This window comes from Mauremys mutica, chromosome 11 (genome assembly GCF_020497125.1).
Source record: "Mauremys mutica isolate MM-2020 ecotype Southern chromosome 11, ASM2049712v1, whole genome shotgun sequence".
In the NCBI taxonomy this organism is placed as follows: Eukaryota; Metazoa; Chordata; order Testudines; family Geoemydidae; genus Mauremys; species Mauremys mutica.
In genome coordinates this window covers 5,159,028-5,303,206 of record NC_059082.1, presented here as the reverse complement: position 1 = coordinate 5,303,206, position 144,179 = coordinate 5,159,028, and the positions used below count along the sequence as shown (strand labels likewise).

The 144,179-nt window shown below is 44.7% G+C and overlaps 2 protein-coding genes across 4 annotated transcripts in view; both read left to right on the top strand.

The window, feature by feature from the left end:
* Window positions 1-44,296: 44,296 nt before the first annotated feature.
* On the top strand, window positions 44,297-118,862 carry SMAD6 (SMAD family member 6). The gene is made up of 4 exons (XM_044980724.1): window positions 44,297-45,992; window positions 53,602-53,658; window positions 56,058-56,135; window positions 117,963-118,862. Exons 1-4 carry the CDS (start codon window positions 45,188-45,190, stop codon window positions 118,502-118,504), a joined length of 1,482 nt encoding a protein of 493 aa, XP_044836659.1. The 5' UTR covers window positions 44,297-45,187; the 3' UTR covers window positions 118,505-118,862.
* A 4,379-nt stretch (window positions 118,863-123,241) lies between these two features.
* The window catches only part of SMAD3 (SMAD family member 3), a 376,021-nt gene continuing 355,083 nt past the window's right edge, over window positions 123,242-144,179 (top strand). For 2 of the 3 annotated variants that reach the window (XM_044980016.1, XM_044980012.1), the window contains exon 1: window positions 123,243-123,334. The gene's annotated coding sequence lies outside the window, so the exon portion shown is untranslated. Of the gene's footprint in view, window positions 123,335-144,179 lie in introns of all 3 variants that reach the window. The other variant, XM_044980014.1, reaches the window with a different exon arrangement.

Here is a 144,179-nt window from a genome sequence, read left to right as displayed (position 1 = left end):
ATTTTGGGTTTCCATTACAATAAAAAAAAGGAGTTATATTTTGTTGACATTTGCCCTATGAAAACTATCCCAGTTCTTCTTATGGCCATTTTCAGAGAAAGAAACCTGTTCAACCACTTCCCTGTGAACATTATGTTCTGTAGACAACCAAAGAGCAGACTGTACTTTTGATGGCTGTGATTCATTCCCTTGCTTTCCTCTCATTAACACCTTTTCATCGCACTCCCAGGAAATTTGGCAATTTCATCTTCAACAGAGGGCAACTTCAGCTACCACCAGACGTTCCCTAACAATGTGCAAAATCAGTATGCATGAATGTAAAAGAAAACAGAAAAGCCTTCCAAAAAGGAGGGCCCTGTGTGTGTCAGTTACGGCAGCCGTGAACTGTAATAAACTTTCATACAGGAATGACTGATGTAGGATTCTGTTTACTCTGTTACTCAAGCAATAAATGATATATCACGCCAGCCCCAGCCTTGCATGGTTGGCAATAATGCAGAGGGACAACCTAACAGCCAGTCAGTTTTTGTGTGAGCAAAAAGGTGCTGTTTCTTCGTGATTTGGGGCTTGATCCTCCTCTATTTGAAGTTTTGAAAAATGGCGAGCAACTGGAAAAAGGCGTGGGGGGCATAGGGCTGGAAACGTTTAGGCTACCTTAACAATAGCTAGCGTTCCTGCTCTAATAATCTGTCACAAACATGTCAGTCCCGACAAACACTGGCTCTCTTCAATTGTTAATTTTTTGTCGATGAATCATATCCTCTGAGTCCCATCGGCATCTGAACCCTCTGTAGCTTTTAAACCCTTCCTGCCCATGACGGTAAGTTAATGTTGAAACCATTTTGCCCTCTGTTGAACAGCCCTAGACCCTTATTCCTTGACAGACATTCACTGGTACTTGGGCGTGGGTCATTTTTCAGACAGTGCCTGCTTTTAATTAGCACCAGTACCAGGGTCAGGTGGTGTCCAGATTCTTTAAACTACCCTCCTTCTGATGCAGCCAGCAAATGTCTTCATATAACAGGGCACCATGTCAGAGGATTTTTTTGTGGCGGGGGAGACATCATCCCGTATTCTGGTTTCCATCTCTGGCCAGCTAATTAAGAAAAGGTCACTCAGGTAAGAGACAGGACAGCATTTGTTGACCTTGCTTCCTTGCTAATCCAGAAATTTCTTTGTCAGTGCAATTAAAAAAAAATGAACGCCAACCTTTGAGATTTACAAAAAAGTGTGTGTGTTTGCGTGAGCGAGAATGGGTGTGTGTGGGGGGGGTGGCTGATGGACTGTACTGTGCAACTGTGTAATTGGAGTTGAGACCTTTACGCCACTACATAATTTGTGTGTGAAATATCAACATATTACAAGAAGCTTGCGACTAGTCCCTGAAGATAACCTTTCTCACTGATTTCTGTTTATTCTTCAAGCTAGCTAGTATGTATGTTTGCACAAGCAGTCCCAGGTAAACAATGGGATTTTGATTTTTCTGTGTTCATAAATTTGGAAAATATGTCTGAGATGAACCCTACCCCAGAGGCCAATTAAGCTCCTTTCCCACTCAGTGCAGGTCTAGGGCTGGCTCCGTGTCAGAGCATTGGGACACCAAAGGCCACATTGTCCATTTCCCCGTAATGTATGCAAAAACTGGTCCATGTGGCACTTGCCCATGGAAGCTGCTCCATTCAATTTAATAATAGGCACCAAGGCGCCTCAGGTCAAATGTTTCACAGGCATTCTAGATTACTGCATATTTCTCTGAAATATGTTATTTTGAGGGAGAAACCCCTTTCTGGTAAAACTGACCCAAACGTTAGGTGCTTTGTAGGGTTGCAAAAAGAAAGCTATGAGTTTAGGAACCTAGCACTTCATGTTTAGGAGGAAGGCACCGAAATAGCTAAAAGGGACAGAAGTCAGGACAATTAACTGCAAACCCAAAACCACACATGTAATAATCCAGACCCTGACACTGCCAAACTATGCTAGGATTATTCTCTGCAGCCAAGAAGTCAGTCTCTGGAGATGTTGCCTGTAGAACCAACCCCCACCTTTCTGCCCAACTCCCCCGCCACACACAATATTTTTCATTCATAACATTTAAAAATCCAAAATCTAAACCCTGGCCCCAAGCAAAATTGCTGCCATGGAAAGGGAGAAGACCTGGTGACTCCATGAACACCCCTAGTGTGTGGACTGCTGCTATGGATTTTATGTGGATGGTGTTCAGGAACCATCGTAGATAGATTGAAGCCCTTTTTAAATTTGGGACCAAACATGGAAGTTAGATTGTCCAAATTTCACAGCATCTGCTTTCCCATTCGTTTACATTTGCAGTAGTGGATCTGAGGGTTTCCAACTGTCTTGAACTGTTGATTCGAGCTGCTAAGAAGCTTTACTGGGTCAAACACCTTAGGTACAGGACTTGTTCACAGGCACTGGAGCTGGGGTTCTAAAACCAGTTCTGAAGCTGTGCAAGCAAGACTGCAGAGTCTAATGCTGCCAAGTGCCTGAGTGCCCCAGCCTTGCCCTACTTATCTGGAGAGCCTGTCAGCATGTTCTATTGCTAGTGGAAACCACTTTAGTGCTGGAGCCAGACACCAAGGTGCCAGGGGGTCCTCATTTCATTTCTTTGCATGGGAAATTCTCAAGCAGCTTAGACCAAATTCTTCTCTGCGTTTCAATTTCTTTTCTTTTGATCCTCAAACCAGCATGATCAGAAAGTCACACAATAGCTGCTACTGGTAAATGTATCCAGAAACTCTTGAATGCAACCATTAATTAATAAAGTAAAATGAAGGCTAACAGGTACCAGTCCACATTAAAGTTTGTGGCTTTAAATTGCCAGGACGTTGCAGCGGGTTTAAGCTGCACAATGGGAGCCATATAGTTAAAAATACTATCACCAAATCAGAGCTAAACTTCAGGTGTAGGGCTTACAAAATGTACCCCAACACACAGATTTTTTTTTTTTTAGAGGTGAGCTTTTTTTCAGTAAGAACTTCTGAAATCTATCCTACGATTAAAAAATTACTCACCATGTGAATGCCACTGTAATAATGTACGTGGTGGAACTCTGGCGTGAGCCTCCACCTCTCTGCGTGTTTAAAATTAGTCTTGTCCAAGTCTAGTGACAGCATGTGAATGCAACAGAGATCCAGACTGAACTGTATACTGTAGATATTCCATAGTTTTACTTAATTGCTCTTTTGAGTAAAGCATGGGCTTTCTCCAGTGGCAGAGTGAGGTTGCTTTTGCACTAACCTCTCTCGGGGCACGTCTACACTACCCGCTGGATCGGCGGGTAGCGATCAATCTATCGGGGATTGATTTATCGCGTGTAGTGTAGACGCGATAAATCGATCCCCGATCGCTCTCCCGTCGACTGCTGAACTCCAGCTCCACAAGAGGCGGAAGCAAAGTTGATGGGGGAGCAGCGGCCGTCGATCCCGCACCGCGAGGACGCGAAGTAAGTGATTCTAAATCGATCTAAGATATGTCGACTTCAGCTACGCTATTCTTGTAGCTGAAGTTGTGTATCTTAGATCGATTTCCCCTCCCCGCCCTCCAGTGTAGCCCAGGCCTCAGGATGCAATTTAACTTTTGGACTTGCCCATGAGATAGAATGTTTCGTACTGGGGGGGAAAAAGCCAGGGAAAAAACATCTAGGGCCAGATTGTGCCACTGTGGACCAACCTTGAGCAGGGGCCATTTCCGAGAGGTATTATGATTCCCAAAACTCTTGAGGAGCACAGCTGCTTTCCCACCCTTTAAGAGGGAGGAATGTATGCACTGCCTAGAAGTGAAGTGCTCTATAGATCTCATTCTTCTATCCAGCCCCAGCCAGCTACGCTACTTCCAGTTCTCAGGTGGCTGGTTACATGCACACACTGATCTCAGCCAGAACAGAGCCAAGAAATAGTGTTAAAAGTAATTCCTAAAGTGGCTTCATTCCTGACAAACCCACCATAGGTGCTTCCATGCTGTCCACTGTGAAAGCCAGTAGCACAATCATGTGTCCTTTGGTTTTATAGTCTCCTTTATGCCTGGCATGGGCCCACGTAGCATGTGGCAAAGTTCTGGCCGGGCTGGCACATATTCCCTAGCTTGCACTGAGCAACGGCACCTGAATAACCGCTTTGCCATGCGGGTGCAAATTTGACCCCACCCACAAAATAATGGGCCAGGGCAGCAGCTAGCTTATTTTACCCCACTGGCACCAGTGGACGCCACTCACACTCTGCGCTGTCCTGGGGGTCTGGTTGGATTGTAAGGTCTTCAGGCGAAGGACTCTGTCTGTTCTGTTTGCTCAGTGCCATGCATAATGCAGTCTTGACGCTTGACAGGGGCTTCTAGGTGCTAATACACATAATAATGCACACAGAGGTGCTCTTTAGCAGACCAGGAAGCAAGCTGGACCCAGCGTGTGGATTGAATTGTGAATGGAGTTGCAGTCCCAGAGATACACAGGACATGCAGGAGGCACTCAGCCGAGGTCATGATATACCCAGGTACATTCCCTTTGGATGAGCGTGTTCCTGCGACCGAGGCAGGGTATTTGTCCAGTGTGAATCTCAGAGCCTTCCCCCCGCTCTAGAATCAGTAACGTGTTTTTGCCAACAGGCCTCTCCAGGGAAAACAAACGGGACTGTAGTTCTTCAGAAAAACTGTCCTGCTTCCTGGAAATATTATTTTCTGTCTTATCGCTTTTCTCTTAATTGCCAGATTTGTTAGCGGCAAAGCAGCAGCTAGATGGGAGTGCAATATGCACATGACACAAGCTTCACCTTCTTCATTATCTCACAGCAGTTTGGTTCTAATGTAATGGTTGTTAATATTTGCATTAGTTCAGCTGTGAATGCCTGGAAAGAAGGCATATATTAGTTTATTTACCTTGGCAAAGGCAGGCAAGCCATGTACAATGCATCTTTAGTTTTTGTAACATGCTGAAAAACAGCCTGGAAATGGGCATGTCTGGCGGAAATCTGAGTGAATTACTTAATGGGGCTACGAAGCCACAGCTGGGCACAGTAGTTGCCTTAACTGGCCACATTTTCCAAAGTGGGCTTTAAGACTGAGGGTGCAGTTTTGTGTCCCCATGCTTTTGAGGGTACAGTTTTCAGTATTGCCAACCCCAAGTGCTCGAAAATCATGAGTTAGGCCACAAAATATCATGAGACTGGCATAAAAATCCTGAGATTTTAAAAATAATAAATATGGAGATCTTTTTATTTGCTTCCAGTCTTTTGGTGGTCACATGTTTAAGCTTTTCTCTGCAGCTACAGGAGCTAGGAAATTACTTCTGGACAAAAAACCCTGAGATTCTGGTGTATTCACAGGTCTCCAGTTTCTAGGGCTTTAAGAAAAACATCAAGTATTGCAATAAACTTGTGGCATTTAGCAACGCTGAGTTGTTTGGGTCCATGTGTTTACACATGTGAAAGCCCAGGTTTGCAATTGTGGAAATGCTGGAGTGGGATAAGAATGAGAGGCGGGGCAGAAGCTCCTTTGAAAGCTTGGCCCAGTGAGTAAATGTGACTAGAGCATTCTCTTGAATGGCGCTAGTGCTTTATTCATAGTACTAGACCAGGGGCTGGCAACCTTTGGAACGCGGCTCGCCAGGGTAAGCACCCTGGCAGGCTGGGCTGGTTTGTTTACCTGCTGCGTCCGCAGGTTCGGCTGATCGCGGCTCCCACTGACTGCGGTTCGCCGCTGCAGGCCAATGGGGGCAGCGGGAAGTGGAGTGGGCCGAGGGATGTGCTGGCCGCTGCTTCCTGCCACCCCCATTGGCCTGGGACGGCGAACCGCAGCCAGTGCCAAAGGTTGCCGACCCCTGCACTACACTATATACTAGGGTGCGTAACAGCGGTGTGGAGACAGCTGTTATAGCAGAGGAATATACTTTGAGTTGTGCAACAGGCAGCTGTCAGAATAAAACAAAACCTGTCCAAATATCTTAAATAAATAGCCGTGTTAATATGTGACTAATATTATATTTCTACCTCAAAGACTCAGTGATCCATACACGTTTGCCCAGGCTCACTGAGAGAAAGCAGTTTCTTTTTTAAAAATGGTCAGAGATGAAATCCTACAAGTTTTAGGGAATTATTGGGCATGTTGGTGGCATCTAGGGGTGAAATCCTGTCCCCATTGAAGTCAATGGTAAAACTCTCATTGATTTCAGAAGCACCAGGATATCACTCGAGGACTTCAGCTCACCTTGAGGCCTGGTTTACACTTAAAGATTAGAGCAGCCTAGCTACATTGCTTAGGACTGTGAAAAATGTGCTGTAGTTAGATTGAGCTAACCCCAGCGTAGACGCAGCTGGGTTAAGGGAAGAATTCCTCCTAGCTAGCTACTGCCTCTTGGAGAGCCAGATTAACCCCTTCCATTGATGTAAGAAGCATCTAACTATGGCACTATAGCGGCACAGTTGCAGCGGCTATAGTGTAGACGTGCCTTGATAAAAACCAGATTAATCAGGCTTCAGCAGCTGCCAGTGGGATGGCGTTATACCTGGCAGAGACGTGCGCCGTACAGATCTTGTTGTACTGCTGTGGGTAGGACTGAGCCTGTCTGATAAATGGGGTGACAACAATGGCCAAATATGCATCCAAGAAACACCAGCCCCAGCAGGGCTCCACTGATGGCAAGGTGATTAGCCTCAGAAATACCTACATGTCTGCTCTTTAGCTAAGGACAAAGGAGCCAAAAGGTATTTCCAAAAAGGCCGCCGCTCCCCCGTCGACTTTGCTTCCGCCTCTCGCCGAGCTGGAGTTCAGCAGTTGACGGGAGAGCGATCGGGAATCGATTTATCGCGTCTACACTACACGCAATAAATCGATCCCCGGTAAATCAATCGCTACCCACCGATCTGGCGGGTAATGTAGACGTACCCTGAGATCCTAGAGAAAACACCAAAGGGGCACTGGGCCTGATTCCATACTGCTGTGTGTAGCCATTTACACCAGTGCCAAGTGGGTGCTAAAGGCAGCATACTGACTTGGTAGCGTATTACACCCATTTTGCACTCGCTTTGCACTAGAATTTATGACCACACAAACTGCAAGGTAGTGGAACCTTTGGCCCCAGGCGTGCAGAGGTTAGAACCATGGGATGGGGGGATGGGACTCATGGGGTCTAGAAGTGATGGAAAGTTTCTATGTTCTCTATAGCCCCACCTCCAGCATTGGCCAGTGGACACAGGGCTCATTCTTTGTCATAGAGGCAGGGTAACTATTGCTGTTGGGTTTGCAGACTCTGCAACTCTAAATGAGACACTGAGCCATGCGCAGTCTCAGATGCTTGGTCAGGGTGGAATTTGGCATGAATTCCCAAGTTGTCATGGGACCCCAGGATATTCCTGTCATTTTCTTATTCCTCGTATTCGTTTTGAGAGATTTGCCTTGACTTTGTGAAATTCACGTATGTTTCTTGCACAGAAGTTTGCAGGCCACTCTTTTCTGGGTGTACTTGGGGTGGAAAGAACCATTTGCCACAACAGCACACCCACGCAGGAGCTTCCAGAATGCTGCTGCTTGTGTTCCCTGGGCATGCATCATTCTCCTCTCGTTTACACTGGTAACGCCTGTGGAATCAGCAGAGCAAATCCCAATTTCTACTGGGTAAGTGAGAGGGGAGTGAGACCCCTGTGTGAAAGGTGGGGAGGGGCCAGCTAACAGCCCCTTCTACAACAAGCAGCAATTGGAAAACAAGAGAGACCCAAATACAGCTGGCAGTTGTGACTAGTGTTGAATCCTGGATCTTATTTTTAAATGTTCGAATAGAACAGCATTCACTTAGCTTTTGAGGTGAAGAGACTTCTGCAGCGATTCTGCTGTTACTTCTCCCAGCTTATTTCTAGCAACAAAATATTATTTTTTGTTTAACTATATATATATATAGTGTTGAATCCAACTATATATATAGTTTAAAATAATATTTTGTTTATATATATGGTTAAACAAAAAATAATATTTTGTTGCTAGAAATAAGCTGGAAGAAGTAACAGCAGAATTAAAAAACGGTGTGAAACATTATACACATCATTTTCTATATATATGCTGTGTATAATGATGTGTATAATGTTTCACACAGGCAGTTTTTGAAATGTCCTCAGGCAGCTCAGGTAGCAGCCATAGCAGCCGTTTGTAATCACTCGCTCCCTTTTGGCCCTGGAATTAGAGCTGTGCAGAACCTTTACCATGAAACCTAAAACCAGGTGAGTTGCGGGTCACAGGCCTGAGAATTAGGTCAGGTTCTGCTGGGCTCATGAAACTCGCAGAGTGCCTGGCCCAGGGGCTGCTTATAGATAGGCCTGAGCTGCACAATTCAGATGTAGGTTTCAAATACCCCAAATTTCTAGGGTATTTGTATTGATTGGGTTGGCATAAGCTTTGACTGTACTTCGGTTTTAATAGAAACCATATGGAACTTAGAGCCCATCAACACTACTATATCTAAGGCTTTTGCCCTGTTATGGATGGATGAAGTCTTAGGGCTAGATCCTGCACATGGACCTGCTTGGGTGCATTGCAGGGCTCCGAGTGGGTACTGAGGTGCCCCCAGCTGGACCCATTTGCAGGAGTTACCCCTTAGTACCACCAGGTAGTTACCCTGTGACAGGTGCGATGTGAAAAATCCCTATGACAGAGACATCTCTGCATTACAAATTAGAACATGGCTGGAGTTGCGGGGGGGGAAGGCCGACCCTACTGAACTCAATGGCAAAACTCCCATTGACTTTGGTGGGGTGGGGATGGGTGTGTATGGGCCCCAGGTGGTTTCGGTAGTTGGTGTTGGGTGTCAGGATTTGTTTGAACCCAAACCTCACAGCGAAGCTCTGGGTGGGGGCTGAGCTCACACTGATATTTTCATTCTTCTTACTGAAAGTTTTATTGGTCTCAAGAGAGCACTTTGCAGCCAGATATATTTTACGGCAGGACGTTGCAGCACAGATGACAGCATTTCCAAAGGTACCATCTCCCACCCAAAGGATGCCGAAATGGGTGGTGGTGGAACAGAGCTACTGCTTCATCTCTCATTCAAAAGTGTTGGATGAAATGAATTTCCTAGAGGGACAAAGAGAAGATGGTCATATAATATGTCCTGCCCCTTCGAAGTATAGCTAGATGGTGCCTACCTTTCTGCTGGCTCCTTGTTATCAATCTCTAATCCATTTTTTTAAAGGGGATTTTTTCTAACTTCTGGGATGTTCTTGGTGCAGGAAGCAGTAGTGCCCAAATCCTGGTTCTTGTAGGGTTTCCAGCTTGAATGCAGGAGCAGATGGGTACTGGAGGAGCAGGAAATACCAGTGAGAGGGAAACCCATTCTCTTGAGATTTGCAAACTCGGGCTGGGATTTTCAAAGGAGCCTAATGGAATTTTGTTCCCAACTCCCACTAACCTGAACACTTGCTTAACTACTTTAGGTTCTTTTGAAAATCCCAGCCTCGAGAGATGCAGATAGGTGCAAATCTGGCTTGCTTCATGTGGCTAGCCCCACAGGCATCAATGGCAAGCAAGATTTGGTCCCATTTAATCTGTTCGGTGCTTGTTCCACCTGAAACCTGATTTGGAACTTTTCAAAATTCAACCACCATTAATAATGCCTGCCTTCAGTGGGACTCCACATGGGCTCAGAGGGCCCATCTGCACTGAGTCCACTCTCGGGCTGGGGCCTGACTTCGTAAATTGGTTTAAGATGCAGGTTGTCTGAAAGATGTTTTCCAAAGTAAGGACTTGCTGCTGTCCTCTTTATTCAGGGCAAACTCCTGGGGGAGGCAGGCGCCTTGCCTGAGAAAGGATTCCAGGACTGGCCCAAGAGCTGCACTGAATGTCAAAACAGAACCTGGACAATGTTAGGGTGCCGTTGTGTGCATTTAAACAGCAAGACTATATAGTTGTGTGGGACTAAGATGAAAAGGGATTTAATCATGCAGCCAAATAAATGCAATAAAAGGAAACCAAATATTCCATCTAGCAAAAACCGGAGAGCAGTTGTTCACTGTTGTCCAATTAGTAACTCTAATTCGTCGCTTTAAAAAAAATCTGCCTGTTTTTTTTTTTTATTAAAAAATGTTAGCTCACAAAACAGCCCTCCTGCTCCTCTTGGAAAAGCAGGAAAGTGCATTAAGCGCCCTGATAAAAGGTAAACAAACCAGGAGACACAAAGTTTCTTGATATGCTCTAATTGAGCTAGTTTCCTTACTTCAGCTTTGAAAAGGAACAGCCATGAGGCGTTCTCAAGAGAGCCAAGTGAACTGCTGTTATCTCGGAAAGGTCTCCTTGATGTCTCGCTCATGGGGACTCCAAGTCTGGTCTGGCCATTGCCTGGAAGTCTAAGAAAAGAAGTCTACTGGCCTCCCTGATAAAGCTGCCTGCTGCATGGCCCATTTTTAGGCCCCGGGAAGGACGGGGTTGTTGACAGTTCATTCCTGTGAAAATTCAGTGCGGTCCAGTCTCCTGATTGTAAATGGAAGGAATATATGGCAGCACTAATGCAAAAGGTATGTGATTAGATAGTCCTGTCTGCTATCTGCCCCAGCATTCTGCTGATAGGCAGCCCTCGCTGGTGCTAACGGGGAGCCATCAGAATTGCCAGACTGACGCCAGGCCCTTCATCAACTGGGACTGAAGATAAGGGCGGAAAGCTGCAATCTTCATGTAACACAAGGTTTCCCCAGTGGGTGAACTTGAGTATTCCTAGCTGCATCTTTCACAGACATCGTATGGAGCCAGAGAGGGGATAATATATAGTTCTGTACTGTAAGGAATCCAAAAGTTCAGTGTAAGAGATCCTGTCCCAGCCGCACTCTGCACATTGTTATCTGCCCAGGCTTAAACTTTTCTCTTGAACAAGACCAGATATGACGCCAGCACAAAATGCAGGATAAGAAGTAATACGTGCTCGCATTTTAACTATACGCTGGCCTCTGCGCTGCCCCTACATTCCTTTGCTATTGCAGAGTCACAGGGAAATAACAATGAAATGTTACGATGCATCCCACAGTGGTGCTGGTTTGCCCGTGTTACCCAGTGCTGGATTTAGGGCCAGAGGTATTAGTTCCAGCTAGTTATTTCTAACCCCAAAATGTTACACTCTTGAGAGAAAAATGTTTTGCTGTCAAGGGCTAAATTCTGGCTTCTCGAGGTAGCCAGAAGAAGAACTGCAAGGCCAAATGGTTCTGCCCCAATTCTGCCTCCACCCTGAAGCTGCTCCCAGCTGTTCTGCATGAGCTCCAGAGAGTTGTTGTGAGGTGGTACATGGAGCTCAGTGCGTCTGACCTCTGCATTCATGTGTATGTCCTCACTGCAAGAAAGCGGGAGCTTTTAACTCAGGATAGCTCACTCGGGAAGGCACAGCAACTCTGGTTTTAACTTGGATTTAGCAGCTTGATTTCAACTGCCAGGCTCCCATACAGGCTTGAACCCGAGTTAGAACCTGAGCTGCTTTGTCTTCACTGCTATTTTAACCTGAGATAGTTAACCTGAGTTAAGAATGCACCATTATTATTATTATTTTGCAATGAAGATATATGCTATATGTAGATGTCTCCCAATGGCTCCAATACACCCCTGCTTCTTGCAAGAGTAAATGCTGTAGATGGGTGTGTGTTTGCACAGGGTATCAGGCAGGTTTCTGCTCTGATGCTATAATTTGGTTCCACAAAGCACTGTGCTGGATACAGAAAGCTGCTGTTATAGGATAGAGTACAGTTCACCTCCAGCCTCTCCCAGCCATGGATGCTACTACAGCCTGTGGGCTGGAATAACAGTCACAGCTCCTCTCTCTGTATTGCTTGGGGTGCCAGGGCCTTTGAGGCTGTGTAATCACGACTCCACCTCACATAAATCCTCCAAATCAAGGTGGGCTTGGCCTGGAATGGGGTTTAGCTATTGTGATCCCAGGTTCACTAGCTCTGTGTAAATAAAAATATATCATCGGTGTAATTCCTATGGTACAAGGGGGACTGATCTCCATCAGAACTTGCTCACCGACTTATGAACACCCTAAAAGGCTAAGCAGTGGGTGAGCCTGAGAGCTAGGGACATTCCCATCCCCCAGCCCTTATCTGTTACACACTCTACTATAATCTGAGAGATTAACCACTTTTTAAATCAGAGGGGAACTTTCCTCTGATTTCTTCATAATGATTCATGGATTGTGTAGCAGAGCTGGTAGCATAAAACAATGATAGATTTGCAAATGGAGAGTTTGATTCCGAGTTACAGGTAGGTTGTTGTTACTCATTGTTTGCAAATGTTTGGGTGGCAGCCAGGTACTGATTAAAATATCCCCAAAGCCCTAAAGATAAATTACTCTCAGCACAGATGAGTATCCCTCTGAAAATTCTTAACAGGAGCCAGACTTTCATTGTCTGCTGTTAATTTCAATAACCAAATCAGGGACTGGAAACAATTCTGTGTGACATAAGTGACAAAACACACACACCTGAGCAACAAATAGCAAGTAGGCAAAGTGAACAGAGGGCAAACAACATACAGGTTGAAATTTGTATAACTCACATGGGCCACTGTTATGAATAACAACTATGATGGTAGAAATCGAATTTAAATCAGATCGTTTGTGGACTGAAAAAGGGGTGAAAGTCACAACAGGATTATACTCAATGAATAACGCACCCAATGCTCTTGCACCGCATTTATTCTGTGCCTGCCATTGCCTCTCTATTGCTGCTTTCTTTTCTTCCCTGAGGGTTTTTTACTTTCCTCTTATTTGTTTTTATTGTATTTTCAATAGAACAGCTGAGTGCCAGTAATTGTGCAGTGAAATTAGTATTGAGAGTTGAGACTCTAGTTTCTTTCCTATTTTCTTTTTTGTTGTTACGTGCCAGTTTAACAACTTCCATGAGACTGGAGATAAGTTTGAGCAGTTCCTTAAAATGTATAGTTAAACTAAGTACGCAGTGTTTGTTAATATAAAAGGGAAATGAGCATTTCATTAGGAGTTGATTAATGGTTCTAACTCCGATCTCCTGATGTCTCTGCGTGCCTGACTTTCTAACTCTGGTGCATGGCCTCAGCATATTCAATAGTTATGTAGAACTTGAAAAACAACCTAAAAGGCTTCCACAAGAAATAAAAAAGGCACATTTTCCTGCACACTTAGTGAGAGGCCATCTCTGGCCATTAGCTTGCCTTGCATTCTGCCCTAACTCCATGTTCTGTACTGCGGTGTTCTATGTGGTACCCAAACAGTCAATACTTCAGCATACGGAGGCTGTATTATTGCATATGTTGAACCATATTTTTTTAGGGAGCTTCAATCTTCAGTTTTGCACTGGCCAATACTTGAGGGCACAGATAGTGGCTGGAGCAAGCGATTTCATTAGATCTCAAACAGCCTAAGTTGTGGGCCCAGTCAGATGTTTAGGTGTCTAAATGATCTGTTTAGGTATAGGAGCAGAACTGAAGGCCAGCTTTTAAAGGGCAGTCCATTATTTATTTTAATGCAGAGTGAACACTTAGGCTCCAATCCCGTGAGTTCTAGAACATCTCCTGGGGTGTCCTGAGCACCCTCAAATTCCCATTGACAAAAGGGGAAAAGAAGGGCTTTTTTCTGACGATAGCTGTGTTCGTTAGAGGCAAGGCAAGGCGTGGCTGGGTATTTCTGGTGCCCATACTACAAGTTAAAGGCCATTTGGGGCCACAATTAGTTCTCCATGTTGTATCTTCCAATATGCATAAGTGGGCACAAACAAGTGACTGCATGTGTAAAAGATACAGTTACAAAAACAAAACAGGTACCAGCCTGGATATTCTGCGTGTATCATTCCTCTCTGTGTTTGAGAACATACATATTTTGCATATTTGTGTCACAAGAACTCCACTGGCTATAGAGCACAGGTGTTAAATTCTGTTTCCTCTGTCTGTTTCTAGTGTACTCATCAACATAGCATCTAGGTACCAACGGCCTGATCCAAAACCCAAGAAAGCCAATGGAAAGGCTCTCAGTGATTTCAGTCGGCTTTGGATCAGGCCCCAGTTTATTACAAATCATTCACAGTCTTCTGCAGAGTTGTTATTCTTTTATGTTCACGTAAAAGAGAGAGTCACTGCTAACCATTGGGCAACAGCAGATAAAGGCTGCATAAACAGAGTATCTTATAAAGAAGACAGACTGTGTTCCTTTATTCAGAATCTTTTCTCTCTCTCTTTTCACTGTACCTCCTGTTAGTTGCTTGGCAACCACAATAATATTATTGCACATGCACGTTACGTTAGCTATTACCTGCAGTCAGGATTTATTTGTCATTTTCGTTTAGCAGATAGAAACCCGGGATATTGAAGGCTACACTAATTGCTGTGCAGAGGGTAGGTAATTCCCAGCATTAAGTGATTGACTCACATATTCCCACACTCAACAGGATTAGTATTTCACTCCTTAATACTTGATCAGAGGTTCTTTAAATCGGCATTGTGGTTTATGGAGGATAGAGACACTATACGGTGCTTATTTTAGTGGCAAGCAGAAAGCTCTGTTTAAAACTAAATTGGTTTGCACTGCATCATCTCAAGACACCCAGTAGTACTGACTTGCCCATCTTTTATCATAGGGGTGCAAATATCTTGTTGCTGGGCTGTGTTTTCTTGTTCTGTGAGGAAAGGCCAGGCATGTCCTCAGCGCTGGAGCATGGCTCTTACATCTTACTAACATATTTAGAATTTGTATTGTGGCCCCAATTGGAGATCTGAGACAAGTTGTGCTTGGCACTGTACATCCACCCAAAGACAAGAAGGTTCCTTCTCAAAAGAGCTTACAATCTACCGCTATGTCTACACTGCCCTGCAGTTTGGACTACAGGGGTGTGAATAGTGATGCGCACCAAAGCGCTGCGCTGTAACTCCCCCGTGTGGACGCTGCAGGTGCAGACCAAAAGGTTCCTACTTTGCTTTGATGTAGTCCTGTTTGAAGAGGACATGCCCTCAATGTAAAATGAGATACAACCAACTGCTGGGGGGAGTACAAGGGAAGACTGAGACTGTTACCGAGTTAGTGTACCGAGCCTACAGCCCATTACAGTGGAATTCCTCAGGAAGCCTTTGAACACCGCTCATTCCTTCCCCCCCAGCCCCCGCCCCATGTGTTTGTTCCTATTTTATTATTGCTAATAAAAAATAACATACTAAATGCTGGGCAAAGCAGTGTGGAGCTGTCATCCACCCAGCTCCAGAACCCCATATCCCTACAGAGAGAGGTGCAAGGGAGACACTCATCACTATAAATACAGTTGATGTTTCTTCCTTAAAACATGATATAAGATACATGAGCTGGAGGGGTGTGATTATAGAACCCAGGAAGGGGGAGAGCGGAGGAAGGGCGCTGGGAATGGAGTGCAGGACTCTTTACTTTCTGTTCAATGTGAGCGGGGGAAGCTGGTGGCACCTGTACGAGGGGAGGAGAAACTGAAGTGTCCTCTGAGCTCATTTACAGCAGTGGGTAAAAGCTCATGATACACCTGATTCAAGATCAGGTAGGCACTACCCAGCCCAGGGATCGGCAGCCTTTCAGAAGTGCTGTGCCGAGTCTTCATTTATTCACTCCGATTTAAGGTTTCGCGTGCCAGTCATACAGTTTAACGTTTTTAGAAGGTCTCTTTCTATAAGTCTATAATATATAACTAAACTATTGTTGTTTGTAAAGTAAATAAGGTTTTTAAAATGTTTGAGAAGCTTCATTTAAAATTAAATTAAAATGCAGAGCCCCCGGACCGGTGGCCAGGACCCGGGCAGTGTGAGTGCCACTGAAAATCAGCTCACGTGCTGCCTTTGGCACGCGTGCCATAGGTTGCCTACCCCGGACCTAGCCCAAAGAGCTGCCAGTCACCCTATTTCCTTCTTTAGTCGATATTACTTACAGTTGTCATGTACTGCAGTGTGCCACTATAGGCTAAATTTTCCCCTCAGATACACTCTCCTGCATCTCCCATTGTCTTCAGGAGGAAGACAAATGTGTGAGAAACGGACTTATCCCAGTAGGCTAAAATTTCAGACAAGGGCGTGCGCTTTTGCCTCTGTTCAAAAAAAGATTTTGTAAAAGATACACCCCTGCGTGCGTCATTTGTAACTTACCAGCTTTTCTGCACCGTCAAGGCTGTTGTGCATGCAAAAAAGTGTGGAGGAGCTGCTGCTGTTAGGTAAGGCTGTAGGAGTGGCTGGAGAGCTCAAAGGCAATGCAGCACTGCTCTGTGAATGCTGGCCAGAACGGGGCCTGGTTCAGATGGGAGTTCTGGTCTGAGTACTTTAGGTGGAGGTACAGTTAAGACTAAAACAATGTATTTGTTTAACACAAGCTCTTCTTGTGACAATGCGAAGAACAGCACCACAGACATGGGGTGCACAATCACACACGTATTCTACTAAAAATGTAGGCCTCTACACCTGTCTAATATAGGCTGTCACTTCAATCTGATGCTGCCATGAGAAATTCGTAAACACAAATCTCTTGCCCTATTGGTGCCAGGTTTTTAATGCATAGTTGAAATCCAAAGTTGTATATGATGAAATTTATTTCCCTTTAATATGCCAGGATTATGTGTGTTTCCTTGCTCACTGTGAAGAATGTATAACTTGGTCAATGATGTTAACATCAGTGGTGCAGAAGCAAGTTCCCACAAGTCAGAGGAGACAAAATGTTCCTTTAAACTGGGCAAATGGAAGCCTTACATAGTCTGTTGCATGTGCCACTCAGCTGAAACATACAGGGACTGAATGTTTTGAAAGCTGTAATGTAAATGGAAGTGATTATGGAAAGACATACCATGAGTGAGCCTTTGAAAAGCATCCATTTGATTTTCAGTATAGGGATGTGCATGGGTTATGTATTGAGGTTTGCATTTGTTACGAGATTTCTTAATGCTTAGGAGAGCCGTTTATTGGGCCAAAATAACATGAGATCTATCTTGCAGCACTCTTTTACTTCCTGGGTGATGGAGATTATACCATGAGAAGACTAGATCTGGGGTTATTTCAGGTTCATAAGTGGCTCCCTAAAGGAAAACCATTGAAAATAGCACACGCTGTGGTGTTTCACAAGGTAAAGGGGAGGCAGGACTCAGTTCCAACAAATATAAAGTGGATTCTTTATTGAGGTTACTGGAAAGAGACAGAGGGCAAGATTTTAGTAAATAGGTGTCTCAAGTTACGTTTCTACATTCACATGAAGGCACCTAAATAAGTGGCCTGAATTTCAAAAGTGCTGAAGATCCAGTAGTACTGATGCTAAACTGTGAAAAGACTCATGTCAAGTCAGTGGGAACAAGTGGGTTCTCAACACTGTTGAAAGTAAGGCCTGATTCGGTGCCTAAATATGGATTTAGGCCCCCTTAATTTAGATACTGCTTTATGAAAATCTCAAGTTCTCCTTTGCTCTTTGGCTCCCAGACTAATTCAGTGCATGCTGCCTCATGCCATCATATAGAGGCCCCCAAGTCTTGGTTTAAAGAGACTACAAATACAACTATCAATATGTAATGGCCCTATCTTACTCGGTTACCTCCTCTGGCACCATTCTTCCTGTGGGTTTGACAGACAGACCTGGGTTCTTCTGGGTCCCGACTCTAGCGTTGCCTGAGTGTTTTCATTGTCCTATCCCAATACTCAGTCACTTCCACCTCCCTGCCAAAAGTACCAGTGGGTGCTGCTTGGAACGAAAAATTTCTAACTATTGTCTAACCCTGAACCAGCCAACTGATATATGGAGATTCCCAGGGAATAACCCAGAGACATACAGTGTATCAAACCAGGTAATTGTAATAAAGGTAAACATTAATTAACAGTGCAAACAAATACTCTTATGGTCACCAGTGCCCAACCCTGTGACTTACTCCAGAAGGGAATAATGTCCAACGTGTACTATGGTAGGGCCCTGGCTGGCTGGTGAGGGTGATGTGGGTGGATGAGCAGAGAGCAAGTTATCCCAATGCTATAGGACACAGTTGTTGAATAGGTAACTTTCACCCAGTGGCCCCAACTACCTAGCTAAGGGTTGACACACTCACAAACTCCATGATGTGGATGATCTTCAGGTTCAAATCCTGGCCTGGCTCCCTCAGCAGCTGTAGGAGGGGTCTGACAGTCTCAGTCAAGGCCCATGCTGGTCATGTGGAATTTTTCACTGCCAAAAGTATCCTGCTTCTGCCTCTAAGGAAACTTTCCCCACTCAGGGAACAGGCACAGACTATATAAAAATAATTCTAAAAAAATCACAGATCCTCTTTTCTTATTCTGTATAGCCCAACTGCAGGTGAAAGCAGGCAGAAACTCCAGAGCTAGCAACAAGAAGGATTTTTTGCTGCAGAGTAACTGCTTTAGCTAGAGAGCTAAGGGACTAACCTAGTCCTAAACTAGGTGAGAGCTTTCCCAGCTGAAACCTATAAACTGAGAGCTACCATGAACAGGCACTGGAACAAGTTGAGGACTATGGCTGCCAAGGCCAGTTTTTGGGGATGCCCCTGCATGCCAGCATAGCACTCCTAAACTCTCCAAAAAGCATGTTCTCCCTTCAGTAGCTGGCTCGTCTCTCCTCATAACATGGCTCCTCAGGGCCTGCTCATCACGAGAGCCTTCCTTATTGGTTAGGCTAATTCATTGCCCTTGGCTTAACCAGTCAATTATCCACGCTTTAACCCTTCCTCACCTCCGATGTGCCTCTTTGAGCAGGCATGCTGGTGGCCTTCTAGACACATGCTGCAATAACTTCCCCATGGCCTCTACCACTCAAACTAGCATCTCCCCTCACTCCCTCTTGGTTGCCTAGCGCCCAGGATTCTGAGTCTATCCTTGACCCCCCCTGCCTCCAAGGCACAGGGTGCCTCGCCCTGAGCTATTAGCACGGAGACACCCAAGAACCAAGGTAAGGCCCACATGGGGTTACATTTAGATTGGTTCGGTTTCTTGCAGATCCAGAATGCACAGTCCTAGTGTCACTAGGAAGTGAAATGTATAGCGGTTGGATTTTTTTTTACCCCACAAAACTCTATCAGTGTAAAATGAAGCCACTTTTCCAACCCTCCTCATCTAAGATGATTTCAGTAAATCAGAACAGAGGCTATATTGCGGAAGAAACTTGAATTCACAGCTACACGGCATGATCTTTGTTCCCGCCTGGTGGAAAAGAACGTGGAATTTCAGCACAATGTGGATTTAAGGTCTGCTTGTCACACACTTGCACTAACAAAAACCCCCTTCTGTACGTGCAACTCAATAGCCAGTTTGTCTAACTGCTATGACATTTTTATCCATGGGCCAGGAGATGGAGGCTACAGGAGGTTTGTATTGAAAAGCATTGCTCTTCTGTCGGTGCCTCTGGACTTGCTGGAGGAATTTATGCTAGAGCAATCTTTCCAACAGATATTCAATAGAGGCAAGGAGAAAAATCCTAATCTATTTTTCCCCTCCTTGCATAGTAAACATCTGGAATGTACATGGGTCTTTTCATAAATTAGCATTAGTGTTGCCAGACCTGTGGGTTTCCTGTGGAACTGGATGCCTTTTTTAATGGAGAGCAGCAGGATCATTTTAATATTGTGTTTTCTGGTGCACCAATCAGTTTTTTCTTTCTGTTCCCTTGCGCAGGCCACCAGTGAAAGTGCTTGTTGAATTCCGAGCTGCAAGAAGTAGTGAGAGGCTGTAGTGTAGTGGTTGGTGTGAGCATCAGCTCCTTTCGTGCCATTATGTTTTGGTTGGGGCTGGGAATGGGATGGTGTAGCTGTTCTGAGAGCCTGTTTGAGATTGTGTATTATTATGATCCCCTGGCTGTTTGCCAGAGCAGCAACAACCAATATCTGGAAATCTCTCTCTCTCTTTTTGTCTTGCCAACTCTCATGATTTTATTATGTTTCATTACATTTGGGGTGAAATTCTGGCCACGTTGAAATCAATGAGAATTTTGGCATCGAATTAAATGGGGCCAGGATTTTACGTTTTTTTGGTAAAGTGTCAGGTCCTGGAGTCATGTGATTACCTGAGAAACTCAGCTTTCGTTTAAAATAAAAGGAAATGTCCAGTCCTCATGGTTTCAGAGAAAAGCTTGAAAATATGAACCTTAAAAGGCTCAGAAACTAGAAGGCCAATAAAGTGATCTCCAAATATATTGTTTTTTAAACCTTCTGATTTTTAAGCCAGCCTTGTGATTTCTTTTTTGCCTTGACTCAATTTGTGAACACGTGGGGTTGACAGTACTGCTCTCAATCTCACTGTTTCTCCCAAACCAAATACTTCAATGCATTTCTGTAATTCTACACTTCTATAATTTTATAAGCTGTATAAAGGAAAATGACAAAAACAGCCCAAGTTTTATAAAAGTACAAACTAACGGCGCATGTACAAAATGCACAGGGTGCGTGCAAATTGATGTGTGCACCCAAATACTGTATGTGAGCAGCTGGCATTTTGCAAATGTGCTTTTGAAAATGCGGGCTCTAATGAAGAAACGGTTACAAATTATTCTTCGAGTCTGAGACAAATGTGTTATTTTTACACAGATCTTATTTGAAAACTTAGGGAAAAATAAGATACATGGGGCCAGATTCTGCTTTCAGTTTCACTGGTGCAAATCCAGAGTGGATTTGCCTTCATTGGAGTTCTCCTGAATTTGGCCCATAATCTCTATCCCTGTATGTTTCTTTGAGTATTCAGACTCTTTATTTAGAAAGATGTTATGTTTCATAATGATATTTTACATTAACAGGTGGCCTTTCATGCCATTGATCCCAAACCCCTTTACATTCAACCTAGATATAGAAATGACTTCATCTCCCACTGAAGTGGAACTTGGCAGTGCTGTAAGATCCTACTCCTACCTGGTACAGAGCACCCTCAGCTCCCACTGGAGACTGTAATTTTCTTGAATTGTTTTTTGCCTGGGAGTCAGATCTGGGATCTATTTATGGTTCTTCCTCTAAGGGTATGTCTAGACTATGATTAAAGCGTGGGAGGGTGGGCTGGGGTTTAGAACGTATTAGCTAGCAGATTGTAATTAACACCTTCTAAACCTCTGCTGTAGACAAGGCAAGTTGTGCTTTGGCACACAGGAGCTGGTTGAGTGCAAGCCTAGGCTCCAAAATAACTATTATTTTCCTTCTAAAAATGACAGCTTACATTCGGCAGTTTCTGATGGGGCCAGGAGGGAACTGCTGATGCCAAACAAGAATGGCTTCAGACCCCTGGCTAGACTCCCGTCTCCCAGCTCTGTGCCTTAACCACAAGACCACTCCTTCTCCCCTTTGATATGGTCACTTCTTAGTCGACTAAAAGGCACTGACGAAAGCCACCAAACAGTATCCAAGCTAGAAAAAAAGCATGTGCTGTGTATTCAGAATGTCATTTCAATCAAGTTCAGGGATCAGTAGACTAGACTCTGTTCTGTTAGACCGCTTCTGTGTGCCACCACAGAGATGGTTGTAATTCAGTGGATAATCGCTGTATGTTCCTTGGGATGAAAAGCTCTATACAATTGTATGTTCCTTTCCCCCTCTAAGTTCAGCCTTTGGGTTGGACTATCCAAAGCAGTCAAAAGTTTATTAATAGTCTGTTTCTGGAGTCTAAGTGACTCCATAGAGGGGAAATATTCTGTGCAAAACAAAACAGGAAAAGAAAACAATATCCAAATCCTCCATTCTGAAGTTGAGCTCAGAATGCTGTATTGTTTTATCTTTCCCTGTGAAGCAGAGATCTTAAGACAGAGTAGCCATTGCTTAAAGCATGTGATGTGATCGGATATAGAAGCGCTGCAGTCAGAGAGACGCAGGGAGTGTTCAGGAGTGAAATATGACTGACTCTTTTGAAAATTAGTCTGTTCATAGCCAAGTCACTGATTTAGGAATTCTCCAGGAGAATCAAAGAGAGAAACTTGATGGAATCCAAATGTTGGCACATTGTTGTGAATATGACCCTCATTATTGTTACCAAAGGCATATGTGGTACAGGTGAAATTCATAGGGTCTACAAAAGGCTTATGCAGCAGTTAAGTCCCATTTAAACCCTACATTTTGTGCTGGTCTTCTGCATAGGGGCCAGTTCTCCTTATTTGTCCTCTTCCATCGTTAATTAAACTAGCCTTATCTTTTGGGTTTTCTTCTATTATGTGTAGCTACCCCATAGGCTCTAACAAACATGGGCAGAAAATATGACAAAAAAAATCTCCCAGTAACAATCAAGATACAGGAGAGCAAGGTGAACAGAAGGATAGATGGATGGGCAGCCAGATGGTAATTCCAACAGGGTCTGATCAAATTACCGTGGAAGTCCATTGACACCCAGTGGGTTTCGAACTGGGCCCTTAGTAGTGCTGAACTGGCTTACAACTGATAAAAATGAAGTTTGCCATCCTGGAAGTCTAGTATCATCTTCTTTTTGCTATCAAACTTGTGATTATTTGAGAAGGGACTGTTTTCCTGGGTTTGGCTTCTGTGTGAGACATCCAGGTTTGGGTCTTTAACTTAGAATCGCTCATCAGTGTAGAGCAGTGTTTCCCAAACTTGGGACATCGCTTGTGTAGGGAAAGCCCCTGGCGGGCCGGGCCAATGGGAACTGCAGGGAGCAGCGAACCGCGGCCTGGAGCAGCGAACCCTAGTAGGTCCCTTGGCCCACGCCGCTTCCAGCAGCTCCCATAGGCCTGGAGCAGCGAACCGCGGCCAGTGGGAGCCGCGATCGGCCAGACCTGTGGACGCGGCAGGTAAACAAACCGTCCCGGCCCACCAGGGGCTCTCTCTACAGAAGTAGTGTCCCAAGTTTGGGAAACACTGGTGTAGAGGAACGCACGATCTACTCACTAGTGATTTATTAGAGAAGGGTCCATGGCTCTGTACAAGAGGTGAACTGCAAAACAAACAACAAAGTCCTGTTACAAAGAGCTTATAGTCTAAGGCCCCTATTCTAATCCCACTGAACACAACACAACTCCCATTGGCTTTAATGGGGGCAGGGACAGGCCCTTACAATTATCAGCTCCACAATAATATATTGCAACTTACATGTTGAAGAGGAAAATAAACGGCTCTCAAGATATGCAATGCACTATACACTCTACTTGGGCCTTGAAGTGTGCTTCGTCGTTGGGCCAAACTCAGCACTAAATTGACATCGGTGTAAATGTGGAGTAACTCCATAAAAGCCAGCAGAGTTACTTCAGTGAGCGCAGAATTTTGCCCTGGTGTTTGCGCTGCAGCCTTACATATAAGTGGAGAATCTTGGAGTAGTTGGGAACTGTAGCGGGGTGGTCACCCGCTCCGACCTGGAAAGGGTTAAAGCCAGCCCTGGGAGAGGGCTGGGGCTGGGAGAAGCGGCTAGGCTGATGGGGAAGGCAGCCTCAGCTGGGGCCATCCCCCAATCAGGTTGCAGCTGGCCCTATAAAAGGCCAGTGAGCCCAGAGCTTAGAAGTCTCTCTCTAGCTATAGAGGGAGATGGGCCTGGCTGCAGGGAGCTAGAGACAAGGTACCAGGAGTGGAGCAGGGCTGGGGGAAGGCCAAGGGAGCTGGAGAGCTCCAGCCTGGAAACCCCCCAGGTTGCGGCCTAGTATGAGGCCAAACAGGTCCTGGGGTTGTAGGGGACAGCCCAAGGCTAGACAGAGGCAGCAGGCCCAAACCCCCCTTGCCAGTGATGAGTGGCATACACTGCAGTCTGCCCCAGGGAATGGGGGCTAGTTGGTGACTGGCAGTAGCCTTACACTGAGGCAAGGTGGGGATAGGGGGTGGGGGGCCCCCTGGGTGGGGAGACCCCAAGACTGAGGGGTTACTGCCAGAGGGACAGCACCCCAGAGAAAGGGGCACCGGGGTCCTGGGAGGGTCACAGGGGCCAGCGGTAAGGCAGATCATCGGCCTGCAGAGGGCGCTCCAGAAGCTGGACGAGCTAATTCCCAACAGAGACCAGCAGGAGGCGCTGCAGGGCTGAGTCCCGCATCACTACAGGAACAATCAGAACTTGCTAGCTCAAAGAATCACCCCAATGTCCTGGTGCAGGAATGATGTATTTTATGCAGAGCAACTTTTTGGTTACATTTCTCTTGGTCAATTTCAGTGCAGGATGTAGCAATGTCAGCAGCAGAGGAGGATTTCTACACACCTTTTCATTTACCTGAGGCAGCTTATTGGTCCCCAGCAAAAGTGGAAATATTATCGTTGCTTTGGCAACAGAGGTATCACATCCTCAGGTAGGTGATGAGAAGTCAGAGCAAGCAGCTCCTGGGGAAAGGCCCAGATCCTCAAAGGCACTTAACTCCCATTGATTTCGATGGGAAATACCTTATAGGGTCTGGGCCAAAGTCCCAAGTAGAGAAGCAGAGGGATTGTTCAGAAATATTTGTAAAACATTTAAGAATTCTTCAAATGTTAATAAAAATAAACCCGTATTTCAGCCATTAATACCTACTCCCAACATCCCATTGAGGTAGATTGATATTATAAATCACTTTTTACAGATAAGGATGTGAAAGCACTGACACTAAGTGACTTCCCCAAGGCCACAGAGGTAAACCAGTTTCAGAGCTTAGGAGTTCCTGGTTCTTAGTCCCCTGCCTAATTCACTAGACTCTGGTGTGTCTCAATAATAAAATTAAAAGAACTGACTTGCATATCACTCCTGTGAAGTAAGCTGTGAGGCTATCATCAAGGCCCAGGTACCCTGTAATAAGCTGTACCTAAATTATAGAGCAGGAATCCTTGATTTTGCAGCACTCCAGTGGAAATTCAGCAGCAGCCTCAGTTAAATTTGCAAAATTAAGGTTTGTAATGAATTACACATGAAAATAAACAATAGTTAGTGCATTTATTTTGATATTCAATTCAGGTTATTTTATGCTGTCTCCACATTTTGAGTTGTCAAATATATAGCAGACTGTCTTCTTTAGGTTTCAGAGTTAACATTAGATGTAGATGAATGGGACAATTCACACCTCTCAGAGCTATTGTTCTAGGTTGCCTGCTAGTTCAGATAGACATCAGTTACACTTGGGTCACGTTTTCTATGTTTTCCTCATAACTGTGAAAGCTAGAAACATACTTTTTCCTTTAAATGAAAGTTGAGATTCCAGGGCCCTGTTCTGCTGCATGAGGGGAATTCTGCAGCAAATTCTGTAACTGTGGAATGATGGTACACAGAGGGCACTGGCTCTAACATGAGCTGGTTGGAAAGACTCTGATGAAACATTATTTCATTCAGCAGAATTTGCTGATTAGTCACAATTGAAACATTTTGTGGCAAGGGTTCGATTTTGATGACGTTCTGATGGAACCTAGCAGGTTTCAAAACGTGGCAGGGTGATGAGCAGAGGAACACCTGGGAGCCCAGGCTCAGGGCAACCCATGCTCTTAGGGCTTTCAAGATCCCTGGCTCCAGGGTATCCTGCCAGGCAGCCTGCCCTGGAGCCAGGGCTCTATTTCCTTTCACAGAGAATTTCAAAATCGTTGATTTTTGTTCAGAGTTGGAGTGCAACCAGATTTCGAAATATTTAAATTCTCCACAAAATGGAATGACCTTTCTCCTCCCAGCTCAAGCGCTAACCTCACCCTGTCCACAGGTTTTCTCACACTTGGCGAGATCTGCCTCTTTCTCTGCATGTTTCTAGTTTGTGAGTACTCTCACAGCCTTGCCAATGAAGGCACATCTGAATCTAGTTTCGCTGGACACTTTCGTTTAATTATCGGAAAGAGTTATTGGTCTCAGAAGATTTTTACGCTGACATTGGATTTGTAACATAGTTTCTTTTAAGTGTCTCTTTGATTTTCCCTCGTTGCTTTGTGGTGATTGAGCAGTCTCTGAAAGGCAGAGATGGGGAAAGGGTAAAGATGTTTTCCAACAGGAAACACAGGAGCTACAGCTACACCAGGACAGAGGCTTCTGCACCAGTCCAGTTCCACCAATGGTAGCAAAGGTGGTAGCCAGAATGCAGATGGACCCAGTCCTTTTTACCTCCATTTGAGCATCTAAACTTGCTCAGAGAGAGGATGGGGGCGGGGGGCAGAAAGGCCCACACAATACAGCTAGTCCAGGCGGAGCAGCACGCCAGTGATGAACTGAGGGTCCCAGTTTTCCTAATGAAAGCAAAGCCAAATGCTCTATTTGCCTTTCATGCACATCGGAGCCAATCAGCAGTAACTCGGCTGAAGGCAGTAGGTTACACCAGTGGAAAACCCATGTAAGTAAGTGGAAAATCAGTCCCGAAGACAATCATCTGAGCGACGATAATCTCTGCATCTGAGCTGAGCGAAAGGGCAGAGATGTGGAGTGCCTGTGAATTGGGCCTCTGAGTCCACACTCTGTTCTGTTGCTTTGAGCATATCAAAAGCAGAAGCCAGAGCACTGCTGACTGGCTTGCACAAAGCTTAGAGCAAATTCGCATTTTTAATGTAGTCCATATGCGGTAACTCCTTATTTACTTGTGTTTTTGCCTTGGACCCCAATCTTATGAGGTGTTGAATACCTCTGCTTCTGATGGATCAAGCCCTTCGAAAGCATTGAACATCCAATTGCATCCCAGCCAAGGATATTTTTTTTCCTTTGTGTTTTCTTTGGGGAACAAAACAAATTAAATCTTCATGGAAAAATTGAAAGGCAACATGGTCTAGTGAGCGGGGCATTGGGCTAGGCATCAGGAAGGCTGGGTTCTGCTCCCCACTCTGCTGTGAGACCTCTGCTTCCCCTCCCGTCTTTAGTCTATTTAGCTTGCAAGCCCTTTGGGGCAGAGACTGCCTCTTACTTTGGCTATGTCTACAGCAGCGTGGTATATAGATGCTTGCTACATTGATGGAATGGGTTATCCCATCGCCGTAGTAAAACTTACCCCTCTGAGAGTCGATGGAAGAATTTTTCTGTTAGTCTAGAGATGTCTATACCAGGGCTTAGGTCAGCTTAATTATGTCTCTCGGGGTGTGAATTTTTCACAGCCCTGAACTACGTCGACCTGCATTTTAGATGTAGAGCAGGCCTATGTGTCTGTACAGTCCGTACTACAGTGCGGCCCAGACATCAGCTGAGGCATCTAGGCACGACTGCATTATACATAAATAATAACACTTCACTAATGAATGCCCTTAAATAAGATTCCCCACCCTCCCTTATGCCCTGTTACAACCAATACAAAATAAGAATGCAGGAAAACTGAAAATCCATTGGAACCCCTGCAATGAACTGGTTTTCCTCCTTTTTAAGAATTGCTTTCAGTCTGTTTTTTCCTCCTTTCCAGGCACACGTTATTCGGTGCCGCTGGCACAGTGACAACACAGGGTAGTGATTAAATGAAAATGTACGCACAGTTCTGAGAGGGAGACCAGCACTGAACGGCAGCACATTCCTATCACTCTTGATGTCAGTGCTTTCCCGAGCAGACAGAGAACAATGCACCAGTGTCGAAGAACGGGAACGTCTAGCACTGACAACACTTTCTTTCTCTTCTAAGAACATATGATTATAAGCTGAAGTCATTTTGTCAGCTGGGTAGGGGTGTAATTAGAGGGCTCACATTAGCAGCCAATGGCCAGGCTCTGAGTTGTGATATGACCGATCGTGTTAGATAACTGGGACAAAAAGCCGTACAGCCAGCATAACCAGGGAGAGTAACCCCTGGGTAGGGGGATAGTGCTCCTACACTATCCCCTCCTAGGTGCAGGCTTGGGGGAAAGAGGGTACCTGGGGTATCTCTGCAACCTCCCGATCCTTGGCTGCTGTACCAATGTCTTCGTGACTGGCCCTTTGACACCTGACACCATTTAGAGCAGCCTCTAGCCCTGTTTAATACCAAGCTCTAATGCAGGAAAGCTGTCAAGGCAGGAAGACTTTGCTCTGTGATTTGAATCTTCAGCAGCAGCAGCAGCAGCACACACACAATTCTACAAGACCTGGCCTGTGATATGTTGCTAAGGATATATCTATACTGCAAAGAAACCCCCTCTGCAGTGAGTCTCAGAGCCCAGGTCGATTGACTTGGGTTCATGGGGCTTGGACTGCGGCTAAAAATAGCTGTAGTGAGGTTTGGGCTTGGGCTGGAGCCTGGGCTCTGAAACCCGGTGAGGGTCTTGGAGCCCCGTCTCCAGCCCATGTGGGAACAGCTATACTGCTCTTTTTAGCCCTGCAGCCTGAGTCCCACAAGCCTGAGTCAACTGACCCAGACTCGGCGCTGCAGGTTTTTCTTTGCAGTATGGGCATAAATAGCTCCACAAAAACACCACCTAAGAATGCTGATGGTCTGGCGTGTTTGTTCTCTAGCATGGCCTCAAGTCACTCCTACCCCTCTGTTCAGCCAGGCATAGTCAGCGTGATACTGTGTCTCTAAAGAGTGATTATAATCTACCACGCGGATCCTGAAATTGAGTCTTACTTAGACCCCTGGAAGTTAACAGAAACCGTACATGCATCTGCGGGTAGAATTTAGCCCTTACTTTGCCAATGGATTATGATGGATCCTTCTGTGCCACACCCCATTATAGTCTGAGCCATGATGTCCATCTGCCTGGGACATGAAACTGCATGTAGTCACTCTGGGTTTGAAAAAGCCTCATGGAATTTTAGGGCTTGTCTAGAGAGGAGCAGCGCATACTAGGGGGTGTGATTTCTAACGTGCACTAACGTGTTGCAAATTAATTATTCTGTGTAGACCCTGCTCATGAGAAATAAATGCTCCCTAGTGTACTTTAATGTAGTATTGTTTAACAGCACTCCTGTAGTTTGCACCAACAGGGTCTATGCAGATCATTTAATACGCAGCATCTTAGTGCATGGTAGAATCACACTCCCATAGTGTCCACTGGTGCTCTGTGGAGAAAAGCACCTAGTGTCTATGGATGGAAAATCAGCCTTCTGAACCAATGATGTGGTGGTTACTAATGTTTTTCCAAAACACCCAAAGGCACCTTATATGCAGGAGATGAATGGCCTGCCCAATTTTAGTGTAAAACGTGAAGCTGTTTTCCAGTTACAAGACTCATCCCAATCTGCTTTTTGTTTTTGTCCTCCCTACCCCCAATAAGTTAGCTACCAGGTGGATTTCCCATGGCCCCAAATTTGCTTCAAGAGATAGAAGCAAATAGTTATGGCTGCATTTCCAACCCCTTAATAAAATGGGAGGACTCTTATCTAAGTGCTGACCCAGCCTTAACTATGGAGGTGCAAAGAATGAGCCTGGTTCTGCCATGACTAATACCTCACTCCTGGAGTCAGCCCCATTCATGTTAATTAGGAGTTAGGAGGGTATCGGCGTCTGACCGCGTGGCTGTAACCCACTGAGCTTGTGTAGAGCCTATACCAGTGTTAATTGTCAGTTGCAGAGAGCCCACAATGGTATCAAGGGCCCTGACTCCAGACTGGTTTTAATGTCAAGTGATTTAACCTATCAGACTTTCCATGCCAAGGAGATGTTGTTTAAAGCAACTCCAGGAAAAAAAGCAGCTTTTGTAGGTTCATTTCCTTGAGCATAGCTCCTATGGCTAAAACTGCAGCCCACAGCAGTGCAAGTTTGGCTGGTACTCATTAAGCAATAGGATTACCATTTTTGGTTTGAAAGCAGACTTAAAATAGAAAGACAGTCTTGAGCGAGGAAGAAACTCTGACAGAACATAGGGAACATTCTTCCAATGTACGTTTGTAGAGGACTATCTCTGTCTTTAATCTCAGCACTATTTCCTGCACGTCTCCTGGGTCTAGATTCCCTCTCATTGTTAGTGGTATATCTGGAAATGACCTCAGGCAGTTCTCAGTGACTGGCGACCCATGGTCAGAATGACTAACCCAGTCTGTCTCCATCCCTTGGACATGTCCTATTGACTAAAAAAATGACAGGCGCTGACATGTGAATAGAAACAAAAACAGGCTAAGAAGTGAAATCTTAACTCTTTGTAGCAAACGGAGTTTGCAATAAACATTTCAACCCTTCAGTAACTCAATATAATGACACATCATGCACATTTGTTCGATGGTGATAATGTTGCAAGCTTCAGTGAGATTAGCTGTTAAGGGGAACAGGCCAATACACAGGAAACGTATAGGGTGAAAAGACCTCTAATATTCTGTACTGAGCTGCTTAAAAACTGTTTTAAAAGCCTTCTTGTCTTTGTATTTCTTTAAGAGTATATTTGTGTATAGATAAATGTTCTTTAGACTTGATTCAGCAACCCTCCTGGGAGAAATCCCACTGAGCACCGCTTTTGTAAGTAAGGATTACTCATGTGAGTAAGGGCTGTGGGAGCAGACGTTGAGCCTGTCATTGGATCCTAGGGAGCGGACCATGCGGAGGTCTGCTGGTACAATTTAACTCCAGGATTGGGGCATTTATTGCATCCATCCAAACAATATCCATTACTGGTCAATGGCCAGTGAATAGACCATTCCCTGCTATTACCACCTCCTGCCTAATGAAACTACCTACCCGGGACTTGATCCAAATCAGCAACGGGGTTTGTAGCCCGTCCGTCTTCCATTGAAATCAATGGCAAAACTCCCGCTAAGGGAGCAGGATTGGGATCTACATCCTTATGCCTCTCCAAAAGGCCTCCACTTTCAGGTTCCGTCAGACCTAAAGAAAGAGGGGCCCCCCTAATAACAATTTCCTGCCCCCACATTAACCCTGGCGCAGAGCAAGAGCGTCCCAGGTAATCACAGGGTGCTTAAAAATATATCACATAATCTGACTCTCTTTGGAATCCAATGCTAGTTTCACCATTGTCCTTACTGGGAGCAGCATTAGCATCAACAAATTACATCATGGACGTTTCTTGGCTGGCAAAACATTCCCTTTAATATAATCAAAATATACTTTAAATGCTGCAGTGATAACAATGAATACTAATGCTACTTAGAAGTGATCGAGCACTCAGTGTGTTGTAAGGATAACTGCACTGGGCAAGGGTTAACAATGAGAATAATATAAATCCTAGAGGAGAAGTACTGCTATGAGGGGTGGATGTGCTGCTGTGGTCTGTTGGCTCTTTGCTTTAATGTAAGTAACAAATAATTCCCTCTGGCTCTCTGCACTTGTGGATAAGGCCATAAAAAATAAAGAAACCTCAACTAATAAAAATGCTACCCTTGCTTTTATGCCGTAGAGAACAACATATGTTGTTTGTCTAATGACGATATTCACAACTAGCTCTGTGATCGCTGCTGTTATTATTTAGTACTATGTATTTAATATCTGCATCTAGGGTGTGAAGACCCTGAGCTTGCATTTCAAAGGATGCTGATCCAGCTCCTCTTGTTACCTGAAGGTTTTTGGGCATCTCTGTCTGGATAGTTGGGAATCCATTTTATTGTTTTCCCAAACTTTGACCCATTATAATAACTTTATATGAGTGGAAATATTGGTGATTCAGTTGGCAACACTCTTAAGTCTGAGCCAGGTACAGAACCTATGCCCAGTTGTGGGGGTAGAGAGCTCGGTTGTGTTGGCAGTTGCGTCTTTCAGGTAACATATAGGTCATGACCTAATCCTGGTGTTTTAGTCAAAACAATTATCTTCCTTCCTAAATTCTTCCTGTCTTAGGCTGTTGTGTGCTGTTAAACAGCTGCTGTGCTCCAGATCAGAGGTGGATGCATTTCGGTGGTGATTGAAAACATCTCATGTGCAGCTGAAAAATGCAATAGTATTGTTCCATTGTATCCATCATATGACTATGGCCTCCTGAGCACCCAATCTGACAGCTTGCTTTTGGGGCCTTAAATTAATAACAAGTCTTCCTCTATCCTCCCTGTCTTTCTCTGTCTCTCTCCGAGTTAATCCTCTTTGGTGTAGAGATGTGCTTAATTAATAGCTATCTACTTATTAATTAAATAAAAAGAAACAGATTATTTAAAACCATCAACTTTTATTTAAAGGACCTTTAAAAACAAGTAATACACCCACATACATGCTCTTTATGAGAAGCAGGGTGTTCTTGCCACATATTATCAGTGTATATAACCTGATGGGCCATGGAAAGCTATTAGTTTTAGTGTTCTTTTAAGTATCTAAAAACTGATAACTATGGGTAAGTTTTCAAAGCTTTCTATGAATTTCTGTAGATACTTGGTTCTGTGCACTTGCCAAAGCATTGTCTGTAGGTTCTGCACCGGAAACGTGCTGACCAATGTACTTTGAATAGGGTGGATAAAAGTCAGCTTCCAGGTCTAGGTCAGGTATTGGTGTATGTCCCCAGGTAATCATCCACAAAAGACAGGTGAACTTAAATATATGGGCCAGCACCTCAGCTGGTAGAAATCGGTGTAGCTCCTATTGCCTTCCATGGAGCTGTGCCAATGCACACCAGCTGGGGACATTTGTTACCCAAATGTTAAGAGAAGCCTAAAAATGTGTCTCAGCTTGGTGCAGATGCAGAGAGAGATTTGGAAATCCTCAATTAAGAGTCCTGAGAAATAGGATTGTGTTCGACAAGGGAGGTAGATATGTCCTGTCCCAGGTGGGAAACAACAGGGATTATCTGACTGATATTGATCTTGCAAAGAGATTTTGTTTTGTCCAGACAGCGAAAGAGAAGTTGATTTCCAGGTCGAAGCATACACCATCTTACAACAATGCCTGAGATTGCATCCTAGTGTGGAGGCAGAATTTTTTTGTTAAAGATGTTTTGGAAAATAAGCCACTGCTTCTGTTCTTCTCACAGGGGTTTTCTGGAGAGAGATTTCTCTACACTGTTTAGCAGTGAAACACTTAATATATGGATACAGCATTCAGATGGGGGATCTCTTTCCACTGGCATATCATGGGCAACAGGATAGACAAGACTCTCCAGAGACCGGAGTGACTTTCGAACCACATCTTCCTTTCTTAGCAGAGTTTATTCCCATTAACACCTAGGATTCTATTGATACCCTGACCTGCCTGGTGTATATTTAAAGATAATGTACCCTCTGTTACACCCATGAGCACCAAGGACTTCCAGGTCAGATCCCTTCCTCCCCACCCCATCACTTTCCGTGTTCACATACCTCGTTCCTTCCTGAGTTATCTTTGCAGAGCTTGCAAATCAACCAGAAAGTGGAATGATTAGAAATAGAGGTGGTTGACATTTTGACTAAAGGGATGAATTTTGTTGTAAAAAGAATTCCCCATACTTTTGATCAGATCTAATTAGAAGAGACCTGTTTTTTTTAATGAGATTCACATCCCAGTTTGGAAGACCCAAGAGGTTTGGCTAGAGTCTGGGGGAAGCATCCGAGTATCTGGTGCTTGACCAACATGCACATTTGAATGAGCCTTTCACCATTCACTCTAACTTTGATGATCCTCCTTAGTCAGTAACTCAGAATTAATAGTTTTCATTTTCTTAGGAAGTTCAGGGGCAGTTTCCCCCTCTTCCTTCCCCTGTTCCTGCTGCTCCAAACTTTTCCTCTGTCCCAGCAGCTTTTTGCTGATTGGCATTTTGTGGCATTTCTGCACTGCTCCATTTGAGTTATTATTGGAGATGACTATGAAATAACAGTGCTGCCCTATAAGATCGCTACTGCACCACTGCAGAAAATATTTACCAAAGATGTGGTAAGCGGCTCTTTACTGGAGTGACTGGCGTCTGCTCTGAAATGTACCAGACGCCAGTCACTTCAGCAAAGAGCTGCTGCAACAGAACAAATTGCCCAGGGCAGCAGATCTAGGGGAGGGAGGAAAGCCAGCAGCCCAGTCCGTCTGTCTTTGTGTTTTCCAAGGGAGAAAAAATATCTTTTTTACAAGCCTGCCCTAGTTGGCTTTGACCAGCTCTTCCCAGAAAATACCAACATAAAGAGAAGAGCAAATTATTGCAAAAAAGGGCAGAATACCATTTATATCTGACCTCTCTCAGGTCTGCTTTGATGTTTTGGTCAAGTTATGCTTCCTTTCATCCCATCGCACCACATTTTTAGCTCACAGGGCTACAATGGCAGCACGGGTGCCCCTCAGCCATTTGCAGCGGAGGGCAAGAGTTTTGTTAATTAAAATCAATTTTTTTTAATTAAAAATGTTTTGCTTTTTTTTTTAATTTGGGGTTGGCATGTTGCCCAGTCTGTTTCTAGATCAGGTTTGTGGCAGATACAAAGCCAGAGTGCTTTTGTTACTGTCCAACGTTTCCAAATGGAAAATAACAATCCACAACAATTGTGCCAAAAAAATTAAGGGCCGTTTCAGTACTGGGTGTTATCTGCCTGGAAAAGGCTCCAGAAAGGCAAACTGTTGCCACAGGCTGCTGAATAAATGCTGATAAAAAAGACAAAATACAACGTGTTTGTTATGGGTGGTAGCTTTTGTAGAATGTATCCCCATGTGGACACTGGTTGCTGTACTCCCCTTCCGATTTGAACGAAGTGTCTGTTGTCCGTGATATCATCTAACTCCTGTAGTCATAACAGAGCCAGCGAAATTCAAACTGCTCAACCCTCTTGTCTATCTAAAGCTGGAAATATCAAAGAATGGGAAAAATGAAGCTTGAGATGTTGGCTCCGTGGGACTCTTAGTTCATGTGTATACCGCAGACTGGATCAGCATCTTTCCAGTGGGAAGGGCAGCACAGAGCGGTGCTGTCCCTGGAGCAGAGCAGCGGAGCAGGGACTGAATTGTGATTGAGAGTCCCTGCTTCCACCACTGCTCTGCCCTTTTCCCCAGCACAGATTACTGCCTCTTCTGCACTGGCTGTTGTATTGGAGGGATGGAGCCCTGGCTCTGTCTACCTTTGGTAAAGAGAACAAATGCAGCTCACTCCTCTGCATGAGTCATGATATGGCCCCATAGCGGTTTGGCTACCCATGAATTCCCTTCACCATATTATCCCTCCTCCAGTGGGGCCTCCTCAGGGTGAACTCTGTGGCCAGAGCCATGCCCCCCGGAAACTGATCACTGCAAATGCCATAGTGATGCTCATTCATTTCCATTGTGTCTGAAATAGGGAGGGAAAAGCAATTTGTTAAAGCTCAGAGAAAGTTTGGTTTGGTTCAGATCAGACCATTTCTTATTTTACCCTGACCTATTTGCTCATCTCCCATCAGAACTGCCTAGTGTTCAAAACTCAGCTAAGTGTGAAGGTCCAGACTAGTGCTTCTCAAAGTTTTGTACTGGTGACCCCTTTCACATAGCAAGCCTCTGAGTATGACCCCTGCCTCCCCCTTATAAATTAAAAACACTTTTATATATTTAACACCATTACAAATGCTGGAGGCTAAGCAGGGTTTTGGGTGGAGGCTGACAGCTCATGACCCCCCCATGTAATAACCTCATGACCCCATGAGGGGTCCCAACCCCCAGTTTGAGACCCCCTGGTCCAGACTAAAAGCAGGCAAGGCTGACTTACCTATGATTCTGACAAGTCTGTTTTAGAGTTCTGTATTGCTGCCCATCACCATCTGTGAACTTCCCCATAACTTCAGTGAGGCGTGGGCGAAGGCGATGGTGAAACGGAGTCCCAACTAGACTCTGTGAGGTCTCTAGTTCTTCATCCTTTTCAGGGTACAGAAAGCTCTGCTTAGGTTTGGTTTCTCTTGTTCTTCTGACGTTATCTAGCTGTGTCTGCCCATGGGCAACATGCTCCTATCATCTGTGATTTTTGTTTTTCATTTTCTGCACCACCAGAAACTGTTACCTGGGCTACGCCTGTACTTGGTTTCCATATTTCAGTGTCTCTCCTAAAACTGACGGGAGAGCTAAGAACCATCCAACTTCTTATTTCATTTGGAGCACATCAGAGGAGTTTTGGAGTAACATGCAGGAAACATTTGATGCAGATTCTTTTAAAAATCCGAAGACGTCTGTATTCATTACACTAAATGTCTGCTGTGATATTTTGCTGTGCTCTGGCTTTTCCATGGATTTGATTTAGAGAAGGCCCTGAAGTAGAAGTCCTAATCTTTGAGGACTGCAATTATTTCTGTCTCGGGGGATTGGGACCTCATTTGATGCTGGCAGAAAATGACATGACCCAGGCTGTGAATTTGGCTTCTTTAAAATCAGCCTGAGTTTTCCATCTGGGTTACAATCTATCCTTTTTGACAATACCAGAGACGAATACTTGCTGGAATATATACTATCCGACTTGTATAGTAAGGATGTATTTCTAATTGTCCAGTATTTCAAGGGAGGAGGATGGCAAGTGTTTTAAGGTAGCCACTCATTGTTTATGATCACTGCTGTGATCATTCATCTCTTGCTGGACTGTGAAATTACACCATGAGATACGGGGGCTAAATATATTATTTTGGCTGCGTTATGCAAGTGTCCGAGTCAAAGACATTTGAGGGGACAATAGGCCAGACAATGAACCATATTCTTAGCTCTGTGCTGTCTGCAGATTGGAGTCTCTGCTGTTTTTCTTCTTCTGCCCACAGCTATGTACTGAATAGGGCTTGAAAATTTTTGCAGCACTAAGAAATTTTCTTCCAGGAGCAAAAGAGAAAGAAAGAAAGAAAGGGGGGCCAGGGAGAGAGAATGGAGAAAACCAGTGAGGAGGAGGAGGAATGATAGCCACGAAGCAGCAGAAACGAAAAGAGCAGAGAGGAAATCTATTGCGAAAAGCATCTTTATCCTCTGCTTGGGGTTTGCAATATGCCCGTTGCTGTCAGGCCCTGAGGCTGTGGTCCCTAATGAAGACAGTACGTGCTGAAATGCTACTACAGCCCTGGAAAGGCTGGCCCCACCCACAGCTGATACTCGGGGGATGGGCTTTGAAAGGCCTGGAAACTCAGCAAAGTTTGTCTTGTCAAGTTTCCATTAACTCTTCCCCATACTCAGTGCCTTGTTCTCCTGCTGGTGGGCGCACGAGGGTAGTAGAAGAAATAGGGGGTGAGGCCTCCCAGGACCCACAAAGGCCCTGGATCTGCAGGGAAAATACTTGCTCTCCCCTTTGTGCCTCTTTGCTCCCTACCTGCTCTCCTAGCGGCATCGAGGCCAATGGGCAAGCAACTGACACCTGCCCAAGAGCCTGTCCCGGGGAGGAGGGCTCCGGTGTGGAGAGAGGGAGCCTGGCCTAATACTCCTGGAAGCAGTACTACTAGGTGCAGATGTATTCTCGCTCTCACCTAAGGCATGGGGGGCTCGCAGAGTCGCACCCATCCTGCCCTTCCCAAATTGCTAAATGGGAGAGGGGCTCCCGACTAGGTGGGAGGGGGGTTCTGCCATGGAAAGGGTTGGGAACCACTGGTCTAAGGCATTTGTAATGCACCCATCCCTGCAGCATCTAGGGCCCAGACCCTCACAGGGACTTAGGGGTCTAACTCGCTGAGAAGGGCAGGCTTCCGACACTCCCCTCTCCTTGACACCTGCTGTTGGCTGGCTCAGGCAGTTCCCTGCCTAACACGCTGGGGCAGTATATAAATCTATCCCGGGGGGGTGGGTGTAGATACTTCTGTAGTATCAAAGCACCTTTACAATCTTTAATGTAACACTCTCCCAACACCCCCAGGCGTCATCCCCATGTTACAAACTGGGACATGGAGAGAGACGAAGTCCCACAGCCAAGGTCGCACAGGGAGTCTGTGGCAGAGCAGGAAATTGAATTCAATTGAGGTAAACGCACTAGCCATCCTGCCCCCTTCCTCTTCCACTGCTTAGATCCCACAAACCCCAGTCTCTGGGAGCCCCGGCTGAGGGACTGCTGCAGGGTCAGGAAGGAAGGGGAGCAGGACGCACAGATGACTTCTCTCTTCCATGTCTCCCTTCCCACCTCTGATCTTCATGTTTGTATTCTACTGGCTGGCAGGGTGTGAGCTCTCTGGGTCTTCCTGGGGAACCTTTGTGAGTCACTGGAGGATGGAAGTTCGGTTTTCCAAAGAAATTCAAGATTTCTAAATTTGGTTTGGTTCCAAATTGGAACCCCTGAATTTTGAAATTCCTCACAAAGCAGAAGGCCAGGCATTTTGTGTATGGGGATGATTGAAATGTTCTGTTTCCATTTGGACATTTTAAATTTTATATTATATAATATAGTACAAAAGCTAAACAATTCAAAACAAAATCATTTAAAATGAAAAATCAAAATGTTCCAGTCAGAAAATGTAAAACCAGGATGTTTCAGCAAGGTCAGAACTTTTTTTTTCTCTGATTTTCTTCCTAAACAAAATCCAGGCAAAAGCAACCCAATTTCACAAGACTTTGATTTCAAAGGAATCGCATCTTCTGAAGGAACAGGATTCTGCTGAAATTTCTCAAACCAACTCTACAAGTCACTGACACTGGCGGTGACTCAATTCCTCATATGTCAAAGGAGGATGATAATTCGTCTTTTCTCCCAGCCTTTGTCTGTCTTGTCCGTTGAGGCTGTAAACTCTTTGAGGGACTGTCTAGACTCTTACCACATGTAAGTACAGCACCCTGCCCTATGGGGCTTGATCAGAGTTCAGCCCTCCAGGGACTACTGCAATACAAATAATAGCAGATCAAAATACAGGGATTTTTAAAAAATGTAAATGTTAATTATTCAGATTATTTTTAAATCTCTTCTTATCCGTTTAACTCAGTTTAAAGCCTTTTAAACATACTGAAGGTATAAAATCTAGAAAATTACCGGATTATTTTTCTTATTAAAAGAATAAACTAAAATGGTCCCTATATGCAGGATTTGACCTCAGTTTCCCCTTATGCTGGCGTGGCGGCCACTGAGGGTCTGTGCTCTGTTTCCCATCTCCCCGCATAATGCATCTGCATCCTGGCTCTCTCTGGGCAGGAGAAACAGACTGATTCATTCCCCTGTCTTTGGGGCCACTTATGGTCCTTCTAGGCTTTAGAGGATTTGACCTTGTACAGTACCTGTGGGCAGAATAAAAAAAGGATCCATTTTAGGTAACTGGCAAACTTTTAAAACCTTCTAATGCTTTATCCAGCTTTTATTATGAGGCCTATATGACAAGCTCGAGAGCATCTCACAAGAATGTTTGCTGTTATAAGAGGCAAAGGAAATGCAGTGAAATAACACACCGCTATTAATTACTAAAAATCCTTTAATAACCAACATTATTATAAATTATATGCACATTATGACAAGTACAATTGAGGTCTCTGTTTTTCTTGCTCCATTTTAGAGTGCCAAACAATGAGATCTTGTTGGGGGGAAAAAAATGAAATAGGTGGCACATCTAGTCAAATTGGGACTCCTATGTTGCATACCTGTGCTTACAATGATAGCAGGCCTTAGTTATTATCTTGAAGGCTCCATTGTTCTTTGAGCTATAGTGCATGCAGGATGATTATACACCGTTGAGAAGCATAATACTTTGCTTGCCAAAACAATAACAGGTCCCTTACTTAAATGAGGTACTATTTCAGGTTTTAATATTTAGATGCCACTAGTAATTGCACATTTGTAACAGTCTAATTTGGGCACCAGTTTGCAATGCTGATATTAGAAAGAAAAGAGTTGGCGAATTTTTAAAGGCATTGGCAGGGGTGGCTCCAGGCCCCAGCACGCCAAGCGCGTGCTTGGGGCGGCATGCCGTGGGGGGCACTCTGCCAGTCGCCGGGAGGGCGGCAGGCAGCTCCGGTGGACCTCCCGCAGGCACGTCTGCCGCCGTGCTTGGGGTGGCGAAATGTCTAGAGCCGCCCCTGGGCATTGGACTCCATCAAGTTCTGACCTATAAAAAAGCATGAATTCTGAGTAGCTAGAGGCTGGGTATGGGTCTAAAGCCCTTGGATCTCAGAAGTCCTGAATTCTGCTTGAACTCTGAAACTGACTTCCTCTGTGATCTTAGCAAATCGTGTAACTTCTGCCCTGGTTTCCCATTGCAAAATGAGGATTATACTTACCTGCCTCTCTGGGGCGTTGGCTAATATTTGTAAACTGCTTTGAACCATTAGACAAGTGCAAAGTGTTGCAGATCACTGCTGAGCAAGGAGACAGCCTAGTATTATCATGGTCTGTCACATGACACAATTTCCATGCCTAGTGAGTGAAAATTCAAATGAAATTCCCTGATTCACTCCCAACCGGATTTCTGCATAGAAACCTAGTGGGTCTGCGGGGGACAGTACTGCAGAGAATAGCTAATCCCCTGCTCTTCCTCCGAAAGCCCTGAAAACCCTACGGAGGTGGAGAGAGGTTTGAGTGCGGAGGGATGCAGAGAGCCCCTGGGTGCATGCACACACATGGAATTGATGCTCTGGCTTCGTATTCATTATGTGAGGCAGCAGTGTAGTTCGAATACAGTGCTGGAATGACCACCAGAAACAAAGTGGATTTATTACAGGGCTAAGTGAAGTGAGTTATCAATGGCAACTGTCTTCCTTCACACACAGTATACAACAGTCACACAGCTAGCTGCTCATAGAGATCTTCAAGCGTTTCCACTTGACATGATGAATTCTCCTCTCTACCCCTTTTTAGTTTGTCTTCTCAAGCCATGGAAGCGTAAGTTGGGAAACTGAAAAAGTACTGGTCAAGGAATCTGCCCTTTGGAGCCTTGGGTGTCAGAAAGCAGCCAGAGATGTGTCAGGTAAGCTCTTTAGGGGCAGGGACTGTCTTTTTGTTCTGTGTGTGTACAGCCCCTAGCACACTGGGGTCCATGACTGGGGCTCCTAGGAGCTATGGTCAGACAAAGAATAAATAATGACAATCAGAGGGTAGCATTTTATTTTTTGTCATGGAAATGACATAGGAGGGTTCATCACTTGGAGCCAAACTGAGCCCTGGGGTAAACAGGAGCAACTGAAATTATGTGGAGGAGTGGCAGCTGATGCCAGGGTGGCATGGTGCCCTATGACTCGAAGGGCCTGTCTATAGTGGGGATGTCTGTACTGATGAAGCTATAATGCAATGCCCAGTATAGGACCACTGCCCCAGTGCCAGCCTGCTATTACAGCTGCGCAGAAGGTTTGCCTCGGTGTAGCTACAGCAGAACACACATCCCCATTGCAGACAGGCCCTTAATATGTGTTATTCATTTATTTTGATTTAAGATCAGAAAAAGATGCGTATCCCAAGCTCTAGGCACGCTGCCCTCAATGGAATGTACAGGTCAGAACCACAGCCCCAAGTCCCACCCAGCACACCCTAGCCAGGCAGCAAAGTCACATCACCCAACCCAAACTCCCCGTTTCCTTCAGTTCCCAAAGGCAACTCCACTTCCCAAGCACCACCCCACAGCCCGCTTTAAAAAAAAAAAAAACAGTTGCAGAGCTTAGGTCAATACATTTGGGCTGATTTGCAATGGAGCGGAAGAGAATTCCAAAGCCAAGGGATTTGTCTCTACATAAATGTAATTAAACCAGTGCAAACCCGTGTGGACACACTAATACTGGTTTAAAATTGGTTATATTGGAATGTACAGGGGCAAGCTAAACTGCTATAGGCCAGCTTTAAATCAGTTTAAGTGTCCTCACAAAGTTGTGCTGATTTAACAAAATCAGTTTAGAATCATAGCTTTGGTTAAAGTCGTGCAACTCTGTTTAGACCAGGCCTAGGCACAGAGCTGCACCCATAAGACTGTGCTGCTGCCTCGAGTTGGTCAGGAAACAGAGGAGAGGGAACAAATCATGAACATTTTCATTTTATTTTATTATTTTTTTATTGAAATTTCATTTTCATTAAAATGTCCTGACCAGTTCAATCACTGGTTGGGAATGGGAGGGGTAGGTGGCATGGGGGTAAATTATTAACGTGTTTGGTTTGTGTATGTTATCAACAAATTTCAACTGGTTCTAGGATCAGCGTTAAAGGGTCTCAGGGGCTGTTATACTTGTTGGTTATATTTGTCTCTGATGTATAGCTCTGAATTCCCAAACAATTATTTCGTTAAGCATTTGTGTCTGTGAAAAAACTCCATCCTTAGCGGCAAAACTACCTTGTTTTGATGTTTGAGAATGAACAGAGAAAGGGGAATTGAGCAGGTAAAAGCACAGAAAAATGATGACGTGTTGAACTCTTTTACTACCTGTAGCACAATAAAAGATGTTTGGCAAGGCGTTTGGAAGGATCTCCTGCTACTCAAGAGCGACCTTTCACCATGTCTGCACCCCTTTATAATACTGTGTTATGAGAGAGTTACACTGCGAACATCATTCAAGCAGGTGTTCACTACCAGAGCAAAGTTATCTTACTGTAGCAGCCTCTCCCTTGATATTTACACATTTTTATACATGTCCGTTCCTGGCAAGGTAAACATCAAAAATGTTGTACAATAAAGGTAACATTTAATAAGCGGCAGGTTTGCAGTATCACTCAGAAATCTCCCCAAAGCGTCGGTTGCCACTTAAAAGTGAAATTCAATGTGACTGGAAAGGTCATACAAATCATAAGTCATATTTTAACTACAATAAGCCCATCTAGTTTTCAATAAACTTTTTTAGTCCTGAGATAATAAGTTCAAGAAAGCACGTTTGTTAGACACTCAGATTCACGGCAAAGATTATGTTCTAGCAGGAGAAAGCTGCTGCTGCTACTTTTAACAAACTCTAACCTATTAATGGGCGGAATAAATCAATTTCTCTGCCCCAGAAAACGTCCTTTCAAGTATTTAACACAAACATCGCGGTTATGAGCTGCCAGAGCCGCCCTCTAGTGGACTGTCATTGTAATACAGCTTCATTGTTGTGATCTGTGATAGAGAGACGTGCATACAACCTGCTGAAGGACTCATAATATAGGGTGTCATCTGAATAATTAAATTCGCTGCCCGCTAATAATTAATCTCTCGCTAGTATTTTCTAACCCAATATTCATGGTCATTTTACTTGGTGCTTCTGGCACGTGGGATCTGGGCATTCTGATTAAACTAGAGACACTGTGTGCACAGATCTGTAACATCCAAGATCTAAACCAAAACCTCCTAAATTCCGGGGTGAGACTTATTCCGGAGTGAGGTAGTCTGACGGCCGAGACCTCTGTTGAGAGCTACAGGTTTTGAGAGCAAGCTAGCAAGTAACAAATTAAATCTACTCTGCAGCAGATTATAAACAGGAACAACACCACATGCAAAGGCTTGTGCTGGTGCATGGTAAGATCATGGATCGCTTTTTTTATTTCAAGTTCCTATACATTATACCAGAATATACTAACCAACATAACGTGAATGATGCATAAATACCGCTGAGGACCAATGAGGAGAACGGAATTTCTTTCATTCAGTGACAATCTGTGATATGAAGTAGGTTGCTCCAGTTCACTAGCCCAACCAATCAGCATTTAAGGAGCGAGGCACATTTCTGCTGAGAGCCAATCGTGACTTTACAAGCCTGAACTTTTGCCACCCTGAACAAGTTAATACATCCAGGAGGTGTGTCCCAGCCTCACTGACTCCAGTGGAGGAAACTGCATTAACTCTTCATGTGCTGAACTTCTAGCTAGAACATTCATATTTTAGACATGCTGTTCTGACCTAGTTTTCTTAGTGCAGTTGTAAAACTGTGCAGTGCTAAGCAGCATCTTAAACCAGAAAACAAAAAGGCCAATTGGAAAAAAAACCCGCCACCCTAGTGGTGAGGTTGTAAATTAATGTTAAACAGAAAGTTATTTCAAGTGAAATGTTACATGACTGGGTCAAAGTGAAATTGACAGATTAAAGGCTTGGTGATGAATCGCAGAACGATTGCTCCAGCACTGCATCTTGGAGTTGCTACTTCAGCAATCCTCGTCCTCGGTAGACGACCAATAATTAATAAATAAAACCTAAACAAAAGACCTGAAGGTTGTGTATGAGTTCCTGTTTATAACATCAATAAAAAGCAGCCTCATAACTCAACGGTGTCCCTGGGAAGCACTTCTTGGAAATACATGTGTATAGGGCGGGAACAGAAAACATTTTAACAGAGGTACTTTTTGTTTAAGCTAAAAAGTGGCTTAGCTGTTCTGCAAAGAGAGGTCTCACTTCCTGGGTCGTCGAAGTATTAAAAGACACGTCGCCCCCCCGCCATGATTAGCTCAGTGGGGATTCGCTGTTGGTCCATGCCCATGCATTATCCTCCTGCCTTTGCCAAGCAAGATCAAAGACGTCTTCAGCCGCCAGTGATTAAGGATGGCATGTGCAAGGCACTGCTTTTTATACAATTAAAAAATGAGGGGTTGTGGATGCTATAAATATGACTTCGCATTTACCAGCATTTGCAAGACCAGATGCGCCACACACCGCACATCACTCCTGACACCCGAGTTCAGCTGAAGCGTTTTCCCTCGACCTGCAAGCACTTTTTTTAGTCCTCAAATTTCCCCTAACGTTTTTGCTCGGGGTCCATCTTTTAGCAAACGGTCACTGTGTGAGAAGGGCGGGGGGGGTGGCTGTCACGCCGCCGGGGCACGAACATGCCCCCACAAACCCTTCCCCCGTGCCTGCGCCTTTGCAAGGGACGTGTTTTCCTTTAAGAGTTAAGAAACTTGAAACCTTGTTTGCGCAACAATCAGTGCAGCAGAGAGCCGCCAAAGTGTCTAGACTGGCACATGATGGGAGGCAGCCAATGACTCCAGTTCTCTCCTAGGGGGCCCTGTGTGTGTTTTAGAAGAACAAAAAAGAGAGAGCGAGGGAGAGCGAGAGGGAGAAGGGGGGAAGAAAGAAAGGCTCAGTGCTGTTTAAACAGACCCCATCGCAACACAGCCAGCAGAAGTCACTTTCTGGGGTGGGGGCTGCTCCAGGACCATATTCCAGGCGTTCCAACGTGCAGGATAGTGGATTGGATTTTGTGTGTGTTTTGTTTTCCTTTAATTAAGGATTTCCAGCCGCTCTCTCCGGGATATTTACAATTTCCATTCATGTGTTGAAACGTGCGTGGGTTTGGTTTTGTTTTTTTAAAGGGAAATAACTCCAAGTCTAGGACCTGGTGCAAGTTTACTGATCCAGAGCAGCCGTTTCGGATTTGCCACCTCTCCCCTTTTACTGGTTTAATGGCAAAGAAACACAGTTGATGGGGCTAGTTTTCAAGGAAGGATTTTTGTTTGAGAAGCAGCAGGCGCCTCTGCCTGTGACCCTCCGGCTGCTTTATCTTTGGCTGTAAATTGCTAGTCGATGTAGGGCATCTCCTGCGCGTTTCCCGGGCCAGCCGCTGCAAGGGAGCGTTGGCAGGCGACCCCCCCAGTGTGCGTCGATGTAGCCCCCCGCGGCGCCTTCTCGGCCCTTTCTTCCTCCCCTCCCCGCAGTCTCCCCCATGTTGCAGCCCTGTTGCAATCTATCGGCGATTCGCTGTGCAAGGCTTTTGCACGGCGCTGCGAGGGGCCGCCGCTCCATGCGTGGTGGCGGTCGCGGGGCTTGCGCCGGGGAAGGAGCGGGCATCAAATAAAAAGCCAACCCCCCACCCCCACGATTACCAGCTCCGAGCTGTCGTATGTTCAGGTCCAAACGCTCAGGTCTTGTGCGGCGACTTTGGAGAAGCCGCGTCATCCCGGACAGGGAAGGGGCAGATGGGAGCGCCAGGCAGAGCCATGAGCACGGTGCGGGCACCAGCCGCAGCAAAACCCCGGAGAAAAACCCCTCCTCGGAAATCCGCCCGGTAACCCGCACCCTGGCGAGGGAGCCCGCGGAGCTGCGCGCCTGGGAGCCGGGCCGGGGGAGCCCCACGGCGGAGCGGGACGGGCCCCGGGGCGGCCCCCCCGGGCAGCGGCGGCAGCAGCAGGAGGACGGGGAAGAGGCGAGCCCGTGGCGGGCGCAGGAGAGCGAATGCGAAACAGTGACTTGCTGCCTCTTCCAGGAGCGGGAGCCCGGCAGCCCCAGGCCCGCGGGCGCCTCCTCCCGGGACAGGGCGCGGCGGGCTGGCGGCTTCCCGCCGCGAGCCCCCCCGGAGCCCCGCAGCCGCGAGGCGCGGTCCCGGCTGCTGCTGCTGGAGCAGGAGCTCAAGCCCGTCACCTACGCGCTGCTGAAGCGGCTGAAGGAGCGGGCGCTGGACAGCCTGGTGGAGGCGGTGGAGTCCCGAGGGGGGCTGCCCAGCGGCTGCGTCCTGGTCTCCCGCGCCGAGCTGCGCCTGGGGGGCCAGGCGGCGCCCCCGCAGCTGCTCCTGGGCAGGCTGTTCCGCTGGCCGGACCTGCAGCACCCGGCGGAGCTGAAGCCGCTGTGCGAGTGCCGGAGCTTCGGGCTGGCCGACAGCCCCACGGTCTGCTGCAACCCCTACCACTTCAGCAGGCTCTGCGGGCCAGGTAAGGCGCGGCCCCGCCGAGCTCTGGGGAGCGGGGGCGGGGGGGTCCCCCGGGGGGGGCTGGGAGACATTTCACACCCACCCGGTCTGGGAGCCCTAAGCCTGCCAGGCCCCAGCCTGAGAGCAGGGATCGCGCCCGGTCCAGCTGCGGGGAATGGCTCGGAGAGAGCCCGACTTCGAAGCCAGGTGCTGGGGAGCCCTCCTCTAAAGCCCCCGCTTGGATTAATCGCTCCGTACGATGCGAGTTTGAATACAGATGGTTGCTCAACCCGGGTGCACCTGGCGGGCTGGCTAGGGCTGCAGGGCTGGGTCAGTTTTTATTCGTGTCTGTCCTCTTCCACCCCACCCCCCAAGTACAATTCTTTGCAGGGTTTTTGTTTTGTTTTGTTTTGTTTTAACCATGAGCAAAATCTGTCAGAGCCGCAATAATTTGCACTTGAATCTGATGCCCTTTAAGAAGACCTCGATCCAAAATGCCTCTCACTGGTGCATTAAGGACCTAAAGCCTATGTAGGCTTGAGAGTTAAGGGGAAGATGCAAAGATGCATAAAGGCCTATGCAAGCCAAAAGCCCTAAAGCCGAGAAAATTGGCACCACCACCTTTTTGCTCCTATTTCAGTCCCCTTTTTGGATTAGATAGTAGTTTTCTGTGTAGGCAGCCATCAGGAACTATTCAGCCCCAGGAGTTTGTTTTTTTCATAAAAAGGAAAGATGGTCTGATTGGTGAGTTAGGTGTTTCAAACAACCAACACGAAAGTGGGAAGGAATATTTTAGTTCTAGCAACACCAGGAGCATCATTTTCTGTTTTAAGATTATTTGTAGCCTGGTTTAGGTTTAAGATGATATAACGCTCTTTGGAGCCCATCACATACGTTTTAGAAGCCTGTGTTGAAATGGAGCTGTTGATAATCCACAATGGGAGAGTGCTCAGCAGTGCAGTGCAGTGTCTGGTGTGGGATCTCCAAACCTCTTGCAGTTAAACGCCTTGACACTTTCTGTGTAGTAGCTGTTTAGCCCTAGCCTTGCTGGACTGGGTTTTAGGAAGGCGCAGAACCTTTTCCCGTGCGCATAGCATGTTGTACCTGTGTCTGTATGTCAAGTCTGAACTTCCTCCCGATCCTCTCTGCTTTGGTGTAGTCTGTGAATTGCACCATTGTTTCCAAGTGGAGTCAAGGAAACACTCTTAATACGCAGCCAGCCAGTTGATGTTATGAATCGTATTTTCCCACCCATTCAAGGAGTTTGAGAATGCCTCAGTGCACTGGAACTGCGTGTGCATTTTCAGGCAGCCCGGCATAGACACCCCCCCTGCAGCCTCCGTCTCCCTTCTAGTCTGGCAGGGGCGCTTCTTTCCCTTGTGCAAAGGCCGGTAGGAGGCACTAGTGCAGAGGGAGGAAGAAGGCTGCTCTCAATTGCTGCTGCTGCTAAAATTGTGAGCTCCACAGAAGCCACCCAGGGCACCAGTAATAGGTCTCAGCCCCAGCCCCCCTGCACCCTGCTGGTCTGCACAAGCCACATGACACAACAGGCAAGTGAGTTCTGCTGGCCCGGGGCAAACGTGGCAAGCTCTGGGATCTTGCTGAGGCCCATTTCACCTGCTCCCCTGGTGCTGCTCCACCTACTTGCCGAGATCTGTTGTTTTTGTCCCCCAGGGGCACAGCTGGCCCAGTAGCATGTGTGTGTTTAGGCAGGGAGGGAGAGGTAGCAGCCAGTTGGGGCAATAGACCCTACACGAGGCAAAACCCATGATGAGTTTGTAGCTTTGATCTACTCCGTTTGCTGTTCACTTTTAGGCATTACACAGCCGGCCAGGCAGCTCCCCGGAATGAATTAACCCCCAGCACTGGAGTTTGCCTGTGTGAGGATGAGGGATTTATAAACAAGGGGGGAGGATCAAAGAGGCCCCAGGGCTCCCAAAGCTGGAGAAGGTCCCATACCCCGTGCCCGTCACCCCTTTTCGAGCCAGCCCTCCCCAAAGGGAGCCGGCAGCCCCCCTTTCAGAAGGCGGCTGGGCTCTGGTTGCATTGCGCACATAGCTGGCACTCATTGATGCGTGGCTTGATAAGGCTCTGTGTAATTTCTGTCATTGAGGGAGACAAACTGGACTTTTCCTTGGGCTCCTTCTCCAAACATGCTTTTAAAAAGACATCTGAAAGAGTGCCCCCCCCTCGTCTTTGCCCTCCCCCCATTTTGAGACAGCAGGAAAACTTCCAGGGCGGTGTATTTGCTGAGATCAGTGCTTTGGAGATGGCTGTGCTCATTTAAAAGGTGCCTGCCTTGCACCCAACAGATCGGAGACATGTTTCATGTCTGTGGATGGACATTTTTTAGAAATACTTTAATCACGAATACAACTGATGTTGTTAAAGCCCCTTCTCCCAAAAGCCTCCATGGTCTAGGAGTGAACCCCAGTCTCTTTGCTTCCCCATTTGTTATTTTGCTGTAATTATAGTCACAAAATGACTATTATCTAAATCACACTAAAGGAGACACAGCTTCTAAGTGACTGTAGAAGGCAGGCTAGAAAAACATAGGTTTGCTGAAGCAAAGAATACAGGAATTAAAGAGACAAAAACTTTTCTTTTATTTGGCCCGGCATTATCCCCTTTGAATTGAGATCAGTTTCAAGTTGTGCTTAAAAAGCCCTTTTTTCCTACGGAGGGTCCCCCTCTGCTATTTAGGTGAAGAAGTGGTGATAATATGCAGTTTGCATATTGCTGGCGCCAGTCTGACTAGCTGTTTATCTGACTGACTGGGGATCTAGGCAATTACTGCTGCCTTTCTTAAAGCTGCAGTGACCCCTTTTTTAACTTCTTCCAGCCAGCTTAGGCTTTATGGGTGGGGGAAAGCACATACTCCTTTGTGATCGCTGTTTTAGTGCAAAGAAAACCTGGCAGAGTGAACCAAATAGCCCACCCTAAATAATGGAGGTTAGTTATCCATTTTCTGTGTAAAAATACAGGGTGAGAATAGAAGAATGAAAGAGATCCCAAGATGGAAAGTCCTGACCAAAGAAAATTCTTAACTTTCACGTAGTGTGAAGTTTCTTGAGGTTCATTAGCTCATGCATAAATGCTGTTTTAGTTTTGTTATGAACAGAAATCCCGAAGGACATTAAATATCATGTTAATGTTCCTTTTTCTTGAGAAGAGCTTTTATTTTATTTATTTATTTTGCAAGCAGAAATCCTGTTTCGTTCTGTGCCATTTTTTTTGGTAAGAAACGACCGTATTTTATGCAGAGAACTAATGCAGTGCTTTCCCCAGAAAATTATTAGGTGCCTGAACCTGAAATCACATTTTAATTGTAGCAGATGTGTATTTACATTTACCTTCGAGAAGGCTACATCTGTAGAAATTTACAAGTTCCTTTTCTATGTAAAAGCTTTCCAAACAATGTAAGAATTAAAACCACAAAGAAACAGCACAGCTCTTAACTGTCTTTTTTATCATTTTCATACTGCCAATTTGTGTTGGGACCCACCCACTTGGGGCTGGATTTTGCTCCCTTTGAGGGCAATCTGGAAATGAGAATCAGTAAGAGTTGGATCTGGCCTTGATGCCCTTTGTCTATCTGCCTACTCTAGATTCTGTCGTGTGTGTTCACCTCACCATCGTATACCCAACCCTTTATCACTAGGTTTACAGTGTAACTAGCAGAAGGGTGTGAACATGCGATCTGTGCTATGACAGAGGAAATCTAGTGCAGTGATAGGTCTGTTTTTAGAATATAAGAGGTACATTTTGCAGACACAACTAATGCAATTAGATCCCATTCCTTCAGAATCACCACAGTCTGGAATGTTGGCTACTTTTTTTTGTGCTTTGAAGCTCTTAAATACTTGGGAGAAAGTGGTCTTGGCTGTGCAGAGCCTGTGCACTGGAGCAGAGTAAGAGAATTGTGTGCTCTTGTTTTATTATGGTTACTGGTGCCCATTTCAAGATGTGGGACCTTTCCTCTCTGCAGAAGCAGTAAATGACTGCAGTCCAAATCAAAACCATCACGCTGTGGAGATTGAGGTTATTAATAAAGTAATCCAAACTGAGCTGCAGATAGGTGAGGGAGTCATTGTGTTGCCAACACCGTTTGTTTTCAGGTCACTCTAGAAAACTGAAGAACACATGCTAATCTCAATAATCGGGGTGGGGGGAACGTCAGGCCATTGAATTTTAAGCAGAACTCCTCATTGAAGCCAGTGGGAATTTCTGCTTAACGGGAATTAACTGATATGACCCTGCCAACAGCACTTGGCTCTCACATTTTAGAATGTTACATTCTTGAAAGCAAATTTATATAACAAAAAAACGAAAGAACATAAGAATGACCCTTGTGGGTCAGTTTATCAAGTGATCCATCCCCTGTCATGCAGTCCAAGCCTCTGGCAGTCAGAGGTCTAGGGATACCTAGCGCATGAGGCTGTGTTCCTGACTATCTTGGCGGATAGCCATTAATGGACCTCTGTGAACTTACCTAATTCTTTTGTGAACCCAGATATACTTTTGACTGTCACAACATCGGCAGCGAGTCCCACAGGTTGACTGTGCATCACGTGAAGAAAAACTTCCTTTGTTTTTAAACCTCCTCTCTATTAATTTAGATGGGTGACCCCCTAATTCTTGTGTTATGTGAATGGGTAAATGACACCCAGTTTCTCCTCACCATTCGTGATTTTCTAAACTTCTATCATATCCCCCATTAGTCTTCTCTTTTCTAAGCTGAACAGTGCCAGTCTTTTTAATCCTCCAATGGATGCTGTTCCATACCCCTAGTCATTTTTGTTGCCCGTCTCTGTACCTTTTCCAGTTCTAATATATTTTTTGAGATGGATTGACCAGAACTGCACGCAGTATTCAAGGTGTGGATGTACCATGGATTTATATAATGTCATTATGATATTTTCTATCCCTGTCCTAATGGTTCCTCACATTCTGTTCGCTTTTTTGATTGCTGCTGCACATTGGGCAGATGTTTCCAGAGAACTACCCACAATGACTCCAGGATCTCTTTCTTGAGCGGTAACACCTAGTTTAAATCCCATCCTTTTGTCTGGATGGTTGGGATTATGTTTTCCAATGTGCTTTATTTTGCATTTATCAACACTGAAGTTCATCTGGCATTTTGTTGCCCCAGTCACTCAGTTTTATGAGATCCCTTTGTAATTCTTTGCAGTCTGCTTTGGACCTAACTATCTTGAGTAATTTTATATTATCTGACCTCATTGTTTACCCTTTTTTCCAGATCACTTATGAATATGTTGAACAGCACTGGTCCCACTGCAGATCCTTGGGGGACCCTGCTATTTACCTCTCTCCACTGTGAAAACTGACCATTTATTCCTGGCCTTTGTTTTGTATCTTTTAACCAGTTACTGATCCATGAGAGGGCCTTCCCTCCTATCCCATGACTGCTTACTTTGTTTAAGAGCCTTTTGTGAAGGACCTTGTCAAAACCTTTCTAAAGGTCCAAGTACACTATATCTACTGGATCATGCTTGTCCACATGTTTGTTGACCCCTCAGAGAATTCAGATAGATTGGCAAGGCATGAGTTCCTTTTATAAAAGCCATGTTGACTCTTCTCCAACATATTGTGTGTGACAATTCTGTTCTTTACTATAGTTTCAACCAATTTGCCTGGTGCTGAGGTTCGGCTTACCTGCCTGTAATTGTCAGGATCGCCTCTGGAGCCTTTTAAAAAAATCAGCATTATATTAACTGTCCGCCAGTCATCTGGTACAGAGGCTGATTTAAGTGATAGGTTAAATACCACAGTTAATAGTTCTGTGTTTTCATGTCTGAATTCCTTCAGAACTCTTGGGTGAATCCCATCCGGCTGTGTTGACTTACTACTGTTTAATGGATCAACTTGTTTCAAAACTTCCTCTATTGACACCTTAGTCTGGGACAGTTCCTCGATTTGTCACTTAAAAAGAAAGGCTCAGGTGTGGGAATCTCCCTCACATCCTCTTCGGTGTAAAGAATTCATTTAGCTTCTCTGCAATGGCCTTGTCTTCCTTGAGTGCTCCTTGAGCACTTCATCTTCAAGTGGCCCCACTGATTGTTGGCAGGCTTCCTGATTCTGATGTCCTTAAAAACAATTTTGCTGTTAGTTTTTATGTCTTTTGCTAGCTGCTCTTCAAATTCTTTTTGGCCTGTCTGATTATACTTTTACACTTTACTTGCCAGAGTTTATGTTCCTTTGTATTTTCCTCAGTAGGATCTGACTTACAATTTTTAAAAGACTTGTTTTTTACTCTGTTGTTTAGCCATGGTAGCAATTTTTGTGGTCCTCTGTTTTTTTTTAAGTTTGGGGTATACATATAGTTTGACTCTCTTATGGTGTTTTTAAGAAATAGCCATGCAGTTTGCAGGCATTTCACACTGTGACTGTTCCTTTTAATTTCTTTTTAACTAGCCTCCCCTTTTTGAAGTTAAATGTGGTGTGTTTCTTTGGTATTTTCCTCCCTACAAGGATGTTAAATTAAATTACATTATGGTTGCTATTACCATGAGGTTCAGCTCTGTTCACCTCCTGGGGCACATCCTGTGTGCCACTTAGGACTGAATCAAGACTTGCCCCTCGTGGGTTCCAGAACTGGCTGCTCCAGAAAGCAATCATTAATGGGTCTAAAAATGTTATCTTTTCATTCGGTCCTGAGGTGACAGTCAATATGGAGATAGTTGAAATCCCCTATCACTGGGTTTTCTCTTTTTGTAGCCTCTCTAATCTCTGAGCATTTCACAGTCACCGTCACCATCTTGGTCAGGTGGTAGGTAGAATATCCCTACTGCTATAGTCTCATTATTCAAGCCTGATCCATTAAAGAAAAGTCTGACCAATTAAAGGGCATTATCGTACAGCCATTATTGTCTTGAGTAGTCCTTATCTATGCAAGTGGTCCAACAGCTACGTAGGTGGCCCTGATTCAAAAAAGCATTTAAGCACATGCTCAACTTTAAGTCAACTGTCAGTAGATCTACTCCTGTTTAAAGCTAAGCACATGCTTAAGTACTTTGTTGAATCAAGGCTAGTGTAGTGTTGCTAGATTGGATAACATGCCATTATGGTAGGCTATTACTACGGACCTTTTATTCTATCTAGGAAGTTATAGGGACTGACCTAAATTGCGTAATTTACGTTGCTGTGAATGAGATCAGAATCTGGTCGTAATGTTTTCTTTTATGTCCTAAGATAGTGCCTTTTTATTTATGCTATGCAGTTTCTTAGTCTTTGACACAATATCCAGTGAATTCTTGGTAAACCCATGTTTATGTTTTGAAACAGGACTATTTTAGACAGATGACCTGGTGATAAAAGCCAGGCTTTTCAAAAGGGACTGATGATTTTGGGTAACTGGATTTTTGGAGATGCCCTAACCTAAAGGCGCCTGATTTCCAGAGCGTGGGTGCTCAGCATTTTTGGAAACCCCTTACAGGTGTGTTAACTTGGGCACCAAAAACCACCAGCTGAGTTATTTGCATATGACTTTTCTGCCATGTTATAAAATGGGGATTTACCTTACCACCAAAATATTACTTCTTAGGAGGGAAAACTTGAGGGTTTGAACTTTTAACCTAATATTGCACTAATATGAGGTCTTGTTTTTTCAGAATCTCCCCCGCCTCCTTATTCTCGGCTGTCTCCTCATGACGAGCAAAAGCCACTGGGTAAGTATTTTCTCTTTACAAACTCTTAGGACATTCACAGTTCATAACCAAAACTTTGTATTGTTTTCTACTGGGGTCATTTCCAGCCTGGTGTATAAGGCAAATGTCGAAATGTAGGAATGTGGAGGTCATCACTAATTCTGAACAAGCATCAGCTGACAAGTTATCAGAAATATATGAATAAAAATAAAACATTCTGTATGTTTTGTTATCATATCTTTATTACCCATGGTTTTATATATTAATACACATTCTTTGCTACATCTGTATTTTTCAGAATAATCTGCATTCAGGTGAAACACTGTCATTAGTAATGAAGATGTAATGACTGGTTATCAGACTTAATTTTTTTATTGGATACTAGATTGGATTGCAGACTGGAGTGGGGGGTCAGAACTCCTGGGATCTATCCCCAGCTCTGTAACTGTCCTGCTTCTCTGACCTGGGGCCTATCACCCTGTAAGATAGGGAAGATTATACTTTCACTGTTAAGTTCTTTAAGATCTCGAGATGAAGAGTGCTACGTAAGAGCTAAGCATTATTAGTCTGGTGTTTATTAAACTGAGACACGAGCTCTTTAAGCTCCATACTGTAAAACATTTGAATGGAATTTCATTTTTTCCAATGAATTATTCCGACTTTTAAAAGTATCATTGAAATAAATCTGGTCACAGTGAGGCATAAAATGTGACCTACTTTAAAATTGGCAAAATTCAATAGCAAATGCCTTCCAAAGCATATATTCCCTTAGTAGATGCCGTGCCAAATTCTGCCCTGGCTTTCACGGTATCCAGGTAAATAGGAAGTAACACGTGCACCTCAAAGGGGGGAAGTTGATGTGGTTTTTTTTGAGAGACTCTGTAGGCAGTGGGCCAGATTCTTCCAGTGATAGTCACTTTGAGTGGTATCTTACCCCTCCAGTTCTCCCCTGGTCAGTAATGCTGGTTCACAAAAGAGGAAGTACACAAAGAGAGAGACATGTTCATCACAGAGAGGGCGGGATGAGGAAACATTCAGAATTTGCCAACTAGATAAGGACACACTTGGCAAATACATTACTCTGAGGTCTCTAAGGGGTTTAGAGAGGTGCACCCAGGAACACCAGACTGGGAATTGTGGGGTCATACAGGAGGTAGAGTCGGACCCAAAGGACTGAGTAAAGATTTCAAAATGGCGCCTTTGATCTTTTCTAAAAACCCCAGAACAAGCTAACAAGAAAACCGAGCAAGCAAAAAAGTCCCAACAAAAGCCGAAGGCTGGACCATGGCACACACAGGGCAACTATGCAGAGGCCTAATGGGAAAGGAGAACCTCCTTTCCCCCCTTTGCGCAGGCTATTCAGATCTTGGGCCGGGCTGTGCAGGAGCACATGGATGTTGTGCGCCTGGTACTCTCTGCATCAGTGGTGGGAACCTGGTGCCCATGGGCTGCACACAGCCCGCCAGCAGCTTACCCTGATGGGCTGCAGGCTGCCCACCACTGCTCTACATCCTGGAGCAGGAGGGCAGGGAGGGGTGGGCAGTGCCAGCTGAGCTGGTGTGGGAAGTTTCATAATTCCCTGATGGTCTGGGCCAGCAGCAAATTACTAACCCCCAGAGCAAGAGAATTAGGGAGGGAGCTGTCTCCTGGCAGGGTGTTTCTGAGTCACCATGCTTCCTGGGAATACACTTGGGGTGGTGCAGTGCATTTGCCACCCCTTGCTGAGAGGCACAATCTCACCCGGAGAAGTAACTCACAGTGTTTTGCAGATGAGGATAGTATGCGTCATGGCTAATGGTTCACACCAGAGGTCCAGCCATAAGAGTGTCCCGGAAAATGAAAGGGCTGGTCGTCTAAGTTGACATTACATAACAAAAATAAGCTCAAAATTAATTCCTTTTAGAAGCTACTTGTGCTGCAGGTATGGAAAACAGTGAGATGTACTTCATGGGTTTATTTGACTGAAAAAATAATCTGTGAGCAAACATTTGAGCGCTTAATTAAAGGGGCAAGCAAGAGAGAATAACAAGGACTCTTAACTTGTTAAAACAAAGTTTCCTTAGCTTCAGCAAAGAGGAAGGAAGGAAAGAAGCAAGAATAAACAGCTTCAAGAATTTTAATGGTGATAATTAAGTATAGTAACTATGAATTGTTTAGAGGCTTAACGTAACTTTATCCAGTATGCACCAAGTTTCTACTTGTTTAATCAACTGAACTGTAGTTATTTTTGTGGTCGAAGCAATTGAAACTTTTCATTTTTGCATGTCAGAGAAGAGAAGTGAAGCACTTACTTTCTGCCCTGGGTCAGCAGAAGTTTCACTCTGGAAGGTGTGGGCATGCAAAGTGGCACAGTATGTCCGTGAGCGGGTGCACAGCGCTTGTGGCACAAAAGTACTAAATGTTCTCCTTCTGTTTTCCAGATCTGTCAGATTCCACGTTGTCTTACACTGAAACAGAGGCTACTAACTCACCAAACACCACCCCTGGAGAATTCTCAGGTTGGCAGACGTTAACACAGCCGCAGTTGAATGGTTATTGGGTTGGAGCTGTACTTGCAGGTTTTAGCAGAAAAGCAGAATTAAATGTAGTTCTGTATGTGAGATTCTCAGGGAAAACAGAAAAAAATCAAAGGGGCTGTTCAAGTTGGTTGGTTGAATAGAGCTATTCGCAAACTCCAAGCTGTATTAAAATGTTGTTAATTGTCTGACGCACGCTTGGAAAAGCAAGGAGATTGGGAGTTAGGGCAGGAACTCCATTCCTACTCGGGAGAGTGATAAAATCACCCACTGTTAAAAGATCCTACTCAGACCTTGACACAGGAGGGTGAGTTAAGAATGGTTTCTAAGCGCCAAATATTTTATAATAAAAAGAATGAACGGGCAGTTCAGATTTAATGGAGTTTTTTATACTGTCCCTGGTGAATATTTAGAGCATGAATTAACTGTTGTGTTTCAGGATTTAGTGTGCAAACGCTTGCTCAGGTGAGCAGAATTTACTATCCCGTACGGTCCTGTTGAAGCCAGTGAGCAAGAGTTTGCAAAATCAGGCCCATAGGCCAGTCTTCTGGAATTGGCTGCCCACCATCTGTACAGAACCTCATTGATTTTAATGGGGCTTAACGTAGGCCGAGAGGTTGACTCGCTGGCAAGATGTGTAGGCATGGAGACTTAGATTGTAAGCTGCTTTGGACAGGAACCAGGGTAAAATTCCATGTAATTCATCCCTGGTGTAACTCCCCTTACGGCAGTGGAGTGGTGGGCCGCACTGTTCTTTCAGCTTGTAAATCTGGGGTGGGAGGGGCACTGTTCACAGGCTCAGACCTAGTTTTCATGCCAACGATGACGTATTACAGTTGATGGTGAACCTCAGACAGCAGGGATAAAATGTTGGCGGAATGGCTGGCGAACCTTTCTTGTTCTACCAATGGCACATGCACTGACATAGCGAGCAGCCTTTGAGCGTTCTTTTGTAACGGTTCACAGAATCATAGAATTCATGTCTGTTCGGTCAACTTGCCCATTCCTTGGCCTATGCGGTATATCCTCTAGTGCAGGTGTTCCCAAGCCATACCGATACGTGAGCTTGATGTTCCATCCATTCACAGCAGTTTTTAAACCAGTGGTTCATGAACCAATAACGTCTGGGCGCTGCTGCTCTAGTCCTTCTGGCTCCTTTGCCTAGTAGTACTGTTTTATCACACCTGAACAATTACATATTGGAAAGATACAGCTCCTTTGAATGAGTTTTGGTAGTGGCTGTTAATGCAGCTCACATGTAGTGCAGTACTCGAGATTAGTCTTGTTTGTTTCGTTCAGTGACAAGGCTCAATTTTTAAATACACCAAAAGGTATGAGCTTTCTTGTCCCTTTGTTTTCCTAATCCCCATTTTGCTGGTTATTGGGATTACAGACATGCTTAAAGATCATCAGAGAATTGTGGCGCCCTCTAGGGGACTGAATGATCAAAATATCAGTTGAGGTGCTATCGCCTGTATAGTAGTGTCAGGAGACTGCCTCTTCGCCCTATTCCTTTTATCTTGTCAAAGAGTTTATCACAAGCTTTGGGAGAGTGATGTATTTCTTAGGCCATTCCATACCACATGGCATTTTGAAGAGGCACATAGTGTTGGTAGAGCTCTTCTCCCTTATACATTTTTCATTTTCATTGCCCTTTAGGATTCTTTTGGTGCAGTTGAATACGTCTTGGTGTTTTGACATACTGAATCCAATGTGCCTTTTGTCAATTGTCCATAGCAGGGGAAAACTTGATAGCGGGGAGTTGGGATTGTTTTGAATTTCATTGTAATAAATATATGTTTGCAATTTCTAACAAATTCTTGTGCTGTGTACAAGTTCATAATGCTCCTGCTGTCCCTAGCTTTTATGGCAATTTGATAATAACTGTTAATTGTAGCCGCAGAATTTTAGAAACAGAGCTCCTATGGATGGTGTTGGTTTAGTTACTGTGTTATCTGAGTTGGACGTCTGGAAGGTTTTCCGCAGTAGAAGAGAGATTTTAGCTTTTACTTGAACAACATAATGATAAGGTGACCAGGGTTGCACTGAAATTGGATACCTTCTCTCCCATTGTGTAGTTTCAAATGTTGCAACTCTTAATAAGAGTCTGGGGCTAGGCAATTTATTTTCTTCCAGTGGCCATGATCACAGATAGAGGAAAAGAGTTTCATTGAAGTTAACCCATGCATGTTGTCAACCAGGAAGTGAAAAACGTAACTTAGAACAATGTAAGTGCCATATTTTGGTCTGTTTAGTTTCTGGTGCAACTTACATATATGCAATGATATATAAAACTTATGTCTGCCATGCCTTCTCCGTGTATCTAAGAAACTGAAGTGTGCATTTAACTCCTGTTCCAAAAATAAGAAAACTTTGGATCTAGCATCAAGCCACTACTATTTTGATACTTTAGCTTTGATCACCAAAAATGCTTTTCCGACTAAAGCCACAAAATTCAGTTTCTGGGTAACAAAGAGGTCCATTCTTCACTGTTGTTAGTTTAGCTGATGAACTTCTAGCCAGGAAGTTTTAGCAAGAAGTCAAATGGTTATCTCTGTAAATCAAAACAAAACCCCTCTCCTTTTGAACTTGGCCTTATTTTCATGAGACAGTATTGGAATCTTGAAAAGTCTCTAATGAACCAGCAAATCCACTATGAAAATTGCAAAGTATGGGTGGCTTAATCATAGCCCAGAAAAGGACACCCAAAAGCTAATCTTATCTTTTCTCTTTACCAAAAGCCTTTTTAAGATTGCATTGGAAAAAACAGAGACATTTACAAGCTATAAAGGAAAGCTTCTTAAATGTATTGTGCAGAATGTTAACACTTTTGTTCTGTGCAAATGCACACAACAGTGGAATCCCTGGACCCTCCCTCAGCTGGGACTTAAAACATTTTGGTCAGTAAAGTAAATCTTTTATTCCGGGATAACGCTGTACCAAGTGTACTCTCCCATGAGCAAGCAACCCGTAAAGGCAGCGTAGTCTGGAGCCTGAGCTGCTGCTTCTGGTTTCTGGATAAGATATGACAGGTTTTGAAGATTAGGATTTCTCAGAAAAGGCAAATACGAATGTTTGGTTCCAAAGTCTCCAGTCTCTTAGTTCAAGCAGCAGCAGATTTAGGGTTAGGGAGTATAAAGAGAGGCCACATATTTTCCTCGTTGGAGTTATTTCCCCTGCTATATATTATTACTGCTGATTGTTGTAGGCCTGTGTTTAAGCGGGTAGGGGGACAGGACAAATAGGTCTTAATGCTGCAATGGCCTGAGAACATCAGAGAGACTTGTACACATGCTTAAATTAAGCATATACTTAAGTGCCTTTTTGGATCAGAACCAGAGTGCTCAGTGATTTTCAGAATCAAGTCCTTATCTGCGCGCATGCACGCACGTGCAGAGTGACCCATGGCTCAGTCGTGAGAAGGGGCGTGTGGTTGGTCCAGTGATGAGCCAGGTCGAAACTTTGGTAAGAATGATGTAAGTGTTGCTAGTAGAACCGCTCAGTGTGAGCAGTACCCAGCTGTGGGCCTTGGAGTCGTTATGTGATACACGGCAGGGTGTGCTGGCTGCTCATGCTCCAGTGCACGTGTGAGCGGATGCTAAGTATGAACACAAGTGAAGTCAAACGCTAACAACGTGCAATCTTCCGTATTCAGCAGCAGACGTTCTCCTTGCCCACTCTCTTACTTGCAAGTCAAAGGGCAGAATAGGGATGGGCGTGACAGTGCTATTTTCTCAAGCTTCTTTCCCGCCCCCAGCCCCAGACTTGCTCTCCTGCTACTAGTCATGGGGAGCTTGGCAGCTGTGCAGCACTATTCTCGTTAATGCCCTGCTCACTACTATTTACCTTGCACTTGTGCGTGCAACACTGTGTACCGGAGCTGAGCAGCATCCCACCCTAGCTGACTGCAGAGAGCAAACCTCCAGACTGGGTCCGCAGTGCTGCGATGTTCACCCCTGGGCTCCTTGCAGTCCCACGGGGAGAAGGTGGGGCCTGCTAGTTCAAAGGACAAAAAACACCAACAGCCCAAAATCAAAACCTCAGCCCCGTGACTCATCATTGATGGAACATTAGTAGTAGTTTTTTTCCCAGACAGTTGGCTCCTGTTTGAAATGCCAAGAAGCTGTTGTACCCGTTAGACTTGCCTGGCATTTAGAGGGCTGCGCTGTTGTGGAAACTGGTTCTTTACTGCCGTGACACGCTCAAGGAGATGGAGCCGTGCCTTGCAGTAGGCGCTGTGTAGAATGGTCCATGGGGCAATGGAATTTGCTCCCCTGAGCACTGAGGGATGCCTTCTCCTGTACAGCCAGCTGTTCAAACCCCCGTAGCCTGGCACTTCATTACTGTCCACTCCCAAGCACACAGTAGGCTGTACATCAGCGCAATGTCTGTCCAGCTAGCCAGCTGTAATAAATTCATGGGAGCAGTGACCCTCCGTTCTAATTTAGTGGGGGTGTCAGCTCCTCCTGGAGTCCGGACGGTTATATGCTGTATGAAAAGTAGCGACTGGGGGCGGGTATTATCCCTAGTACTGTGCATGCTGCAGATTTCCAGTCTCCTTCTCTAGAGCTTTGCATCTCTAGTATTTCAACAGCAAATCTGAGTTCCTAACGGGCCGAGTCTGCACTGAGTTCTCATTCCATCATCTGACTAAGTTCCCAGTGGCCCGAATCCTGAATGAGGCTGAGCGTCTGTAACTTGCAGGAACTTCAGCAGGGGTTCCAACGGCTCAGGTACCACTCCAGATGGGTCCCATTTGGAGCTTACTCTTGAGTACTCACCATAGCCCCGTTCTTTCCCCAGTGCTTTGAGTGGAGCCAGCCAGCTTGATGACATGCGCCTAGCTAGGTCACGTGACAGATAACCCCACTCCCACTCCTAGGAGCTGAGCATTGTCCCCTCCATCATCTCCATGTGAATATCCCCATTCAGAAGCTCTGAGCCCAGTTCAGCGGCTCGCGGTGCTTGGGACTTCTGACATTTCAGTCCTTTTTAAGCTTTAATTTGGCTTCCCAGGCTAGCGAATATCATCTAGTGGGGTTGGGAATCAGGACTCCTGGTTTTTATTCCTGGCGCTGTCAGTGACGTTCAAATTCCCTTTCACTTTTCCATGCCTCAGTTTCTTCATCTATAAAATTGGGCTAATCACGTATACTTCACAGGGACCTCCTAGGTTCATGAATGATTTGAAAACATATTGATCTGCTTGGGTGGAAGGTGAAAAATATTATTGTCTTCAGTATTATTTATGATAGACTAAAGCCTGGAGCCCCTTTGGGGCTTCAGGAGCAAGCAGAGGTATTGGGATGCTAGATTCCTTTTGGAACAACAGTAGAAGGTCATAAATATTAGATGCAGAAACAGGCTGGCATCAGCTTTGTAGTAACTATGGGTGAAATTCACTCCTGTGCAGGGGGCCATGGGACATTTAACCCGGTGTGCACACACCGTGCCGGACGGAGGTCGGTCGGTCGGTGGGCGTGCGCACACCGTGCTGGACGGAGGTCGGTCGGTCGGTGGGCGTGCGCACACACCGTGCCGGACGGAGGTCGGTCGGTCGGTGGGCGTGCGCGCACACCGTGCCGGACGGAGGTCGGTCGGCGTGTGCGCACACTGAAACTGTTCAAGGAGTAATGGGTGGTGCCTAGTTCCATGCAAGAGTCAGTGCCAAGATTCTGTGAAGGCCGTTTTCTCTCAGCATGAGCAGCTAGTCCCCACAACTCGTCTCATGTGTCGCTACGTGCCAGTCCGTTATTTCTCTCTTAATCGGGGCCTGTATAAATCTTTGTGTTGTGCTTATGGAAGTTCCTTTGAGAATCAAGTGTTTGCTGCAAAGTGCTAACCCTGGGTGTCAATATTGTCCAAAGGGAAATTTTATTCTCTTTGTAGGGTGTGTGTGTTACACGTGTAACGATTCATACTGATGCAATGCAGTTCAGTTTTATTTTGTACCAGGCCATCCTGCATAACCTGTGGGCCCCATCCTGCAAAACGTTGCATGCCATCAGGCTCCTGGTTGGAGTCCGTATTCTTGTGTGGACTTTTGGGGTCAATATTCTGACTCAGGAGGCACTGAGCACCTTGTGGTGTCAAGTACTGTACGTCAAAGGGTCTTGAGTTAAATCCTGCGTAAAAGCAAAGGGGGAAGATAAGAGCTACAGGAACGGGAGAAAAGATGAGTTCTGGGCCGAGACTTGTAATGAAATGGAGAGGCAGTGGATGGGGAGATGGACAGGAAAGCGGCTGCAAATGGCAGGAGCTGAAAAGGAGAAGGCTCTCGCGCTAATAATGGCAGATGTTGTGGAGCAGAGCAGGGCAAATGCAACAGAAAAATTTCCGCAAGTGTTCATCCGGATTTTAAAATTATTCACTTCTGCTGCGTTCCCACCCCTGATGAGTTTGTGTCCCACTGACGCTGCGTGTGCTGGCGGGAAAGTGTATCTGAAATAGTGACTATTAGTACTGTGAGCATATTAGTGAAAAGCAGATTTCAGCTTTGGGATCATGGCTGTTCACATCAGAATCCTTATTCGAGGGCGCAGAAAGCTCACCATGTGGCCTCCCTGCCTCCGCCCAGACCAGCTCGAATGTCAAATGCTCGCACCAGACAAAGAATTATTTGTGGAAATTAATGAACATTTTGAATAAGGGGTAGAGTCTAGAAAATACAGCTCTGTTTGCAGACGGCTCCCAAAGAGAAGAGGTGAAAGTTGTCAAATAAATGGTTTGTTACAAATTATTCACCCTGCACTAATGTGGAGGGACAGAGAGGGGAGGCCAGTGCTAACCTAGCAGAGGAACAAGGAATGGAATAGAGAGAGACTGGCTATGAAGCAGCTTGGAGGAAATCCGTGGAGGGTTTTCAAATATGAGGGCGGTTTTGATCTAGCCCTGTCAATGGCTGGGAAGCCAGTGCATTTGTTTGAGGATGGGGGTGACACGTAGGTGGGGGTGCGAATGGGGCAGCAGAAGAAGGGAGGCTATAGAAATGGAATTGTCCTAGTGATCAAGAAGGCGTACACCCCTGAACTGCAACTCTAAACAATCCTCAGGCAATGCCTTTAGCACAAAGCAATGGGGATGGTATTTTCTGCTTTCAGCAAGCAGTTAAGATGAATGTAAGAGAACATATTTTGAGTCCCAACTGACCGGAGAAATGAATACCCCCTTTCCACTCCCCACCCCTCCCAAAAGACTGCCAGGATTTGTGCTAAGAAGGAAATTTATGAAGATCTCCTCTGTTAGGAATATGAAAAAAAGAAAAGCCTCTAAATATGTGAGGCGGATGTGTGTGGAAACTGGGCAAACATTAACCTTTCCAGTTTTGAAGAGAGATTGTGAAATTATCTGTTAATAGAAAACCCGATATTATTTTTCACATAAATTAAACCGGGGGTGAATTTTTTGTTGGGGGTGAAACATTTGTTTCTGCGGTTTGGTTCTGCCTCTTGCTGTCGTTTCACTCTGTATTTGGGATTGTGGCAATAGATGAAATCATTCTTTGCACCAGGCTCTCCATTACTTTGTGTAGGCAACAGTCACTGCTCCCTGTGTTAGGCCTTGATCCTGCAATTTACCATGTACGACAGCCTGCTGTGCTCAGGGCCCCTTTGATGTCATTGGGGTTCCATGCAAGTGCGTAGTCTGCATTTGCAGGATCAGGGTCTGAAATAGTAAAATTATTGCATCATTTTTAAAAAAAGACACCAAGTTCATTTTGAAAAAGCCAGTGCATGTCTGTGCGTCCAGGTTAATCGTAGACAGATGTTTATTTGCGCCTGTAATGTTTTTCCTTTTTCTTTCATATTTAACTTCAGGTTAGTTGGCATGTCTCCTCACTCTGAGCAGTCTATAACAATCAGGGCTCGGCTAACAAGTTTTCTTGTCAGGGTAGTGTGTTCATTGCCAAGAGCAGCTACTTTGATGCAAAAAAATACATCCTGGAGGTGCTTTGTCAGATGTTTTTATATTAAATATTTTCCCTCCATAGTCCTAGTTTGCCAACGGGAAATAAAGTGCATCTATTTTCCAGTTTACTTTAGAAAATAATTCTTGGCTTCTTTCCCCATATGGCCCACAGAGCTCTATAAACCTTTAAATTAAAATCACAGAGTATGATTGAGCAATATCATTTCCCAGTAAGTTGAAAAAACCCAACCCAAAACAGTAAGGTACCTTCACTTTGTTTTTATTAATACAAAATTTTTACCCTGTCTGGAATTGACATCAAAGCCAACACTTGCATTCAACAAGGTGAATCACTGTTCAGATAACTAATTAATCTTTGAAAGGAAAGTTATGGAAAGTCTGTGATATGGCAAGTATAATATTTTGGAACACACAGGTGGCAGGGAAATCCAGGTGTTGTAGTTTATTTTACAGCAAAAGTTTAAAGTCTTTCTGGATTGACATTAAATACACCAAAAGCCAACAGGTTTAAGGGAAGACACTGATGGGCGTCTGGATTGGGTTTAGAATTGTACCTGCCTCTTAGGTGGCCTAGATGATAACTTTATGAATGACATTTGTTTTTTAAGAGAAGGCTGAAAAAACAGCAATAGACTGTGCAGCTTGGTTGACTTTTAGTAACATAGAAAGAGAGCCCACTATATTAGTGTAGGAATAAGGAATATAATATAATATAGGATGGTCCACCAGCGCCAAGTTAATGTGCTGCTGAAAACATTGTCCAGAACCATTGGACTTAATGAATATAAGCTGGTGTATGATTTGCAAATGGAAGGAAAAGCTCCCAAGATCAAGTTGAATGTTATATGCCCTATAATCTATAGCAGACTGCAGAAGATAAATTCCTGTGCACAGTTGTTACTACATTTAAATATTGCAACACATCACCGATTGGGGCGCCAAAAAACCCCCAAACCCATGTATTTGTGTCTGCCGTCATTTGTGCATGCATGTAACTATTCACACAAGACTTGCAGGTGAATAATTAGGGCCTTCTCCTGTTGACATCAGTGAGAAAATTCCCATTGATTTCAGTGGGCGCAAGATCAAACCCTGAGTGGAGACTCACTTGGGAAATGTAGGCCTTAGTGTCAGGCGTCTGAATGGAGAAGAAATTCAGCCAACAGCTCAGCAATTGCTGAAGAATTTCTGAGGTGAGTTATGCCTGTTCATTAAAAAGCCTACCTGGTTATGGGCCTACCCGCAGCCTTCTCCTCTTTGAAATAAAACCTAAATAGAGCTGTGTTAGTAGCCAGTGGGAAATAAACATGTCAAGTGTGCAGAGCCTTCAGAATATTCCATTGTGGATGCACTGAGATACTTGTGTATAATGAAATCAGTTAATTCTCCAGCTCTTGCTAACATCAAGTAAAGTTTGTTGTTCTCAGCTCAGCTGCCTTTTACATGGCCAAAAGGAAGTAATCACAGAATCATATTGGCTTCCTGAGAAGGACATTTTCCAGGCTAGGATGAGGGCAAATTTCCCTGGCTGTGACATCACAATCAGGTATGCAGAGACCGTGAGCGCTTGCACCACATCCTTCTTGCTGAAAGGCTGGAAAGGGAACTCAGCCAAGAGTAGCATTCTTCCCAGCTTCATTTCAGTGGAGCAGAGAGGGGCAGCTGGAGGAAGACCATGGCATGGACCTGTATATTGTAGGACCCATGTCCACTTGGCATCTTTTTCCCTGCGCACTGTCATAAGGCCATACTGTAGCCATGCCTGGTGCTTTACAGGGAAATAAAAGACACTTTCCCTGCCTGGAGGAGGTTCTTTAATCAATGCTTTTGTACTCTAGGGCCAAACTATGATGATAATAGTTCCCCACACGGATTGCACAGTAGGTGTGCATGTGCCCTATGCACGCGAGACCGGATTCTTTCTGAACAGCAGTGTCTGCAGTTGTGTGCAGTTCTGGTCTCCCATGTTTAAGAAGGATGAATTCAAACTAGAACAGGTACAGAGAAGGGCTACTGGGATGGTCCGAGGAATGGAAAACCTGTCTTCTGAAAGGAGACTCAAAGAGCTTGGCTTGTTTAGCCTAACCAAAAGAAGGCTGAGGGGGGATATGATTGCTCTTTATAAATATATCAGAGGGATAAATATCAGGGAGGGAGAGGAATTATTTAAGCTTAGTACCAATGTGGACACAACGAATGGATATAAACTGGACACTAGGAAGTTTAGACTTGAAATTAGAGGAAGGTTTTTAACCATTAGAGGAGTGAAGTTCTGGGGCCTTCCAAGGGGAGTAGTGGGGGCAAAAGACATATCTGGCTTCAAGACTAAGCTTGATAAGTTTATGGAGGGGATGGTATGACGGGATAGCCTAATTTTGGCAATTAATTCATCTTTGATTATTAGCAGGTAAATATGCCCAGTGGTCTGTGATGAGATGTTAGATGGGGTGGGATCTGAGTTACTACAGAGAATTCTTTCCTGGGTGCTGGCTGGTGAGTCTTGCCCACATGCTCAGGGTTTAACTGATCACCATATTTGGGGTCGGGAAGGAATTTTCCTCCAGGGCAGATTGGCAGAGGCCCTGGAGGTTTTTCGCCTTCCTCTGCAGCATGGGGCATGGGTCACTTGCTGGAGGATTCTCTGCACCTTGAGGTCTTTAAACCACGATTTGAGGACTTCAGTAACTCAGACATGGGTTAGGGGTTTGTTACAGGAGTGGGTTCATGAGATTCTGTGGCCTGCATTGTGCAGGAGGTCAGACTAGATGATCATAATGGTCCCATCTGACCTTAAAGTCTATGAGTCTGTTGGGGCCACACCTGCCTCTTGGGAGCCCTTGCGACCGCTGTAGCCAAGGTTATAAAGGGTGGAGTGGCCTCACCCATCTCTCGGTTCCTTGTTAGTGATGGTGGCTGTGAGACAGAACCCTACAGTATCCGAGTTACTGTTAGCTGGTGGTCAGTTCACTAGATAAGTTCTCTTGCCTAGCTACTTAAGGTCTTTGATACGTTTTCTTGTTCCCCTCACCCCCTTGTGCAAAGTATAGACTCCCCCAAACATATGCCCAAAATGGTCCAAGTTAAGTCTCCAGGGTTCGAGATTAGTCCATCCTCGACACAGCACTGCCATAAATAACGGGCACTCGCCCTGCCTCTCATGGCTAGGAGAAGGGCGTGTTTCTGAGCGCTGTTCATTGTGCAGATCCTCTCGAAGCGCGCAAAAGGCTTCATCTCTGAGAAGGATGAATGCAGATATCTTCCAATCCAGGCAAGCAACTGGAGAGAACTGCCCCCCCCCCCACCTGGTCAGTTACACTCCCTGGTGCCCCCCTCCCCCCAACCATGATGTTATTCTGTGCTCACAGGACGCTCAGTAGCTTCACTGTTCCACCACTTGAGCGCTGGGCCAGGATAAGGCCATCAGAAGCAATGCTCCAGAGACCAGGGCATGCACAGATCTCCCTCCCCAGGCAGGAGACGAAAGTTCTTCCCCAAAGTTCCGACATCAAAGAGCCTCAAGGCAGAGTCTTGGAAATCGGCACAGGTAGTCACATCACGCAGCAATGATTGTGTTGCCCCTGGTGCCTCTCATGCAGCAGAACCTACTTCAGCACTGAGTGGCACTGAAAATATCCATGCCCATTTTATTGGCACCAACAACTAAGGTGGCTTGGGTGCAGATGGCACGGACAGCTTCATCAACACCAAGACAGTTCTCGGCACTAGCTGATTTAGCTGTGGGACTGATACTGGACTTCCCAATCTTGGCCAGCTGAGAGACAAGAGGATGACCCTCCATTTGCTGGAACTGTGTACGTTCTGGATGTGCACTGCAAACAATGACAACACAGTGCTGGCTGTGGTGAGAGCCTGGTACTTTCGTTTAGACAGGACTGGGTCAGTTAGAGCCTCATCTAGACTATTTGTTGCATTTGCAGAACAAATGAGAGGGCAGCTGATATCCTTGCCAAAACTATCTCAGTGGGTTGCAGAAAGTCTAACTCAACCCAGGCGGCATCCTCAGCTTCGTTGAATATCGTCCCATTGACTGAGATACATAGGGCGGTGACCTGGAGTTCAGTCCCTACTTTCACTACTTGCTGTGCCTTGTGGCAGGCTGCTAGAGCAGATGAAGATGTCAGTAGAATGGTCCTTGAGTTGATATTTAAACAGAACTCCTCTTTCCTGCCTCTGAGCATGGGTTATGGCTTCCTAATCATCAGGCGTGGAATCTGTATGGACAGTCACTCTAAGACACAAGAATGGTTACTTACCTTACAGTAACTGTGGTTCTTTGAGAGGTGTCCCTGCTAATTCGGCAGCCTGACATACGGGATTCTTTATTGGCGAAGGAACTGAGAGGTGCCAGAGGCTGCCCTGCTATGGTAGTTGCAACAGCTCCCAGAGTGCGGGGCCTCAGTGGACATTTCTGTTAAAAAAGAATCTGATCTCGTGCGCATGGGGCCGCATGTGCACCAAGAGTGGAATCTGTGTGGGCTGCACATGTTGTAGGGTAAGTGACCGTAGTAGCACTAATACAATGGTGTTTAGAAGCCTCAATCAAGATCAGGGCCCCGTTGCGTTAGGTCCTGTACAAACCCTGACCCGAAGAGCTTACGTCTAAATAGAGAAGACAGCTGAAGATTAGGAGAAAAGGATTCCTACCCCACTTTTACAGATGTGGTACCCAGGCACTGAGAGAGTAAGTGATTTGTTCAGGGTCACCCAGGAAATCTGTCACAGAGCTGGGAATTGAGTGGAGATCTCCTGAGTCCCAGCCCAGTCCCTTAACCACAGGGCCATGCTTGCACTTCTCTATAGATCTTACGGCATTTTACAAAAGTGAAAAATCACCATTGTCTCCATTTAAAAAATGGGAAAACGAGACACCAAGAAATGACTTTTCCAGGGTCAAATAAACAGTCAGTGGTAGAATTGGCACTCAGAGCTAGGTCTCATCACTCATTGCCTGGGCTAAATCCACTATATCAGAGCTACCCCGCAGACCACACTTCTACATTCAGACATTCACGTGTAGCTCCGTTTGATTTAAATGGGATGCCCAGGGACCATGCAGGATGCAATCATGGGTACATTGCCACATAATTCCAGATAATTTTTAAATTGCTGCATCATTGTGCTGCAGAATCTCATGTGTGATTTACAAAGAAATCCATTCTCTAACCCTTACGTTTGCAAAGGAAGCCTTCCAAACCAGAACTCACTGCGAACTGGTGCAGCAATGCCTGTCTGAATTTGCAGACAGCCCGAAACAGTAACTCCAAGAGCACTTTGTTTTTCAACAAAGCTGATTTGTCTAATCAGAAAGACATTGGCTTGGACAGGTGAACGAGCCGAGACAGGCAATATTTGAGGACTGACTTTCCCATTTAAGTAGCTTAGTGAAGTGAAGGTTCACTGGTCATTTTGCAAAAAAGACAAACAGTTACCCTTCCTCCCCCTCTTACCTGGAATTGGAAGCGGGTTTTAGTAGTGAGTGAGAATGTTTTCCACGTAGAAGTTCTCTGAGTAAGCACAACACCCAGATAAACTATGTTTTTGTCTCTGTTTCATTGAGTAGTAAAGATGTTTGACCTTGAATTGCAGAATAATCATAGCCCTCCTTTCTCCAAGCACCTAAGCATCACACTTAAAAAGGAAACATCAGGAAATAAACAAGTTTATTTAAAAATAAATGGATTTAGTCTTTCTAGCCAAAACATTACAATGTTGTTCCCTGTTAGGAACTGGATGTGACTTTCTAGGTAGTAAAAATGTTTTTGATGTAACTCCCGCTGTGTCTTTGAAATAGTGCATGTCTGATGGGACATCTTGTTTGAGCCGACTTTTTCTGTGTGTGTGTGTGTGTGTGTGTTTTGCTTTGTAAATGGATTTGCTGAATGCTGGAGATAACTTATTTATTACCTTTGAAAATGGTGAATGGCATGAAGGAGAAATTCTGGCTTCTGATATGAACTGGTAGGGAGAAGTTAGATTTCAGAGTTACAGTAATAGATATTTTGTTTTGGTGCTTTGATGAGAAGTGTTTATAGGCTTGATTTATAACTGAGTTACTAAGGTTTTCCACGGAAATAACTTATTAAAAGCGTGGCGCACACTGAAACGACTGAAGCCTGTAGAATTGGTATTCATCAAAGGCACCTCCTTTCCTGGAAGCCAATAGCTAACTCAGCATTTCACCTTTGGAGGATGCTCAAGTCTAAAAGGGGTGTGCGGTGTGAGATGTGTTTTAGTAAGGGGAAAAAACAACAAAACCCCCCTCCTCCTCCTAAGACAAACTGGAAAGAAAAAAAAAAAGTGACTCCAGGAAAACATCCGCCGTTCTGCAGAGATCCTGATGGTTAAACCTTCTTCTCTGGAACACTGGATATTTGTGTGGATTTTACTGTGCGATTCAGCGGCTGACAAGTACAGGCCTTACCATTTCTGGCTGTGCTGCCTAAGACTTCAAACTGCCTAGCTTCCCTGGGACCACAGGCTAAATTTACTGGCAGAGTAGGCTTGGCTCTGGGTTGGAGGGGACTGCAGACATGCGCATTGCTGTTTGTCTCCCCACCTCCCTGCTCGATTATGCCCTGCCCTGGTTGGTGTGCAAGTCAGGGGGAAGAGAAAGCAGGGAATCCTAGTCCTCTGTGCAGGGTCTGCTCGAGGCTTGTGCCTGCAGTGGGGCTAGGCATTCCAGAGGGGATGAGGAGAGCCCCGTTCCACCTCCACATGGGGGCTATGGGAGGGGCTGGCTCCAGGAGGGGACTGCAGGCTGGGGATAGCAGCGACTGCTCTCCCAGGGGCACTGCGTTTGAGGCATAGTGCGTCCTGGGAGCTCATACTGAGGCAGTGCCTCCACCGCCCGTTCCCAGTGCCGCTCCTGTGGGGTAACTGCAGTGTGGACATAGCCGTACGCTGGGTCCGTTTGCTGGGATCCTCAGCCATATGATGATGTGCTTTCTGGCCTCCATTACGCATGGCCTCCGTCCACAGGGCACCGGTCCAGAGAAGTTTGTTCCTATCCTTTAATATCGAGGCAGTGTTTATTATTCCCCACTGTTCACCTTTGGCCAGAAAAGTGATCCACTATGCAAATATCCTCAGAAATATCTTGCCCCCTAGAGGCAAAGAATTGCAGAATGATGGAAGCCACAAGTAGGGAATGTATGTAAAACGCCAGCGTTCTCTAGCGCCCTCTCCCAGCAGCGGGCTGCGTTTCCTGTCCCGCACATTCCTGCCTCAGGCGCTTCCCTCAGAAAGAGCTACCAGGGTTAATCTGAAGAAAGCGTTGCTTTGGTTAAGTACCTGCACAGCCCTCAAGCAGAAAGGGGGGCTGGAGTGACCTGCTGCGGTAAGAAGAGTTGTGCAATAAGCCATCAGCACTAAGTCTGATGAAAACTGCTGTTTGGTTTTCTTGTAAGTATAAAAATATTTTGCATGGAAATGCCTGTCTTGGCCGACCTCCTCTGAAATTACTAAATGCCGAATTGTAATGGCCTCTACAGCTCCTTGGTTTGGAACAGGGATTAGACCATGTCCAGCGATAAAACCCTGGAGCATGTTAACAGGCTGTTCCGCTAGCCCCTTCCTTGAGATATTGGCTTGGTTTATTGCCCTTGATGGGAATCTGAATGTCAGTTTAGTTAGTCAGGAAGGGAGTTCAATTGACAGCATCAGACCTGGAAGTAGATGCAGTTTAAAATAACCCCCAAAAGCCAACCCCTCTGCTGAACTTTATCACGTCTTTTTAAAAACATTTGAAGTCAGTTTGGGAAGCATTTTGCTTTTAGCACACAACAGTCTGTGTGTGCGTGGATCTATTGGCAACAGCGTTCTCCCTGGCCCAGAAAACTCTGCCTTGGAGCCCGAGATCAGGGTGTTGGGTCATGCCGTGCCTGGCTCTGCAGCGCAGCACCAAAGGGTGGCAGTCCATCAGAGGTGCCAGCCTTCAGTGAGCTATTGAGTCACTGTCTGAATGGAGGTGAACAAACATTCCAAGCTGCTTGTTGAGACTGAGGAGCAACCTTGGTTTCCAGGCTTATGTTCCCTTGTGTAATAAAATCTGCTCTTTCTCGTGTCTAAAGCTGGGTGTAAGAATTGCTGAGCACAGATGAGCTGCCGTGCTGACCTATGCCATTGCTGTACCAGCATCGTTAAACTCCTTGGTTTGTAATGAACAGTATGTATGAAAAGTGCTGTAGAAAACCAGATAGTCAAATTCTCCGCTGGTGTGAATTGGAGACACCCAGTTGAAGTCATTGGATCAGCAGACCACAGAATATCCATTTTCTGTGAAGGGGGAAATCCTGTCTCCACGTGCCCTTCCTGGCAGATGGCCACTGGGCTGCAGGACCAGTGTGGTTCTGCTCATAGGCGCCAACTTTGGTGCTCCCGCCCCTGGCCCCGCCCTGACTCCACCCTTTCCGCGCCCCGACTCCACTCTCCCCCCGCCCCACCCCCATTCCAACCCCTTCCCCAAAGTCCTTTCCCCAACTCCGCCCCTCCCCTGCCCCTATTGGACCCCTTCCCCAAATGGATGACGTGGAAGTGTGTGCATGACTTTGAAGTCACTGGGATCTGTGTATGTCTTCTGCAAAGCTGCATACTAAAAAGAGAGAGTTGAAGGCAGACACTCTGTCCCTAATTTGCATGGCCCTTCCTGAGGAGAAGGTAGGGTGGAATGAGGATCATCGTGTTCTTGTCGTGAGTTGCCTGGTTCTTTTTTCTTAGTTTGTGTTGCAGCTGGAGGGAGGCAACATCAGCATGCTCTAGTTTTGGGAAGCCACAGAAGCTGAGCTGTGTAGTTGATTGGTTGGAGGTCTCCCAGCCTTGATCCAGCTCCGCAAGGAACCTTCTCCCTTTCCCTAGCTCTGTTCCTACCATTTCCCCTCTCAACACATCTCAGCCCCGCTCCCTCCTCTCCCGGTACAGTCTGCTCTCTGCCTCACTGTTCCTGCCACCGATCCTGAACTCAGCAGCTCCCGTTTCCCCTCCCAGCTGCCGTTTCACCCGTGCCCCCGCGGCCCATGGTTTCCATCGCAGTGGGCCCCTGCGTCTCAGCTGGGGTGGCTGTAGACTTGGAACCTCACAGTCTCGGCTTCGTTTATTTGGGAGGGTTTCTGCCCTCCCCACTCCACTGCCCCTCCCCTTTGGGGAGGAAGAGTAGGCACGAGCCTTTCTCCTGCTGCTAGACACCTCCTGATAGTATATAGCAGACGCCACCTTTCCACTGCACTCCTGGAGCGTCATTCTCTCCTGCATTGTGATGTCCTCCGATGAATTCCCTCTCACAGGGACTGTCGCTCACTTGGGAGGTCAGTAGCACCTGTCTAATTTTGGTCACCTGCTTACTGTTACCCAGTGGGATTTCAAAAAGAGCAAACCTCCTTTAAAAAGCTGTATAATGTCCGAGAAGAACCTCATCTGAAATACCTGGGCTTGGGAACCGGTTCTTCAGCAGACGTGTAGCGCTCTAGCAGTGAGTGTGTCAGATTTATCTACATAGCCCATTGGGGGAGGGAAAATGCTCCAGCAGGCCAACTCTTTTTTCAGATCTTTCCATTTATTAGGGCCTAGTTTGAGATTTTTTCCCATAGGAAAAGCCAAAGAATGCTAACGGCTTTGTTTAAAAAAAAAAAAAAAGTTGACCATTTTCTTTGTTTTTTAACACCGCTTGCTTCAAATAATTGCCTATTAAAAACAAACAAACCGCAAACATTCCTTGATTGAAGAGAAGGGGCTCACTCCAGGTTGCACAGAAAGCAGTGTGGGGACATGTATTTCTGAACGTTGGAGCCAGATCCTCAGCTGATGTAAACTGGACCAGCTCCATTCAGCGGGGATATGTTGATTTACACCAGCTGAGGTTCTGGCCCTCACAGGTGCCAGGTTGACATACGTGCCAATCCGCAGCACTTCGCCTTCCTTCCTTCCTTTCCGTGACTGTTGCAAAGCGTGACCCTCGACAACTGACCACTTGTTCCCCATTCTTGTCAGAGCACTGGATTCAGACAACGGTCTGTTTGTGAGGCGATACGCCGGGAAAATGTGAGTTTGTCTAGTTCGGAGCATGACTTGGTTGAGTCATCCTTTCCAGCCAAGAGGCTCAGTAATCTGTGAACATCCCTGGCTGCTCCTCAACAGTGCACATGGCGCAGAGGAAGCAAACATTGACTGCTGGGATTGTAAACTCCCCATGCTCTGTTTTTAGTCACTTCTGAATGAATGACAAGTTATCCCTATTCACTAGGGCCAAACGCTGCCTTTGAGAACACCTACACAGCTTCCAGCCAGGCCAACAGGAGCAGTATGTGCGTACACAAGGGCAGAATCAGGCCCCTGAATCCGTAAGCATCATTTATAGTTGTGATCTCTGAGCATTAAAACTGCGCTCCCATTTACCCTCACAGCTGCCGTTCACACTACGTGTTACACATGTAACGAGCTACACATTAGGTTTTTTCCCTACATTCATAGAATTTCGGTCCAGAAGGAACCATTGAATAGCCTGACTTCCTGCAAAAGGCAAGCCATGGAATGTCACCCACTTACTCCTGGTAATGAGACCAATAAGCTGTGTTTGACTAAATCACCTCTTCCGTATATTGGATGTCCACCATGTACAACTCAGCCAGCCTTTAATGATATTCGTGTAGGGAATCACCCATATGCATAAAATAGAAAATAGGTCAGATCCTCAGCTGTTGAAGTCAGTGGAGCTACCTTGATTTCCACCACCTGAGGATCTGGCCCAAACACTTGACTCTTGCCTATAAGGAGGTTGTCTCTTCAGTCTTCTGTACTGGTTCAGAAACCTGAGTCCAGGCTGGAGTGGTAGATCTCGAAGAAAGAAAATTAATAGGTAGGGAAAATTTCCCCCTTTCTGAATTTACAGAGAAAGGATCAGAGCACAGAGCTAGGAACTTTGTGGATGGAGTGTGCTACATATTTACTAACAACTGCTATTTTTAAGATACCACACAAAAGTAACATTCATGAATATATAGGCTACTTCTGGGGACGATGTAGCTAATATCACTTGTTAGGAATATAGTTTTCTACTTCTTGGACTTCTCTATTTGGTGCCATAATATTGAACATATTGTCCACACACCTAAGTCTGCATTATTAGCCTTTAACATTCGTGTGTTGTGATACACATATCAGTTTAATTAGACCTGTTCCTAATCAACTTAAGCTAAACTGAAATAAGCTGCTCTTATACAGAAATCAGAGTCTCCACTCAAACTCTTGCACCGGTTTAACTGCACTGATACTGGTGCAACTTTCTCATGGCGATAAGTTCTAAAAGACAAGTAATTTCTTAAGGGCCAGATTCTGAATTCCTTCCTCCATCTTACTCCACAATCAGTCCCACTGAAACTAAGTAAGGGCTAGATTGTTCCACCCTTATTCACACCAAAGTAATACCTGACTCCTTGAGTAGTGCTGTCAAACCCGATGTGGAGCAAGCTGTGGGTGAAATCCTGGCCCAGCTGAAGGCCATGGGAGTTTTGCCCTGGGATGGGAGCCAGGATATCACCCATTGTGTGTAGGGGTATCAGAATGTGGCCCATAATGTTCCCATTAGGACTTAACAGCACTTGAGGTAGGCAGAGGAGGTGGGGGTGCAGCACCGAAACCAGAGATGGTTCAGACGAAGGGTGCAGGAGTTTGGAGGAAAAGCATTTTTTTGTGTTTGATTTTTTTGGCCTGTCTCTAAATACAGTCAGCGTCGCGGCTTACAACGTACAGTGTGGGGGACCCTGGCGAAAGTATCATCAACTTTCTCCTTTTTAAAAACTGGAGTCCAAACTTTTGTGGCCTGCCAAGTGAAACGAAAGGCGAAGTTTCTGTTTTCTGCTGTTATTAACCAAACAGGTTGATGTGTCACTGGCAAGAATAAATACGTCAACCTAAAGTGGTGGTTTAAGGTTTTTTTTTTGCCAACTGTTTAAAGCAACTGTTTGTTGTTTGTAGCCAGCTGCACAGTATTAAGCGGTCTCCTCCCCATCCCTCTTTCTCCTCCATCTCCTCCCTGCCTCCAGGCACCTGCAGGCCTAGTCCACAACTGTTTGGCATGGAGGCAGAGCAGCTCTTTCAAGTGCTTAGGAGGCGTTTTCACAGGGATGGCATGCTATTTACCAGAGGTGGTTTTTACCGCCCTGGGAAGAACTAGTGAGGCCCAGTTTGTTTGTTTGTTTATTTAAAGTAAAATTGCAAGTGGGGCTGATACTAATATATGTAATTAGACTATTCAACATTGGAATGTCTGTATACGTTTTTGGTTTGGTATTTTTTCAAGGAAGTTACGCATGTCATGACTCCTATTTCAGTTTTCAATATTGTAATAAACAAAAGTCAAGCACGTTCAGTTCCATGAAAACGCCAATAATGCAGAGCTGTAAACTTGAAGCATTAAGCAGTCAGAAGCAAGCAGAGTTGCAGACTCAGTCCAGGTGCATTTAGCCATGTGGCATTCTGCAGCAGAAGACCAACTGTGGCCTAGCACGTAGACCAAGCCTGTCCCTCAGTTTTGAATGGATGCATCCAAAGTATGAAAAGATTTGTTCTGGGCTTGCTGAACTTGCTGGACACTGATCCAATTATTGTTCCCAGTTTCCCGGTTTAAACTGGGTATTAAACTAGTTTTTCCTGGGAAATTTCCAACCCTGCATGTTTACCCAGTGAATAAAATGTCACATCTGTATTCTCTTAGCTAAATTCATTTATGCCCATTCTGGAAAGATTTATGCCCATCTCCCGGTCAGAAAGAAACAAGTGAAAGATGGAACCAGTTTTTGCCATATTGCAGGACACTTTCCTAAGTTAATTGCATGCAGTGTAACCCTGAGATCTATGGAAATTTCTACTCTGAAGGAGATCAAGGAAATTCTTTTGCAAGTACAAAGTAAGGTAAAGATCCTATATGCATGGAGAGTTGTTGTCCGTGTTCCCCCCCGCCCCCATTGAGCTATTTTAATGAAAGGGAAATGTCACCACAAGTATGTACAAACACAGAGCTGGTATTAGAATGGAAACACTCTGTGCAGCTCCTTTGCTTTATGAAACAAAAAAAGTTAGTGGCTTTTTAAAGTTTTCAGGTAATTATGGCCATATATTCTTAAAATACCCTTAGTGTTTTCCACTCAGAACCAGCGATATGAATCTTTCGAGCTGGAATTGAATTCAGCTGTGCTTGAAAGGGTCAGTCATTTGAAACTTTTAACATTAAAGATCTTTGCAAATTAGTTTTGCTCTTGCCATACTGAATTTGTTTGTGCAGAAAACCTCAGCGACTTTTGGTATGTGTCCTTCTTTGAAGGGGTTTGCTTCAAAGGCTCACTCACACTTCGTATTTTAGACCCTGAGATACGCTGCCCATGAGGCTTGTTGCTTTTGGTGGAAGCCTCAGTGACTGGCTGAGTTCAAATCTTCAGGAAAGAAAAATGAGGCTTTTCAAAGCCACCTACGGATTTGGATGCCCAGTTCTTGTTCTTAATAGAAATTGAACATCTAGATTCTTTAGGCACTTGGAAAATTGCGGCCAGAATCTGCAAAGTAAATATATTTGTGTGTGTGCATGCACATATATGCACATGCACGCACATACATTTGCTCACATATGTTGCACGTATGACAGGGATGCATAGTCGGTCTGTTTTTTATCCGTAGTAAGGTGGTGTGTGAAACTGGAAGTGCAAAAATTGGAGGTTGTTTGGAAATTTGGCCAATGGAATGTTTGCCATCTGAGTGGACAAGATCAAGTAGGAACCGTTTAATATTGGGGTTTGTTGGGTGCTTACTTTTTGTTTTGTTGCACGTTGATACTCTCTTCCCCCAAACCACAACCACTGCTCCCTTGAAATGGAACTACATTGACTTAAGATGGGGTGACTGGCTTCTAGTCACTTGTCTGAGAATCTGAAACCCTAATTGAACCTTGGTGTAAATGGATGCACCTCCTATAGGGCTACATTTCGCCTTGCAACACCATTGATTTCAATGGCGGTGCAAGCATTGTAAATCAGAACAGAATCTACACTCTTACACTGAACCCTCTTGCATCAGGACACCATTTCGCCCCATTCTAAATGAGACTTTAGACTTTGCTACAATGAGACTTTGTGCCTGATCCTTCCCGCACTTCATGGCTTCACTCCTGATTTGCACAGGTCTGAGAGGAGAAACTTTTATCAATGAAACTTCGATGCTGGAGAGCACGGAAAATGTGGGCCAAAGCTACAGCTCCTCAAATTTTGGCACCAATCCCAAAAAACCTCTGCCCAAACTGTCCTGTGCAGTGGACTAGACGTGAAACAATTTCATTATTTCATGAGATCACTGCATGAAGTGAATGGTCACTCTCCAGCCTATAACAAAAGGAACGACTTCTTCAAACAACATGTACCCGTCTTGCGGAATTCTTTGCTGTAGGTGGCCATTCAGTCAGAACATTGTGGCTGGGTTTTACAAGAGCTGGATTAGTTTGTGAGCAGTAATAACATTTTTAGTTAAACATACGTGCTAGGGCACAGGAAATCAAAGCTCCTGTTTCAAGGCATAAGCAGATAGCGTAAAGGGAACTGGAAGATAGTGTCTTCTGGGACAGCATAGTGTCCATTGACTTTTGCATGTTTTCAGTATCAGGGTGGAGCATCATACATTGTCATCAGGGTGTTGCCATGATGGACCGGTGTTGTGACGTGGAAGGGTATATCTTTCATTCATAAAAATCCATCAACTCTTGTCCGAGTACATAGGAAATTAAAGGAATCCATGTTGTTTGTCTGTCTGTCTGTCTACAGAGAAACAGTCTATTTCAAACTGAGTGACTGATTTAACGCCAAACCAAAGGAAGGTATTTTCCTCCATTACTACTGTCCTGCCCCACCTCCTTAATATATTGCTCTTTTGGAAGGAATAAAAAGAATTTTCCCTATTTGTTGCCTTGTGGCTGTGTTTGGCGTATTTGCTGCCGGGAATTGCTTATGCTGTAGTTTTTGCACTCTCCTTGTTTAGCATATTAGCAAAAACACCCACAGAATACAACACACTCAAATACTGTTCCAACACTCTTCTAAAAATACACCATCAGATGTGGATTAATATTAATAATTATTGGTATTTCAGTGGTTGCTTATAGACTACTGGGGCCATTGTCTGCAGACGGCGTCTTTTGCTTTTCAGACACGTTGCCAGAATGCTGCAAGACATTCCGGGGAATGCCGTTCTCCGGGAGGCTTGCAACATCTGGGATAAAATTCCACCGACCGAGGGGTGGAGGCGGCCCACAGGCAGACCCCGATTACATGGGTGCATCAAGTATGTTCCACATTGGGCTCTTGTCCTGTTAATCCTTTGCGGTCGCACAGGAATGGACCAAATAGCGAATGATCTCCATGGCTGACTCTTTGGCTAAGCGTTGAAGAAGAACAGTTGCTTGAGGCTCCAACGAGATTAAGCTAGGTCCTGTACAAACACGTAGTAGGAGACGATCCCTGCCCTGAGACATTTACAATCTCAGTAAACAATCAGAAGATGGGGAAAGCAATACAGTATTATTGTCCCATGTACAGATGAGGAACTGAGAGGTAGAATGAGTTGGCTAGGGTTAGAAAAGTCAGAGGCCTGGCTTAAACGCCATGTCTACCTCCTCCTTTGCCATCCACCGGTAGGCCTCAGCATTGCAGAACTCGCAGTAAACAGACCTGTATTTCTGAGATCCCTAAAAAGAGGAACATAGGCCAAATCATGCAGAAACTAAACGCATTGACAACATCCATGTAGGCTCTGTATGCAGAGCGGCTGCAGGAGCTCATTGTAAATTGGTTGCCAAACACATTGAAAAAATTCCCAAGCAGTCATGTAAAACAATTTTAAAAAATGAGACAACTGCAAAAAAATAATTACTGCCATGGCCAACTGCGTCCCTCCTTGTAAGAAAGAGCTTATGGTACATGTCAAATTCCTTTAGGAATAAAAGATACAGTAGTTGTCAAACATTGAGATCTCTGTTAAACTGATTTCTGTTTCTTTTTTTCAAGCGTGAATTTCAGGGCTAGGCAAAGGTCAGTCATAGGAGACAGAAGTTTTCTCTTTCTTCACAGAACAGGAGCGTACAGGCAGTGGCACTGGAAGGATTAAAGAACACTTCGGTCTCCATGATCATAGTCCTTGGGCTGATCGTTGTGACTGTCAGCCAAAGGAACAGGCTGGGGGATTCTGAGATTCGTGGACAACTGGCCACTAATAACTGAACTGAGACCACTGGTTTAGTTCACTCAGTCAGCAGCTTTCTGATGGCTACAGAAGCTACCTACCTGAGCTGGATTTGAACCAATCATGGTTCACCAGTAGATGGCCATTTAATACAAAAATACTGAAAGGCTCGGCTCTTAAAAATTTCTTTTTCCAAAAGTAATCTAGTTTTGAATGCAAAAATGTCAGAAACTGGCAAACATAACATATTTTGCACATGTATATTGGATCAATATCTGAACAGGTTGTATTACATTAAAATATTAAGTGACAGGAAGCAGTTTTATACCAGGCTGATACGTGTATGCAGAGTTTCAGTGCAGTGCAAATTTTAATTACTGCTTTTTAAACCCAGGATAAAAAGATACTAATAGAACTGCCTTGTGATGCTAGTAGGAATTGCTTTATTAGCAGAATACAGAACGACCGTAGGCATTATTTAAAAAAATGTATGTTTGTTGTCCATGTTGAATGTAAATGCTTCATTTGTGGCAAATTATATTTGGATTGTGTTACCCAGCTGATCCAAATGAATAGACTGCGTTTGAGAGATTTATTTGTATTACACAAGCGATCCCAGTTTAAATGAGGACAAACTAAATAACACAAGAACATTTTTTGAGAGCTAAAAGATAATCCTAGATCAGCTGCAGTTTGAACTTCCATAGTACCCTGGTATATAAAAATCTTGTTTTCCTGCCCTTCCCCCTTTTCCACTCTCATTGAGATTTATACACAATATTATTGAAATCCTTACACTCTCCAACCTCCCACCCCCAGGTAGTTAGGGCAGGCTGTGAAAAGTACCCAATTGGAAACAGCTGACTATGAAAATGAATTTTCCCTTGAAGGCAGGAGCAAGCTGTGTGCAGAGGCCTGGCAAGGTTGAAATTGGCTTACAGCAACGCCAGTGCATGTTCATTGCTTGTTTCTTGGTGCCTGTCTGGCATTCTTTAAGCTCTCATAGCCTTCAAAACGCTTTGCTGCTGGGTCTGTTGCTTTTGAAACATACAATATTCTCAGGGGGTTTCCCCTTTTACCGTTGGTCCATGTAAACATGTGTTGCTTCAGATTTATGGAGAACCTTCCAAAGAAGTTTGGCATGCTGGCACCTCAAGGGAATTTCTGTGTCCTAGTTAGGTGCTCCCGAGAATCCCACTACACACCGATCTGCATCTCTAGGGGCCTCGGTATATTTGAAAATCGGGCCCTTAGTGCATCAGACTGGCTGGAGGTGCTTGCACTAGAAAAGTTTTGAACTTGAAATGTAGCCCAAACATATACAGGGAATTATGTTTATATTACAGATGATATATTCTGCTGGATCTGCTGTATAGATCATATCTCTGCAGCGATCACTCCACCCGCTGCTGAAATGTGACCACCTCCAGGGTGAAATCAAGCCGTTGCTTAGTAGTGCACAGCAGTATGATTCACAACAGATTAGGATGGGAAGTGTCCAGAATACTGTAGAGTTTCCAGCTCCTTCTCCCCATGTAGGAAAGCCCCGTAGAATTGAGTAGGGATTAAACCAATAGGTTTCTATAGACAGTGTACTAAGGAGCTATAGAATTAATCAAAGAATGTATTTCTCTAGGCTTTCTGATATTGAAGTCTGTAGTAGAGATGTAATTTTCTGTTTAATTCAGTTGGATGGTCTGGAAAATCCTACTGGAAAGTTATAATTTCTGCTAAGTGTTTTAGGATCGATTCCTGGGGCAGTGATGATGGTAACGAATGCACTGATCTTTAAAAAACTACACGTGGTTCAGGGCGCAGCAATCAGTTTCCTCAGCAAGACAGACTTAGAGCTCATCATCCTAGTGCTCCATTCGCTTCGCCAACTGCCAGTTCGGGATGGATTGGAACCAGTGACTGAGCCACTTCCTATATCCACCATTCCCCTTCAGTGATTTCTTTTGATTTGGTAAAACAAAAAGGCTGATGAAATAATAACCGGTCATCGGGCTTTTGGTTCTCGCTTCAAATCCCTCCCTGGCGTCCGTCTAAATTACCCAAGGGAACCGCTTTACCCTTTGTGATCACAGCCTTCCATGACACATACATTCCTCTGGGGCAATGGAGATGCCTACCCTAGGAGTGAGAGCAGGGGTGAAAGTAACTTACAGGACGTACCGGTGCTGCCAGAGTCCTGCGGGGGGCGTGGCCTCAACCAGAAGAGGCGGGGCCTCTCGACATTTAAAGGCCTTGGGGCATTGGCTGTGGCTGGGAGCCCCAGGGCCTTTAAATCAACCGGGGGCTCCCAGCTGCAGAGGTGGCTGGGAGCCTCTGGGGCTGAGGGGCAAATTAAAGGGCCCAGGGCTCGGCCACCACGGAGCCCCGAGTCCTTTAAATCCTGGCCCCAGCCCGGCCACTGAGCCACGGGCGGGATTTAAAGGGCTCTGAGATCCCTGCCGTGGCGGGGAGCTCTGAGCCCTTTAAATTCCGGCTCCAGCCCGAGCCGCGGGTGGGATTTACAGGGCTCTGAGTATGGCCGAGAGTCTAACAAACAGTATACCTGTTGCATGTGGTGCCGGGCTGACTCCGCAAAGGACAAGGTGTCATTTTCAGCCCCAGTGTGACCTTAGAGGAGTTTTGTCCACTTACCTGGGAGCTGAATTTGTCTCATAGATTCCATGGCTATGGAGAGAACCTTTGTTTTATACCCTTTTCCTCATGTTAGCAGTAATAGCCAGGAGCCTTCTTTTGGTGGGTTTACTTTTTTCCAATTTATCTGTGAATGCAGCGCTGATTGTCATGCGAACAGGCCGATACGCTCTACAACACATGCCACATCACCAGCGGCCAGGTAGCTTTCCCCACAGTGCCCCATCAAGCTGCATCAACTTTGACTTGGCAGTGTGTCCTCCATCGTCGGTCAGTCCCTGGCCCTCCTGATTGGTTTTAGTGGTCATTGTTGTGATGTGTGCAGCTGGGCTGAGACCACTGTGTGAGCAGACACTGCTCAGTTGACCAACTACTGTCACAGGATGGATTTGAACCAGTCACCTAAAGGGGTTAGCAGCCCTGAGCCACTTCTACTTATTATTATTTGCCTGTTTGTATTACTGTAGCGCCTGGGGACCCTGTATCCACAGTTTCCCCTTTAGTGCCTTTCTTCTGACGGGGTAAAACTCACCGAGTCAGATGCAGGGAAAAATCTGAGTTTCCGAGCCTGTGGAATGCTAGTCTCATCCAGTGGCCGTCTGTGTATGGGATAATGAATGAATTGCTCCACTGGGGAAAAGGTAGAGTGTTCATATGTGAGGGTCTATTTCATTATCCTTTCAGCCTCCCTCTCATAGACTACTGTTGTTTGGCTGCTCTGGCCGGTGTTCAGTTTCCAAGAGGCTCTCTAGCCCAATGGAGTTCCCGTGGGGAGGTGAATAAATCAGGAATCAGGGTTTGGAAATAATGCGACTCGAGTACTTCCACAGTGGTGCCTCTCTGTTTTGAATAAAGTTGTGGATTGTTTATTTGAGGGAAGAGAGGCCTCCGCCAAGCATCCTGCTTTTCAAACCCGACTTCGCAGCAGGAGCAAAGACCTCTGAAGCTGTGTGTGTGTGAATAGTCTTTTAGTGTGACTGTGTTGAAGTCTCTGTGAACACAAGGTGTGCTTTGCTGCAAGGTAATGAAGTAAGCTGGAAATCATCTCCATATATCATAGGGTTTTTCAGCCATGCATTCATAAGAAGGCTCTTTTATGCCTTTTCATTTTCAAAATGACAAACCTTGACTGACAAGAAAATATGCCTGTGGAAATGTCTAAGATTAGTCCAGGGACTGGGTTGGTGCAGAGCTCTACAAATCTCAGCACCTTTAAAATCATGGGAGTCTGAGCCCTGAGTTTTGCGATAAAACAAAACTTGTCCAAAACTGCCAAGTATTTTTTTTCCTGGTTTTTGGTTAAAACTGCTGTGTTTTTCCCCTTATTTCAATCCCAGGCTCTGGCCTGCTAGAAACTTGGCCCAGATTCACCCAAAGAATTACAAACATATTTATGTTTCTGGAGTTGTCAGGAAACCTGAAACCAGGTGAGTTTGGCTTAGTCTGGGGTCTCATTAGGGAAGTTTTGCACAGCTCTAATTGGTTCCCCCCGCCCCCTTTGCACAGTTTAGCTCAAATTACTGTTTGCCGATTTCTTATAACAAGTCTCTGTGCTGTACACCACTGTGAAAATGAGTGGAAAATCGAATTGGCTGTGAACTTTAAAGAGTTCAGGAATGAATGGCGGTTCTAATATGAACGTTATGGGCTGGGAACAGAGCTGACATATATATAACTCAGAATGGGATTGTGTGTCCCATGCTGAAGAGTGTATTTCCAGGACACAATCTTCTGCTCAGCTTTCAAGAAGAGCGCTCCCTTTGCCACAGACGGCCACCTCCAGTTACATTGCAGTCTTAACAGTTCAGTCAGATCTGTGGGTGAGGGCCAAGGGGTTTTCTGTGCACAAGGAGAATGTGGGGAATGGAAGCAGGAAAAAAAGCTTCATCTTCAAGTTATTGGAATGGTAAGAAGTATTCTGTCGGTGTGTGCGCACACACACACACACACACACACACACTCTCTCTCTCTGATGTTGTGATAGGCCACAAAGCAGACAGCCACACAACCAAAGGTATGAAGCCAACTCATGTGGATGAAGGAAGACTGGGTTTCATTCTCCTCTCGTAAGTTGTGCTGCTGCCTTTTGCCTTCAGGATTTCATTGTGCAGCCAGTGATTCTCTTGACTAACTCAAGAGGTCCTCTGCAAAGCTTAATTTCCTTCAGCAAAGGAGAAGGTGGAGACAGTGAACCTGCTTAACAAAGAGAAGGGGAAGAGCAGTGTGAATATTCAGTGGGGCCGGCAAGACTGTTCTGGTAGATGCAACACTACAAGGCTAGTCATGAACCCAGGACCGAATGAAGCAGGGTTTTGTGTGCAAGTGTATTGTGCACCTAAGAGAAAATCTTCAGCAAGTTCTGTGGGTGCAGAAAAACTTCATCATTTTAGAAGTATCAGAGGGGTAGCCGTGTTAGTCTGGATCTGTAAAAGCAGCAACGAGTCCTGTGGCACCTTATAGACTAACAGACGTATTGGAGCATGAGCTTTTGTGCTGCATCCGACGAAATGGGTATTCCCCACGAAAGCTCATGCTCCAATACGTCTGTTAGTCTATAAGGTGCCACAGGACTCTTTGCTGATAATTTTAGAAGAATCTCTTTAACCAACAGGCTAACAGTCTGTTCTTGGCAATTCAAACGTGGATTCTTCAAGCTGCAAAACAACTTAATAGCAGCTCCTATTTTTAAAAAGTGATTCTAAGGTGAGACGTGTGATCCTGAATGTTAGGGTCTCCCATGTGCCAGCGTCAGTTAATTCACATCCTCAAGGCTGCCTGAATTCAACCCATTGTTTACACGCTTGACACCGTGTTTGAAACTGGCACGTCCTGGTACAACTGTTCACTTTTTAATGGCGTTTGTGGTATTTGAATTGTGAGTTGGTGTTATTGATGCTATTACTGGTAAATGGCATTTTGGGTAGACTCATACTAGTAATAGCTGGCAAACTAGTCCCTACCGCAGCATGCTGAATAATCTAGCCACAGCCTGGATAAGTAGGCTTTCTAATTAAGGACTGGCACTTCTGATTTTTGCCAGGGTGGGGCTTGTGAATTGTATTTATATTTAAAAAGACCATCCTATTTATGTTAGCAGTTGGGGGGGTTTCTTTTTCCTGCTTTGAAACCAGGTATGTGCGTGTTGTATTCAGACACTCTGAAAAACAACCTGAGTGAAATGTGTAAAAATACCCTTCGGTTTTGCAGGTGCAATTAAGCGAGGGCACAAATGCTAGTATTTAGGTACCTGCATCTTTGCTTGTGCTAGCAAATAGCTAGATGTTTAAATGATAGTATTTGTATGCACAGTTCATTTCCAGCACAGTTTTAAGCCCAAACTAAAATAGAGGCACAGGGCATGTTACCTGTAAAATTAGTGAAAACATTAAAACACGAGAGACCTTTAAAAATTTGGCTTTGTATGGAATTAATGGGCGGAGAAATATTTGAGGTAACGTTTGGTGGTACCTGATGCCTTATGTTTGGTATGAAACTTTGCCATCTTGGTTTATTCTCTTTGGCAACCAAGCTAATGAAGGGTGTTTGGATGATCACCTGTGGCATGTGAGGGAGAAAACCCATTTTTAAAAGTCAAAAATAATTTAACACATCAGCCTCTGTCTGCTCCCATTGAAATCAGTGGCAAAATTCTCATGGATTTTAATCAGAGCTGGGTTAGCTTCATTTTGTTTGAAGTCAAGGACATGATGTAAAACAGCAAATAGCATTAATTATCATCTGAGTAGGAGTTTAAAAAGATCATCTTTTTATTTCTTCCTTTTATAGTAACCCTTTGGAAGCTAAAAGGAGAAATCTGTCCCCTTCCTAAATGTTTTCCAGATCCATTACGCAAACACTAGCTTGTTATTGTAGGGTAGCTTCTGAGCACTGTGTTACCTTCATATTACATATCTATATTTGTCATTTTAGCTATGTAGAGCAATCTCAACAGAGATTATCTAAAGAATACCATAAATGAATATGCAATATTGTAGCTGTGTCGATCCCAGGATATTAGAGAGAAGGTGGGTGAGGTAATATCCTTCATTGGACCAACTTCTGTTGGTGAGATACAAGCTTTTGAGCTTACATGTAAGCTTGTTTCTCTCACCAACAGAAGTTGGTCCAATAAAATATATTACCTCACCCACTTTGTCTCGCTAATAAGTGAATGGAGTTTTATACTAAAACATACTAAATAAACAACAAAGTCAAACCTGTATGGAAAAGTCTTACAGAATTTGATATGGATGAAACCCATAGGGTTCTATCGAAATTATTCCAAATAAATACAGAATTTAGTAAAGAATTATATCTCTTCTCCCCCACCCTTCTTTTAATTGTCCGCTAGAATTCTGTGACAGGCATATAATCTCTTCAATTCTGTAGAGTGGGCTAAAAATACCTATAGTGAGATTACAGTTTTAATATAATTCTATAAATTTTTCCATAAGGGAAGATAATCTAAGGCCTTGATTCAACTAAGTGCATATACTATAATTTAATCACATGAGCAGTACCTTTGACTCCAGCACGTCCCTCGATCCGCGCCGCTTCCTGCAGCCCCCATTGTCCTGGAGCGGCGAACCGCGGCCAGTGGGAGCTGTGATTGGCCGAACCTGCGGACGTGGCAGGTAAACAAACCGGCCTGGCCCACCAGGGGCTTTCCCTGAACAAGCGACGTCCCAAGTTTGAGAACCACTGTCCTAGATGATAAGGCCACCTCACAGCATTGGACGCTTTGTGTGTATGTCAAACCAGAAAGTACTTCCCATCGCATCTCTGTTGCCTGTATAAAGACCTAATACTAGAACTCCCTGAATGCAATGCAATCTGTGAGAAATGTGAGATGACCAAAATGTTTACAGACAAGATCAAGTATGGCAACTTGTTTCTTTAGAAAGAACCCTCTCATTTTGATAAAATTTTGTGTCACAATTTAAAAAGTATCTGGTGAATTTTAGGTTTGTGGTGCTGTCTCATGCCATTGATTGAAAACTCCCTGTTGAAGTCAGCGGAGAGCTAGCTACTTAATAACTGATGGCAGAGAATGGCATTTAAAGTCGGCTGCTCATTTAAAAAAAAAAGAGAGAGTTGAGTACCCAGAACCAAACTCTGCTCTCAGTTACAATGGTGTAAATCCAGCACACATGAAGTCAGTGGAGCTACTCTGGACTTACATCAGTATCACAGATTCAGCTACTGGGGAGTGGTTTAGAATAAACTGAAAAAAAATAACGCTGGTTAGAAAATAAGTGCAGGCTGCTCACCATATAATTGGGTTGGGTACCAAGCACATATTGAACTTTTATGTCTCGACACAACTTACCTTTTCCAAAGCCAGTTGCCTCCAATGGCACCATTCACATCACATTCAAATAAAAATTGAACAGTGCTAGAAATGCAAGGGATGTGAAAGCCTTTAAATGATTTAGTCAAAGATAGTGTTGTTTAACCATTTAATTGAATAGCACACTTTCATCTTTAAAAGAGTAGCCTTTAACTGCCATCCAAGTCTTCAGTGACTTTCTTTGCACTTCAGCAGACGCAATACAATGCCGTTAATTTGCAACTTCAGTAACCTTGTATTTCGCCATCTGAGTTTCTTGAGGGTTTTTTTTTTGCCTCAAAGAAACCTAAATTTCAGTAAAGAAACCATTTAATGGAAAACTGCTAAATGTGCAGTTTGCTCCATTAGTTAGAATGATCTGCTTTTATTTAAGAATTTTAGTTACTGCACAATCTTCAGAGCTTACCGATTACAGATGTATTAGTTGATGCAACATCTTTTGCTTTACAACTTTACAAAAGCAAGTATTCACCTATTGGGAATATGGTTTATTCTAGCAGCATCCACTAGTGCTGTAGTGTTTCTGTTATAAACACTTATATTGCAGCAGGGAAGTGTTTTAGAATCAGGCAGGCGGCTTTCGGTGGCGGTTCTGCGGGTGGTCTGCTGGTCATGCGGATTCGGCGGCGTGCCTGCGGGAGGTCCACTGGTGCCGCGCCATCGGTGTTCCCGCCGCCGAATTGCCGCCGTAGCTGCAGGACTGGCGGACCTCCCGCAGGTGCGCTGCTGAAAGCCGCCTGCCTGCCGCCCTCACAGCGACTGGTAGGCCACCCCCCACGGCTTGCCACCCCAGGTATGTGCTTGCTGCGCTGGTGCCTGGAGCCGCCCCTGTTTAGAATTCAACTATGACAAATGAGGCTTTGCTTTAAACCTGCCACATGGCATTTGAAAGAAAATCATTTCATTCTTGAATCTGTAGGACTGCAAAACAAATAGAAGTGGCTTGTTTCAGGTTTACATCATTTTTGCGCTTACTGAAAAAAAAAAATAAAAAAATCCAGCAGTGTATTTTAAATTGAAAAATTGCAGGTCTTCCACCCATAATGCAGACTATTGTGTGGCTACTGTAGGTAATTTGGAAAAAATATTGAGTGACCACTGGAGTTGTGTTTACTGTAATGGTTTATTACACATCCACACTCCATTTTGGGGGGAGAGAGAGGTGGACCAGGTTAGTAATTATTTCCTGCTGAATTTTAGCATGAGGAGCACCCAGTGTGTAAGTGTAGCGGAGGAATGGCGTGCATTCTTGAGTTCTCTGAGGGCTCTTTGTCACAATCGACTGTAACTGTTTAAGGAGACCTTATGGTCTGTTGGGTCCAGAATTAGCTTTTGAAAATGTCTGTGTTTGTATTTTTAAAAATTGTGACGCGTGTGCTTAATTGGTAGACAGCAATGGTTCTGACATAGAGATTTATGGCTTGCTAAGTACATTGTAGGAATTTTATGAAGTACCTTAAATATTTACACAATAAGCATTTAAGGAAACTCTGGTATGTCTCCAAAGGAGCTGTTGATCATTTTAGATCCTTCAGACCATTAATACGCATTTTAAAAAAACTTGTCTGTGCTCCAGGAGTTTCTTTTTCACCTAATTGCTTTTAAATAGACAAACAAATGGAAATTCATACACAGGAACCTATAAATATCATTAATGGCTGGCTTGAATCCTCAGAAGCCAGGAAATACAGAATCATGACTGCAACTTTGCCCTTAGCTCCTCAACTGATGGTGGATAGTGTAGCTGATTAGATTCTCTGCCAAGAGACATTAGAATAGTCTCTTGACCTTACATGCCACAGTACCTAGCTCCTCCAGTCGAGTTAAGGAAGGGAGAAAAGTTTTGTTTAATGTGTAGAGTTCAGGACTGGTAATGAGAACTGATAAGACTGATTCTGTTCCTAACTTTGCTGCCATACTTTGGACAAGTGTCTGACCTCGGTATCCCAGTTTCCTTGTCTCTGACACGGGGAAGAGTGTAGCTTGCTGTCTCATAGCAATCTTGTGAGGCATAATTCATTAAGGGTCATAAAGCACCATCAGAGCCATATATGCAAGAAGTTAAATTAGTGCAAAACGTAATTATTACTTATATATTTAGAATGCTGATTATGTTAGTTCTTCTGGCTGTAGGTGTCCTAACCTTATAGTTTGTAACTAGCCATTTTGCCTTCTGTGTTCATAAAAGAATGCAGTAACAATACAATATTCCCTATAAATGCAAAATCATTTCAGGCAATGGGCATTGCAGTCGTCCAATTAGCTTTTTGATTTATGTGGCCAGCGTACACCACATGCTGATGGGTGGTGCCATGTGATTAGACTCGTGGTGGTAGACAGAAACGTGAATATTTTGGTTTACACGTGTCACAAGCTTTGTGTGTTCTCTGAAGTTTAGCTCCCGCTGAAGTCAACAAAAGGCTCCTTTTGACCTCACTGGGAGCTGGACGAGGCCCTCAGTCCCCTTCTGTTCTACTCACTGTATCACAGCTCTATCCCCCTGCAGTCCCTTAAACTTCAGCATTTTAAAATGTTCTCCCCACCACCAGCTCTTGGCTATTGGTAAATATCATTTATAGCAATGAGTTTACTCTCCACCCATGTGTTCCAGAGGGATGCAGCGACGTTGGAATAAACAGGATGTCTGAGTGATCAGAGAGCCAGCTTAATGCAGCTTTCAAACTTCTGCATTTGTTTGGGAACTGCCGCTCTGAAGATGCACCCTGGAAGCAGAACGGTGGCATCTCTTTGCACGAGTTCCATGTGTCTCCATCTTTCTGTACCAGCTTCTGCTCTGAGTAAATCTAGAATCACTTCATTTATTCACTCCAGCATCACTGAGAGCAGACTCTGGCTCTGTGGCCTGAGGGTGGGCGTTCTCGTTCTTCTGACTGTGCAGCTTGTGAGTTTGTAGTTTCTGAATTTGTCCAGCATGAAGCTATAAAAAGGGGTGGCCGACTGTGATTAAGCCTTGTAAGGTGCTAAGCGCTGCCGTGAAGTGTCTTCAGCTCCCACAGATGTCACTGGGACTTGCTGCTACACAACACCTTGCAGGGGTTCTCAGCCCAGCTAAGCCCTTGCTGCCTAGGAAGGTCCACTGAGGTAAATGCGACCTCTAGTGGAAATTCGTCAGCTGGTTTCAGTTGCTCAGCTAGGTTTTGGAACAGAGCAATGGATCTGTTGGTGCTAGTGGTTATTAGGGCTAGTGTTATTTCAGTTGGATCCTACAGATACCAGTAGAAATCAGCTGCCTGATTCTAACAGTCTGCTGGCATTTCCACTAATATATGGGGATCTATCTATCTCATAGAACTGGAAGGTCATTGAGTCCAGCCCTCAGCCTTTGTTAGCAGGACCAAGTACTGATTTTGCCCCAGATCCTTGAGTGGCCCCCTCAAGGATTGAACTCACAACGCTGGGTTTAGCAGGCCAATGCTCAAATCACTGAGCTATCCCTCCCCACTAGAGGTGTCTCATGTGGATAAGCACTACTCCGATAAAGGGTGTGCAAAATTACCACCCAGACCCTCATAGTGAAATAGTCCCTCCGAGGAGAATCTGGACAAAGCTGTAATACTGCTAGACTGAGCCCTTTTTTTGGCCTACTTCAGAAAAAATGGCCCAGACCCCTGGTGGTTGCTGTTTCCTTTCATTCAGGCGTGCATATCGTACTGCTTCTCCTAGTTGGCATTATTAGAAAAAACCGTATTGCCTAGTTGAAAGTCTGTTTTCCTCTCGCGCGCACACATGTCAACCCTTCAAATAGATTTTATTCCGCTGATTTCATTTACCTCCTGTTGACGTCCTTTACTGAACTGCTTTCTCTTTTTGTCCAACTAAATTAAAGGAGAAGGCTGAATCGGAATTGATGCACACTTTAATGGCAATAGGTCATAACTTCACTGAGCCCTAAGCAACAACTGGATCGTGAGCAGTCTCAGAACTTGTGCTCAGCTTTTTGTTGAACTGCGTCTGTGTGTTCTTTTCTCTTTGCTCCGTACAGCTTGCTGATTGTTTTGTGCTTCCTGAGATGCACAGTTTTCTCCCGCTAGCACGGCAAACGGATGTTTAGAGCACAAAGGAAATAAGCATGCTAGTTTCTCTGCTCCGTGCATAGAGAATAGCCATCCAAAATAACTGACTGAAGTCTTAAATGCCGGGGGGGAAATGAAGGCAAATCACTGGAAACAAATAATTGGTGTTCCATTTCAAAATGCTACACTTCATCCCCAAGGTTGCACATCCCTCTTGTTTCACTGAATGTTGCATTTATTTTTGCCTTTTATTTAATGAATAGTCACTTTCAGAGGCAACTTTGTTTATTAACATTCATTGTGCAGAAGAGTCTTGCATCAAAGGTCGTATTCTAGATTATTAGAAAGGTGGATTTAGTTGGCCATTGAAGTCTAGATTGTGACTTGGAGGACTACCTGGTTGCACAACAGAACTTAGGGGAAGTAAGAACGTGCAATTCTTCATTTTGCTGAGGTCCACAGAGCGGTTAGGATGGGTACTTCAGCCTGCTTGCAGCTTGGGGGCAGAACCAGCCCTGTCAATCGTTGGCTGAAGGGGAAGCCACACCTCTGAAGTTCCCATCCATTCTCTCTGCCTCCCCAGTGGCCAGTGGCTCCCCTTGCCTTTCCTGCTGCAGAGCTTTTGGGAAGGAAATTGCAGACTTCATTTCCAATTCCTCACTAATATTTGGACTCGGCAGTGTGTCCGTCTGATTTCAAGCTGTGTCCCAGGACTGCATTTACCCTTTGGAGAGATCATCTTTGCCCCTGCAGGCTTCACGGCGCAAGCGAGGTTGAGTAAGATCATCCACAATTTCTGGCCTACACTGGAGACAAACAGATCCTCCAGAATAGAGATGGAAATTGACATCCAGAGATTTGGGGTTGTCTCATTAGAGGGAATTTCTGATGCTCTGCAGTAGGAGATGTGTTTTTTTCCTCAAAGTACATGTAATACTGTCTGTAATTTGAAAGATCCACACCCCTGAGCGATGCAGTTATAGTGAAGCTCTCCTGTCAGCGGAGTAGCATCTTCACTGTATGTTTTAACTATAGACCTGCCCGAAGAAAAGAAATTGTCAGGTAAACGCAGAATTCCACCTGGATGGGCTAGGAGTAAGCAGGCAGTGTATGTACCCTTATTCCTACCCCATCCGCTGCACCTTGGCCAGCATAGCTGAAACTGGCGTAGCAGGTGCCGTAATGCGCTGCTGGTATAGGTAAACAGCAAATTCCAGCCCTGAAGCAAGGAGCAAGCTGGGGAGGAATTGGGACGTAAAAGGGTCTCTGTGTCTCAGTGCCTCCTACTCCGGAGTGGGGCAGCTTGTTCACCGACCATTGCTCAGGGCTGTGGCTAAAGTTGCAGTGTGGCCCTAAGAATGTCACTCACTGCCGGACAACACATAGTGCAAGATGGCCTTCCACATGAGCTCACAAGCGAGAAGACAGAGCCAGGAAACCGCAGAGAAGTGGCAGGCCAGAGGAAGGCGTGTGCCCAGTGGTGGGATGTTTCGTTTTTGTAATGCTGGGTTTCGGGGATTAAGAGGCTCTTTGGAAGGGTTGGAATGAAGAGATGCTGGATGCCTGGCATGGTGAGACCAGGAGGTAATTCCGTGCACCTAAAGGTTACGTCTACACAGCAAAACGGGACCCGCAGCAGCTGACTCAGGCTTGCACTGCGGGGTGAAAAGTAGCAATGTAGATGTTTGGGCCCAGGCTCTGAAACCCGGCAAGGGGGAGTGTTAACACCTACTCTGCTATGTTTAGCTGTGAGCCCAAGTCAGTTGGCCTGGGCTCTGAGACTCGCTGCTGCGGGGTGGGTGTGTTTTTTTTCCTGTGGAGACGTACCCAAAGCCCCCATGGAGGAAGGCAGGAAGACCAGAGTGGGAGAAGTACACACAAAGAGCTGTGAGGCCTGCATGATGGGTGGAGCAGAAGAAATGGAGGGGACAGGTGACAGCGCCCGTTTGCTCCACTCAGAAGGGGCAGCTGTATTTTTTGCTAAGCCAAATTGGTGTGGTTCAGAGATACAAATAGCGTTGTGGGTACTACTGGGACCTCTCAGGCTTGACAGTAATACAGATAACGATGATAACTGCCATCTCCAAAGACTTACAGATAAAAATCAAGGACATCTCATAGGCCCAGGGTGCGTTGCCAATCAGCAGCCCCTCAGTTGTGCAAATCTTTGGACGCCCCTCTTGTAGAAACTCCCAGAATTTGCCGCTCCAAGCAGGTCTTGTCAATTTCGTTACAGTGACAATGGGGACTGTAGAAGAGGGCTCCATGGGTTTGGTTTTTTTCCCCTTTCCTCCATGGGAAAGCTCTGTGCAACATTCTAATTACTGCAAACATTGCGGGCCACTGAGGTGGGGATGAGGAGGATGGGGAGGTTTTTTAGACTTTATTTTATTTTTTCGTTTGGAAATGCAGCCTGTTGCAGTCATGTTGTCACAGTTAAAATAAGGTTTAAATTACAGGGCTGGCTGTGGGGTTGTTTTTTTTTTTTCTCTTTCAGAATTTTTGCCAACTTGCAATTTACTTAATGAAATCCTGCTATTTCGTTTAACGGGGATATTTTTTGCAGATGTTGATTTAACCCAACTTTATAAAATATGTGAATTGTGCAGTTTCTTTCCTATTTTTAACAATGTAAGGATTCTAGTTCACTAACTGGACTGCCTGTATAATGCCAGCAGCATGGCATACTCTATTCAGGTTTCAGTGTCCCATCCTTCCCCACCACTCACACACACTCCTCTCCCCACCAGAAATAGTGGGAAATATTAGGACAAAGAGTAACACTAATCTGGTGCAAATAGGAATTAAGCATGTGCAGGCTATGGAACTGTGTCAACAACTCTGCTGATGTACTCCAGCAAAATAGAACAGACCTCACTTTTTCATTGAATATTTTTTCTGCTGTTTCTGGGCTTATTTCTTTATGTGTATACTCATGTGTGCATGCACGCACACCCGTGTGTGTGTGTGTGTGTGTGTGTGTGAGATAGCTATACTCACAGGGTACTTTAACAATGAAGTGAAATGAGATATCATGGTGCCATGTGATCTTTTTAGCAAATGCTATTGAGCCTACTTTGCCAAAAATGTTTCTTTCTTTATTTGTGTAATGAATTCACATTGAGAGGAGAGAGAGAGTCTAACATTTGTCCCTTGGTGCTAAACTGTGCGTAGTGTGTACAGTCTTGAACTCGTTAGCCATAATGAAGCATTCACACGCTCTGTTAATCTGACTGCCCCTGATTTGCAAACGTTCCTACCGCCCCTCCTGTCCTCTTTTTCTTAAATGAGAAAGTCATTTAGTGTTATACTCAATCAAGCAGTCTTAATTACCAGTGTTTATAACTGAATCTTTAGTGACTTTCCCTCTTTGCAGGAATGTTCTGTGGGCCTAAGTGAAGGACTGGCAGAGCTAAGAGCAGTAATGCTAATCAGGCTGGGCGTTTTAGATTTGCTGTTTCTTGGGATTAAATTGAATGCTTTCTAAAAAGGTGATTTATTTAGTTTTAAAGTCTTGCACCCGCCCCCAAAGATGTCCGTTTGTCCAAGAAAGCTAGGAGGATATATCAGTCAGTTGAAGGCCCTTCCCTTCCTGGGAACAATCATATTTCTCCTGACTACAATAATCCCAAAACGAACCCACAAATGATTACAGTTAAATTATGCTGAATGAGTGACATGGAAAACCACGAGACTCAAAGCTAATGCTGTCCATGTGTCTTCGCTGTACGCTTCATGCCTTAGGTACTAATGTGCCCATAGTCTATCAAATCAGGCCCCCTGCTCCTTGGAGACACAAAACAAGACATGATTAATGGAGTTACTCTGGATTTGTATGAGTGTAACAGAGCAGAATATGATCCACTGAGTTTGAATTTTCTTTCGTGAGTTGGTTTCTCTCCCATCACTCAAATCATTTGGGGATTGTGTGTGTGTGTGTATATTTTGGTATTTTCTTTTGTTTCCACTTTAAAAAAAATAGTGGTTTTTAGAACTGAAAACAAATTCCTCGGGTAAGGGTGGGTAGTTGGCATGAGTCACCTCCTTTCTCATGTGTACATGCATGGTTAGGGATTTTGTCAAATGGGAGATTATTGTGAAAATGCTTTGGGGGATTTATAAAAGCCATGCATTACTGACTTGCTGGGCTGTAGTGGATTTCTGCTAGATGCTATGGATTATCTTGACTATACCTGCTTTTTAGACAATTTAATAAATACATGCGGTCCAGTCTCACCAGATGAAAGTCTGTGCAACCACAGAGTAGAGTTGCAGCTGCCAATTCCATGTCTGAATTTGTTCCATTACGTTTATCTGATAGACTTCAATGCATTTATGGGGCCCATTATAGTGGGTGTGTAAAACATGGTTAAGTTTGTTCCACAACTGTGTTTAACCCACATTAGCAGAAACCATCCAGTATGTGCCCTCATGTAGTACAACTGCTCCCTTAGGGTTATTAATTTTCTCTACCGAACGTTGAGTGAGGAGTATTCAACACACCTTAAACTACACAGTCAGCGCTCCAGCAGAGTATGCAAATGACACAAGATTTATTTTCCACTGATCTTTTCTCTCATAGGGGCCGATTCATGATGCTTTCATAGAGAGAGGGATAGTTCAGAGGGGCAGGAGTCTCCAACATGGAACTTTCAGTGAGATGATTATGAATATTCAAAAATAAATACTGATATAGAGCTGAAATCTTGTGGCCCTTAGTTCATTGTTTACCCAGGGACTTAAGTGGGAGTAAGAGCCCAAGTATTTGGGCCATGAGTAATCCTCAGTGGGGGTAGGCGGAGCAGAGGAGCTGCTGACTGTAAGCAAGGGCTGGAATAGTTATTGAAATGTCTACACATATATAAACACTCTAGGTATCAGAAAAATGTACCTGTGTGCGTGTAGACGTGCAGCAGTGCATGGGGGGGTGTGTGTGTGTGTTCGGGGGAGTGAGAATACTGGCAGACCCGGGGGAAGAGCAGGAATCTTTCCCACATTCTCCATCCAGATCTGGATAGTTAAAAATGCTACTGATGCGCTGTAGCCTTATCCCCACCATTGCTCCACAGGGCAGAGTTAGCTACCAACCACAAAGAGCCCACTTCCCCAGAATCACCCTTGCAACACACGGACTTCATTCCGTTTCCAGTCAGCCTCTCTCCAAAGGAAAAGAGGGGTAGAATCCATATACAATACAATTATATCTCTGTATTATGCTCAGCTGGCTTCATACACAGAGCGCAAACATTTGCAGAGGTACAAAGGACAATTAGGTGTCCAGTTCACACTGCCACTAATACCCCTCTCCTCCCAAAGCAAATCAGCAAAACCCCTGACTGGGTTATACAAAATCAGATCAGTTGAGCCACAGACCAAATCCTGCAGTGCCTTCTCAAGACCTCAGTGGGAGTGTTACCTGAGGCAGGACCCCACTGGGCTTTGGCCCAGTAGGAACAAAGCTGGAATCTTAATTTCATGTTGCAAATCATGTCGTGTGTTGCTCCCATGTATGTGTGGCCATTGATCATGTATTGAAAAAAGCCTGGCTGTTGGACATGGGGCGAGAGGCTGGTTGAAGTGGCCAAGGGCTGGGAGTCACTTGCAAGAGCATCCAGACCTCCTTGGGCAGAGGGAGCCTGTGTGGGGTACTGAGCGTTAGCGTGCTGGGAAGGAAGTAAAAGGGGACCCCAGAGAACCCAACTTATGGGGGGTGGGACGATAAAACTTGCACTCCAGTTGAAACAGGCACAGAACTGTCCGTGCTGCGGGGCCCACTCTGAAGGTAATTTCCGTCACACTTTTCTGAGCACGCTCACTTCCTTTCTTGTCCCAAAGCGCCAAATCATCCAAGGGAGGGAGAAAGAAGTCCCAGCTCAGCCATCCCATCCAGACCTGGGTCTGCCCCACGCACATGTGTTAGATTACAACTTGTCTGTGCTACATTAGGGCATTAAATGTGACCTACCCCTTTTATCTTAGTGTAGATCACGGGTAGGCAACCTATGGCACGGGTGCCAAAGGCGGCACGCGAGCTGATTTTCAGTAACACTCACTGCCTGGGTCCTGGCCACTGGTCCGGAGGGCTCTGCATTTTAATTTAATTTTAAATGAAGCTTCTTAAACATTTTAAAAACCTTATTTACTTTACATACAACAATAGTTTAGTTATATATTATAGACTTACAGAAAGAGACCTTCTAAAAATGTTACAATGTATTACTGGCACGCGAAACCTTAAATTAGAGTTAATAACTGAAGACTCGGCACACCACTTCTGAAAGGCTGCCGACCCCTGGTGTAGATGTACCAGAGCAGGGATTGTTGCTTTTACCCTGAGTTTGACGGTGATGCCACACCATCCTTTGGGCCATGAAAGGTGGTAGCGATAAAGGAATGCTTGCCAGCCCTCGAAATCTGGGCGCTCAGTTCCATATGCTGCTCAACTCGAAACATTGTTCCTCGAGCCAAGGTTTGCACATTCCTCAAGAGCCACGTGGGGTGTCACAGGGTCACCCGACTCAGGAGCAGGACTGTGGCAACGGGGTTGTAGAGAGGAAGCAAAATTATTCATCCTCAGCCATTTCACAGCCCAGTTGGAGAAAAACACTGGATGGGCTCCTGCTTCCTCGCCCTCTGGGAGCCCCACCAACCTGACATTCCACGGCCTGAGCTTGTTCTCCGGGTCCACGATATGGTTTCCTTAGAGCTTTCACAATCAGTGGTATTTTCAGTTGTATTGGCCCACAGCCCACAGATACCTATCTCCAGAACCCCAGTTTTCTCTCCAGTCAGCTGCTTGCAGCCATGCGCCAAATCCTACCGTCCTCAGTCCATGATGGTCAGCGTGGTCTCAGTTCTATCAGACTTTTAGTTGCCTCCCACATACCACAGCAAAAAACAACAGAAAACCCTGTGAAAACCACTTCAGTGTCAACATGAAGTCTGAGATCAGAATGGGACTGAATGCATTTTTCTCTAAGTAGGAAACAGTTCAGTTTGAGAGTTAATTGTGGGCTCTTTAAAAAAAAAAAAAAAAGTATATCCATGAAATCATATCTGCATCTAATCAGTGGTTTGGTTTTTCTTTTTTAAGAAGCCTCATTGCTAGTTTTCTGGTTTATAGGAAAGCATTCAGAAGCTATTTCACTCACAGCCTACTTTGTATCTGATGTTGTTCAAAAGCTTTTAGGCCTAAATTTTCAAAACTAAGCACTGTGGGATCTCAGCTTTCAGGTACCCAGCTGGAGACACCTTAAAGAGCCTGATTTTCTGAAGGTGCTGAGCGCATGCCTTTGGAAAATCAGATTCTGTTAAGATGTCCCAAAAACTGAGGCACCCAAATCACTAGTCACTTTTGAAAATTTAGACAACCTAGAAATGAGTCTAGTTGTTTGAACTGCCATTTGACTGGGAGTCTCACAGCTCTTTCTTATCGTGTGTGATTTTACTGCCGAGCCTGTTCATAGGTACAGAGCTTGGCAGGAGCTCCCACTCCCTCAGTGTGCAGAAACTTTTGTGACTCGGGAGTGGAAGCAAATGTGCACAGATACTTTCACTTTGACAATTACAAGTGTCTTAGTAATGTTGAGGATAACAGTGGCCAAAATGGCATGAATAGCTGGTGATTCACTTACTTAGCTAGCATGGCACTTGCAACATTTTCTGGATACAGTTGTCCTTTGTTGTTCTAAAATGCTTATTGCCCTGTTAGTTATTATCCTAAAACCCTAAAAATCTGCCACAGGTTTTCCTATCCTCAGCATGGAGGCAGCATCATAGAGTGAATGTGAGTCAGGAGTTCTAACACTGCTTAACATACTTTCAACTTGACCATGGTCAGATGATGTGGTATCAACTGGAGCTTCTATGAATTACTTCAATATGATTAATACATAATATTGCAATCATAATGATATCAGTGCTGGATGGACATTAGTGTTCACATGGCTGCTTTATCGCCAGTGGAACTTCATTGGTGGTTGTGCAGCAGCTGGAGGTGTGAAGATTTGAACATTTGTAGACTTCCCTTTACAGCTGCCTGGCACGACAGTCTTACAAAAACGTGTTGGTAGTCTAGGTCCATATAGAAAACCTTTGTAAAGTGTCCATTCCTGGTCTGCTCTGGCTGGAAGAGCAGTGTTCATGGTTTGTTAGTGTGAAGCATGTAAGAATGGTGTTTTAAAAGCTCCAAATCTCTGTGCTTCAGGTTATCCTCTTGTAAGAAAATCGTCCAGTGGTTAGAGCAGCGGACAAGGAATCGGGAATTCTGCATTCTATTCATGGCTCTGCCATTAACTCATTGTAGGAGTTGGGTAAATCGTTTGACTTCTCTCTGCTTTGGTTTCTCCATCTGTAAGATAGTTCTCTTACAGGGGAGCTGAGTCTTAATTCATGAACCTTTGTAAAGTGCCTTGAGAGCTAGGCCTGAAATGGAAGTGCAAAGGAGCATTATTTCTGTTACTATTAAAGTGGACCTAATAATTAGTCGGTGTTTGTAAAATGCTTTGAAGCTCTCAGATGAAGGTGCTTTACAGGCACAAATTATTATTACATTGTTTTCAGGGTCTGCTGATTCGGGGAAGCATTCCCATCTCTGCTCGCTGATTAGTTTTATCTCCCCATCTGTCAAGGATTCGTTTTTTTTCTCTCAGCGTTAAAGTTGGGATTTTTCAGTACACTCTCCATTGATCTAACTGTGCTTCCATTGAAGTCAGTGGCAAAACTCCTATTGGTTTCAGTGGGAGCAGAGTTAATCCAATGGAAATCTCACTTCAACTGTGGGAACTGCATTAGATGGTTAGTACATTGTTGTGTGTCAGAAGGGTGGTTAGGTTTTTTCTTTTTCTTTTAATGTTTGAGTCTAAATGTTCTTTCTTGCAACTTGTGGTCACAAGATACGGCTGAGATATTGCAAGGAGCCTAATGTAACTAAAAGGATTTGGCAGACTGAATTTCAGCCCACCATCCCAGCCAAAGTAGGAAGTGGTTAGGGTGGCCAGGAATGCAGCATGCGTCCCCTAGATTAATTAATAACAAGAGTTGGCTCGGTGCCACCCCAAGCAGCGGAGAGATAAAGCAAACAAAGGATGGTTAACAGTGGGGGGAAGGAAGAGTTTGACTTTGCTGTGGCTAAAAGGGAAACATACAGCTGAATGATTTATTAGATGAGTTCTCCCAGCTCCGCAAGTGTTTCTAGTAGAGGACTGCAGGCTCACTTTTAGGGTCTGAGAGTCACACTTCCCAAGGTTTGAAACTTTGGCAGAGGAGTTTTTTAAGAGATTTTGGTGCCACTTCACACTCCCTTGCTCCCTACCTCCAGAGGGTGCTGTGTGCATTGGGTGATTTCTCCATGTAGCCTGTTGTGTCCTGAGAACAAAGCTGAAGGGCACGAGAAAAAAGGCAGAGAAATAAGCTAAATCTTGCCAGAATGAGCCCAGAAGCCTCTGGTAGCTGTAGCCTCCCAGATATCTTGGCAAGTTGATTTCTGTAACCGTTTTTTCCTCCTCTCCAACCCCCACTTCCCATTTTCCATCTTGTTTCTCTCCCCTCCTCCTGGACTGTAGAAGATTCTTTTCTGTTTGGGTCAGGGCTGATTACCCCAGGAAGACTCTTCTGCCACTAATCGCCAGGACTGCTGCTTATTCTCTGACATGGAGTACGTATCACCCAGTTCTCTTTAGGCCTTGGCCTCATGCCCTCTTGCTTTATCAGAAGAAATGGCCTTGACTGGAGTGTTTGCTGAGATCGTGCTGTCGTTGAAGTCAGTGGCAAAACTCCCATTGACTTGTATGGGAGTGGACACTCTGAGAACAACTGAAAATAACTGGTAGCGAGGGATTGGATCTCCATTTGAGAAGCGCCTGGCAGGGAGTGGAGTAAGGCAGTTGATCACAGGAGTCAAAGCTGCCAGAGAGGTGCTGCTGTTTCACTACTGTACAGCCGCCTAATGCTGGTCTGAATCTGGGACGATTGCTGGGATTGGAACTGCCCAGGGCTGATTTCCAAAACCTGAAAGAGTCGCCGCCAAATTGGGGCTGATGACAGCCCTGCTGCTTTCATAATTGGCAGCAAATGTAGGTGGTTATATTTTCGGTTCCTTTTTATGACATGTTTATATGACTGTGTTAACTTTCCATACCATGCACAGAGCAGTTACATATACAGCATCACACACAGATGTGCTCAAATGTCATGGATGTGCCTGTGAAACTTTTAACCATGAGAAATGGGGATTAAAGGGACTAAGTTATCTTGGGGAAAAAAATCACCTTTGTACCGGAAAATACTGTACGTATTACTTGCAAACTCCACTGAGTCAAAAGGTCAGTGACATACTCAGGGTGCAAGTGAGTGCCATATTTGGGGCTGGGAAGGAATTTTTTCCTGGGTCAGATTGGCAGGGTGGTTTTTTTTTGTTTTGTTTGTTGTTGTTTTTTGCCTTCCTCTGTAGCATGGGGAATGGGTCACTTGCTGGTTTAAACTAGTGTAAATGTTGGATTCTCTGTAACTTGAAGTCTTTAAATAACAATGTGAGGACGTCAGTAACTCAGCCACAGATTAGGGGTCTATTACAGGAGTTGGTGGGTGAGGTTCTGTGGCCTGCGATGTGAAGCAGGTCAGACTAGATCAGTGGTTTTCAACCTGTGGTCCACGACCTCTGAGGGTCCACGACCTCTGAGGGTCCACAGGCTATGTTTAAGATTTCCAAAGGGGTCAGCACCTCCATTCAAAATTTTTAGGGGTCCACAATTGAAAAAAGATTGAAAACTAATTGGACTAGATGATCATGATGGTCCCTTCTGGCCTTAAAGTCTATGAGTCTAAAAATAAATACATTGTTTTCAATTTGTTTGCTTTTTAATTGTTTCTCCTGTATAGCCAGTTTCTCTCTGGCCAAAGAGACCCTCATAAATATCAACAGGGGAGCGGAAAAAACCTTTATATGCTATTTAAGTATAATATTCAGGACACACTATTTAAAAGGCAAAGGAATGATGGATCAGAAACCAGTTTCTTGAAATTAGTCAGTTTAAAAAAAAATATATCCAAATTGAGAGTGTCATTTAAATTGGAGTTTTTAGACCAGAACTCAATAGGAACATATGTATTTTTATTTGAGGGGTGTGAAGGTTTTTCAGGAGCTGATGGTTTTGTGGACTGGTTTCTTTTATGCAGAAAAAGTTGTTGGTATGCATTGTCGTTGGTCCCCTGCTCCTGCATGTTGCTTACTGTAGGATCAGGTCTTAGCTAAGTTGTATTTTAAATTATCTTCAAGGAGGTCAAAAGTCCTGCGATAGAGTAAAATACTACTCAGCACAGCTAAGTGTGACAGAACCTGGCCTTTATTGATCGGGAAGTTATTTAAAGAAATAAGATGACTGCATGGCTTGCGGGGTTGGTAATTGTAGTGGAATCTTTGGCTGCAAAATCACTCATTCAAATAAACAGGCCAATTCATGATGGAAAGCCTGGACTCTGTGACAGTTTCTCAGAGGCTTTCATGAGATGGTGAGTTATTGGTCTTGGTCCAGGCTGGGACTTTCCAGGGTCCTGGGGGAGTTACACACCCCAGGCCCAGATCATCCAAAGTATTTAGGCACCAGGGGAGTAAGGTGCCAAAATACCTGGGAGGCCCAGTTCCCATGGAAAATCAGCAGGAGCTGGGAGCGTATTTCCTATGGCCCCTTAGAAAAATCGCAGTCCTCGCTATTTGTCTCCCCCTTGCTCAAACCAACAGCGTGGCTGCCGCTATTTGTTGCTGTGGCTGTCAGTTTCCGGGGGGGGGAACCAAGGAATGACTGGACACGGTGGACAGCCAATGAGCTCCCTTGTTGTGGTTGCGGCAGGGCATGGCTGCCTCTGCTCTTGCTGTACTTTCCTTGTGGATGAATGAAGGGCTGTAGCCTACAGGCCTGTTGAGCCCACCGCTTTCCAGTGCTCTGCTTTCCACTTCCCAACAACAGCAACAACAAATCCCTATTCTCCATGTTTGCGAAAGGACTGGTGCCATTCCATAGGGGGCCTACGTTGGAGCCAATGAGTCTAGTTTCTGCACTATCGCAATTAGCAAATGAGGAAACTCCTGCCATTGTTCAGAACTGCTCTCAGTGCTCCGAGCGCTGCGGTGCAAGGGATAGAAGTCAGTAGGAAGCTGGTTAAAACATTTAATGGAGGAAGAATTGACATGAACTGCATGTGCTGTAGGAAAGCATTCAGCGCAAATGCTGAGCCATTGCATGGCTAACTATTGTATTCAGTGCTTAAATGATACGGTATGTTAGACTTTCGTCTGGGCTTATAGTTAACTCTTGCAGTAATTGCCTTATTGATTATAATCATAGAAGTGGAGGACTGGAAGGGACCTTGCGAGATCGTCTAGCCCCATCCCCTGCACTCAGAGCAGGACTAAGTAATAACCAGCCCAGCCCTGCCAGGTGTTTCTCTAACCCAGGGGTGACCAAGCTTACTGACCCTCTGAGCCGCATACAACAATCTTCAGAAGTTTGAGAGCCAGGGTGCGTCTGCCGCGGCTTGGGGCTTCTGCCCCATGGGAGGCACCTGCTAGGGCTCGGGGCTTCAGCCCCGCTCCTGCTGAAGCCCTGAGCCCCGGCAGGTGCGGCCCACAGGGCTGAAGCCCTGAGAGCTCCCTCCCCTCTGGGCAAAAGCCTCTACCCCACCACCCTGCTGCAAGGCAGAGGTCCTGGAGAATGAGGGGGGTGGGCGAGGTGGGGCTCCGCGAGCCTCACTTTAACTGTAAAAGAGCTGCATATGGCTCGCAAGCCATGGTTTGGCCACCTCTGCTCTAACGTGTTCTTAAAAACCTCCAGTGATGGAGATTCCACTGCCTGCCTAGGCAACTTGTTCCAGTGCTTATCTACACTGGCTTTCCTAATGCCCAACCTAAGGGATGGATTCCGCAGTCACTGGAAGCTTTCCCTGAGCAGGAATGGCAGGAGTGGCGCCCTCTGGGGGTACCTGTATGCAAATGGTACAAGTTTGTCCTTTGTGTAGAAGGGAAGTCTGGGTTGTATTCCACAATGAGAGTTTCCTCTTCCAGAGAAGATCCTGCTGAAAGAGCGAAGGTATCCCCAAGCCCCCATGCTGTTCTTTGGACATCCTCACCTCCCATCGCCCTCTTTTTGAAGGAGCAGGGCCCGTAGTGCCCATGCAATCCAGAGGCCTGTGGGAAATTCTCCTCAGCGGTGTAGCCCCCAGTCAGATACATGCAGCTCAATTCCCTCTGCACAAATTCTGGCTTTCCCTTGGCAGAATTTTGCAGTGGGCTCTATGTCTCTTTCTCAGGGAGACAGCCTATGGCTCTATAGCCATGATTCCATTTGCCCGGGAGCTACACATACCCAGCGCTCCTCCCCTCAAACGATATCTGCTGCTCCTCTCTCCCTCCCATTCCCTCAATAGTATCCTCCTGGGTTGTCCTTGAGTGCAGGGTGCTGAACCCCCTAGCTCCTCCCGATAGGAACAAACAAGGGGGACCCTCACGTCTCATATTTTTTCTGTCCTACATTGGATTTTTCTGCGGAAGGGATAAACACTAAAAATTGAATCCTGACAGCTGTTTTATGCTGTGTTCCAGCCCTAAAGACACTTACTTTGGTGACACATTGAAGAGAATCAATAAAAGAAATTGTGCTTATTGAGGGGAACTATTTGGTTTTCAGTTCCTCAACAAAATGGCGAAATGTTGGACTCTGAAAGAGCCCCAGAGCTCTCCTGTGAGGGGATAACTCACATTTGCAGAGCACCTGCCTTCCCTAGGATTGGTGGCTTATTTTCCTAAATCTTAGAACGGAACGAAAAATGGCAGTTACGGTTCTTGAGAATGGATAGAACAGGAACCAGTGGCTCTAAAGTTATCTCAAAGAATTGGCCTCCATAAATAAGCAATTTTAGTAGTGACATTTTAACTGAAAAATGCTGCCATCTGTCACAAATCAATATCTCTGCACCTCAGAAAAGAAGATATAAATGCATGTAAGAAAACAGTGGAAAATGAGAGCATTTGGAATTATCATGTTCTGTTCAGTATACATGATCACATATGTAATTTCTCCACAGGCAGAAAATCCACACAAGCTTCCTTATGTTGGAGCTTAATGTAATGTAGTGGTTGGGGGGAGGTTTTTTGTTGTTTGTTTCTTTTTTAGTGATCCATTCCAGCTGAAACTTGTAAGGCTGAAGTATGTTAAGTATATTGGCTTAACAAAAATGATTGTGAGCATTGCTGGGGCAGATTGACAATTAATTGTATTTTGTAGGGCCATAAAAATTCCATTTCTGCTGTGGAAAGTTTTAACCTCTTCACTACCCTGGAACTTGTTTCAAAGAACATTAACAGGGTTCATTTCCGCTGATGGCTCCCGCGTGGTCTGTAACAAGATTTTTTTGGAATATGAACATTTTCTTTTTGCTCCACTTTCTAGCTGGACCTTGCTTAGGAAATTATTCACAGACAACATTTTTTTCTAAAATTATCTCAGTTCTGTGCTTTCTTATAATATGTAGTGTTTATTTTGAAGCAAAGGTAAGATATTACTGAAAATAAAAGGAAGGTTATATATATAGTCTACAGAAGGGTAAAAGTAGAATGGAAGGCCTCCTGCAAGCTTCTCCATGGAGTGAGTGAAGGATATGACTCCATAATAAGGTTACAGAAATGATACATGACCCAGTAACACATTAGATATTCTTTATTACAGATCAGGGGTGGGATTTTTCAAAAGTCCGAAGTGACTTAGGAGCACAGGTTTTATTGAAAGTTGGTGGGACTTGTGCTCCTAAATAATTTGGCCACTTCATAAAATTGCACCTCAACTCTTTTACAGACAGACCCAGATATTCGAATCCCTGTTTCTTAAAAGAGTTTGGGTGATGCAGTAACTTTGTTACATCACCTTTCTTTTGGGTAACCCATAATAAGTATCATTCAGAATATATGTAAACAACATCCCTTTGGGTTAGTCTGTAAAAATGCAATAAAGTGGGGTTACAGTTCTTATCCCTCTTGGGAGTCTCTGCGTAGAAAATAAAACAGCTTGATTTGTGACTATTAAAATATGATAGCCCTTGAATGGTAATAAGCTTCAAAGCATTTTATTAATTAAATTCTACCTCAGAACAAAAGTACTACCAGTCTCCATTGCCTGCTTACCATAGTCCGAATCACAACAGAATAGTGGCCAAACTTTGATGATAATTTTCTGAAAACACACATGCTACATGATCTCATTCACAACCATGCATCTGTATTGTGGAAGCATTAAGTATTACTGTATTAAGTATTAAGTAAGTCTAAACTTAAGGGTGGATTCAGATCAGTGTGTAAAGTACTATTAAAATCCCTCCATTTCACACGCTAATGGTAAAATTTAGTCTCCAAATTTAACACACTGAGAGCCCTGATCCTGCAAAGAGTGCTGCATGGAAGAACCGCTTTAGTGCTTTTGGTGGAGACTCGTTGATTTGTCACACGGGTGCAGAGGTTTTCCCTGCATAGAACAACTTGGACCTTAAGCACATGCTTTACTGAATAGGAATGGCTTAAAGCAGGGATCGGCAACCTTTGGCACGCGGCCTGCCAGGGAAAGCCGCTGGCGGGCCGGGCCGGTTTGTTTACCTGCAGCGTCTGCAGGTTTGGCTGATCGCAGCTCCCACTGGCCGCGGTTCGCCATCCCAGGCCAATGGGGGCTGTGGGAAGGGCGGCCAGCAGTGGGAAGGGCCACTTCCCGCAGCCCCCACTGGCCTGGAGCAGCGAACTGTGGCCAGTGGGAGCTGCGATCAGCCAAACCTGCAGACGCTGCAGGTAAACAAACCGGCCCGGCCCGCCAGCAGCTTTGCCTGACGGGCTGCTTGCCAAAGGTTGCCGATCCTTGGCTTAAAGTATATGCCTATAGTTAAACACTGCTAAATTGGAGCCTAAATTCAAACATTAAAGTGTGAGGAAGAGATATTTTAATCCTGCGTGTTGTATAATATCTAGTGATTTTTGTGTGTTTTCTGGAAAAAAAATGTGTAAAATTTGATGGACAATGCCGTCGTGCTTTTAAAGGTAGTAGGGAACATCCAGCAAGGACATTTTTTGTTCGCATTTTGTTTACAAGAAGTATTTTATTAGTGAAGTGCTTTGAACTTTACTTACATTTAAAGTGCTGTCAGCTCACAAACCGTCAAAACCTCAAGTTATGTTTTCTTTACCTTGAGACCCCAGAGAGAGAGAGAGAGAGAATTTCCTTTTGGATGTGTCTGCAGCGAGGTACAGCTTCACACGGGGAAATGGTGACGCTGAGGAACAAGCCCACAAGTAAACAAGAGCCAGAGTTCCAGTGTAGACATCTGATCGATAAAGCCGGCTTCGATGGCCGAGATAGCTCTGACGCCAGCCGAAATGTGGCTGTTAGAAGTTGTAGCTGCCTGCAATGATAGTTGTTAAAAATGTGGCCTGTACCACCATTGAGGCAGGCAGTATAGGGCTAACATACTTCTCTTATTGAACAAGCATGGCTCTGTCCAAAAATCCCTCCTGATTTTGTTGACAGCACAGAAAGGGCAGCATGCAAAAAAAAAAAAAAAGGAGGAGGGAATAGGCTATTTACTTAAATTGCAGGGGATGTGACTTTCTGTCCATTGCCCCTGCTGTCTGGTGAGTGGTAGAGCCTAATGGCTGGAGGCGAAACTAATACTTGGCAGTGGATAAGACACAGAGCAGGCTGTCTTGTAATAGAGGCTGGCTAAAGTGCTTGCTTTATGTCAGGGTTGCCAGATGAGTTCATCTTTTCAGGATTTGTTTGAATACGCTGAGAGATAAAAGAATGAAAACCAATCCACCTCTGCACAGGCAGCCACTTTGTTTAGCAGGGGATACTGCAGAAAGCGAGGCTGTGTACCGGGCACATAAAGAGACCCTTTAGAAAGCTTTCCGGAGGCACAGCCTTTTCATATGAACCTTTTCACTGTCTCCTTTCAGTGTGTTTTATTTGCCTTTGGGCCGCAGACGAGTTTCCTTTTCAGCTATTGCATGGCTTTTAAAACCCATTATTAGGCCACTCACCCCCAAAGAAAAGTGGGATTGCAGGGGAGACTTTTAGCTGCCTTGCCCGTCCAAACACAGTTAACTAAAACTAACATCCGTCTCTGCTCTAAACATAGGAGATGTTTCACATACTTTTTCATTGCTTACCTCCCTCCTTTTTGGATATCCTTGAAAGGAACTGAAATGAGGGAAAAAGAGATGAAGTGTGTTGGCTGGTTGTTTTGGATTAAAGATATTGAGTGGGTGTGTGGATGGATGTGTGTGTACACACCCGTTTGGAGGTAATTGATTCTCAAGTTTTGTCTGGAAGTTCTTTTAATAAAGGCATCTAATCTCCTGCCTTCATCAATGGTGATGTAATGATTGATTAGGAACATCCTAATTAAAAAAAAGTCCCTTGTTTACACTACTCCAGACAGGGAAGAGGAATTCCTATCAAATTATTGCATATTCTTGGAAAGTATGCATACTATTGGGGACACTAACAGCCTGCTATTAGAGCTGGAAATTGATGTAGAGCGTATGCTGCATTCCTTCGTCGTTGGTTTTATTGGACAGAAGGCAGAGCGATTTGCAGTAAAGAATGGAAAACACCTATTAAAAATGTCTAATGCTGGCTGTTCTAAAGGATTTTACTTTTAACTCAATGCAAAATCAAATTTTGAAGTTACCCTCTTTAGTTTGTAGGGAAATTTAGGGTTAAGTGGTAATTTCTGAAAAATATAATAACAAAAACTACTTACCTAATGGGCAAACAGGGCTTTGCAGAGGTTATGAGGTTAAACAGATGCAGAACTCTGTAATTGCTACCAGGCTCCAGACCTTACAGATGAAAAGCCACAAACTTTACTGTAGCTCAGTCTATTGGTATGACTAAGACTTAATGTGGGACAACAAAACTTAACAGTTGGTGTGGGGAGGGGATCAGGTACATTGGGCATCTCAGATACGTGATATTCTAGGGGAAAGATGATCTAGAAAGCTAGCAAAAAGATACCGCTTTTCTGCACAGCAAATGCTGTTTGTTTACACTGTGCACCATGGAAGATTTAATTACAAATGAAATTCAGCTGCTCAATACCTGCTTTCTGTTCTTTCTACTACAGTTCTGTCTGGTAGTCATCCTCTGCTCTCCTCGTAAAGTTTAAGCATGTCAATAGAAATATATAACTCTTTGTTTTGGTATTTTATAAAGAAAGAAATGGACATGCAGACCTGGAACAAAATGGTGTTCTCACTGGATGGCAATAGACAGGGGGAAATTGCAGTGTAAGGCCAGGTTGGTTATACTCATTCCAAACTCCTTGAATTCCGTGGGTTGTACAGACATAACCGAGGACAGAATTTGATTTGGCTGATAGTGTTTTGGAAATCCTTGATTGGCTGAGACTTCAGTCAGTACAGGTTTATGTTAATATCACTGACTGTATTAATGCAGCTTTGCAAATACTGCAGTAATACTGCGAAGAGGTTCAGAAACTTCTTTTTAACCAGTTCCCTAAGTCTTACAATTACTGTTCTTCATTCTGATTAGAGATTAGTGAGGTTGAAGAACTTGCTATGTCGTATTTGGATCTAAACAGATCTTTTTATGAGTCAAAATTAACTTTGAATCTTCTTCCCTTACTCACTCTCCTAAAACTGCATGTTCCCATGACTAGTGCCTGGCAAGTGATCGTGACATGTTTTGGGAAGAGCAGAGTCCAGTTGACGGTATTTATTGATGTGCTTGGATACGTGTTCATCACGGAACTGTGGATGAAGTCATTACTCTTCCAGAGTAAGCATGCTGATCATTTAACTCCCCCATAAGCCATGGGCTGTCGGTTCTTTCGAGATGGTAAAGAAGATAAAGACTTTTGGTCAAAGGGTTAAAGAAAAAAAAATCTTCAGTGTTTACAAATTCATTGTGCTGTGAACAGTCTGGAGAACTTGGAAGGGCTCTTTATGATATAGTGACTCACTGAGCTGTTTCCAGCCTTGTAGGAAGATGGAAGGGAAATTTGCTGGAGTTGGGATTCATTTTTTGCTTTGGAGCCCAAAGCAAACAGGTTGTAAGGGTGCTTTTGTTTATGTAGGTCAGTGCGATGTGTCGAGCCAAAGGGCTAAGTTATGTGATTGTGCTCTGGATGTTACTTCCTTAGAATAATTTTCTTAGTTGAACAGGAACTTTAACTTCCGCCCAAAGGTTTGACAATTAACTGTATTCAGTTTGACACAGCCTCTCCTTGCTAACGCTCAGTGTGTCAGAAGGCAGTGGCAGATCATTTATAGCTAGGCCTATTCATTTCTAACATTGGACTTAAAAATAGTAGTCCAAGAATGGGATATGCTGTTTAGGATTTAGGAGATGGTGAAGGGCTAACCTTGTGACTGCCTGTGAGCTAGTCAAGAGCTAAATAAACCTCTCTCTTATCTCTGGGTGTGTGCATGTGAAGAATGGCGGGGGATACAGTTTTAAAGACATCATCTGTGATGTATAGAAGAAAAACATGGGTATGACGTCAATGTAAATGTAAGAACAAAAGACTCCCATTTTCTCAGTCCAGCCTATATAACTTGCTGATTTTCTGGATTCAGGCTGAGATTTTCAAAGGCACCTATATGACTTAAGCAACTAACTCCCGAACTCCCTGATGCCATTTTGAAAACTGCAGCCCCAACATTAACCTCTCGCTAGTTATTCCATCATGCAGCTGTTTGTCTTTTGACAGTGATTCTTATTGTGAAAAGAAAAAAGATCAATAAGCAGTCATTTAAACTTATATTGTCGTTTTCATTGTGACAGTAGTTCTGCTCGTTCCACTGCTGGATTGAAACCTTTTCATAATGGTAGGGGTGCCATAAAGTTGGACAAAATTTTCCATCCGATTGCTGCTAAATTCCTGTCTACATTAAGTGGCTTTTGAAAGACTGACAAGGGAGGGGACACACACCAAGGGATGGGTCAGTGGTTATGGAGTAGCCTACAAATGGGGAGATCTGGGTTTAAGCTCCTACCACAGATTTCCTGGCTGAGTTTGGGCAGGGAGCTTAGCCTCTCTGCAGCCTAGTACCCTGCTGTAAGAAAGGAGGATAATAGTATTTCCCCAGCTTGTATTGTGAGACTAAATGCATTAAAAATTGGGAGGTGCTCAGACACCTTGGTAATAGGGCCCATAAAAATATGTAAGATAGAAATTCAGTGTTTGTTGTGAGACTCCTGTGTCAAGCGGTACGGGCTCAGTGTGTTTGGGTGCTGTTTCCAGAGCTGTGCTATTCTGTGCTCATTACATCGTTATTAGGGACCTAATTCACAGCTAGCTTGAACACAATTCAAGGCATCGTAATCCATAGTACGTATTCAGAAGCATTGTATATTGTGCCGAAGATCAAGCACCGTTCAGAAAGGTCCTTCTTCTTCAGCCTGGGCACTCATTTTCTCAGGCTGGACAGTGGACGTTCCAAACAGGAAACACAAAAGGTATTTCCAGCACAAATAGGAGAGCACTTTTAATAGTCATTCCCCTTTTAATTGCTTCAGCGAGGAATGGGCCAGCCTGCGAGGAATGGCGGCTTGCATTAACTTCTAGCCCGACCTCCCCTGGTGCTAATTACGGATCTAAAAAAATAAAACTGAATCAGTACTAGCACATGCTCTCATTTATTTTATTAGCGTTTCTAAGGGGTCCGTCGCAATAGTAACCCAGTGCCATGCAAATATTCGTGAACTCCGGCTCAGAACCCACGTAAGTATTAACATCCCTATTTCACAAGTAGGGGATGGAGGCACAAAGGGTTGGATTTTTAAAGGTATTTTGGCACCTATCTGTAGAAATACCCTTACGAATCGGCCCTGAAGTGACTTGCCCAGTCAGTAACAGCAGACCGGCTCCGTTGACTTCAGGGAAGCTACGGTGACTGCTTAGGAGTATGTAGGAGTAAATTCAGCCCCAGGATCCACCAATGTACACCGGAGCTGGACTTGGTATGCCATTTGTTACAAAGAAAGATTTTGGTGGAATTTGGGCTCCTGAGTGAGGAAGCTAAATATCAAAGGTAGCTCAGGAATGGCGAACGTGTTAGTGAGAAACGGGTGTATTTATTGCTAAACTCACGAATGTCTTATTTTCTGTATATATAATACCCTATACCAACAAAATTAACTTACCAGTGGCGGTATTTCCCTCCTGTCCCTCCTCTTTCTCCCATCGCCAGTTTAAAGATTCTGAGTGTTACTGGATGGGCGTTGGGGTGGAGAAAAGGGGGGAAGCTGCAGTGAATCCAGTGTGTGTTTACTGCTCAACCATCCCACTTGGCCTAAATGTAACTCCATCCCCACCCTGACTCCCAGGGAAGCCAGAGCTCTCCTGCACTCAGTATATATAGAAACACAGTGCTTACGCTAATGCACCCCAACTTTGAGCTTTCTACAGCAATTTCCTTTGTCTCCTTGTTTTGGATTTTTAGCCACAGAGCTGGGATTGGGAGATCGAGATATGTGCTGCCACTTTCTTTTGTTCTTGTAAGACATAACCAGCAGTGGCTTTTGAATTAACCTTTCTGTTTTCCCTTTGTTGGCTAGGCCATAGTACACAGTGGAGCTGGGGACTTCTGTTTCCTTGCAGATTCACCAAACCTCACTGATTGTTTCGAAGATTTATTTGATTCTAAGGCTGTTAGGAAAAGACTAAAAGAGCTACGTCTGTATAAATTGGCGAAGGGCTTGTCTGCACACACGAACCGTAAAGCTTTACCAGTATAGTTAAAGCAGCCCAATCCCCCTAGTGTGGATGCAAGGGAAGGGGAATATACTGTATTGGTATAAGGTACCTTCATACCAGTATAACTGTGTCCACACTGGGGGATGTGCCAATTTAACCACTTGAGTAGAGAATCACACCCCTAACTGAAATTGTTAGGGATACAGACCAGGTCACAGAAATGATTCACAGGATAGTGCAGGTAGTAATGAGATAAAGAGAAAGGATTTAGGGTGGTACAAGGAATATCACTTGGAGTAACAGGGCAAAAGTAAGAAGGGAGAAATTAAGGCTGAATATCTCCCTGGGGTGGGGGGGAACCCCATTGCTAGGGGCTGTACAAACTAGAGTAGAAAATGTACTGTTGAGAACAGTCATGGGAGCTGGATTAACTAATAGGTCTTATGCATCCTCTGTTTCTAAGATCCTGAGAAGAAGAATCTTATCTGAAGTACATCGCCTGTGTAATGTAGGAGTAAATTCAGCCCCAGGATCCTACCTTGTCTTTCATCCAAAATTTTAGTAGCTTGCTTATCAAAGGCACTCGGACGAATTTTTTTGTTCAAGTGTTAGAGATACTGAGGGTGCAGCTTCTGAGAAATCCTGTTTACAACCAGAGCAGTCGTGGAGCCAAAAGATGCTTTTAGCCCTGCCTAGCCTTTTATGGAGGAAGTTGGAAAACAGGTTTCAAAAGCTGGAGGACTCTGAGGGTGAAATCCATGCCACATTGAAGTCAACAGGAGTTTTGCCCTTTACTTCAGTGGGGCCAGGATGTTGCCTTGAATTTTTGGTAGTCGCTGAGCACTGGCTTGCTCCTTTGTATAAGCCACCTTAAGTAGCAGGGAATCATCTAGCAGGTCTTGTTCCCCACAATGAAAATGCCTTCAAACCTCTGGGTGGGGACTCTGTAGAAACAGGGCTGAAGCTTCTGCCTGGCAGCCATTCACATGGCTGCATGAGCGTGTTGGGTCCTGGAGATTCTATATACAGATGTCTGGGGGATGGGGAGAGCCGTTCTCATGCTTCCGTTGAGGTTGGTGCGTGTGACAGCTCATGAGCGTCCACCTAAAGGGGCATTCTCCATCCTTGTCTTGCAGCAGTCAGTGCTTGCAGCCAGATTTTTGCCAGGCTTCTCTATGTTTAGAGGTGGAAAAGCCCAATTACCTACCATTTTTCTCCTCCTTCCCGCTTCCCCCCATTAAAGTTGTATAGTTACAACTCAAGTTAAACTCTAACAAAGCAGCTTAATTCAAAGCCTGTTAATGGGAAGGAAAGCCCATTGCACTCCAGTGTAATTTGAGAATGAAAAGAAATGGGGCTGTAGGCCTGTGCTTTAAATCCGGTGCCTTAATAGAGTCTCTGAAGCAAAATAATGGCATCACCCTGTGTGTGAGTTAATCAGACTTGATGGCATGAAGGCAGAGAGGTCAACAGGCCACGGTCTTGTGATATATTGTCAGGGAGCTTAATGCAGGGTATAGAACAAGGCTGGCTCAAAGCAGAGCTCCTTGCCGGGTTTATAGCTCTGGGACCCTTGCCCAGAACAAGAATGTTAGGCGTATTTTATACAGAAGTGGCCAAGTTAGATTGGTTATGAAAAGACCAGTCCCCACATGCAGTAACAAATGAAGTAATTGTTTTCTTTAATTTTATGTTTGCTTATTTATTTAAGCATGGCACTTGTAGCTAAACATAGTTTTGCCAACAAAGTAAACCATTTAGGACTAAACAAATCCGAAGCAGAAAAATCTTACTCCAAAGTTAACCTCCGTAAAAAAAAAAGAGCTTTGTATAGGTGAAGGAAAGTATGCATAGCTGACTCCTCTGATGGGTTTAATCTGTGCACTTCATTAGTATTTTGAATGCCGAGAGAAGTCTGATGTGGAGCACGTATGCTGTATATGAGTAGTAACTGGAAGATCTAAGCTAAAGCTAATTGAAATGCAGCTGACTCAAATAGAATGGAGACTATGGATGAAAAATCTCTGTTTATTATACGGTCATCCTTGAAATCACAGAGTGGATTTTTGGAAAATAGCCTGTAAGCATCAGGATTACGTGTTTGGAAAGAGCCTGTTTCACCTTTGAGGGCCCCTTTTAGAGATGTGAATTCCTGTGCAGTTTCTAGAGGCACTGTAAATAGTGATAAGCATGAACTTTAAAGGCGCCTCCAGCTGTCCCAATACCTCCATTCTTCATTGAACGTGGCTCAGAGAAGGAAGAGGCCTTCCTGTTGGTCAGGAAGATGAGTAATTCAATGTTATATACAAATATTTGTATAGTTTTATGGAAAATATTATACCCTTAGCATGAAAGGGTGCCTCACATTTCTTGTTCTCACTAGAGTGACACCAGAGCCTTTGTCAAAGATTGTTAGCTAGGAGAAATCTTCCAGAATATACTTGCATTCAAATCCTTTACCTCAGGGGTAGGCAACCTATGGCACGGGTGCCGAAGGCGGCACGCGAGCTTATTTTCAGTGGCACTCACACTGCCCGGGTCCTGGCCACTGGTCTGGGGGCTCTGCATTTTAATTTAATTTTAAATGAAGCTTCTTAAACATTTTAAAAACGTATTTACTTTACATACAACAATAGTTTAGTTATATATTATAGACTTATAGAAAGAGACCTTCTAAAAACGTTACAATGTATTACTGGCACACGAAACCTTAAACTAGAGTGAATAAATGAAGACTCGGCACACCAGTTCTGAAAGGTTGCCGACCCATGCTTTACCTTGACAGGTAATATCCATGCATTACCTGTCAATATGAGTTTGCCTTTGAAAATCAAGGTACATTGGTTTATATATTCAGTTGACTATGAAAGTGAAGGCCTGGCTGAAGAAACTTCTGTTTTCAAAAGTGAGTGGGAAGAAATTTCACAGATATTTTGTGTCCTTTAGGCTCCTAGATTGTCAAAGGAGAATATTAATGTTTAAGTTAACATGGGAGTTTATTCCCTGGTAGTCTGATAAAAATACTTCCCCCCTTCCTCTGACATCAGGTGTAACATGAAGGAACTTGCTGTGGTTCTGTTGGTACTTGAGGAAAAGTGCAGTTGGCTGGCAGATCTGTGTGATACTAAAGTCTGAAACCCTGCACTTGAGTCACGAGAGCTGTAGGACCTGTGACCGTCCTCACCTTTAATATTGAAAAGCAAACCATTAGATCCCAGGCTCCGGTGTCCCAGGACAGAGCACTGCACGCGGAGACTTTTAGTTTCCTTGACCCCTACCCATATGTTAAAGAGGAAGATCTCTACTGTCAGCTAGGTTTCCCCTTCCTCCAAAAAATTTAAGGGCCTGTTAATGTCACTACTCATGTGAGTTAATATGACTCACCTGACTCAGTGTTGCATGTTCAGCCCCCTAAGTTGTAATCAGTGCTACTAACCAGCTAAGAGTTTGCACGTCCTGTTACATTTTTATTTTGTTTCTCCCAACCCACCACCCAGTCTGGCCTTCTTGGTTTGTATCATCCTCCTGCTAGGTCTTGTCTTTTGGACTGTAAATTCTTTGGGGCAGAGACCGTTGTTTATATGTCTGTATAGCACCTATCACAGTAAGTTTGCTTGTTGCCTTTACGTGCTATCAAATACAAACATTAAAGTGTATTATGTGGGATCTGCGGGATCCTGACAAGTCGCAGGGATGGCCCTGGTCTAGGCACAGAGGGGCTGCTGTGGGATTGACTTAGCTAGGGGTTTCTTTCCTTCTGTCATTTTCAAGCGATAGTAATCATTAAATGGGTTATTTATTCATGTGTGGCTTGAAATAGGTCAGTGCTATAGCAGCAGCCTTGAATGTGTCTTTGCTTTTTTTCCCCCACAGATGCCAGTATGTCGCCTGATGCCATTAAGCAGAGCCACTGGTGCAACGTTGCTTACTGGGAACATCGGACTCGTGTGGGACGCCTCTACACAGTGTATGAACAGTCTGTCAGTATATTTTATGACCTACCTCAAGGAAATGGCTTCTGCCTCGGACAGCTAAACCTGGAAAATAGGAGTGAGACTGTTAGAAGGACTCGAAGTAAAATCGGCTATGGGATTTTACTTAGCAAAGAACCGGATGGTGTGTGGGCCTACAATCGCAGTGAGCATCCTATCTTTGTCAACTCCCCAACACTGGACATTCCCAATTGTAGGACTTTAATAGTACGCAAAGTAATGCCTGGCTATTCGATAAAGGTATTTGATTACGAGAAGTCTTGCCTCTTACAGCACGCCACGGATCTGGATTATGCAGATGGGCCCTACGACCCAAACAGCGTTCGGATAAGCTTTGCTAAAGGATGGGGGCCATGTTACTCGAGACAGTTCATCACGTCATGTCCTTGTTGGTTGGAGATATTACTCAGCAACAATAGATAACAATCAGCCTCTGCCGAAAGGAAAAAAAAAGAGAGAGAGCGAGAAACACAGACTATCCCAAATATCATCTACCTAGATTTAATATAAAGTTTTATATATTATATGAAAATATATATTATACTTGTAATTATGGAGTCATTTTTACAATGTAATTATTTATGTATGGTGCAATGTGTATATGGACAAAAAAAGGAAAATGCACTTTGGCTTATATAATTCTTACAATACAGATTTAAAAAAATTATACAGCAAAAATAGGAGAAAGCCCTAATTTTGATGTATGGTTTTGTGAAATATTATTAATACCAGACAAAAGCTAATACCAGTCACTCATTGATAATAAAGTATTCGCATTATAGGGGGGTTTTATTGTCTTTTTTTTTTCTCCCCCAAAGAGGGAAGAACAGTTATTTTTCTGTCTTTAAATAAAGTTATGAGCAGTCTCTCCTCAGGCATTCGGGAGTCAGTTTAGATTTTCCAGAGTGAAGATTGCAGGCTCGAATCCATGCCAGTTCATTTTTAAAAAAATCAACTCCTTTCTGACTAGAGGGCTCCAGTTGTCTCCAGTGCTTCATACATGAAGGGAGGCCAAGAGCAAGAGGGTGAAAAAAAGGATTAAAGAAAATCTCTTTAGAAATGTAGCTTTGTGTGCTGGTCTGTATTCCAGTTGGTAAAACAAGTCCGCTGATTGGGATGTAGTGAAGGGTGTGTGTGTGTACACACAGATTTAGCAAATTAATGGGTGACAGGATTGATGGACAGGACAGAATACAATCAGGGGCCTGGTCCTAAAAGAATAAGTCCACTGGGATCAGTTTGCAGTATCAAGGCCTTGTAGCTATTCTCTCTCCAGTTCTTAGTGGAGAAGCCCAAGATTTGAAAAAGCGACTGGCAGTTTTGGGTGCCTCCATTTTTGGAATGCACAACCTGATATACCTTGAAGCAGTCTGAATTTCAGAAAGCTGGGAATGGGCGACAGGGGATGGATCACTTGATAATTACCTGTTCTGTTCATTCCCTCGGGCACCTAGCATTGGCCACTGTTGGAAGACAGGATACTGGGCTAGATGGACCATTGGTCTGACCCAGTCTGGCCGTTCTTATGTTCTTAAAGTGCTTGAGCACCCTTTTGAGAACATCATATGCCTTTTAAGTGTCTCAGATCAGGCACCCAAATATGGAGGCACGCAACATCTCCAGTCACTTTTGAAACGACTGTTGAGGCATTTTGACCCCATACCACTCTTCTAGTCCCTATCTCAGCCACTAAGCTAAGACTGCAGAGCATTGTTGTAATCACATTTGGCTTGTGAGGTGCAGTTGTGATCAGAAAAGGGACTGAATAAAAGGCTCTTTCTGCCTTAGCAGCTCTGCACCCTTTGTGAATTCAGGGTAAAATCTGCTTACTTTTTTGATGAAAGATATGACTTTCCTACTTTTATTCCTGTTAGCACTCCCAAGCTCACCCAGCTGTGGGAGAAGGTTGGGAGTTTTCTGGCTCCTGCATTGTTCTCAGTACAGTTGATAATTGCATTGTTCATTTCCAATGTGGCTACCTCTTGCCATTTGATTTTGAGTCTCCCAATATTTGTTTTCATAAATCCCCAGTTTCTGAAGTCCTGTGATTAGGTGAGAATTTCAGCTTTCATTTTAAAAAGTCCGTTTTTAGCCCTCATAGTTGCAGAGAAAAGCTTTGAAAATGTGACCCTGAAAAATGAATAAACTAGAAGGACCATCAAAAGAACAACAAATTTATTATTTTTTAAAAAATCTTATGAACTTAAGTCAATGTCATGATTTTGGGGGACCTGATTCAATATTTTTTGTAGCAACAATGAGCGAGGATGCATAAGCCAGGCGGAGTACTGCTCAGTTCTCAAATCCCAGGGTGAGTTTACAAGGCTGCCGTAACAACATAAAACCAGCCATACTGGGCCGGACCAATGGTCCATTTAGCCCAGTATCCTGTCTTCCGACTGTGGCCGTAAAATACGCAAACTTGATTGGGAAGTCAGTGAGCCACAAGCGTGGAATGCGACGGTGCCATTTTCACAGTCACTTTTCAAACTATAATCACATTTTAAATGATACTTACTTGGGACCAGATTGGTTGATGCCATGCAGCATAAATATTAATATTATACATCATTATTTTTCTGTTTATTTTACAACTGTTGTTGTCAGGATGGTGTCAAAACGTAACCATCATTTAAAGCCAGCTCTTGAGATATTGTACTGATCTTTTTCTTTTTGCCTATTTTGTTGCATAAGGCCATACCAGCTACATCACAGGCTACATCTGTCCCATGCAGTGTTTTAAAAGGCTGCTTTCATGTTATGTCACTTCTTAAAAAAAGAACAGTTCTCTCTCACTCCATTTCTGATAGTAACTTTGATTATTTAACTTTTTTAAAAAGTCTAATTTACTGTTCACCATTTATGATATTTACCTTTTTCAAAGTTCTTTTTGCCTTCTTCATAGTTAAAGTCCAAATCCCACTGAAATTCAATGAGAGTTGGACACTGAATGCCTCTGCCCATTTGAAAAACTCCAGCCTTCATGCATTTTAGTCTATCTGAGCAATGAAAAAAAGTGGTTTGTTTCATTTTCTAATTCACATGCACTGGCAAATTCCTCGGCGTTCGGGTAAAACAGTATGGGGGATATTTTAAATCCAAACAACAAAAAACCCAAGCCAAAACCCTTCCTGTTTCCATTATTCATTTACTCTTTCATGTCATGAGAACAATTGCAGTGCTACATTGTATAAAGCTTGTTCTTTTTTTATCATTCTTGTATTTAGGGCTTTAGTAGCCGATGGTCTCCTTTTAAGCAGGGCACCCACATTTTTTCACATGGGGGGTCCAAAATGGCAGCTTACCAGAAGCCCAAAGGGGCTTCCATAAAATAGATCAGTTTGTACTACCGCTAACCTTTGATGTGGACCAGGTTCTGCCTGTGGAGACCACAAGTCCCAGCATGCACTTCTGTATTGCCGAAGTACCCAGGACCCAAAGTCTGTGCAGGCCACTGCCCAGTAATAAAAATGAACTTGCTATAGTGTAGAATGCCATAGGACATACTCCTATCCTCCCTGGCCAGATGAAAACCATGGGTCTGATTCTCTACTGCACTGCCCCTGCTGTCACCCTTTGAGGCCTATGCTACCATTCTGATTTGATAGCTTTACCTCCGACAGGTGTAAATCAATTCCTAGACACAGCACTGCAGAGTCAGTTTCCATCTATTTATAACGTAATTACCTGTGATACTAATAACATCTTGGCTTTATAAAATAGAATGACATCCCATTTACCGTGCATTGTTTCATTTTTGTACTTCACTCAGCTTGGACAATGTTAGTGACTTTTCCTTGAACCCAATTCCTGGCCAGTATCACAGCTCCTCATGAAATAGCACAGTGGTAGTGTTCAGGTTCCCAGTGTGCAATGGAATGGTTACATTTGGGGGGGGGGTTGTTTGTTTTTTTAAATTTCATGCACATTTTTCCATTAATAAATCTGGAATCCAATTTCAGTTGACAGCAACTCTTGAAATGTGATTTAGGTTTTAGGAAGTGGCTATGAACTAAGGCATCCACTTTTTTTTTTCACTGCCAAGTTGGGTCCTTTAATATATTTAACTAGGACCTTTTAGTCCTGACCCTGTTCTAGATTCTCACTCTGCTTAAGTTAAATTTTTTGTGAACTCAAGCCCCTGCACTACTTTTGAACCTGATGGTTGTTTGGTAACTATAAATCAGCACTTCCAGCAGCCTTCATTGTGGTTTCAAGCAGTGTCCTGTTAAAAAGACCTTGCAATCAGACCACCCAGAACTCACTTCTAGTCACTTCATGAGTCATGCTTTGTAAGTTCAAGAAACCCAGCCTAAACAAGATGGTTTTCAGAAGTCAGATAAAAATTGAAAAGAAAAGAATGTTCCCTCTGGCCTCTGACAAAGGTGAATGCTTCTCATTTTGCCTTTTCTGAGAATAACCTCAGCTGCTTTTATTTCACCAGTATTCCTTTTCTATATTAATTTAGTTTGGTAGTGAGTTAGCCAATGCATGTACTGCCAGTGTGCCTCAACCCTAGCTCAGAGACACCAGCTTTCTGGGCAGATCAGTCTTCATGTCTATTCACATTCTTATTTCCTCAGCTAGAACTACCCACGAGGGTCACTTGTGGTGGGTTGTTGTTTTTTTTTGGTGAGTTGGACACCTGTTTTCTGGGAATGGGATTGAGGCCACAGACACATTTCACATAGGTGACCAAGCAGCCATCTAGTGATAAACGAGCTTACTACTAACATGCTGGATTTGAACTAGCAAGTATCCCAGACTCCAGTTCCAACCCACTATGTCTTCCAGTTTCCCCTGTTTTCACACTGACTTTATGCTCTGTAGCAGAGCCTCCCATCAGATACTTTAGTTACACAACTGCTCAGCACCAATGCCTTCTAAACCAGCTCAGTTATTTTCAAAGATTCAGACACTATCAAGCCAAAAACATGCATTTGAATCACAGCTAGACAGTAAATCTATCTGTCTTCCCCATGGTGGGAAGAGGCTTTCCATCTATCAATCACACGTTGAGTTCTCTCCCTAAATGCATATGACACACACAAACCTGATGCAGGCAGCTGCAGGAGTTTAAGTGGCAAACTGCTGTTTGCTCCGCCTCATACATTCCCCTATATAAATGGGAAGATGACAGCCACCTGTTCCTAATAGTAGGGTTACCTAGATTTTCAGTTGTGCTAGTCTCTTAATACAAGTTCAGCTTCTCTCAGCCCCTGTTGGAACAACATTGTTTTTGCCTTACTCAAGGTAAGTAAGGGATCTTCTGTTCTTGTCTGTTCCTGAATCAGAGACCAACTGCATAGTTAAGTTTGTTCCTGCTGGAAGAAAATAATTATTTTTGTGTTTGTGTGGAAAGTGCTGCTACCATGGGGAGGGAGGGATGGTCTTATAAAGCCTGAGATATGTCTAAGCAGTAGTAATGTTGTTCTCTTCTGGTGCACGTTAAATGGGTATAATGCAAATATTCAAATCCTGCCTTAAAAGTGGGTGCCAACAAAGAAACCAGACATAAGTAGAAATTAACCTCAGGAGTAAAGGTTGGCTCTAAACATCCCCAAAGTTTGGTGGCCGGCTGGATTCAGGGGTTTGGATCAGGCCCATCACTAGAAATGGTACAGTAATGCAAATTAAAACTTCAAATAACAGCTGTGTTTGCTCCAGGCCAGTGTTGTGTTAATCCCTCCCGCCCCGCAGTTGAGGGAGGAAGCTGGTGTTGTAAGGCCCATGTTCGCTAGCCCTGTTCAAAGCAGTCTAGGTAATGCAGCATGTAAAAGGTTAACGTCCTCTAGCACCTTGTTTACTCTGGTGCTCCTGCTGTTCCTGCCCCTCCCGCTCTGGTTTCCAAGCAGTCAGCACTGAGGGGGGCAGGCTGGTCGGCCAGTCACCAGTGATGCTGATTGCAAAAGATAAGGGCAAAGACCCATTTGTATCTTTGATTGTGGGCTGCGCTGGGGACTTCAGTCGCTGCACAGAGACTCTAGAAACATGGGTAGAGGCTTGGTGTGGGCTTGGCTTCGGCCACTCAGGGACATTTTGACCCATTTCCTGACTGGACATTGTATGCTTGTCATTTAATGTAGGGTCAGCCACGTTCTTCCTAAGGGAAATGGGCTCCCTCCTGCCTGAATTGTTTGAGGGCATCACAGGGTGACGTTGTACTTTGGGCCCTGCAGTCAGATCTGCCCAGGCATGAATCCCGCAGCGGGTATCTGACTGCAGAATCAGTCCCCCGTTTCCAATATTGCAGTGGAAAGTTTTCAGTGGAATCAAACATTGAATTAATATTTCTCCTTGTATGAAGTTTAGCAAAAACATGTAGGCAGAGTGTTGCTTGGCAGAGTGTAGTTACTTGAGAGGATCCCTTTAAATGGGATAAAACTGCCAAAATCAATATGTTAATTTTTGAATCAGCCAATTGCTGCAAAGCAAATGGTCGGAGAAGAAAAGGGATGTTTTCCCCTGTGAGAGAGACATTTCTCGTTCCTGCCTTTGATGCACGGTACTCATTTGATTTGAAAATAATCTTTCCTTTTCCAGTGCAAATGGAATCCTTAGTTAGCCACTTAAGCCAGCTTCAGGTCTGCTTCATGCTTCCTGGAGTGGCATGTTGCAGACTCAAAGGCTGAGCATCTGGGTCCTGCATCTGTACCTGTATTAAAAAAAAAGGGGGAAACAAACATGTTTTATGGCTCAGGTTCTGCATGTGGATGCTGCAGTGAGAAGCACGGTGCTTGTCTGCAGGACCATGTCCCTTCTGTTAAGTGGCTGGGTTTGGTGACTTCAGGGTGACTCTGTGTGGGCACAGGGTCTATGCTAGGAGGTGTTGGATAGATCAGAGCCTTTGTTCTTTTAATGTAGCTCTGTGCAGTATCCATGCACCTATACAAAAGCAACAAATAAAAGATGAAAAAAGAAAACAACCTTCCTCCCCTTCCTTAAAAACCCCCAGTTAAGGTTGCTAATGGCAACTACTTAGTTACTGACCTGCACTGATCAGCCTCAAATTCAAGGCCACAAACATACACGGTTTTGCCTTCCATTGGTAAGGGTGTGTGTAATTCCTCAGAATACAGCTCAGCATTTATAGATCAAAGTCCTCCCCAAAGGAGGGCAAGTATTTCCCTTTTACCAATGGGGAGACCACGGCACGGATCACTGGAGTGACTTGCCCAAAGCCAATGGCAGAACAGTGTTAACTGGTGAGCCATGCAGGGCAGGAATAGTCTTTGATCTGGGTTTGTGCAGCACCTGGTACAGCGGGGTTTCAGTCAGGATTTTGGTATTGCTACTAGAATATGAATGTTTAATAACAGCAATAAATCTAAGGCTAGAACCTCAAGATCTCCTGGCTATTTATTACCACTGCTGAGTCCCCTATTCTAGAGCCTTATCTACTAGGCAGCACTGCCTCCCAGTATATGGCGCACATAACTGCTTTCTTCTTGAGAATGTTGTAAGCACTTTACCAAACATGTCAAACTGGCAGTTGGACAAAATATATTACCAGTTAATGTATTTTCACTTAAAAGTATCCTTTCAAAGAAAACATTTAGGTACCATATATATTAGTGACCGGTTTGTGGGTCAGAGTTAAGGTTAAGTATAGTTTAACCTTTAACACACACACTTTTTTTTGTACTTGATAAGAATGCATTTATTATATAGGTAGTGTGAAATTTATAGGAGCCAGAAAATGTGTAGTTATGGTTCATTGTGGGAGTTCTGCGAAAGATGGGGCCGGTGCAGACACTGCTGTCATTTAGCTACCTCAATTGTTATTTTACCATAAGCCATTTTAAGGGTAGGGTGCTGAATTGTGAGTCAGGAGACTTGGGTTCAGTTCTGCAGCTGTGACGTTGAGCAAGACACTTCCCTTGTCTAGTCCACTCTTTCCTCACCTATCCTTTGTCTTGTCTCATTAGATTGTAGGTTCTTCCGGGTAGGACTGTCTCTTACCATGGGCTTGTCTACACTTAAAATGCTACAGCCTAGTGCTTCAGTGTAGACACTACCTATGTCGATGGGACAGCTAGTGCTGTCTACGTGGGGACTTAGGTCAGCTTAATGACACAGCTCAGGGTGTGGATTTTTCACACTCGGGACTGTTGTAGTTATGCCAGCCTAATTTTCTAGTGTAGACCAGGCCTTAAGTGTCTATACAGCATCTGGTTTAATGTGGCTCTGATCTCGATTGCAGCTTCTAGTTGCTACAATAATGCAAGTCTTTATTAAAAATAATTTTGGATTTGAAATAACCCAGGAAGAAACCTTTCTCTCCTCTCCTTTCTGGAGACTACTAGGTGCGCTGAATTGCTGAACTGATGAAAAATCACGCAAGGAAGCTGAGCACGCCAGTCAAACAGCTGTAGTCAGGGCCAGCTCTAGGCACCAGCAAACCAGGCATGTGCTTGGGGCGGCACATTTTCAGGGGCGGCATTCTGGCCACTTTTCTTTCTTTTTTTTTTTTTCTGGATGGCAAAAGCCTAGAGCTGGCCCTGGTGGCAGCAGCGCGGGGGGGGGGCGCCCTGGGGCCGCTGCAGTTAGCGCGGCGGGGGAGCAGCGCCCTTACCTTGTGGCTGGGCTGGGCAGGCTGCAAGCAGGGGACACTTGGGCTGGGGGCTGCCCCGCGGGGCACACGGAGCCGCCTGTAGGTGCTGGGGATGGGTGAAGCGGCCCAAGCCGCCCAGGGACTGTGGCAGGGCGGCCAGGAGCAGAAGCAGCAGCGGAGTCATAGAGGGTGGGGCGTTGCCATGGGGGGCCCGTGTCCCGCTCTCTGGGGCTTTGTTCCCTCTGGGGCTACCTTGCCTGGCTCCTCAGACTCCTGCCGGGGTGGTCCCCCGGCTCTGCCCTCCCGGGTCCCAGCTGGTCCTGGAGGTGGGAGCCCCGGCTGGAGGGACCCTGGGCTGAGGCACGGCCTAGAAGCCGTGACCCTGCCAGCGCCGGACCGGCTGGAGGCGAGGGGGAGCGGGCAGAGTCAGCCCTGGTGGGGGGGAGCCCAGGGCTGGGGCGGCAGAGGGTGCGGGTGGGGGAGGGCATTGGTCGGGGGGGTGAGAGCCCTGGGGTGGGGGGGCAGCCAAAATTTTTTTTGCTTGGGATGGCAAAAAACCTAGAGCCGGCCCTGTCTGTAGTTATACTAATGTCACAGCTGGTTGCTTCATGCCATTTTATGGAGCTTGTTCAGAGCCCTCCTAACATGCTGTATTTAAAGGAAAAATTGGACAGTTAGAAGTAGTAAAAGATAGAAAGAGAAAAGAAGGTAAGAGGAGTCCAGTGTAACGGGGAAAGGGGACATTAGGAGTAGTATGGGACTTCTTCACTGCTCCCTTTTCTGTTATTTCCTTCCCTTCTTTCCTAGCATAGGAGGAGTGGAGTTTTCTCGCCTGTACATACCTTTGCTCTTGAAAGACGGGCACGTGTTACGCACCCGCCTCACTGTTGAGGTGTAAGAAATCCTCCTTCAGAGACCTATGTGTCTTTAGGGGGAGATTTTCAGAGGCACAAGGGCTGTGAGGCTCCCAACTGGCACCCATTGACTTTCTATGGGACTTGGGTGGCTAGTTGCCTTAGTGCCTTTCTAAATGCCCGCCCCAAATGGTTGAGGGGAATTGCTTAGCTGCCTTGTGGTATCCTAGTTCTAATTTCCATACGGGTGCCCTATGGTCTTTATGATCAGATCTAGGAAAGTGTCTCAGTGCAACACTGCAGTTCACCATTGATCACCAAGGGTTATTTCATACCAAGTAGTTTTATTCCTGCTTTTCTAGAATGTTTTATCTTGTTGCTCTTCAATGAAGCTTTGCTTGCTGCTTTGTTGGTAATCCTATTCTATTTTTTTACTGATTTATCACCAGGCACAAAGTAGTAGTGTGGGAACAACCCAAAGTTGCTCTGCAACTAAACTGGTTTACAATTATACTGAATCCTATTAAATTAAAACACATAGCACATATATTACACAATAAACCACAGCTATTTCATGGATCAAATTAAGTTTTATTTGGGCAAATTACAACCTTTCTTACAGTTGTGCCTTTGTGGGACCATTCCTTTTTCATAAAAGCAAGCATTTTTGGCGAACACTCTTGAAGTATGCATTCCCAAAAATTGCATAGACAGTTGCTATTTTTTAGATGTATGTGGCTAATTATCTTCTCCTATTTAGGACAGATTCAAACACGAGAGAGTTGTCGTCGTCCTATCCCATTCTTTGTTCTGCTGGAATTTCTTATTCCTTTCCATTTTTTTATTAGCTTGGCTGTGGAAGTCAGCAGAAAAACCTTCTACTCATTAAAAAGCAGAAAAGCATTTCCCGGAATTCTTGAGGAAATATGACTCACTAAATCACCCTCTAACAACTGCTTTGCTCGCTCTGCTGCAAAACAAAGTAGCTCAGTGGATAACGGTGGCTTGGAAGACGAAGGTCAAAAACAAATCTCTGGGAATGTGGATGCAGATCAGCTTGAACATAGGGAGCCATAAGGCATCAGATGACAGGACTAAAAATGTAGCCCAGTGAAGTGGGTGGAGAACTTGTTGGCTGGTAGTGAGTATGAAAAATGTTTACAGGCCCGAAACAGAAATTATGGTTTGGGAATGGAGACAGTCTATAACCCAAGATTTCAGTGATTCCTGGCCCTTCTTATGTTTGTTTGTTTCTGGCCATTAATTGCCTAGTGACAATCCCACACAGGGGATTCCCATTGACTATCCCTGTGGGTGTGGCATAGAGAAGATGCATTCCTATGTACTATGTCCTCAATCACAACCTTCTGGCTTAATTCACTAATTTGAGTCTTATAGGTAGATTCTTTCCTTAGCTCTGCTCAGAATAACTTGCTAAATGTTACTTGTTAGTGGGCAAACAGGTTTGGATAAAATAAAAATAACTCAGACAACTCTTTGTGAGGCTTGAAAAAATGTTGCTTAACTGTTTTTCCTGCCTCTCTGGTTTCCGGTTTCAGTCGGGGCCAGAGGTAGAGCCACCAATGTTCTGTGAGAAAAGCTTTTCCCACAGTATTCTCAGCCAGGACCAGGAAATACAGCATATCTCACAAGTACAGGCTTCCTTGGGTGATATCCAGCCCAATTTGTAGACCAATGAGATTCAGGTAAGCATCAGATGAGCATCCAAACATTTAATTTCTTTAATGAACTGAATGGAACCTTTGCAACTCGTAAGCTCACACTTTTTAGTCGTCATTGCTCTTGGGGCAAGCTGGAATGATGAAAATGCATCTATTAACATTTGACTCTGGCTCTTTACCAGGCAAAGCTAGTGTTCAGATTCTCCTACTCTCCCATTCCATACCATGGCAAAACATTTGCATCTTCTCATTTCTCCATGGCCAGAAGAGTCACCACAAAGCAGGGCACTTGAGGGCAGTGAAAGAAGGAAGGATGGAAATATAGGGGGGATCCTGGATGTGTGCCCACCAAGCTCCTGAAATGTCTATAAAATTTCTGAAAACTAAAGTTCTAGAAAACTAGAAAAAGGCCAAAGTTTCAATCTGGGTCTAGCATGACCCAGGGAACCTGAGTCTTGGGGGTACTACACTCCGCAGTGGTGTCCTTCAGATAAGAGGGTTTCCTTTTTCATGGTGCAACTTTATTTGGATAAAGTATTTGCTGCTTAAATTGTATATTGCATCTCTCCACTACGGTTAGGGCACCGCATTTCTCCCCAGAGGCGTTTACCCAGCAATGGGGGATGAAGTGATCCGTGGCAATTCTTTTCACATTGGCTTGTAGTGCACTTTGGAATGAAAGGGGATGCATTAAAATAAGAGGATTACTTTTACACTCTACACAGAAGAGCCCTTAAATGAGGAATTGCTTTGGTTTTCTCAGTCACTGAAGTTAGCCAGGTCCGAGTCCCACCCTTGTTTTCACCGTACATCAGGAAAGAAGTAGCAGACTCACGTTGGAGGACTACAGAGCAATCCTCAAAAGAGATGGGTGTTTGGAGCTCAAGCTGTGTCGTCTTGTCTGCTGTTGCCCATATTACACCTGTAACGCTGTTCTGGACAGCAATACTTTCACCACTGATGTGGCAGCCCATTGTCAGTCGTGATTCTAAAATGTCTTTGTACGAAGCACTTCTGCCTTCCAGAGAATAAACACTGGTTGTGGTATCATTTCCCAAAGTAGAGTGTTTTGACATGGCTGCCCAGGGTATTGTGGGAATACGCCATAGGCACGGGTGTGTAGCGGGTATTTTCTGCATGCCTCTTCTAGTTACTCCTTTATGTACATGCCTGTTTGTGTACAGAGGTGTGCAATGGCCTCTACTGGTGCATGTGTGCCTAGAAGTCACCACATCTGTCTCTCCAGATGCTGCTTGATGATGATGCAGTGTCTCTAGCCTGTAGAGGATATAATTAATCCTGGCGTCAGCACAGCTGGCTGAATGAAAAAATTAATTGTGAATAAGTTATCCACCAATTGCAGAAAAATAATTGTAACTACTTTATCTGACAGACAGGGTTCAACCTGGTAGATCTGAGTGGGGTGGAGGTGTTTATTCCTGTACCTGCGCATTATAAACTTCAGGATCAAGGCCTGAATACTCAAGACTACAAAAAGGGGGTTGGGGGGGGAAGACTCATTATTCCTGTTTTTACAAATGGGGAATTGACAGAGACTAAGTGACTTGGCCAGGGTTACCCAAGGAGTCTGTGACAGAGCTTGGAATTGAACTCCGATATCCTGAGTCTCAGGCTGCTCTTGTGGCTAAGGCACTAGGAATTTCTCATTATGAAGGTCTCTTTAATGATGTTTAGATCTCAGCCCTAATTTATTCTGGGGCTTTAAATAACAGCAAAGCAAATCCAGGGGTTTGGATTGGGCCTATATCCAGCTCTGCTGGGTTTAACAGAGAAACCTAGATTGCCTTCAGTACATGACCACTGCATTAGGAGCTCCATGACTTGGTCTGCATAAGCTTGACTATCTTGCTTTGACCCCTTCCGCTTCCTACTTGTCTGTCAAATGGTTTAACTTTTCCACTATGTACTTTCCTCTCCCCTCCCCCCCATTTATTCCCTAAAATACATCTTATTGTGGGCTGAGCTGAGGACTGGTTAACAGCTGTGAAGTGCCTTGCTCCCAAGTCTAATGGCAGTGGCCCTTCTTGTAAAGTTTTTTACTCCATGGAATGTCAAGAATATTTCATGCTCTTTCTTCCCCCATTCTTCCTCACACCCACCCCTTCTTCCACTCCAAACCACAAATAGAAAGCAGAGGAGGGAAGGCTGCAGAATTCCTGATGCACTGAAAGCTTTTTCCAGTGCTTTTCCTGTCTCGGCATCTGAATCCTTGTAAAATCTGGAAATCGACACAGATACAGGAGCATGGGATGTCCACTTGGTGCTAAACAGTTATGGTTTCATGTATACAGCTGTGGCATTTCTCTTGTTGGGATACCAACGTGGGTCAATACCATCTTTGTTATGTATGGGAAATGCATTCAACCAGCCATTTCAACACGGCAGATCAGGGCTTGGGAAGAAGGGACCACAGCATATTGTTAGCTGTCATTGCAGCAGTGCTTGGGACTGCCTCCTCATGGAACCCTTCTGAAAGTATACACAATATTGCACAAATCCCTCTGGGCACTATTGTCATACAGTCAAAAGCTATTATGATGCAGTCTCTGAAATCACATCTGCACTGGATGTATAGAGTGTATTCAGTGGGACTATGTCCACAGGCTGTTGACTGGTAAGTTGCAAATGAAATCCATAGCATAAAACTCAATTATTTGGTGATGGTAACTGTCACAATGAACAGCACCTCTGACTCCTCCTGGTCTCTGACACCGTCTTTTCTCCACTCCCGAACACCTGGCTTTGGTCTCTCTTGAGGGGGAATCATGTAACTCCTCCCACTCTTAGGCTGGGTCCTGGGTTTTGTCCCTCTGTGATCAACTATGATTCCCTCAGCAGGCCTGACTTCAGTGGCGGCGTTTCCTCTCTCTCCAGGAGCAATGACGTGTATCCAGTGACCAGACAGCCACCTTAGAGTAAGGTGTTAATTTAGAACAAAAGCATTTAAGAGAAAACAGATCTTAAAGATATAAACCAGTGTTGCCTTTATTCCTTCCTTTCCCTGGGTCCAGGCAGCAATAAGCCTTGGGGGGGGGGGGAACCCATGCTTTCAGACCCCTCTGTTGAGAACCTCTTTGTCGACCTGTCTCCCTGTCAGTCGATCCCTGCCCTGCTCTCCTCAGAAGGGCTTTTTAACTGATGAGTGCTTTGATCGCTGGCTCACAGCCTGGCAAAGTGAGGCTAGTATCTTCATTGGAGATAGGATCCAGGATCCTCAAAGCTGATGGCTTCTCTCACTGTCTTGTCATTGCTACCACGTGTTTGTCTTGGAGGTTATGTATCTGGACCCATTGTTTTTGTTTTCCCCACAGTTCTCTATTAAGCTAGAACAACGCAGTCATGTGGGAAAGTCATATAACCCAACATACAACAACAGGCCCAGCATGAACCAGGTCACCTACGGGGTTAATAAAACAATGACACATCAGTATTCCTAGGTTATTATATAGCGATTCTCTGGCCATTGCAGTAGTACTTGTGACACACTTTCTAGGTCCTCAAGAAGGAGCTCACAGTCTGAGGATGGATAGACAAACAAGTAGACGTTGGCCAGGGAAGAAAACTAATGGGATTTTTCTCCATATATGAGCAAGATGCACAGAACTGCCTAGAGTGGATCTCTAAAAAGTGGCACCTTTATAGACTAACAGAAGTACTGGAGCATGAGCTTTCATGGGTGAATACGTGGGTGATGCGTCTGACGAAGTGGGTATTCACCCACGAAAACTTATGCTCCAATACATCTGTTAGTCTATAAGGTGCTACAGGATTCTGTTGCTTTTTACAAATCCAGACTACCCCTCTGATACTAGAGTGGATCTCATTGACTCGTCCAAAAAATCTCTTGAGCTTTTGCTGCCTCCTCATGGAAGGCAAACAGTAGGGGAGGGGTTCTCCCTCCTGCTATGGCCCCCTTATGCTGCTACTGCAGCATTGGGGATGGGGGGGGGAGACCCAAAAGCCCCAGATCAGACTGGGGTAGTAGGCCCCTGGTGCAGGAATTGAGTAAGACAGCCACAGATTGTCGTGGAGGGGACCTCGCAAAAACCCTCCTGTAGGGGGCGTGCTGGGGTGTGGCTGTAGTGGATGTTGCTATGGCAACTCTCACGCACAGACAGCCTGTGATGCTGCACGTTAGGCAGCCCAACCAGGGCTGCATCCGTAACACGGCAGCAGTCCCGATTGGGGAGGATGTAAGGGTGGTTCTGAAAGTTCACTGTAGCTCCCCGTGCCTGGGCTGTGAGCTTTGCTTTGTAGAGGTGCAGCCCAGCCCCTCTCCCTCACTGTATAAATTCTCGTCTGCCCAAACGTTTCCTCAGCACTCGCACCAGCGTTGGAATGCATCCCACAGGGCCTGGGTCAGAGCAGTCATCCACCTGCCTCACACCCTTCCTGAAAAGCAGAGTGGTTCATTTGCAGAAATCCTGGCATCTAGCTATCCAGCACTAGTGCCTCCAGCAAGTCATGGGGGGCGCTTTCTGTTAACAAGGGAATAGGTATTGCACTCCTAAAAGGACTCTCTTAATCCAAACAGAGGGTCTGCAACCTGATGCCCCAGGGACCTATAGTGCCACTGGGACCTCCTGAACAGGAACTTCAGCTCCCAGGCTAAGGTTCTCTCTTAATCCCCATACACGGGTAGTATCGCCATAAAACTTGGAGCCTCAGAGGGAGTGCATGTAATGTCAGTAACTATTTGCACTGATTGCAGTCTGTACAGTTGAGTTTTGCTATTAGTCAGCTGTCCAGGCCAGGTGAAAGCATGTTCTGTCACCATGGCAATTTCTTTGATCTGCCATCGTTTCAGAGCAGAGAATGCACAGGTAGGACAAATACAGGGAAAAGAAAATGGGGAAGGGGGAAGCTCTTGTAGATTCCAGGAAATTTAGCCCCTGATCCCGAAGACACTTAAGCACGTGCTTAACTCACGTTGGATTACCCGGGTGTTTTTGCAGGATTGGGGTGTGGTGGGTTTTTTAAATCCCATTTTGCAGCATTGAAGCTCTTGCAGTGGAAGATGATTTACTTCTCTCTATCCATGGAATTTAAATGCTATCACCATAGTCTGAGCGCCGAATGTGTTTATCTTCACAACAACCCTGTGAGGTAGGGCAGTGCTATTATACCCATTTTACAGATGGGGATCAGAGGCACAGAGACCGAGTGACTTGTCCTAGGCCAAGCAGAATATGAATGGCTGAGCAGGGACGTGAGCCCAGGTCTCCTAAATTCTAGGCTTGTGACCTAACCACTGGCCATCCCTTCTGCTCTAATTGTGTAGGCCAGCTGTTTTGTTGAGGGGTGGTGTCTTCTTCCTTCTGCTTGTTGTCAAATGTAAATCATCCATGATTATTCCTGGTTTATTTTAGGCATCTCTCCAAAATCTTTATTGTCTTCTACTTTTTGATTAACTTCTAAAAATAAAATAAAATTCAAGGAAGGTGTTAGATCTTAGCAATGCACCACCAGAGTGGTGAGTTGTTACAAATCTGATTGACAGTACATGTATTGGTAGGCATCAGTCAGCTACCAATTCTCCTCCCATTCGTGTAAATGTTGAGGAAAACGACTCCCAACACCTAATGAGGGCTGAGGGCTAAGTGAAAACTCTGAGATTCTGTTGGTTAATGCACAACATCTGAAACCATTTTCACTGAGCATGCTCTGTGTGTCGTTTTGTGGCAGTGGGGTTACTTGACACTTTAGCGGATGCTGCTTTGGAGCACAGAATTGAAACCACAAGCCAGTTTACAAAGAACATGCATGATATCTGCTGGGAGAGGAATGCTCACCCTCCAAATCTAAAGGGGGAAAGAAAAAGACCCGCAGACTTCTGCAAACTGCTTCCCTTCCTTTTATTTTTTTCTAAACAGTGTAACAAATGAAACAGAGTGAACATCAAAATGCCATTTAGTTTTATTGTATGCCAAGCTTGGACACATAGGACTTAAGAGTACTCAGCCTGAGCAGTTAATAGTTAATTATTACTGAAATGATGCGTCCGAGTTAATTCTTCAGTCCTCTAAGAGTTTATGGAACTGTGACGAGGGACACCCATTCTTGGCAAACACTTAAGTGATTCAAATGCTAGGGAATTCAGCATGTTTTTCTTCTGCCTCTTAACACTTCATAAGCAAGCTGATGGTCCAGATGGCATAATGTGGGTTGAAGAGTCCCATCTATCTAAGGAACTGACATTATATTAGTTGCCACTTAAGCATCAACTAACTGAAGCTATTTTAACCCACTGTTATTTTAGAAACGACCAAGTGTTTAATTTTTAGATGAAACTATTGAGTGTGATCTGAACGAGGAGTTCGCACCAGGGTTGGGTTCTGCTCCAACCCAAAGAGAGCCAGAGGTAGTACAAAAAAGGGAGTTGTACTGCCCTGCAGTGGTTGGTTGTTGAGCCCTCCTACTCCCCTATCTGTGTGCAGTGGAGGTCTCTTTGGGCTGTCTGTAGAGTTGGTCAAAAAGTAATTTTAAAAATCTATGCAAAATTGGGTTTAGAGGGAAAGTAAAGTTTTGTGGGAAGTGCTCAGCCGCCCCGAACGCTTTCAAATGTTTTGTTGGAAAACCAAAAATTGAAAATTAATATTTGTTTGGCTGGAAATTTTCACTTTTTTTTCAAATAAGTTTGTTTTCTACAGACCATTTCCCTGTCCGTTTTCCAGCCAGTTCCAGGTGGTTTGTCTCTTCCTAGAGCCTAGTCAGTCTGTGCCCGCCCTGGGCATGTCTCCGCTGCAGCTGGGAGCTATACTTGCGCTAGTTCCGCTTGAGCTAGCGTGCTAAGAAATAGCAGCGTGGCTCTTGTGGTGCAGTAGGTGGCTTGGGCTACCAGCCTGCCGGACCCCCAAGTCCAAGCTTGGATGGCTAGCCCGGACTGCCACCAGTGCCACAATGTCCGAGCTATTTTTAGCTCACTAGCTTGAACAGAGCTAGTGTGAGTCTGTCTACCTGGGCTGGGAGGCTTGTTCCCAGATGCAGTGTAGACACCCCTCCTGTGGCTCTGAGAATCCATGTAGTTCCTTTTAGTCAACCATTAGCTGGGCGGGAAGACTCCACCTCCCAGAACACATGTCATCACTGCAGAGTTAGCTGAGTGATTAAAGGTAATAATTGGAGATATACCAATCTCCTAGAACTGGAAGGGACCTTGAAAGGTCATTGAGTCCAGCCCCCTGCCTTCACTAGCAGGACCAATTTTTGCCCCAGATCCCTAAGTGGCCCCCTCAAGGAATGAACTCACAATCCTGGGTTTAGCAGGCCAATGCTCAACCCACTGAGCTATCCCTTGGCACATGGGTGTGAGAGGCCACACTGCAAAGCCAGATTTGAATGTGTCCACTCAGCTGTGTCCCTACTGGGGCTGCACTCACTCCTGTCAGGTGCTAGGACTGCTGGAGCCCGTCCCCTGGTCCTGTGTGCTGCTGTATGCTGCATTGATCTATGATTCTTTCTCAGAGAATTGTGGGAGAACTTGTCTGTCTTGGGTGCCCAGGGCAATTATGGGAAGGCATTGGAGGACCATGCACTCAAGTTGTATAGCTTGTATCCTTGGTTCTTGCTGTAAAATGGGCGAGTTACCAGCCTACATGCTAGATGCCCCTGAGCACTAGCCTTAAAGCACTGCTAAACTTGAGTGAGAGGGTTTTGTGTGCGAGAGAGAGGGACGTTAGGGAATGCAAGAGGAAAAGAGTATAGGCTAACTCTGCATTGAAGACACCCTGAGTGTTGAACCAACATATCATTGTTTCCCCTTCTGCCACAACACTGCCCATGAGCTCAGAAGGAAGAGTTGCTTTCTCTGTGCCCTTGACCCATACGTACGTCATATACATCTTTCTTTCCTGGAGACAGCAGAGAGCTCTTTGCATTAACGCTAGCCCATAGCTTTTCCAAGTTAAAGTCAAGCCCCAGTGGGTGGTTATTGTTAGTTTTTCACCTGAAAGGAAAAAACCAGACAAAGTTGATGATAAAGACCTACTTTAACATGGTAAACTATGCTAAAACCCTGCAAGCTGACACTGCAAATGTAACTGACATAGAAAAGTTTAAAAAAACAATGAGGAGTCCAGTGGCACCTTAAAGACTAACAGATTTATTTGGGTATAAGCTTTCATGGGTAAAAAACCACTTCAGTTGCATCTGAAGTGTGTTTTTTTGTTTGTTTGTTTTTACCCACGAAAGCTTATGCCCAAATAACTCTGTTAGTCTTTAAGGTGCCGCCAGATTCCTTGTTTTTTGTGGACACAGACTAACACAGCTACCCCTCTGATAATAGAAAAGTTAAGTAAAGCTGGTCGGGAAATGAAATTTCTGTCCCATGAGAAATTCCAAAATTTTCTTTCATACTGCTTAAGGAGGAAATGTCAAAATTCTGAAATATTTTGTTTCGGAACATCAAAATGATATTACCAAAATGTTTCATTTTAATATTGACAGGCTTTATTTTTAATGTTAAAAGAGGGCAGAGATAATTGATCAGATATGTCAACATGCGCATTAGCTTTTATTTCAATGGACGCGTCCTCTTAACAGGTACTTCACCTGCCCCAAGTCCAGTTTTGTCATTCTGTCGCACTTTCCTATTACAAAGATGTTTTTAATCCCTATTGCTCCAAGTGAAAGATTTTCACAAACCTCGGGGGAAACAGACTGACCACACAAATATCCCAGTTGCGCAAAGATGTACCCCTGGGCACAGCTTGATTTAGCTGAATGGTCACACTGAAGTCAATGGGACTGCTCACGTACGTAGTTGTGCTGGTGTTTTGTCTTTGCAGGATCAGGGCCAAAGTGCTGACAGACGCAGAAAATAAACCATCCCAAATAACATAGCTAGTTGTTTTGGCCTCATCACTTTCTGCCTGAGGCACTTAAAACCCCAGTGCAAAGGTAAACAAATAACAGTGGAAGTCAATGTACATACCAGACAGGATTGTTGATGGCAATTACATTATATTCCTAGTGTGTGCATGAAACACACACACACACACGCGCGCGCGCGCTGTTATACTTGACCTACATGATTTTAAGATGGACTTAATGGAAATCTACCCATGAGAAGTCCTCCACTGCCACTGCACTGGAATGGATTTCAAATAAGGACCATATTCAAGAAAAATTCCCCACTGACTTCAGTGAGAATTTTGCTTAAATATGGACTTCAGGACTGGACCCAGAGCTTTTAATGCAGATTGCTGAATCTGCTCGTAATGGTAGCTGGTTCGCATAAAAACCAAGTGATGTTATTTGTGACAGGTAGCACAGGAGCCATGTGTATGAAATTCATCACCAACCTTCCTTGCGTTTTCATGGGGGGTTAATCCCAAGTGTACTAAATATTGTGTTTAGCTATAAATAGATGTAGGTTTCATCTCCTGGCTAAGCAGGTGGGCTAGTGGTTCTGCAAACTCCCCCTTAGGGGCCTCACAGTAATGCCTCTTTCAACAAGATGCCGCTCACCTGCAGGTGGCTCTGGACTGACACCCGTAAATCAGTATTTTCTTTTCAAATACAGTTCCCTGTCTACTCCCGCTGAGAAGTGTTGCTTGTCTCTTGAACTCTCAAAGAGCGAGGCTCAGCAACTGTGCAGTAACTAAATACATTGACAGGACAGCTCCATGAGGGCGGTAGGTGGCTGAATCTGCCTCGAATTAACTGAGATACATCCTGAAACATCCTTATTCTGATACAAATTTGGGAGCAGCTCCGTGCTCTTTCCTGGTAAATGAAGTTATTGAACTCTTTGTGCTGTATCCCCTGACCCAACTGTGGGGAAGGTGTTCAGAACACCGTCCTTAAGAGCCAAGCTGCCTGGGTGGTTTTTTTGTTTTTTTATAATGGAGATATACCTGTCTCCTAGAACTGGAAGGGACCCTGAAGGGTCATCGAGTCCAGCCCCCTGCCTTCACTAGCAGGACCAACTACTGATTTTTGCCCCAAATCCCTAAGTGGCCCCCTTAAGGATTGAACTCTCAAACCTGGGTTTAGCAGGCCAATACTCAAACCAAAGAGACATGTTCCAAAGAGACGGGGCCAAACTCTGCTCTCCACATTTACACTGCTATCACTCAGAGCACAGTTGGGCCCTAAAAGGGCAGCTAAAATGGGGTCCTCTAGGCGCCAGACTGGGTTGGCTCTAGGTCAAAGACTTGCCTGCTGGAATACGGTGAGGTACCACCTGGTGTGCGAGTCAGGGCTGCTGCATCTAGGGGCTGGCCCACAAGGCAGATGAAGGAACTACCACTCCTAGCCCCTACAAGGGAGTTCTTTCTTAGCTGCAGTGGTAGAGGCCTGTTTAAGAGCTGAAGGAGCAGAGTTTTAATCCCTGTTCCTGACATGAGTGGAAGAGATTTGCCCAGTCGTTGCGGCTGTCACTTGCAGAGTGTGAATTTGTCACAGTCTGTTATAAAGCACAAACAAGCTTTAGCCAAAGATGGAATGCGCAAAATCTTAGCGGTTCACCCACAATAAATGAGACATGAGATGACAAATTCATGCTCACCTCAACACAGGGATGGAACTGGTGTGGGCTTCCATTGGTCCTGGAATCCTTTCTCAGGCAAACCTCCCATTAGACACTGCCTGAGTCAGCATTGCAGGGAGAAGCAAGCTGTGCGAATGAAGAAAAAATGGCACAGATGGCTGCAAAACTTGAGACCTGGCGTCTGGGATAGGTTCTCTTACTATGGGTGTGTACAAGAGCTCAGCACCGGGGCCCTGATTCTTGTTGGCAGGGGTGGCTCCAGGCACCAGCATGCCAAGCGCATGCTTGGGGCAGCAAGCCGTGGGGGGTGCTCTGCCGGTCGTTGCAAGGGCAGCAGGCAGGTTGCCTTCGGCGGCGTGCCTGCAGAGGATCCGCTGGTCCTGCGGCTTTGGCGGACCTCCCGCAGGTGTGCCGCCGACAAATCTGCGGGACCGGGGACCTCCCACAGGCAAGCCGCCGAAGGCAGCCTGCCTGCCATGCTTGGGGCGGCAAAATACCTAGAGCTGCCCCTGCTTGTTGGGGCCTCTCTGTAGGCACTGTTATACAAATAATAAACAATAAAAACCTGCAAGTATGCCATGTATTTTCTAAATGTGAGCAGTTCTCAGGGAGAGCGCACATGTTCGTGAGCCTTTCTTCCTAGCTGGGAGTCTGTCACAAAGAAACGTGCACTCTACTTAGACCAATAGCCCACTTCAACTTTTTGATTAACTGCTATATTGTCTGTCACAAGTAACTTCCACAAGGTGCCTCTTAACTGTGAATGCAGAGGTTGGGGTGTTGTTAAAACTGAATGGCCTGTTGCCTTTGGTTTCTTATTTTTATTCTTTGTCTTGCAAGAAATGTAATTGACCCTGCAAAATCCAAGCCCTGTTAATGACTCCCACCCTTGCCCCAAGCATACTAAAAGAATAGTTGAGATAAGATCATTTATACATTTTAAGTCAATTTTAGAGCATTATTTCTGCCAAGACAGTGACCCCTTGTGGATTTTACAAAAGTCTCTTAATCTGTTTTGCTTTATATCGTCAAATTCTCATTTCAGACCTTTCCTTTGTCCCTTGCAATGCTGAAGTATCAGAAGATTTATTATTAAACAGAGGCTCCAGTATGATTTATGAAATTATAGCTGAAGCATATTGCGTGCTGGTTACAAATTGCAAACCTATTCTGTGGGACGTGAGCTCCAATGAGCAGTGGATATATTACACTATAGGGAAAAAGAGAGTTTAAAACCAGCTGGCCAACTGTAACAACTACAGCCACTCGTCTTTTGATGAGAAGATGATCTACATCCGAGCTTAATACAAAACATGATGGATTGACACAGGGTTTCATAATATCTTATACAAACTGGATAACTTTCACTTGGTTTCCTATAGCTGCCATTATAATTTTGAGTAGAGTGCTACATTCCTTTTCTCCTCTTCTTTCCCCACATGTCCTTTATTGTATTGGCTGCTTATGTCTGAGGACTGTTTAAGATGCTGTGCATTATTGCCCACCAACATCTAGAAAGGGGTTGGAGCTCACACTGTACATATGGGCAGTAAGTTGGAGAGGTTGTAAGGCAACAGTACAGCACCATATGTGGAATCATCACTTTGGCTAAATCAGCTACCTATAAATATGCACCAGATGTTAGTGGGGAAGAGGGAACTGGAACATATTATCAGGAAGGGTGTCTCTTTTTCTAAAATGAAAGCTCTCCCCTGGAGACTACTCCTTTAGCTGCTACTTCTAGCTCAACTGTTCAAGGAAAAATGACCTGAGTACCACATGGTCTTGGTATCACTCTGGGCTCTGTGTGCATGCTGAAGGACATCCCTCAAGCTCCCTCCTTCCAGAGGAAGTATCAGTGGGCCAGATCCTCAGCTGGTGTAAATTGGTATAGCTCAACTGAAGTCTATGCAGATTTCAGGAAGTTTTTAGTCAATAGAACTATGCTGATTTCCACCAGCTGAGGATCTTTAGCCTATCTGAAATTAAGTTACTGGTTAGCGTTGGCCTAATGATTTGTAACAAATAATTCATTCAGTGAATTTTGCCGCCTCCTAGGGTGACCAGATGTCCTGATTTTATAGGGACAGTCTAGATTTTAGGGTCTTTTTCTAATATATGCTCCTATTATCCCCCACCCTCTATCCCGATTTTTCACATTTGCTGTCTGGTCACCCTACCTCCTCCTCTTATGGTGATTTTCTTGAATGAGCTTATTTAAAATGGAAAAACTTCTGCAAATACAGATTCTCAGCAGGTCACTTTGTATCTGATAGCTAAACTTTTTTGACTGGGTACAGAGATCACATGGCATTCTTTCTACTTCTTGATTGAGTGAATGTAACTCTTAGGATCAGATTTCTAATGTGGTCACTTGGGGTAGGTCTACACTTACCGCGCGGGTCGACGCGGTGAGTTCGACTTCTCGGAGTTCGAACTATCACGTCTAATCTAGACGCAATAGTTCAAACTCCCCGCGCGCTCCGGTCGACTCTGGAACTCCACCACTGCAAACGGTGGTGGCGGAGTCGACCTTGGAGCCGCGGACTTCGATCCCGCGGCGTCTGGACGGGTAAGTAGTTCGAACTAGGGTACTTCGAGTTCAGCTACGCTATTCGCGTAGCTGAACTTGCATACCCTAGTTCGACCCCTGCCCTTAGTGTAGACCAGGCCTTGGAATTTCAAAGTTAGATTATTTTTTTGCCAGTGTTGTGTAATTGACTGCCTTAAGATTGGCTGTTTGGGTGCATAGTCCTGCCAGGAAACTCACTTGCTTCCCAAGAATAATCCAGCAAGTCCAAAGAGAGTGTGACCAGAAACTTTAAAGAAACACTTTGTAAATATTCATTTGAAGTCTCCAGCCAGTTCCTCTCCTGGGGTAGGTCCATACTTACCCGCCGGGTCGATGCGGAGAGTTCGACTTCTCGGAGTTTGAACTATCGCGTCTAATCTAGACGTGATAGTTCGAACTCCGAACGCCCTCCCGTCGACACTGGAACTCCACCACCGCGAACAGCGGTGGCGGAGTCGACGGGGGAGCCGCGGACTTCGATCCCGCGGCGTCTGGACAGGTAGGAAATTCGAACTAAGGCTACGCTATTCGACCCCCCCCCCGTAGTGTAGACCAGGCCCTGGAGATACTTGCAAGTAATTGTTCTAAATGGAATTCCCCTTTTCACCTCTACAGCTGTTCACGTGCAAGGATGATTGTGTTCTATAAGAGGAAGGCTTTCCCTGGACATTGATTTGGTACCTTACATGCAACACGTTCTTTGAAATGGAGTGGGTTGCAGACAGTTCAGCTTGAACTGTGTAAGAGAGGCTCTGACACTTCTGTCATTAAGACACATAGGAGTTAAAGTTATCCATTCTAACAGTGTTATCGGGAACCAATAAGATGGCAGAATTTCCAGTAAACTGTTGAGGTACTCAGGTACCTTGGCGAGATACAGAGAGCTAGACAGGCAGTTGGTAATACTTTAGATCTAGTCAGCTCCTTTCCTCTTAAAGAGCTTTTATAAACATCCCAACTAAGTATTAAAACGGCCATTTTACAGATGGTGCAGCTATGACAGTGTTTGCGTTGTCCTAGGCAAACGTGGTTGGAGGTGGGATTAGAACTCTGGAGTGTCTGGGTGTTAGTCATGTGCTCCCACCAGTAGACCAGGCCTCCCACTAAGAGCCAGTATTTCGTTTTAATTTATTTCATGTCTGGGATGTTGGGAAGCACTCAGTGGTGGCGTCATAACTTCCTCAGTCAAGAGTAAAGCTCCCACTAACTTCCATGGGAGCAGGGCTAGGCTGACATTGAGAGCTGTTGACACCTCCAAAGACAGTTGCACCAATCAAAACAAAATCCAAAAGAAAGGCAAGCAAAACACAAGATCTGGACGCTTGCTTTGGTTTGGATAAGCTCCCAAACTATAGATGCTTATCCAGGCTTTAATTAATTAAACTCCTGGAGCAGGGGGTTGCTTCTTTAGTAAACTGAAATATACTCCCACCCTGCTGTGTATCATCACTCATGCAAGACGGTCACTCAATATTTTGCTGCCCTAAGCCAGCACCTGTTCTCTTGTGGGAACCCACACCAGAGATGAGGAAATGTGAGGAGACTGGTGCTTGAGGATCGTGGCATTGCCAGTGTTGGCTTAGAAACCTGGAATGCGTCCTAAACACTTTGTGTCCGCAGACCTTCCAGCACTCCTAATGCTTCACTGGGGTGATGGCACTGTCTGGGAGCAAGTGTTCAAAATACCCCTGCAAAAGTTCAGTCCAAATGACTGCAATATGAAGTATGGATGGCCACCAAAGCTACGGCAGCTATACAGGTTCAGGCTCCCCCGCGTGTTATCAGCCGGTGTTTGAGAATTTCCGTCCCAGTAAACCCTGCACTAATTTCAGTGCGAGTTTTGCTGGAGTAAGGACTATAAAATGGAGAATTTAGCCTACAGCTGGGCGGAGGGGGAAATATTTACCATTCAGTCCTGGAGCT

Bases quoted from the DNA above. Each gene is read 5' to 3' on its own strand.
- SMAD6 (XM_044980724.1), top strand. From the start codon at position 45,188: ATGTTCAGGTCCAAACGCTCAGGTCTTGTGCGGCGACTTTGGAGAAGC. The intron at 45,993-53,601 runs GTAAGGCGCGGC...TTGTTTTTTCAG, and splicing joins CAGCAGGCTCTGCGGGCCAG to AATCTCCCCCGCCTCCTTAT. The intron at 53,659-56,057 runs GTAAGTATTTTC...TCTGTTTTCCAG, and splicing joins TGACGAGCAAAAGCCACTGG to ATCTGTCAGATTCCACGTTG.